Source organism: Schistocerca cancellata, chromosome 1 (genome assembly GCF_023864275.1).
Source record: "Schistocerca cancellata isolate TAMUIC-IGC-003103 chromosome 1, iqSchCanc2.1, whole genome shotgun sequence".
NCBI classification, from domain to species: Eukaryota; Metazoa; Arthropoda; class Insecta; order Orthoptera; family Acrididae; genus Schistocerca; species Schistocerca cancellata.
In genome coordinates, this window is record NC_064626.1 from 1061703597 (window position 1) to 1061847775 (window position 144179).

Sequence of the window (144179 nt, forward strand, 5' to 3'; positions counted from 1 at the left end):
TAATGTCTTGCATTTAAATCATATACCCACTAAATAAAAACTGGTTTATAGTAACATAATTGAGCATACAGCATAGCATGACAGAAAACGTAATATGTCAAAAACATAGACAGTGTTCAGAGACAAAAATGTACGCAGTGTATCACAATGTAGCAGCAAAAAAGGTAAAGTAGTCACGATGTTGAGATATCATAGGGCAAAAATGTTAAAGTCAACTGGTGTTTGTTATATTTTAAATATTTCATAGTGCATACAAACAAAACAGGAAAACAATCATACATACATAAAAAATGATGACAAGAAATGTGACCTTCTCTGTGTTCAGCTTGTATGTTGTGTAGTTAATAGAGGCGAGAATTGAATACTTTAATGGAGAGAGAATTTAATAAAATTAATATGTCACTAGATAAAATTGCATAATTATTCATAAGATACGTAAGTTTATCTGGAAAAATGTGCACGGTCTGATGTGTAACGACAAGAAGAGCGACCTGCTAACCTTACCTTGCCGGGCACTTGCCAAGAAAAAATACGATAATCATCAGTAAGTAGTCACATAAATATAATTGCATAAGTGGTCATAAAATGTGTAAGTTCATCTGGAAAAATATGCACGGTCTGATGTGTAACGACAAGTAGAGCGACCTGCTAACCTTACCTTGCCGGGCACTTGTCAAGAAAAAATACGATAAACATCAGTAAGTGTTCATGTGAATATAATTGCATAAGTGATCATAAAAAAAATTATGAAATGGCATTATAGTATGAGAAATCATAAAGTATGTTCATTTTTTTATAAAAGGTTTGATGTTGGACACGTGGTGGTTCCCTTTGCTATTTCTGGTTCTCAAAGTTTCGACGTGTACTACATTGGGGTGAGGAATGCTGCGAATTCGATATGGACCTGCATATAGAAGCTCAAATTTACTTTCCTCTGTTGGATAAATAGTGTGTACGTACTAATATCTTCTGTCCAATGTGAAAGTCACGACGTGTACAAACCTGTTTTTGCTGTCTTCTCCGGCGCTCTGCGGCACTTTTGATGTTGTTCAGCGCTATGTCAATTATTTCATGGTGTCGTAGTCGACGAGATGTGTAAGTAGGCTGTTTATGTTTTCTTATTGGCAACGTTACGTAGCGCTCTGTATGAAAATCACTGGCTGCGCTGTGTGCAGTCTGTGGCTAGTTTGCATTGTTGTCTGCCATTGTAGTGTTGGGCAGCGGCAGCTGGATGTGAACAGCGCGTAGCGTTGCGCAGTTGGAGGTGAGCCGCCAGCAGTGGTGGATGTGGGGAGAGAGATGGCGGAGTTTTGAAATTTGTAATACTGCATGGCATGAACTGCTATATATATTATGATTATTAAGGTAAATACATTGTTTGTTCTCTATCAAAATCTTTCATTTGCTAACTATTCCTATCAGTAGTTAGTGCCTTCTGTAGTTTGAATCTTTTATTTAGCTGGCAGTAGTGGCGCTCGCTGTATTGCAATAGTTCGAGTAACGAAGATTTTTGTGAGATAAGTGATTTGTGAAAGGTTTAGGTTAATGTTAATCAGGGCCATTCTTTTGTAGGGATTTTTGAAAGTCAGATTGCGTTGCGCTAAAAATATTGTATGTCAGTTTAAGCACAGTCTTGTATAAAATTTTCAAAGGGAACGTTTCAGATGTAGGAAAGGTTACTAATTCTTTAATTTTGTTAGGTGGTTCAACATTTTTCAGTATAACCGACGGAGATAGCATAGTAGATTCATTTGGTATGGAATTAATTACATCCTGGAATGAGAGTATGTGTGTGTCCCAATCAATATGTTTTTTATGGCAGTATATTCTACACAGTTTACCAATTTCTTTCATTAATCGTTCACAAGGGTTCGAAGAAGCATGGTACCTCGATATATAGATCGGAGAAATGTTTCTAGCTCGTAACATACGTGTCCATATAGCAGATCGAAACTGTGATCCATTGTCGGAAATTACTTTCAACACATGCCCTACATGAAATAGAAAATGCTTTACAAATGCTTTCGAAACAGTTTTAGCAGTAGCTTTGCGCAACGGACTGAAGGCAACAAATTTTGAAGTGAGTTCAACGGCGACAAAGATGTAGCAAAAACCTCTATTAGTTCTGGGAATCGGACCAAAAATGTCTACAGCGGCCATATGTCTCAATTTAACAGGTACAATGGGATGTAATGAAGCAACATGTGAAGTCGTGTCTGATTTAGCCTTCTGGCAGATTTTACATGACGCTAAAACTCGTCGAATACGTTTCTCCATGTTGGTAAAATAACAGTTCTGTCTCAGTATAAGAAAACATTTTCTGGCTCCGTAATGTGTGTAACTTAAATGAGTATACCAGATTAATTTGTTAACAAGTTCGTCAGGAATGCATAATAACCAATTGTTGCTGTCAGGGTGAGAGCGGTGAAACAGAATGTCATTGCGTACAGTGTAATGGTTTCTAATGGTAACATTATTCCAATCTTGCCAAAGGTGTTTAATCTCTTTCCATACGTTGTCTTTACTCTGGTCTTGTGCTATGTCTTGTAATGACGACGAAATGAAATTTTCAAATGCAACTTGTTGAATGTACATGACGCTGAAATTTGCTTTGCAGAAGTTGGTTGCGATGTCTTGCTGATTGTTGCTGAGAGAACGAGATAGTGCGTGTGCTACAATATTTTGTGTGCCGGTAATGTGAACAATTGTGAAATTAAATCCCTGCAAATAAAGTTTCCATCTACTTAATCTGTCGTGTGTAAATTTAGCCGAAAGTAAAAATTGTATCGCTCTATGTTCTGTATTAAACGGTGGTTTGTCTTCCATAAAGAAAATGCCTAAATCTGGTAAAAGCCCAAACAACACATAATGTTTCCAGTTCTGTAACAGAATAATTTCGTTCAGCAGGTGACAGAATGCGACTTGCAAAAGCGATGTTTTTAATTACTGTACAACCATCTTCTTCAATTTCCTGAAAAATATGTATGCCTAAAGCGGTGTTAGAACTCTCAGTGGCAATGGAAATATTTCTGGTAAGATCTGGGTGCGATAAACGTGGTGCATTCAACAAGGCTTCTTTCAAATAACATTTTCGTGAACAAGATTCTGTGTATCTGAAGTATTGCTTGCGTTGCTGGAAGATGCAACCTGTACTGAATTTAGTCAAATTCTATCTGACGTGATATTATTTTCAGGAGGATGCTGTGGCATTTCGACTATTTGAACTGTTCTGTTATTTCTTCCAGACGTATTACGCTCTGGATGATACCTACTGTCTGGTTCATTAATGATAATATGTTGTTGCTGATGTTCTTGTTGCTGATGAGATCGACTGTTATTAAATGTACGCTGAAAATTGTGCTCATTGTTTTAACGTCTGTCGTGATAGTCATTCCTATACGGTGCATTACGATATGAATTGAGATGGTGTGTTTTCTGGACGTACTGGTTTCCTTGCTGCTGTGCGTTACTATTTGTTGGAGCTGATGCTATACGTGCACGCGGCGAAACATTAAAGCTTGATTGACCTTGTACATTACATTGTTGGTTTGGTATGCTAACCGGTTGGTTTTGTTGCTGTTGCGGAGAAAAACCTCTATTGTTGCCAAAATGCGTTCGGTATAGATGATAATTTTACACATACTGATGATTAAAAATTTTTTTGTCTGTTATTAAAGTTCTCGTGGTTGTCATTTCTGGAGTGTCTAATCAAAAATTGTCACTTTCGGTAAAACTTGTCTTATTGGGTTTTCTTTAGTCATTCTTAATCGTAGTTAGAGCGATAGTTGAAGAGCTGTTTTGATAGATATAAAGGATAGTAGAAGAGAAGGCAGCAGTGCAGAAAACTAAAGATAAAACAGCACTACTACAGCTCGGGGCCCTGTGCACGCTACGGCACATATTCATTAAAGCGTGATGAATCCCCTGAGGTCTATTACGCGCTGCATATAAATTTTAGCTTTTGCGTTACATGCAATGGTGGTGAAAATTCAAAAACAAATTGCTGTATCCTTGCTAATTCTAATTTCTGCATCACAGGCAATGCTGTTGAAAATACAAAAGAAAATTGTTGTATCCAGTCCAATTCCAGTTTCTGCATTACAGCCCAAGCTGGTGAAAGTACAAAAATACATTGTCGCATACAGTTCAAAGCTTGTACCTGTGCTCTGTCATTTTTTAAATACCTTAGATTTCTTTACACATACAAATTGCTTATAATCAACAGGTTCAGGATTGCATAAGAATCTGTTTGTCTGTATCTTTTCGGATTTTAAGTCACGTAGTCTCTGTAAATTACTTAAGTTATACTGAATGTACGAGTGTGACAAATGTTTGCAACGTGCCGTATGCTGTGACCTGTTAGTGAGTGAAACAAGTTTCATTTCTGTCACTTTAAAACATTCGTCAATTTGGCTATTCTGTTGTTCAAATTTCTTATCGACTTCGGTATCCAGTGTGTGTGAAACTTCTGCTGACATTAAATTAAACTCGTCGTGTAACTGTGTCGCATTTTCAGAACATTGTTCAGCGGCCGCACTACTTTCATCTCTAAGTGATTCTGTTGTCGCTGCATCCGTATTACTTAATTCACGTGCAACAGATCTAATTTCTTCACTACTGTTACCAGCACAAGCCTTAATTTCCACACATAATTGTTCTTTAGTATAATAACGTTGCACGGTAACGGCTGTAATCTGTTCATTAAGTTGTTTGTTCTGTTCATTAAGGTTGTCGTGTTTTTTGTTCGACAGTTTGAAAGTTTCACTAATTACTTCATTAAGTTGTTTGTAATGGTTATCTAGCATTTCATTCCGCTGTTTGAGACTTTCATTCAACTGTTTGGAATTGTTGTCTAGTCTTTCATTAAGTTGTTTGAAATTTTCACTAAATTGTTTGTTATTTTCACTCTGTTGTAGCAATAGTGCCATAATTTGATCCAAAGTAACATTACCTACTCTATTCTCTGTGCTGTTTGATGGCGTACCTGCAATTGTCACGTTTTGTGTAACCATTCGGTCATTTTGTGATTCTTGAAAATGTTTGCCAATCGGATGTGCACTGTTAGTCACTACCTCGGAATCTAATAAACCTGCCGTATTTTGAGTACACTGTTCATTTTCGTTAGAAATAATTATCGGTTCATTACGTAAATTATGCAAACCGGGCGTTTCAAGCTGGGCAGCGTTCATTATAACAGAACGTCCCACGTCATCAATTGTCGTTAAATTAACAGAGGACACAACTGAATTTGCTCATCATTAGGATAAAAATCAATATTAGTGGTCAGTACGCACTGATTGTCTGTAAATGGAGGATTGTCATCATTACACTGAGTGTCGCATATATTATGGGTCAAATTATTAGAATCGGCTATTTCACTCATTATACATTGCGATGTACTGTTAACAGTTTTTCTTGGCATTTTTTACTAATCAAAATTATTCACAAATGAAACAAGGACAATGCAAAATGCAACAAACACAAATACAACAAAGAGCAACACATTGCCGATGATCTGTGAAAGAAAGAGTGACAAATTAGTAAATGCGTTGCGCCAGATGCAAACTACATTTAAGTAAATAAGAGCAGATATATGACTACTTTTCAGAAGATTCACAAAGAAATACGATCCTGGCCGGATGTCGCCAAGCATAACATCCCCGCAAAGAAATGTACTAATGAAAATGTGAGCCAAGTGTAACCTCCCCACAAAAAATATTTTTAAATGGAAATGGAGCCAAGCGTAGCCTCGCCACAAAAAATAATAATAATTAAATGAATTTTTCTAATATTGTAACCTCTGAACAAAATTAGTTTTAATGTAATCTCTGAACAAAATTGGCTCCCATTTATTGTCTGTGTGCAAAAATGCATTCATACTTAATATTCCCACAAAAATTATTTTCTCATTTAATGTCAAGTTCGAAACAGAAAAATTCCTAAACACCAAAATAATAAAAAAAATCTTGTAACCTGATGAATGTTATGAGGACAGCAGCGCTGACCTTCGGCCCTGTATTCTGAATAAGAAAGCAAAATTCTTACCTCAATGAAACCTGCAATTATATCAGCTCTTAAGTTGGAATTTCTCGACACAGCTTCGTGCAATGCTGGCGTATATTTTTTTTATTATTATTGGAAGGAATGATCATACATTTGAAATATTCTTTAAATTGAAATGAATGCTTTTCTTTAAAAAAGTTGCTTTATATTATAAAATTATTATTGGGGCATTATTTTTGGAACAAATTAAATTACAAATAACATACATTATTAAATATGCGCAAGGCTGCTTCTTTACCTTCTACAACAATACTCCTCCTCCAGAGTCCTGACCAGAGTCGCGAGTAGAGCACACAGCCGACGTATGCCGACTCCCGCTGACTAGCTCGGACTAGCACGGACTCGCTACTACTGTCGACTGACTACTACTACTGGACTCGCTACAGTCGACTCGCGCAGACAAGCGCAGACTAGCAACAGCTAACGATAAACTACTCTCTGGTCAGAGATTCTGTCATGCCTCGCCCATCGCCGGCAATGTATACGTCTTTCAACGTACTTACACGTTTGTGACTATTACAGCGCCATCTATCAAAAAGCGGAAAAAGTGGTACAACTAAAACATTCATATTTCTTTACGTACTACACGAATACGTAATAAAAATGGGAGTTGCTATTTAGAAAAACGCAGTTGATATCCGGTTGACCTATGTCAGCGCCATCTAGCGGGCCAACCATAGCGCCATCTCAGTTCCCCCTTCAAGCTAGACGTGTTTCGTCCTTTGTTGTTCTTTCGTTTGATGCTTATTTCGTGAATATTTGGCCCAGTCACCATCAATGAACCACCCCACATAGTTGGCGGTAGTATCGCGTACCCACTGCTTAAAAGGGCATAGCATTGGCGGAGCGGTCATTCATGATCATGGTCGCACGACGGGAATTGATGGACTTTGAACGAGGAAGGTTAGCTGGGACATTCCATTTCGGAATACTGAATTCCCAGTCGACAGTGTCAAAAGCGTGCCTAGAACAGCAAATTCCAGGATAACACAGTGAGCGACGTCCTTCTCCTAACGACCGAGAGCAGCAGCGTTTGCTTACAGTTGTCAGTGCTAACAGAAAGGCAACAGTGCTTGAAATAGCCACAGAAATCAATGTGGGACGTGCGACGAACGTATCCGTTGGGACAGTGCGGGGAAATTTGACGTTAATGGGATATGGCAGCAGATGACCGACGAGAGGGACGACATCGTCTACAAGGCATCTCCTGGGCTCCTGACCATATCGGTTGGACCCTGTAGGGCTAGAAAGCCCAGTCCTGCAGAGATGAGACCCGATTGTAGTTGGTCAGAGTTGATGGTGGGGTTCGAATATGGCGCAGACCCAGGATGTCAACAAGGAACTGTGCAAGATGTTGGCGACTCTACAATGGCATGATCTGTGCTTACATGCAATGGAGTGGGTCCTCTGGTTATGTTCAGCTGTTTCGAGGCCATTTTCAGCCATTCATGGATTACATGCTCCCAAACAATGATGAAATTTTTAAGAATGACAATTCACCATGCCACCGGGCCACAATTATTCACAGTTGGTTTTAATGAACATTTTGGAAAATTCAGGAGATTGATTTGGCCACCTAGACCACCCGACGTGAGTCCCATCAAACATTCATGGGATTTTAATCGAGAGATAACTTCCTGCTGAAAATCTCGCACCGCCAACACTTTCGAAATTATGGATGACTATTTAGGCAGCATGGCTCAGCACTTCTGTAGGAGACTTCAGCGACTTAACTTAGTCCGTGGCACGTTGAGCTGCTCCAGTACGAAGGGAAAAGGAGGTCCGACACGATTTAAGGGAGTTAGCTGCTTATTGACAAATACGAAGATTTTAGTCGAACAGTATAGACATGTTCACAAGCACAGTATAAGTTTTCGCCTGTGCTAGTTTTATGCTAAAGACATTTGTGGAATTGCCCATCGCCTACTTTCTACACTACTGGCCACTAAAATTGCTACATCACAAAGATGACGTGCTACAGACGCGAAATTTAAACGACAGGAAGAAGATGCTGTGATATGCAAATGATTTGCTTTCCAGAGCATTCACACAAGGTTGGCGCCAGTGGTGACACCTACAACGCGCCGACATGAGGAACGTTTCCAACCGATTTCTCATACACAAACAGGCGTGTTGACCGGAGTTGCCTGTGAAATGTTGTGGTGATTCCTCGAGTAAGAAGGAGAAAAGCGTACCATCACGTTCCGACTTTGATAAAGGTCTGATTTTAGCCCATCGCGATTGCGGTTTATCGCATCGTGACGTGCAGCCACTTCTCGAACTCTATATCAACAGATGGGGACGTTTGCAAAACAACAAAAACTGCACGAACAGTTCGACGACGTTTGCAGCGCCGGCCCGAGTGGCCGAGCGGTTCTAGGCACTTCAGGCTGGAACGCGCGACCGCTACAGTCGCAGGTTCGAATCCTGCCTCAGGCATGGATGAGTGTGTGATGTCCTTAGGTTAGTTAGGTTTAAGTAGTTCTAAGTACTAGGGGACTGATGACCTCAGATGTTAAGTCCCATAGTGCTCACAGCCATTTCAACCATTTTTTTTCTTTTTTGACGTTTGCAGCAGCATGGACTATCAGCTCGGAGACCATGGCTGCGTTTACCCTTGACGCTGCATCACAGACAGGACCACCGGCGATGGTCTACTGAACGACGAACCTGGGACCAGGAATGGCAAAACATTTTTTCGGATGAATCCAGGTTCTGTTTACAGCATCATGATGGTCGCATCCGTGTTTGGCGACATCGTGGTGAACGCACATTGGAAGCGTGTATTCGTCATCGCCATACTGGCGTATCACCCGACGTGATGGTATTGGGTGCCATGGGTTACACGTCTCGGTCACCCCTTGTTCGGATTGACGGCACTTTGAACAATGAACGTTACATTTCAGATGTGTTACGACCCGTGGCTCTACCCTTCATTCGATCCCTGCGAAACCCTACATTTCAGCAGGATAATGAACGACCGCATGTTGCAGGTCCTGTACGGGCCTTTATGGATACAGAAAATGTTCGATTGCCGTCCTGGCCAGCACATTCTCCAGATCTCTCACCAATTGAAAACATCTGGTCAACGGTGGCTTAGCAACTGGCTCGTCGCAATACGCCAGTCACTACTCTTGATGAACTGTGGTATTGTGTTGAAGCTGCATGGGCAGCTGTACCTGTACACGCCATCCAAGCTCTGTTTGACTCAATGCCCAGGCGTATCGAGGCCGTTATTACGGCCATAGGTGGTTGTTCTAGGTACTGATTTCTCAGAATCTATGCACCCAAATTGCGTGAAAATGTTATCACATGTCAGTTCTAGTATAATATATTTGTCCAATGAATACCCGTTTATCATCTCCATTTCCTCTTGGTGTAGCAATTTAATGGCCAGTAGGGTATATATACAGCTACATCCTTACTCTGAAATCACTGTGAAGCGTATAATACACTCCTGGAAATGGAAAAAAGAACACATTGACACCGGTGTGTCAGACCCACCATACTTGCTCCGGAAACTGCGAGAGGGCTGTACAAGCAATGATCACACGCACGGCACAGCGGACACACCAGGAACCGCGGTGTTGGCCGTCGAATGGCGCTAGCTGCGCAGCATTTGTGCACCGCCGCCGTCAGTGTCAGCCAGTTTGCCGTGGCATACGGAGCTCCATCGCAGTCTTTAACACTGGTAGCATGCCGCGACAGCGTGGACGTGAACCGTATGTGCAGTTGACGGACTTTGAGCGAGGGCGTATAGTGGGCATGCGGGAGGCCGGGTGGACGTACCGCCGAATTGCTCAACACGTGGGGCGTGAGGTCTCCACAGTACATCGATGTTGTCGCCAGTGGTCGGCGGAAGGTGCACGTGCCCGTCGACCTGGGACCGGACCGCAGCGACGCAAGGATGCACGCCAAGACCGTAGGATCCTACGCAGTGCCGTAGGGGACCGCACCGCCACTTCCCAGCAAATTAGGAACACTGTTGCTCCTGGGGTATCGGCGAGGACCATTCGCAACCGTCTCCATGAAGCTGGGCTACGGTCCCGCACACCGTTAGGCCGTCTTCCGCTCACGCCCCAACATCGTGCAGCCCGCCTCCAGTGGTGTTGCGACAGGCGTGAATGGAGGGACGAATGGAGACGTGTCGTCTTCAGCGATGAGAGTCTCTTCTGCCTTGGTGCCAATGATGGTCGTATGCGTGTTTGGCGCCGTGCAGGTGAGCGCCACAATCAGGACTGCATACGACCGAGGCACACAGGGCCAACACCCGGCATCATGGTGTGGGGAGCGATCTCCTACACTGGCCGTACACCACTGGTGATCGTCGAGGGGACACTGAATAGTGCACGGTACATCCAAACCGTCATCGAACCCATCGTTCTACCATTCCTAGACCGGCAAGGGAACTTGCTGTTCCAACAGGACAATGCACGTCCGCATGTATCCCGTGCCACCCAACGTGCTCTAGAAGGTGTAAGTCAACTACCCTGGCCAGCAAGATCTCCGGATCTGTCCCCCATTGAGCATGTTTGGGACTGGATGAAGCGTCGTCTCACGCGGTCTGCACGTCCAGCACGAACGCTGGTCCAACTGAGGCGCCAGGTGGAAATGGCATGGCAAGCCGTTCCACAGGACTACATCCAGCATCTCTACGATCGTCTCCATGGGAGAATAGCAGCCTGCATTGCTGCGAAAGGTGGATATACACTGTACTAGTGCCGACATTGTGCATGCTCTGTTGCCTGTGTCTATGTGCCTGTGGTTCTGTCAGTGTGATCATGTGATGTATCTGACCCCAGGAATGTGTCAATAAAGTTTCCCCTTCCTGGGACAATGAATTCACGGTGTTCTTATTTCAATTTCCAGGAGTGTATATTCTTTTTCAGTTAGTGAAGTGTTACTTCAAGACCTGGCGTGAGGCGTTGGCCAACCTGTACAAGAAGGAGCAAGGCATTCAGTATTAAAGTCGTTCTTAACTAATAAAAATGACAAATAGTGAACAATAGCAAAATATTATTTAACGAACATGCCAAATTTAATGAGATGAAAAATCCCCAAAATTGGCGATCCTTTACAGAAGCTCTAAATTTAGCGCGGAGTTCAATGCGAGACTCCTATAACAGTTTCCACAACGAAACTTTGTCTCGAAACCTGGCTGAAAATCCAAAGAAATTCTGGTCGTATTTGAAGTATGTTAGCTGCAAGAAACAATCAATACCTTCTATGCGCGATAGCAAATGGAGATACTACAGAAGACAGTGCTGCCAAAGCAGAGTTACTAATCACAACCTTCCGAAATGCCTTCACAAAAGAAGACGAAGTAAAAATTCCAGAATTCGAATCAAGAACAGCTGCCAACATAGGTAACATAGAAGTAAATATCCTCGGAGTAGTGAATCAACTCAAATCACTTAATAAAAGCAAGTCTTCTGGTCCAGACTGTATACCAGTTAGGTTTCTTTCGGAGTATGCTGATGCATTAGCTCAATACTGAACAATCATATACAAGCGTTCGCTCGACGAAAGATCCGTAGCCAAAGACTGGAAAGTTGCACAGATCACAACAATATTCAAGAAAGGTACTAAGAGTAATCCATTAAACTACAGGCCCAAATTGTTAACGTCGATATGCAGCAGGATTTTAGAAGATATATTGTGTTCGAACATTATGAAGTACCTCGATGAAAACGGTCTATTGATACACAGTAAACATGGATTTAGAAAACATCGTTCCTGTGAAACACAACTAGCTTTTTATTCACATGAAGTGTTGAGTGCTATTGACAAGGGATTTCAGATCGATTCCGTATGCCTGGATTTCCGGAAGGCTTTTGACACTGTACCACACATGCGGATCGTAGTAAAATTTCGTGCTTATGTAATATCGTCTCAGTTATGTGATTGGATTTGTGATTTTCTGTCAGAGAGGTCACAGTTTGTAGTAATTCACGAAAGTCATCGAGTGAAACAGAAGTGATTTCTGGCGTTCCCCAAGGTAGTGTTATAGGCCCTTTGCTGTTCCTTATCTATATAAACGATTTGGGAGACAATCTGAGCAGCCGTCTTTGGTTGTTTGTAGATGATACAGTCGTTTATCGACTAATAAAGTCATCAGAAGATCAAAAGAAACTGCAAAACTATTTAGAAAAACTATCTGAAGGGTGGGAAAAACGGCAGTTGACCATAAATAAGGCAAAATGTTAGGTCATGTACATGAGTGCTAAAAGGAACTCAAACTTCAATACATGATAAGTCAGTCTACTCTAAACGCCGTAAATTCAGCTAAATACAGTTACGAACAATCTAGATTCGAAAGAGCACATAGAAAATGTTGTTTGGAAAGCTGCGTTATATTGGCAGGACACTTAGAAAATGTAACAGACCTACGAAGGAGACTGCCTACACTACGCTTGTCCATGCTCTTTTAGAATACTGTTACAAGATTTGGGGTGGGAATCATTAAAAGATAGGCCTTTTTCGTTGCGACGTAGTCTTCTCACGAAATTCCAATCTCCAACTTTCTCCTCCGAATGCGAAAATATTTTGTTGACACCGACCTACCTAGGGAGGAACGGTCACCACGATAAAATATAGGAAATCAGAGCTCGTACGGAAAGATATATGTGTTCATTTCTTCCGCGCGCTATACGAGATTGGAATAATAGAGAATTGTGAAGGTGGTTCGATGAACTCTCTGCCAGGCACTTAAATGTGATTTGCAGAGTATCCATGTAGATGTAGATGTATATGTAGATGTAACATTGGAAATTGTTGAAGATACAGAATCGCCTTAAGAAAACTGTTATCCCTCTGAAAAGAAAGTCGTGCTAGTAGCTGGAAAAAAGATCAGGCCACTGCCGTCTACAAGAAAACTTGTGAAATTGTTGCACAAATTTACCGCTCTTGACTTTCATTTGTTGTAGGATCTTAGAATGTATTCTGATCTCAAAAATAATGATGTGCCTAGAACAGAACGACTTCCTCCATAGTAACCAGTATATACCCCGAAACCATCGATCTTTTGTGAAACACAATTCGAGCGCTTCTAACATGACATCCTGAAAGCTATGGCCCCAGCCAGTCAGGTCCATGCAGTAGCTTTTGACTTACTTAAAGCATTCGACAGGTACACCTACATTTATTATCCCCCCTATGGGCTATCAAGTGAACTTTGTGACTGGATTGAGGATTTTTGGTGGGAAGGACACAGTACATTATCTTGTGTAGACGGTGCAGTACAGATGTAGAAATGACATCAGGCGTGTTCCATTAAAGTGTGTTTGGGCTTCCTTGTTTATGTCTGATAATAATTATCTAGCATACAGTATCACTAGGAAGATCAGACTTTTCACAGAGGATGCACTCATCTGTAAGTACGTGCTGTATGAAACAAACCTCACTCTTTGTCAACAAATTTGTGCTACAATTCCTTAAAAATTTCGGCAGTGAGAATATTTCGGGCTGTTACAAGTCTAAGTGTTGCCTGAACTTAATATTCATACCTCAAACACTTATCCCATGGGTTTAAATGTCCCTTACACAAATCAGTACTCATTAAACTCATACCTCAAGGTATATTGTTCAAAGGGACACTAGAGAAGGAAACGCAATAATTACGGCTTACCTTAGAGTTAAAAAATAGGCAATTAGGTTTTCCATGACATAATTAAAGCAAATTAGCACTGGACAGCGACCGCTTTCACGAAAGGACTTTCACAGACAACAATATAAAAAAGGAACCACATATTAAACACTATCGAACGCATTCACCACTTTACAGAGCATTTTAGATCATGATTTCCTTTAAAATGCTTACGGTTTTAATTTATGTAATTCATCCATGTGTGTTTTCCCCTGAGGACAACACGAGTGATGAGAATAGCTAGCAAGAAGAATCTAAGAAACGAAGGCAGTATTACCCAAATAGTGGAAAAAATGGTAATACAGACGATTATTTCTTTCTAAGAGCAGAAAATATGCAGGGTTATTCAGCAAAACTGTTCACCTTAGATATTTCCTGAACTGTTTTCGCTACCGTAGCTCTGTTTCGATACAGACAAACTGTGAAGATGTCCTCGATGGAAGATTATATTAACTACAGCGACATCAATATAGGTTTTCCTGGCGGAACTGTAGCAGTTTCTTTTGCTAATATTGTAGTATTAAAAAATACAACGGAGTTTAACTCTTGAAAATTCGATTTGCAGTTTAGGTGAAATTACAATATTTAGAACTTAGTATTTACCGTATTTGAACAAGAAATATGTTACGTAGAACTTTGTAATGTTATACGAAACTGTCGCGTCACGCTGAACTACAAATAACTACATCTCAAAAAGCAAAGTTGATACCGATATATCTGCAATTAATATACCTGTGCTAAGAGACTACACATCGTTTACTGAGCAATTTCTAATAATTTATCTGGGCGGAAACAGAAACGCTTCAGGACAATAACACTTCAGAAAACATTTGAAGTGAACTGTTTAGCTGAATCACCCTGCATGTGTAAGTGAATTCGTCCCATCTTGACAGTAGGCTACGAAAGACAATTTCGCAAATTTAGGTCATGAAGGTCGCTGCGAGGAGCTTAGAAGTGAAGTCCAAGCAAATCGTGAATACCTCACAGAAAAGTTTCCGCATTATGACTAAAATAAATGAACGATTTTGGTTTTTGCACAAATAATCATTCTAGTAATGTCCATCTAGCATGCAGCTTCTAAGGTAGGAACCGTCGTCTAGGATAGCGTCTTTTATTAATAATTAAGAAGTTCTGGGTACCGGTTTCGAATCCAGCCGTTGCTTAAATTAAAAAAAAAATCATTAACTGTCTCAGGTGAGGTATGAGTAGGCACCATAATTTTGCCAACGGCCTGTCTCAAGGAGAACAGGCCGCGCGGGTTAGCCGCGCGGTTTGAGGTATCTTGCCACGGTCCGCGCGGCTCCCCCCGTCGGAGGTTCAAGTCCTCCCTCGGGCATGGGTGTGTGTGTCGTCCTTGGAGTAAGTTAGTTATATTAAATAGTGTGTAAGCTTAGGGACCTATGACCTCAGCAGTTTGGTCCCATAAGACCTTACCACAAATTTCCAAATTTTTCAAAGAGGACAGAGGAGCAGACAGAGTTTCAAGGCAACCTCTTGCCCCTTAGGTGAGAAACTGCCTCCAACAGGTGGTAGAATCAGCAATGATCAACGGCATGAGGATAAAGAAAGCACTGAAAACCACTGAATTAAGAACACACATTGTGTTCTACAGGACATAAGGCTGCAAGTGAAAAATTGTCGCCAGCCGGTGTGGCCGTGAGGTTCGAGGCGCTTCAGTCTGGAACCGCGCGACCGCTACGATCGCAGGTTCGAATCCTGCCTCGGGCATGGATGTGTGTGTTGTCCTTAGGTTAGTTAGGTGTAGGTAGTTCTAAGTTCTAGGGGACTGATGACCTCAGATGTTAAGTCCCATAGTGTTCAGAGACATTTGAACCATTTTTTGAAAATCTGTCATGTTAATCTCTCCGGTGGGAAAAGATTCCAAATTAGTGCCCCATTCGGAAGTTAGGAGAGGACTGCCAAGGGGGAGTTAAGGAGGTAACCATCAGAATACGGTTGAATAACAAATGACTAGGTGCCTTGCCGTCTTGAAAACAGCATCAACATTGTGGAACAAACATTGAACTATGAGATGGATCCGACCAGCCATAATGGTTATAAAATCCTCGGCAGTAATTGGAGATTGCGGAGTACTCCCTCCGCCATGTTTCACTCTTTGGGCGTAAGTTGGGAACAGTGTGAAACAAGACTCATCCGACCACGTGACTTCTTCCATTGCTGTATTGTCCAGGTTTCATGGTGCATGCAGTGACATTTGCAGATGTTTTCCTTTTATTTTTCGTCACAATCCTTGTCAGTTACCTTCTGTCACGTTCATTCCGCACACATTTTCGTTCGAGCTGTGACCTTTCAGATGACGTTTTAACATTCTTCCTGTATGCGTTTTAAATCTTCTATACGGTGCCTCTTGATGCACCAAACACTTTGGCTACCTTCGTTACCAAAGCACCACTCTACGAGCACCGACTGTTTTCCTAGGTTCCAATGCACTGCACTACGACATAATGCACTCACAACTACAGAGAACAATGTTCTTATCACGTCTGACAGTTGCAACGTATTGGATTCATAGTGAAGGTGACATTAGTGGTCACGTACGATACTGAAGTTGCAGACTTAGGTAGCATTTGCATTTATCTTCTAGCATGCTTTTAATGCGATTATTCCATACTTTTGTCCATCCCGCATAGTTGTGTTTCACAAGAACTATATTTTCTGAATCCGTGCTATGTGTCAATAGACCTCTTTCTTCGAAGCAATTCACAGGATACATTCCAAAACCATACTGCAAATAGACGTCAGTCATAGGGTCTGAAACTCAGAGAATTGCTCCTATTTCCGTCCTGGAATATTAGTGCGACCTGAGCCACTTTTCAGCCTTTAAATACGGATCTTCCGTCGAGAGAGTGGTTGTTTGTGATTGCTAAGTACGGAGCTATCATATCATCATACTCTAAAAGCAACCTAATTGGTATTCGGTCCGGACTGGAGAAATTGCCTTTATTAAGTTTGTCGTGTATAAAGCTGTTTTTGACTTGGATTTAGGAATATTTATTTAGTGTTCTTTGCTGAAGGAATTTTGGAAAACCATGTTTAGTAACTCTGCTTTACTGTATTACATCGGTAACATTACCTTTGCTATAGGGCTGTGGAGGCTGTATCTATCTCTTGCCGCTGGTGTACTTTACGTAGGATCAGAAAAAAGTCTTTCAAGTTTTTGCGAAATTACTGGACACAGTTTCGCAGAAGAATCTATTAAAAACGTCTCGCACTGAAATGTCCACTAAGCTTCGAGCTTCACATAATATCGCCAGTCTTGGAGATTTTGCGTCATTTGAAATTTGACGTGTTTTTTAGTTGCGTCTATGTTCTCTGTTCCATAGGGGATGAGTTCCATCTCTTATTAATTTATCGCTATAAATTTCTCATCTGCCGTCAATACTTTTTCCTTTACTTTAAGCCACATCTACTCTACGCTTACATAGTCTAGAAGGTGTGAGGACATTATCTTAAGAAGTTTAGGGAAATATTTTCCTACTTTTTTTAAAATACAAGGGGATGTCATAAGCAACGCAAAACTATTTTTTCTCGGCCAATTTCAGTTGAGCAAATGCAGAATTTGTTGTGGAGCATTACCGAATACTCCCGCTTCAAGTCCTATAGCTTCTTGAAGTTGCGATAGGTAACGCCGCTGTACGTAACCTTCCAAATGACGTCTGAATGCAGTTGTTTTCCAAGCATAGAGCTGCCCCTGTGTTTCTTTTGGTGGGAAACCAGAGCGTCCCAGATATTCATAGGCGCTTGCAGAACGCTTAAGGAGACCAGAGAAGAAAGGCACGAAGAGTCGTTGGGCGAGCCATCTGCTATCATCACATCAGTGTCGTCCAGATATATCCGATCTCCCATGTGCCCACCGGTCGCACGCAACATCAGCAAATTGAGGAAAAGACTTCGGCGTATTCGTCGCCACAAAAATGCGAACGAACTTCTCCACGACAACGCAAGGCATCGCACAAGTCTGCGCATCCGAGGGGAGCTCGCAAAACGCCATTGGAATGTTCTTCCTCATCCACCCTACAGGCCGAATCGGCAACTTCAGAGTTTCTGTTTGACCCAGTGAAGGATGCACTGCGCGGGAAGCTGTACGTGGATGATGGGGAGGTTATTGATGCAGCATGAAGCTGGGTCCGACGTCGACCAGTAGGGTGGTGTCATGTGGTCACGAAGGCCTTCCCAGTGAGATGACGTCACTTTCAGCGGAGATTACTTTGAAATATATGGTTCTGTTGCCAAAAGAGTGAGGAATAATATTGTGTGTTGCAATCCGGACTAAAACCAAACTGGCCGCGCTGGATTAGCCGAGCGGTCTAAGGCGCTTCAGACATGGACTGTGCGGCTGGTCATGGCGGAGGTTCGAGTCCTCCCTCGGGCATGGGTGTGTGTGTTTGTCCTTAGGATAATTTAGGTTAAGTAGTGTGTAAGCTTAGGGACTGGTGACCTTAGCATTTAAGTCGCAAAAGATTTCACACACATTTGAACATTTTTGAACAAAACGAAACTGGTTTCAGAAAACGGTGTGTTGCATTACTAGTTGAACACCCCTCGTAAATATTCGTTGAGCCGTGCTGCGGCTCGCGTTGGTGCTGTTTGTAGGTTTCTGCCCTCTACTGCAGGCCAGACGGTGTCGTTAGGTGGCATGCTTGAGGTTGTTTGTCTTCTTCTCGTGTTGACTGGCGCCACTCGGTTTCGCAAGCGTTGCCAGTCCGCTAGAGGCAGCAGCGGCGGTTATCGATATGTGGTAACTGTGGCCCTATCTTTGGGACGATGTCGTTGTTTTTCCGGGTCGTGTCAGTGTGCATTTCGGTTGGGGACTCAGGAGAAGCCAGGTCCGCGCAGTTCCAGAACACTCCGGGACTGCTGGTGGCACGTATGGACTGCTGGTCACGAGGATGCATGACCTCGTCGTAAACTGGATCCTGCAAGCTTTAAGTTGACTGCATTTTGATTCAAGTAGAGAAACCTACACCATTGAGAGATCTGGCGATTCTCCTGTGACTTGCGTTCGTGCTGCTGCTCCTAGTGTTGCTGAGGCGAAGGGCAGCGAGTGCAGTGCTTGGGGAAGGAGGCTCTGATTAGTTTTCCTGGACTTCTAATTATTATCTATTGCGTTCTGTTTGTTACTTTCTTAAGTTCAACCAGCGGTATTTTTCCTGCCTTGTGGGCGCTAGCGCCCTAGTTACCTGCTCTGGGGTTTAGTGTATGTAACGGCAGTGTACGTTTCTTCGCCTTGCCACAGCTGTCCGGTGGGGAGTGTAGTTTTGACAGATTTTTGATTGTAGGTTGGTTGGCGATTCTTCCGCTGGTGGTAGTGATTCGTTTCTCGTTCCGGACACTCTAAGCACAGTATTCTGCGGGCGGAGACCAGACCGTCGATTCCGGCTTTGGTGTATTCCTACATCTCTGCATTTGGGTTATTGGACGTCAGGTAGCCTCAGCAAGATTATCATTAGTTATTCGTTAGACTGCCACTAGTCTGAATTACCATCTTGTGAAGTGAATGCAACTCATTGCTGCCTATCTCATCACTAGCGAAAGTGTTTTTTTGCCGGACCTACTCAGAGGTCGATCCCGGGGGCACCGCCTGTGACTAGCCCTTGTGTTTATTTATTGTGTGTTCCAAAATTTTTTATAATTCCCATTTTTGGCGTTACAGTAGGTTTAAATGGTTGTGCTACCAGGTTTCCCATCATTTTGTCTCACCCGTATGGTGATCAGCTGCCTGTCTTTTTAAATTAACCTTTGCTATTGCATTATTGTTTTACGGTATGTTTGTTTTTTGTAATTGCCATTATACTCGTAGGGCTTCAGCCGTGACTACGGTTACTTGCCTTAAAATTCTAATCGGGACCACACTGACTTGTTTTCAAAATATTATTTTCTGTGTCTGTATTTTATGCTTTGAAACGTCCCCTTAGAAAACTTATACATGACTGTGCTTAAACTGACGTACAATATTTTTAGCGCAACGCAATCTGACTTTCAAAAATCCCTACAAAAGAATGGCCCTGACTAACATTAACCTATACATTTCACAAATCACTTACCTCGCAAAAATCTTGGTTACTCGAACTACTGCAGTACAGAGAGCGCCACTATTGCCAGCTAAATAAAAGATTCAAACTACGGAAGGCACTGACTACTGATAGGCATAGTTAGCAAATGAAAGATTTTAATAGAGAACAAACTGTATTTACCTTAAGAGTCATCAAAAGTCATAATATATACAGCAGTTCATGACATCCAGTCTTACAAATTTCAAAACTCCGCTATTTCTCTCCCCACATCCACCACTGCTGGCGGCTCACCTCCAATTGCGCAACGCTACGCGCTGTTCACATCCAGCTGCCCAACACTACAGAGGCAGACAACGATGCAAACTAGCCACAGACTGCACACAGCACAGCCAGTGATTTTCATACAGAGCGCTACGTAACGTTGCCAATAAGAAAACATAAACAGCCTACTTATAGCTTATTTGGTAAATTGTAACGCACTGAAACCACTATTAATTTCACAGTTGTTTATTCCTTCATTAAAAACGTGTGATATCTTTATTTATTGTTGAATCTGGAATTACTGGCTTAAAATAAATTGTAAAAGGCAACCACTAGTAACTGATTACGGCCCTGTCCACAATCGTAACCGAATCCTGCCTTCCCTTGATTATCAGGTCTCATTCATATTTAACAGATGTGTAGGCAGTTCTCCAATTAATTGGAGTTTCTAAACTCATTGGGAGAAGTAGTAAGCAAATGACAATTTAGAATCAATGATCTGGGAGACATATTATCAGTCTTCCAGAAAATATCATCCACACAATCCGGAAGATGTCAGGTGCTAATAAGTGCGAGGAATATCGATCAATCACCTTAATGGCTCACGCAATTTAGTTACTGACAAGAATAATATACAGAAGAACTGAAGACAGCGATAGGAATACATCAAACAAATAATTGAGGAGTATGGTGCAAGTAGCATTCTGATATGAAAAGGTTGGCTCACGTGAGGAATTCATGGCGGGCCACGTCAGACGAGTCTTCAGAATGATGACTCAAAAAGAAAATGGTGTGTCATTCAGTTACGGTGGTGCGTCGGGTTCGTTGTTTTTCTCCTTTGAATATAAACTAATCGTTTGACAGAAAATGGCAGTTAGCGATTTTCCAGATTCAATATAGTAAAAATCTCTTTTTTTTTATCTTCTGACTGGTTTGATGCGGCATGCCAGAAATGCCTCTCCTGTGTCAACCTTTTCATTCCAGAGTAGCACTTGCAACTTAGTTATTTTCTGGATGTATCTCAATCTTTGTCTTCGTCCACAGTTTTACAGTGTTTACACTCTATAGCTCCCTCTAATACTATGGAAGCTATTCCCTGAAGTCTTAAAATATGTCCTATCATCATGTCCGTTGAAATTTCCGGGCAGATTAATTCTACATGCCGAGCCGAGACTCGAACTCGGGACTTTTCCTTTCGAGGCCAAGTGATCTACCATCTGAGCTACCCAAACACGATTCATACCCCGTCCTCACAGCATTACTTTCTCGTATCTTACCTTCCAAACTCCACAGAAGCTCTCTTGCGAAACTTGCGGAACTAGAACTCCTGGAAAAAAGGATGTTGCGGAGACATGGCTAACCCACAGCCTGGGGGATGTTTCCAGAATGAGATTTTCGCTCTGCAGCGGAGTGTGCGCTGATATGAAACTTTCTGGCAGATTAAAACTGTGTGCCGGACCGAGACTCGAACTCGGGACCTTTGCCTTTAGCGGGCAAGTACTCTACCAAGCAGCGGGTAAGCCATGTCTCCGCAATATCCTGTCTTCCACGAGTGCAAGTTCTGCACAGGTTCGCAGGAGAGCTTCTGTGAAGTTTGGAAGGTAGGAGACGAGGTACTGGTGGAAGTGCAGCTGTGAGAACGGGCCCTCAGTCGTGCGTGGGTAGTTGAGATGGTAGAGCACTTGTCCGCGAAAAGCAAAGGTCCCCAATTCGAGTCTTGGTCCAGCACACAGTTTTAACCTGCCAGGAAGTTCCATATCAGCGCACTCTCCGCTGCAGAGTTAAAGTCTAATTCTGGAATCGTGTCCGTTATTCTGGTCAGTGTTTCCGAAACATACCTTTCATCGCGGATTCTGTAAAGAGCATCCTAATTCCTTACTTCTCAGTCCACATAATTTTCAACATTCTTCTGTAGCATCACAACTCAGTGCTTTTGTTTCCTCTGTTCTGTTTTCGCACAGACTACGTCTCACTGCCGTACAACACCGTGCTCCAAACGTTCATTCTCTGAAATTTCTTCCTCCATTTAAGACCTATCTCGTAAACTGACGTACGTCCAGGAGAGCGTTGTGCTGTCCACATGCCTCTCCATATCCGCATGCAGTGACGCCTGTGGGCTGAGTGTGACACGGCGGCCGGTCGATACAGATGGACCTTCTTGGTCTGTTCGGGCAGTGTTTAGTTTAGTTTTAATTAAGACTTATGTCTGATAGTAGCAGAGTTCTCTTCCCCAGGAAGGCCCTTTTTTGAAATTACAATGAAATGAATACTCTCAGCTGCATACAGGCGTTGACATACGTCAACGGCGACAGATGAATATGTGTGCCCCGACCGGGACTCGAACCCGGGATCTCCTGCTTACATGGCAGACCCTCTATCCATCTGAGCCACCGAGGACACAGAGGATAGCGCGACTGCAGGGATATATCTCAGGCACGCTTATAGCGAAACCCACATTCTCAACGTATTGTCCCGCACTTCATTCGTAGTGACTCAAATGGTTCAAATGGCTCTGAGCAATATGCGACTTAACTTCTGAGGTCATCAGTCGCCTAGAACTTAGAACTACTCACACCTAACTAACCTCAGGACATCACACACATCCATGCCCGAGGCAGGATTCGAACCTGCGACCGGAGCGATCGCTCGGCTCCAGACCGCAGCGCCCAGAACCGCACGGCCACACTGGCCGGCCATTCGTAGTGCCCCCGCCCATTATACTCATTACTCGCGGCGCGTTGCCGATTCCCGTAAGAGTTCGGGCGCTGTTTGTGCATTCGCACAGAAGAAGAAGATGGTCAAGTGGCCGGTGAGCCTGAACTATATATATATATATATATATATATATATATATATATATATATATATATACACTCCTGGAAATTGAAATAAGAACACCGTGAATTCATTGTCCCAGGAAGGGGAAACTTTATTGACACATTCCTGGGGTCAGATACATCACATGATCACACTGACAGAACCACAGGCACATAGACACAGGCAACAGAGCATGCACAATGTCGGCACTAGTACAGTGTATATCCATCTTTCGCAGCAATGCAGGCTGCTATTCTCCCATGGAGACGATCGTAGAGATGCTGGATGTAGTCCTGTGGAACGGCTTGCCATGCCATTTCCACCTGGCGCCTCAGTTGGACCAGCGTTCGTGCTGGACGTGCAGACCGCGTGAGACGACGCTTCATCCAGTCCCAAACATGCTCAATGGGGGACAGATCCGGAGATCTTGCTGGCCAGGGTAGTTGACTTACACCTTCTAGAGCACGTTGGGTGGCACGGGATACATGCGAACGTGCATTGTCCTGTTGGAACAGCAAGTTCCCTTGCCAGTCTAGGAATGGTAGAACGATGGGTTCGATGACGGTTTGGATGTACCGTGCACTATTCAGTGTCCCCTCGACGATCACCAGTGGTGTACGGCCAGTGTAGGAGATCGCTCCCCACACCATGATGCCGGGTGTTGGCCCTGTGTGCCTCGGTCGTATGCAGTCCTGATTGTGGCGCTCACCTGCACGGCGCCAAACACGCATACGACCATCATTCGCACCAAGGCAGAAGCGACTCTCATCGCTGAAGACGACACGTCTCCATTCGTCCCTCCATTCACGCCTGTCGCGACACCACTGGAGGCGGGCTGCACGATGTTGGGGCGTGAGCGGAAGACGGCCTAACGGTATGCGGGACCGTAGCCCAGCTTCATGGAGACGGTTGCGAATGGTCCTCGCCGATACCCCAGGAGCAACAGTGTCCCTAATTTGCTGGGAAGTGGCGGTGCGGTCCCCTACGGCACTGCGTAGGATCCTACGGTCTTGGCGTGCATCCGTGCGTCGCTGCGGTCCGGTCCCAGGTCGACGGGCACGTGCACCTTCCGCCGACCACTGGCGACAACATCGATGTACTGTGGAGACCTCACGCCCCACGTGTTGAGCAATTCGGCGGTACGTCCACCCGGCCTCCCGCATGCCCACTATATGCCCTCGCTCAAAGTCCGTCAACTGCACATACGGTTCACGTCCACGCTGTCGCGGCATGCTACCAGTGTTAAAGACTGCGATGGAGCTCCGTATGCCACGGCAAACTGGCTGACACTGACGGCGGCTGTGCACAAATGCTGCGCAGCTAGCGCCATTCGACGGCCAACACCGCGGTTCCTGGTGTGTCCGCTGTGCCGTGCGTGTGATCATTGCTTGTACAGCCCTCTCGCAGTGTGCGGAGCAAGTATGGTGGGTCTGACACACCGGTGTCAATGTGTTCTTTTTTCCATTTCCAGGAGTGTATATATATATATATATATATATATATATATATATATATATGTGTGTGTGTGTGTGTGTGTGTGTGTCCGAAAGGACAGATACCATCTTGTTATATATATACCATCTTAGTATATATATATAAAGGCCCTTTCTTGTTTGGGAATGTATTATCAGTCTTTCAGAAAAATGTCATGCACTCAGTCCGGAAGATATCAAGTGCTAATAAGTGCGAGATATATCGCACAGTCACCTTCATGGCACACGTAATTTAGTTACTGACAAGAATAATACGAGGTTTGCCCAGAAAGTAATGCAACGAGTTTTTACTCTCAGCTAAAAACAATGCTACGAGTGCGAAACATTACTTATGTATTATTTGAAGTCTCCTGAGTGAGCAGGCCAAGCTTCTGTCACTTCCGACAAATAGCGTAGCTGTAGTACACTTTCAAAATGACGTCTGTCGGTGACGTACGTTACAAGCAACGTGCCGTCATTGTAATTCTCACAGCAGAGAAGGAAACTGTGGGGAATATTCACAAACGCTTGTGCAAAGTCTATGGTGCGTCTTATGTCGAGAGAAGTACAGTTAGTCTCTGGGCACTGAGCGTGGGGTCATCAGAAGGCTCTTCGACAGAGATCCACGATTTGCAGCGGTGGGGGAATCATCCACGGCTGTCACACCTCACATGTTGCAAAGAACTGATGTTGTCAATCGCGAGAGCAGACACGTTACGACTTGACAATTGGCGCTGCACCTTTCAGTCAGCGAAAGAAAAATGGATGCGACTATTCGTACTATTGGATATTCACAAGTGTGTGCAATATGAATCCCGTGGTGTCTAATGGTGTATCATAAATCGCACAGGAAAAACGTTTGTCTTGATTAGTTGCAACGTTTTGAAGCTGAGGTAGGCCTTCTTGTCTCGGATTGTGAAAGGTGATGAAACTTGTTTTCACCATTTAGAGGCAGAAGCAAAACGATGGAATAGCGCTATTCCTAGTCCCCAAGAAATAAAAAACTCAAAGCAACTGCTTCCGCCTGTTAAGGTCATGATCGCCTTGTTCTGGGACTGTGAAGGTGCGATTCTCACTGATATGATGCCTAGAGGTGGTACCATTAATTCAGAAGTATATGTTAACACATTAACAAAGCTCAAGACGCGCTTCCACCGGCTTCGGTGCCAGAGCAACGCGAGAGATGTTTTGCTGCAACACGATAACGCTCGGCCCCACACAAATCTGATGACGGCTGAACACATCGCAAAACAGGGTTGGGAAGCTTTACCTCATACACGCTATTGCCCTTACCTATCCCCTTCGGACTTCCACTTTCACCTGCCTCGAGATGACTGGGTGTTTGTGTTGTCCTCATGATTTCATCATCCTTCCTGAAAGTGGCGAGATTGGACCGAGCACTGGTTGGGAATTTGTACGGGCGCTGATAATTGCGCAGTTGAGCGCCCCACAAACCGAACATCATTATCATCGTCATCATCATCATCGGACTTCCACTTGACTCGCCCATTAAAGAATGTCATTCTTAGAAGACATTCTGAGGACGATGAGAAGGTGATTCACACAGTGGAGTACCGACTGCGACACCAGAACAAGGACTGGTACCGACACGGGATACACGCTCTTGTTTCGCGCTTGAGGAAGGCCGTAGAACGGGATGGAGATTACGTGACAAAATAGGGTCTGTAGTTAAAACACCATTCTTTCGTGAGCGTAATTATGTTCAATAAAGAATTGTTGAAGTAAAAATGCGCTGCATTACATTCTGGGCAAAACTCATATATGTCCTCCTTATTCCATTCCTCAGGGGTTATTTTGCTGCCTAGACAACAGAATTCTTTGAATTTGTCGATAATCACTTTTCTGCCTTTTCTTATTACTTTCGTTTATCTTCAACACATATTCTGTACACATTAGACTTCTTATTCTGTTCAGCAGATCCTGAAATTCGTCTTCACTTTCACTAAGGATATTATCATGTTTAGGACAATCTTTATTCTGGGACTGAACATTCTGGAGAAAAAGGTTTGTTGTGCCTCTTGGTAACAATGTATGTGCGAAATAACGCTATGAACCATGATACGAGTTTATACTGAACTTTCGTTTCTTTTGATATTTCGCTCAGCCGCTATCACAACCGATCTAACTGACATGAATCTATGTTTGTAGAATGCGATAGTCGTACCACTTCCTATGCGACAATATCTATTAAAATACTGTACCGCTGAAATTAGCCCTTGTGGTTCTCGGTTTACGTCAAATTTGGATAAAATTCCAAGTTTTCGTGAACTGCGTACATCATCATAATCAGAGACTGAAACTGACTGTCAGTTTTAACTCCTGACGATGATGATGCAGGCGGTCATCGAAAACTTAGGAATTCGTTCGCATTTGACGCGGCAAATATACCAATAACCACACACATCAAGAAAAGTCTTGCATCACCCCGGTTCCCAGAAGTCCTGAAAATAGACATTGACTGTGGATATTGTATCACAGACACAGTCACTCAACCCACCCAAAGATGTAAACAACCATGCATGAGCAGTGCGTATTACACGGAGGAGGTCCGACTGCCGATCTGTTCCAGTCATTCCACCAGGAAGGAGAGATATACAGCTAGTGTTGTCTGTAGTTTAACAATGCCTAGACAGTTAGTATAGCGGTTCGATCGGGTCCGCATTGTTACTTTGTGCCAGAAAAGGGTCTCAACTAGGGAAATGTCCAAGGGTCATGGAGTAAACCAAAGCCATGTTGTTCGGACATGGAGGAGATACAAAGAGATAAGAACTATCGATGACACGCCTCGCTCAGGCCGCCCAACGGCTACTACTACAGTAGATGACCGCTAACTACGAATTATGACTCGGAGGAACCCTGACAGCAACGGCATCGTGTTGAATAATGCTTTTCGTGCAGCCACAGAACGTCGTGTTACGACTCAAACTGTGCGCAGTAGGCCTAATGTTGCGCAACTTCACTCCCAACGTCCATGGCGAGGTCCATCTTTGCAACCACGTCGCCATGAAGCGCGGTATAGATGGGCCAACTACATGCCGAATGGACCGCTCAGGACTGACATCACGTTCTCTTCATGCCTTCAACCAGACAATCGTCGGTGACGTGTCTGGAGGCAACTCGGCCAGGCTGAACGCCTTAGACACGCTGTCCAACGAGTGGAGCAAGGTGGAGGTTTCCTACTGTTTTGGGGTGCATTATGTTGGACCGCTGGTGGTCATGGAAGGCGCATAAAGGGCTGTGCGGTGCGTGAATGCCATACTCCGACCGATAGTGCAACCATATCGGCAGTATTTTGGACGACAATTCGCGACCCCAACGTACACATTTTGTGAATGACTTCCTTCAGGATAACGGCATCGCTCGACTGTAGTGGCCAGCATGTTTTCCAAACATGAATCCTACCGAACATACCTGGGATAGATTGAAAAGGGCTGTTTAAGGACGACGTCACGAACCAACCACTCTGAGGGATTTACGACGAATCGTCGTTTGGAGTGGGATAATCTGGACCAACAGTGCCATGATGAACTTGTGGATAGTATGCCACGACGAATACAGGCATGTATCAATGCAAGAGGACATGCTACTGGGTATTACCGGTACGTACAGCAATCTGGACCACCACCTCTGAAGATCACGCTGAATGGTGGTGCAACATGCAATGTGTGGTTTTCATGAGCAATAAAAAGGGCGAATTTCTGTTTGTGTAGATCTCTATTCCAGTTTTCTGTAGACGTTCCAGTACTCTCGGAACCGAAGTGATGAAAATTTTTTTTCTGTGTGTATTTACGTAACTATTCCGTCGCGAAACCACGTTTCGTGGTTGGTAAATATTTTACTTCCAAATCTTGGAGAAGTCCTATGCACACCTTTCAATGGTTTTACCGAAGCAACATGATGACCCTCAGTTTTAATAGTGGTCGAAAGCTACTGCGGCCACCGTAAGTTCCTATAGAAATCTTTCAGGCTTTTCGTGGATTAATGTTTTCAACACACTTACACGTGCAGAGCGATCGAGGTGTTTGAAAGATTTAAAATATGACACGATCAGACGTACACCAGACGTTGCAAAACTTTGTCACGAAATCAGTTTTAGAGCGTATTAAGGAAAATTAGCCATCGGACATTATTTAAGGAATTGCTCTATACTTGTTTTTATAAGAACCTTAAACAAGAAATTCAAGTTAGAGGAAAAGTAAATACTAAAATTTGTCGACCTCTCTCCTCTATCTACAAGTTATTCCTATTTACAGACCTGTGAAAATTGCGAAACACTAACACATTTATTTGGTTCGAAAACAGAATTTTTATTTTTAATTCCATGTTATAACATTTGACGTTTATATATCTATATTTTCCTTTCTGCGCTTGTGAAACATCTGATGAGCACGAAAAATATTTTTCTGGAATGTCAAGCAGATTCATTTTTCCTGATATTTACTTTCTTGTCTACTTATATTTTACACCGAATGGACGATTTTCAATTTGACGTACGGTGAAAAATATTTAAGCTGAAAATGCTTAACATATAGGTGTGAATAAAAGAAATCCGGAAATACCAGTAATGTGCCCCTTAATTTTGTAAACTTATTCAAAAATCAAAAATCTTTTGACATCAGCCGTGTTTGCTTCTCGGTCGAATAGATGTACTTGCTCTCTGCATTCGCGACATCACACAAATGACTGTATTTTTGGTATCTTCTCTTTTTGGTACTGACATTATGAAATCACTTCAGTTTTGGAACTCGATGGCGAATGTGTCGAAATCGGTCAACTAGTCTCTTAAACAGCGAATTTTGTGTCGAAGTCATGTCTTTATTAATACTGAACACAGTTGTAAATTTATGTTTCTGCGCGGAATGGCACAGAAGCCGATATTTTTCATAAAATGGAGATGAGGCTGGTTAAGGTAGCTGATGAAAATCAGAAGTTGTAAACGGAAATCTATAAAGATTTCGACACTGCTAACTTTACATTGTCAAGAATAAAAATTGAGATCAAATTATAGCACTGTCTGAGTGCAGCATGTTCGAGACAGAGAAAAAAAGGTTAAATGCAGACTTGTAGAAACTGTGTTGCTTGTTTGGTTCAAACAAGCTAGGTCTCCGAATGCTCTCGCATCACAGCCTTCAATGTGGAAAGATCTTATGAACAAGGAAAACAATTTTGTATTGAATTTGCTGTAAACCCTACCTGGTTGGAACCTTTCAAACCACTTAACATTACAGTGTTAATAAGTGATTAGTATGGAGCTAACCAAATATTATCAACTATGAATACAATTGTGTTTTTAAAACTCCAACTTCTGGTAGCGAAAATGTTGTTAGTATTTTAAGTCATTCTCCCTCAGTTTCTGTCTTATACATAAGAATGTACCTCATGCACGTAAGAATAAATATTTGGTTTCTAATCGGACATGTTTCAGATGTTCGTACACAGCATTATCAGTGGATTTTCTGTTTCTTGTCTTTTAGTTTGTCTGTTGGTTCCTTTGTAGGCGCTATATAAGCACAGAAAATGATTACAATTGACAGTGTGTTACAGTTACTCATTTCAGTGCATGTAATTTGTCTTTTTCCACAGTGTACATGAAGTTGGTGTGGGCTGACTGTGTATACTATCGAGGAATAGGCAGAATTCAGGCTATGATGTGCTCGATAACGGGCATTAGGTTTACCACCTGATAATTCTTCTGTTGGGATTACGTGATACCTTTGGCCACCTAACGAAAACACTTTATATAGAACTGGTAGTAATTAACATAAGAATTTATTTTTTATTATTAATCTAACAGTACGTGGATATAACATTTTCCGAAAAAAGTTTCGTCATCTCTTAGTTTATTTAAAACATAAGTAATTCTTAAGAGGAGAAAGAGAGTTTCATTGAACTGTTGTAGACTCTAAATTTTGTTTTATACAATCTGGTAAATGTGCAATATGAAAATGTCATAAACATTTAATAATAAACATCAGTTTACTATTCAAGAAGTAATTTTTGGTTGCTTCATCGAAATAAGATAGTCGGTTCCTGTGAAAAATGTGTTGTTAAAGGAAAGTTCGTAAAGATTGTAAGCAAAATCAAACAGTCCGAGATTTTCGATTGTAAAATTAAAATTTGTATGAGCAATTCTAACTTTCATTTAGCGGATTGAAACTGCCTCTGCAAAACATTATTATTTTATCATAGCAGAAGTCGTTATTAGAGAAAAACATATTCTTCTGGTCTAGGTTTCTTATAAAAGACTGGATGTCTTTGCAAAACAGTCCAGGTGCAAAATATAAGAACATTTTCTTTTCCTAGAAAGTAAACAGGATAGAGAAAGCAAATAGCAGACTCAGTCCTATTGGTCATCTATGCTATTAACCAACTGCACACTTCAGGAAAAAAAATGTATACATATTTAATATTTGTAAACCTTCCTTTCGAAGTTCGAGTCATAAAGTGAATCATGGACAGTTGAAAACCGGAACGGAAGGGAATCGAAACGTGTTGGATGTGGTGGTAGAGAGGAATGTTGAATATTAGGTGGACTAGTAACACAAAGAATGAGGAGATTCTGTGTTGAATCGGCAAAGAAACGAATATGGAAAACACTGACAAGAGGAAGGGACAGGGTGACAGGACACGCGTTACGACATCATGGATTAAGTTCTTTGGTATCAGAGGGAACTGTAGAGGGTAAAAAGTGTAGGGGAAGACAGAGGAATATCGTTGTACCTTAGGCCTACATGCTTTCTAGAAAACGGTTTCACACTTTGGTTGAAGTATTTCAGTAGTATTGTGACATCAGAGGCGACTGAAAATCGTTCTCACAGTGTGCAAATCTCCAAAGTAGCAGATTATTTACTGCACTAGGAGTAGGGGGATATTAAAACTGGCCGACATTTAAAGAATTACTTAGGAATATTGCTACATTATTAGACCGGGTGAATCTCTTTCAGCCGATGACGATGTGTGTCTGAGTATGACGAGCGATTTTAGATATCGTTCAGAGCATCGTATCGATGAAGACGACGATCAAGAATTTGACATCGAAATTCCTATCCCCACTACATCAGAAACCTGAACATCTGTGGAAGCATACACAACTGTTCTGACGGCCTTTCGACTAGTGAAACAAATAAAACGATGGACAATATCCAACAGCGTGTTGAAAATTTGTTGCTGACAAAGGCACTGCAAAAATAACTATAGTATACAGTGTACAGAACTCAACCTGTAATACGTACTTAAGCTACAGATAAATGTTCCCGTTTCGACCTCAGTTTCTTTCATAGTTTTATTCGTTGGAGTTGACAGACACACAGATAAACTGCAATTCTTGTCATTTCTTACTGTATGTCTTTCATTTAACGTATGCAATTGACTAACCAAAAAAATTGTGTACTTGTTCGATAACCTTGTTTATTCCGTCTGTTTGATCTAACAATATACGTATATCTATGAAAATGAATGATTTCGGAAAAAACGACGATCCGTCGAAAGAGATTACTGATTGGATTATTAAAACCTTTCTTTTATTTCAGATACAATCAAATTCTATATCGCAGTTATAACCGATTTCGGGCTACAGTTGTCATCTTCAGTTTGAGCTACCTGTCGGAGAAGAAGAAACAGGAATTCGTGGGGATTTCAGTGTAGACTTTTTAAACGCAAGGACAGGAAAAATGAACTAGAATTTGTTATTTGAGTGTTTCTCTCGAGTTTCAGTGGTTATCTTTACAGCTCATGTGCAGCAGTATAGTAGGATCCTGATTCATAACATTTTTATAGCCAGTGCTCAGTTTGAAACAATATGTACGCAATTGTTAAGGAGCCATTTGAACATGATGCACAGTTAATTGAAACAAACTTTTTTTCGGTAGTGAAGATCTGTATCGTGGGTAGAATATAACTGATAACAGTATTAGTATTCAATCATTCATATATTACTCATTTTCTCTCTATGTATAATCATAATCGTGTCATGGCACATCAAGGCTACGGGCTCCTCCTTGCGATAATAACCGTTGCCCACGTGAAGATTCAATCCGTGAAGGAGATTTCCCCTGAGGCCAGTTCGTACAAACCAGTGAGGCTTATTAATGAGAAGAGGGTACAATGTTTTAAGAGTAAGTTTAGAAAGGTGATAGAGGATGAGGTATATAATAACAGACTAATGTCAGATTCACTTTGTTCCATAGTAAATTTATGTCAATGTTTGAAAATAACTTTCCTCAAACGTCAACAAGAAAATCCATTAAAGAAAAACAAGTAAGCCATGGACAATTAAGGGAATTAAGAGTTCGTGTAAGACGAAGAGAGAAATTTGTATAAGGACCAGAATAAGTCATGATCCGACATTACTTGCATACTACAAACAACATTGTTACATTATGAGGAAAGTCAAAGAAATGTCTAGAAGCATGCTTGTCCTGACAGAAATTATTAATAGAGGTAAGAAGATTAGAGCTCTATGGATATTAAGAAAATTTAATCCATAATGGATGCAGTTCTACTTCGTGACTGTTTCTTTATAGGATGTAGAGTAATAACGGCAGCCAGCACCATCTATTATGATTGCCACCGGTTATTAATCTCTTATTTGAGAGTTGTCAACCGGGAAAAAGGACAGCGAGTCAGTGAACAAGATACTATAACAGTTAAACTTACTTACCATGTTGCGATTGATAATTGACAAAGTGCAAGTCCTTTTCACCATCACTATCTAAGTGTAGCAGCAAACGTAGGACTACACGTTATTGCAGTACCTCTGATGTTCAGACGTATGATGCAATGTACCTTCTGAACGACAAAGGCATTGCGATATCGTATTTATCCACCGACACGCAAGCGGGCAAACGACTTTCAATAAAAATGCCTCCCCTGTACTGAAACATGCGCCAAGAATGTACGGGTGATAGTTGGCGACACATGGAAATTTGGGTCTGGCCGTGAGTCGTGCACTGATAGCCAAATGGTAAGGCGATAAACGGGAAATCCGGGTTCGAGCCCGAGCCGGCGCAAATTTTCATTGCCGTCATTTCATTCTACAGCTGATGGTTGTCCATATTCGCAGTTGCGCATTCAAATGGCTCTGACCACTATGGGACTTAACATCTACGGTCATCAGTCCCCTAGAACTTAGAACTACTTAAACCTAACTAACCTAAGGACATCACACAACACCCAGCCATCACGAGGTAGAGAAAATCCCTGACCCCGCCGGGATTCGAACCCGGGAACCCGGGCATGGGAAGCGAGAACGCTACCGCACGACCACGAGATGCGGGCAGTTGCGCATTCATTTCAAAGCAGAATTAAATGGTTCAGCTGAAGTAGCAAGAGAATATATTAAAAATGTCTTTCCGGAAAACCTTAAGCAGCTATAAGCAGTACCAACATCCTTCACACAAATTAATAGAACTATAAAAATTCTAAAAACCAAAGGCACATTTGGTGTGGTCAGAATTACAAAAAGGATTTTGAAACTTTTTGTAACTGACTAAGTAATGTCCTTAGTATTATATGTAGTGCATCACTGGCACAGGGAATGTTTTCAGACAGTTTAAAATATGTCATTCTTAAGACTCTTTATAAGAAAGATGACAAGGGAGACTTAAATGATTATCGTCTAGTTTCTTCACTGATATGTTTTCCAATGTATTCTAAGAACAGATGTACTCAAGTCCCACCTGTAAGTAGAAAGAATTTAACTAGCGTGTCATAGTTTGGATTCCAGAAGCATTACTCAACTGAAAATGCTATTTACACATTCGCCTACCAAATATTACAAGTCTTATGTAATGAAATGTTGCTAGCTGGTATTTCTTGTGGTGTTTCCAAGCGGTCTGATTGTGTAGATCATGTTGCACTCGTAAGTATAGAATTGTATCGTTGACTATCGATAGTCGCCTCTCGGCCGAGCGCAGAGCAACATTGGGGAGTCGTGGCGTAGCTTTCGTGGAGCGCGGGCGGAATGTTGTGTTGATACCGTGGCTGCAGCACGTATCTTACAAGTTATGGTGAAGTAATTGAAAATGCCTGCCACACAAGTTTGCATTTAATTTTACTGTGCACTATGCAGTATCAATGTTTATCCAAAATGTGAAGTCTCACGTTTTCGTCCGTCATGTGGGTAGAACAACAATCAACCGCGTCGCAACGGTTACGGAAAAATAATGTAGACTGGTATGATCTTAATTGCAAGTTCTAAGTGAGAGAAACACGTATCATTTTGAATGGCTGAATATCACGAGCGCAAGTACTTTCTAGTACCGAAATTTTATGGAGCATCCGCGTCGTGATTCAGTAACGCGCACGCTCGTGTTATAAGCTATTGAATTGTTTGGTGGTGTTGAAAGAACTGTGCCAATCGTCGACTGATAAAACATCCGTTGAACCGTGATTGTTTTGTGTTCTATGCACCGTGTTTTTGCATTGTATGCCATCATTTAGACTGCAACCTCATACGCTGCAACGGACACGTACTTGGAGTACAAATACTACTGATCACGTCCATTGTGGAATAACGTCAGTTGTGAACAGTGCAGCCCGACCCTGTATCAGTGTTTAACAGAATACAGTGAATTCTATCAGATCAACTTGGTATTTTTCGTGTGAGTGGCTCTTCTATCAGCTAGCCAACAGTTATCACGGGGCACATCGTAGCAGGCAGCGCTTAGAGCAGCAGCTCAACCGCCGCAGGGAGGAAAAGGTACGCACACGGTCGTTAAATATCCAGCCCCGTTCCTGTGTCTACGATGTGTTGTACAGTCTAGAGGGCTTAATGGAAGTTTTTATTTGTACTGCATTTCTACCCCCTTTCCTCCCGAGCGTGTTACACACTCTTAGAAAAACTTGTTTTATGGAAAAAATGGCTCAAATGGCTCTGAGCACTATGGGACCTAACATCTGAGGTCATCAGTCCCCTAGAAATTAGAACTACTTAAACCTAACTAAACTAAGGACATCACACACATCCATGCCCGAAGCAGGATTCGTACCTGCGACCGTAGCGATCGCGCGATTCCAGACTGAAGCGCCTAGAACCGCTCGGCCACACCGGCCGGCTGATTTATGGAATTCAAGGCTTTACATACAACGGGTTTGAATCACATATAGCAAACGGAATGTAAAAATTTGCGTTGAATAGTTCAGGTAATGTCGGGAAGGTAGAAAGTTTTAGCTACTTGGGACAAATCACAAAGGATGATCCACAAGCGTAATTTTGGCTCCGCTCATACTCCTTACATATGTGAATAACCTTCCACTTAACATTTCACAAGCAAGCATTCTTGGTACTTTTCGCAGACGATACTAGCGTTAAAATAATTTTCATTTCAGAGAAAGCAACGTGATGGTCTGTAAATCATATTTTACAAAAATGATTAAGTTATTGTTTGAAAATGAACTGTCCCTAGAATTTGAGGAAACGCATTATATTCGGTTCTTCACAACAAATAGTCGTTCCAACAGCTGAACGGGAGCCAGTAAGTAGGACCGATTCTCCAAGTTTTAAGTCTACGTCTTGAAGAAATGTGATCTGGTGGGAGCATATTACTGAACGTCTAGAAGCATGAAGTTAAGTTATTTTTAATTTATGGATGTCTATCTTACTGCATGGACAAGAGACTTCTGCTGATTATATATATATATATATATATATATATATATATATATTACTACCCATTGAAATTGCTACACCACGAAGATGACGTGCTACAGATGCGAAATTTAACCGACAGGAAGAAGATGCTGTGATATGCAAATGATTAGCTTTTCAGAGCATTCACACAAGGTTGGCGCCGGTGGCGACACCTACAACTTGCTGACATGAGGAAAGTTTCCAACCCATTTCTCATACACAAACAGCAGATGACCGGCGTTTCCTGGTGAAACGTTGTTGTGATGCCTCGTGTAAGGAGGAGAAATGCGTACCATCACGTTTCCGACTAAGATAAAGGTCGGATTGTAGCCTATCGCGATTGCGGTTTATCGTATCGCGACATTGCTGCTCCCGTTGGTCGAGATCCAATGACAGTTAGCAGAATATGGAATCGGTGGGTTCAGGTGGGTAATACAGAACATCTTGCTGGATCCCAACGGCCTCGTATCACTAGCAGTCGAGACGACAGGCATCTTATCCGCATGGCTGTAACGGATCGTGCAGCCACGTCTCGATCCCTGAGTCAACAGATGGAGACGTTTGCAAGACAACAACCATCTGTACGAATAGTTCTACGACGTTCCCAGCAGCATGGACTATCTGCTAGGAGACCATAGCTGCGGTTACCCTTGACGCTGCATCAGAGACAGGAGCGCCTGCGATGATGTACTCAATGACGAACCTGGGTGCACGAATGGCAAAACGTCATTTTTTCGGACGAATCCAGGTTCTATGTATAGTATCATGATGATCGTATCCGTGTTTGGCGACATCGCGGTGAAAGCACATTGGAAGTGTGTATTCGTCATCGCCATACTGGCGTATCACCTGGCGTGATGGTATGGTGTGCCATTGGTTACACGTCGCGGTCACCTCTTGTTCGCACTGACGGCACTCTGAACAGTGGACGTTACATTTCAGGTGTGTTACCCGTGGCTCTACCCTTCATTCGATACCTGCGAAACCCTACATTTCAGCAGGATAATGCACGACCGCATTTTGCATGTCCTGTACGGGCCTTTCTGGATATAGAAAATGTTCGACTGCTGCCCTGGCCAGCACATTCTCCAGATCTCTCACCAATTGAAAACGTCTGGTCAATGGTGGCCGAGCAACTCGTCACAATACGCCACTCACTACTCTTGAAGAACTGTGCTATTGTGTTAAAGCTGCATGGGCAGCTGTACCTCTACACGCCATCCAAGCTCTGTTTGACTCAATGCCCAGGCGTATCAAGGGCGTTATTACGGCCAGAGGTGGTTGTTCTGGGTACTGATTTCTCAGGATCTATACACCCAAATTGCGTGAAAACGTAATCACATGTCAGTTCTAGTATAATATATTTGTGCAATGAATACCCGTTTATCATCTGCATTTCTTCTTGGTGTAGCAATTTTAATGGCCAGTAGTGTACATCTGCATTTTGAGAATGTCTTTATTGTCTCATACGATTGGTTTCCTCGGCACATTACCGCCATCCTCAGGCCCCACCACTGCCAAAAGAGTACTTGATTTGCTTGGCACATTTATTGTTGAGTCCTTTGTTTTATATTTATCGTTTACACTACGTACAAATAATTCTTCCTTTGTTATCCTACCTGTGTCTCCATTTTTATCTTCCTCGTTATTTAAAAAATGTAATTGCTTCAGCAACATCACTCCCAAGAATTACCGGTTTAGATGTATCAACTTTACATACATTGAGTGGCCATTTAAAATCTACAACTAGGGCTTATACGGTATTGCTGTGTGTAGGTATCTATTTTTATTGCATATTTAGTACCCTACTGCAAAAGTTCGGTTTCCTCATTGTTAAAAGTAATGTCTGTAAAATTAACAACCTTGTAATAAAATTTGCTGTCACTGTAACTCACAGTTTTACCAGAATCTTTCTGTTGACATCGAAGTAAACCCAATTTCTTATTGTGAGCGTTATCAGTGCTCATTTCTTTCTTAACCACTATGTATAATCTGAATATTGCAACTGTCAAACTGACGAGAGTCCATTAGTTTTCTTAGATACATATTTTCTAGGTAACACTGCTTAGAACGTTTATCCGTTTGCCATAGAATCTTCTCATCTCCAACTTCATCCATAGTAATTCACTTTCTGACTTAAACTTAAACTAATGTCATCCCTTAATTTTAACCAGTGCAAACCTAGGCGTAACATGTTCTGTTCGAAATCTCCTGATGAACCTATGGCAGCTGTTGTAGCCATTAATTTTATCTTCTTTGCTGCAAATACACGGGCTCGTCAATTTATGGATGTTCATTCCACCGCATGGACGAGGGACTCCAGGGAGAAAGCACCACCACAGCTGTACCTTGAGACGACTAGTTTCGGCATCACATTACCGCTATCCTCAGGCCCCAGCACTCCCAAAAGAAAATTAGATTTCTTTGGCGCATTTACTTATGTTCTTCGTGCAACTGCTAATCTTGGAAGCAAAGGAATCATCCTCCCTATCTACTTTGCATTTCTCCACTCGATAATTTCTTACGGAATAGTATTTTTGGGAATTTACCATTTAGAAAGAAAGTTTTGACTGCACAAAAGCGAGCAATAAGAATAATATGTGTTCACTCACAGTCATCATGTGGGTGCCTCTTCAAGGAGTTGGTCATTTTAACTGCACCGTCACAATACATGTATTCGCTAACACAATCCGTCATAAATAATTCATCATAATTTGGGAAGAATAGTAATATTCATACCTGCGGCACCAAAGAAAAAAATGACCCTTATTACGAATTATTAAAGCTGTCAATGGCTCAGAGAAGAGTTCAGTGTGAAGAAAAAATTTTATTGATTAATTTCCCAATAAAATAAAATGTCTGACAGCTAGCATAATAATTTTCAGATTTAATGGTTCAAATGGCTCTGAGCACTATGGGACTTAACTTCTGTGGTCATCAGTCCCCTAGAACTTAGAACTACTTAAACCTAACTAACCTAAGGACATCACACACATCCATGCCCGAGGCAGGATTCGAACCTGCGACCGTAGCAGTCCCACGGTTCCGGACTGCGCGCATAGAACCACTAGACCACCGCGGCCGGCTCAGATTTAATCTAACACCTAAAATCATTTTGGACACCTCCTTTAATTTCATGGGCGAATTTTTATTTAGAAAGTGGTAGTTTGAAAAAAAATATATATATATATAAAAGGGCCACACCAGTTAGCTGTCAAGTGTAATGGCATGAGTGTGACTAGAAAATAATATTCATTAATGTTAACGTTAATAATGTCCAGATGTCCTGCAGCTACATAACACATATGGCTCATAGAGGGCTTTTGGTGAACAAAATGCTCATTACAGCATCAGAAAATGACCAGTGTAGGCCGAAACTGCCTAGGACTATTTCAGTTTTAGAGATCTCCTGTGGAATTCCGTTGAGTACGGTACAGAGTTTATTCAGAAAATTATGCTTCATTTCTATTGTTCTTCTTCTCTCTTTTGAAAACAAAATCTGTTCCACAAGGATTATATTCCGTTACGGGGATCTATGCAAAGGTCTGTTTCCACAGCTAGCCGTTTAAGGACTTCATCCATAACAGTGATCTAATTTTGACGATGAAATCGGTTTTAACAACAGATTCTTTTAAAATATGAGAGCACCATAAGTCGTTCATGTTTATCAGACCAGTTCCCCGCACACGACCAAAAAGAACAGAGCCAGACCGCGAGAATCTAATTCTGAAGATAGCAGCAGGCGAACGCTACAAAAAGAGGCAAAAAACGGAGGTGTATATATACCTCTGCTACCTCCTGTGCTGCAATACGGCTGTAGCAGCTATCTTTTCTGTCCTGGAGATACGTGGGAGACTGTGCAGTTGCGCATGGAGAGGAAAAAAGGAGAAATAGATGATGTTGCTACGAAGAAGGAGAACGAAACAGAAAGAAAAAGTAATAAACGCTTCTCAGGGTGTTATCAAAAAAATACAGGCCGGACCGCCGATTTAGTGAGCGTGCAGCTGTAGCGGCGGACACAATGTGCGCGCCGGGATGATCCCGGCCTGTATGCGCCAGTGCTTCCGGCACAGCGCGACAAAAGCCACACACACAGATGAGTGTCTGCGCAGATAAATTGACGACAGTGGCGCATTTGGGTCTCGAAAGGGGCGAGAGACGCCACTAACACTCTCGCACGTCTACGTTTGCGTGCGTTTGCAAACACAGGAAGTTAGAATCACGAACACAAATCTGCTCTCTGCTCGCTCGTGCCCATCCTCCAACAGCCCTATACCGACACACTTACACACACACACACACACACACACACACAGCCAGGGCTAGCCACCCACCCCGTGGGACGCACAAATAGCACCCCCCCCCCACCCCCACCCTTCCCCGGTCGCGTGTTTGCCGAGCCTACCCTCACCCGATTTCGCCCGCAAGCACCGTGATTACCAACCATTACAATTCGCTGCGGACGCGGTTGTCGAGATCGCAATTCGGCCCCCACCTCCTGCACCCCTCACCCCTTTCGGAAAGGACGTGGCATGGCGCACCGCTTTAATTGACACGAGGCCGTGTCTGACGGCGGATTTGGCGGCGAGAGAAGGCAAATATAAATATATCGGGACTCAGTGCAGTGGAGAACTTTACGGCTGAGACGGGGGAAGTGGAGTGGCGTTCCCACAGACGGCAGCCAACTAATGCCCGTGTTATGGTACTTTTACGTCACGCTCGCCCGATACTGAAAGCGTAATTAACTTCTTTTTATCGGCCCGCCGACGTCGAGCGAATATCGCCGACTAATTAAAACCAAAGGGTTTCGCAGAGCGGGCTATCGACTCTTTTACTGAAAGAACGACGCGGCCGTCAATTTTTCTTTTTTTTTCCCGTGACAGGCCTTCCCTTCTGAAGCCGCTCCAGTAGAGCACGTTCTTCAACCGGTTCAGCACGAGCTGAAAGACTCATTCGTTCGAGTTGCCTCGTACGGTTAACAGCAAAGTACTTGTCATACTTCTGTTTTGCGAATGAGATGACAGACTGTTGCTGACATAGGCGATGTGTTACTCGACTTCTGCATATCACTCAAGAGGATTGTGATGCATGGTACATAAAAGAAAAACCCAATGGAACAGGAAGTTTTTCTTCACAGTGTCGTATAAGAGCGGTAAAAACAATTGCAAAACCCTGTGGTGGGTGGATGCGAAATCGTAGCGGAGTGATGATGGAAGTCCAGACTCTGTCACTCAATCCTTAAGGCCCGATATTAAATTTTAATTGCTCAACGGAACCGCTATCGCGAAAATGACACAAACATGCAATCCTAAATGGGTAGTTGCTATAAAATACTACTGAATGACTATTTGTAGTAATTAAATGAAGGAAGCTACAAGTTCCTTCAAAAGAAATACGAATAAATTTAAGTTGATGTTTTATTATACTAAAAGCCATTACATAGCATCAGAAACATTGATATGACTGTACTGATTGCAATAAAAGTATGCAGGAATTGGGGGTAATCACTATTGTAACCTACACGCACATTCAATCAGTGACATGAATGCAACCCACATGCACATTCAATCACTAACACGAATGCACCAAATGTTTTAGTTAATTCAGTGGTTGACTAAATAATAAATGAAATCGATACTGTCACTGGATCCGAGATTAACAGTAGTATGGCATCTGTAAGTACCCTTTGCAGACATCAACGCCCACCAATCTGCTGTCGCGATTAAGTCGGCCGTGCGTGGTCGCATGTGAAAAACCAGAATCTCATGTAATTCTGCTGGCTTTCTTGGCCGTTGTCACTGAAATTAAAATCTTCCGGGTTATTAGGCCGCGTAATATTTCTAGTAAAATAATCGACGTTTCGACCCCTTTGCTGGGATCTTCCTCTGGATCTTAAGGTGTTCACTGCTGCAACTAGCAATGGACACCATAAGATCCTGAGGAAGATCCCAGCAGAGGGGTCGAAACGTCGATCACTTTAGTAGAAATATGACGCGGCCTAATAACCCAGAAAATTTTAACTTCAACCAGAATCTAGCTTGCCTTGTCACGGCGTGATGACTGGGTGTTGTGAGATGTCCTTAGGTTGGTTAGGTTTAAGTAGTTCCAAGTTCTACGGGACTGATGACCATAGATGTTAAGTTCCATAGTGCTCAGAGCCGTTTGAACCATTTGAACCTTGTCACGGACACAGTGAAGTACTGTCCACTGTCCGACCTCATAGTCCTAGACATCTAAAACCAGTGACCTTTCACCTTCCACATCCAAGCCAAGAGCGTCTTCACGTGTTTTTGCTACCGACTCTGCTCTTTACGCCGTTTCGGCCGCAACGGCTAATCAGAAAAAAGTTACTGTTTCCCGCCAGTAGCGAGAAAACTGCCACGTTTAATAAGTTCTCACCACAGAATGTCTCCAGACGTGGGCCAACCGGAGCACATCTTCCTCGTCAGTTTGCTGTAGAAAGGCCCGTCTGAGCGCTGTTTATACATTTCTGAATTTCCAGAACCCCAAACAATATGACAGGAACTCCATGAGACTTCTCCTCCCACAGCGTAGGCCCAAACATTACGAGAATTGTGATTTCTCACTATAAATTGTTAGGTGGCAGCCAGCTCTTTAGATTATCGCCCTCAGCCTTCCATCGTACCGAACCGCGCCCAATACAGCGAACCCCTTTTTTTGCTCGATTGACAGCTGAGTTCCGTGAGCCCTCTCAGGCAGCGACTTAACACTCATACGCCGGAACAAAGCCTCTGAATGCCGTGCTGTCTTCCCTGCCGCTCTCAGACTCCTGTACTAACTCAGAGATTCTCCAGCATTCTTGGAATGGAACTACAAGCGTCCACCGACATCCACTACAGTCTTACAAAATACATTCCCCAGCATTAAATAACGCCATGAGACTTTTAGCATGATGAAACTGAAGTGTCCTGCCTATCGTCTGCCGTGACAAGGGGCTACCTTTAGCACAATAAATGGAAGGAGGCAAGCCAGACGGATCGTAACCTTTCCACGTTGTGCAAAGATAATTTGTGAAACAGGTAACTCTAAGAATGAACGAGCGAGGAAGTACGTCAGTTTAAAATTCCTACCAAAAATAATTAGGTTTTGTAACATCTGTGATGGCATCCAGAGGTTTCTGAGAATGCATCAAACGATAAAAGGAATATATCGTGCATCAAGCGAAATAGAACATCGAAAATATTCGAAGTTCTGAGAGTGTAACGAGATGGCAACAGTAATATTTGATGGAAAGCTATTTAATACCATTGTAAACCACTCAAATACCAGACTCAAAAGAAAAAGATATTAACATCATATAAATCATAATTATGTTACACTTGGATAGATCAATTAAAAAAATATTAAGAGTGGATTTGTCTTCGAAGTGTTCATCATTTAAGACAGTGTACTAGGTCTGTTAGAAAAGATGCTGAGGGGTAGCAGTGGAATGATTTATCCCTAAATTACGCAGAAATGAATTAGTAAAACCAAGAAAAACTTAGTGTTGTAGTCTGATTTAGGGCAAACTTTTTTTCCATGACCGCAAGCATGGATATGTCGATTCCTAGTTTAAACTAGTTAAATGACCGTCTTCAGATCATGTAACAGAAAAATGTGTGTACATTGACTGCTGATTGAATGCGTAATTACAATCAAACAACGGAAAATCCAGGATGGAATAATGACAGTATTATGAAAAATGTAGATTGCTACTCACCATATAGCGCAGATGTAGAGTCACAGACAAGCACAACAAAAAGACTGCTAAGCGAGTGAGCTTTTGGCTACCAACGTAGATAACCCACTCTCACACACGCATCCACACGCCCAAACACCCATCCACCCACACACCCGCACACAAACACACCCACCCACACACACACACACACACACACACAAACACACAAACACGCACATACATACACACATTCACGCAAACACAACTCACACACATATACACATCAAAAAAAGTTTTGCATCACCCCACATCGCAGAACTCCTGGACACAGACGTTGACAGTGAATATTGTATCGCAGACCCAGTCCCTTTGACTGCTAAGAGACATCACTAAACTCGCCCATAGATGTAGACAACCATGCATGAGCAGCGCCTATTAAACAGAGGGGCTCCGGCAGCCGATCACTTCCAGTCATTCCACCAGGAAGGAGGTACATGGCTGTGTTGTCTGTAGTTCAACAATACCTAGACGGTCAATACCGGGGTTCGACCGCTGCCGCATTGTTACTTTGTCCCAGGAATGGCTCTCAACAAGGGAAGTGGGCGTCTTGGAGTGAACCAAAGTGATGTTGTTCGGACATGGAGGAGATACAGAGAGAGAGGAACTGTCGATGACATGCCTCGCTCAGGCCACGCAAGTGCTACTACTACAGTGGATGGCCGCTACCTATGGATTATGACTCGGAGGAACCCTGACAACAACGCCACCGTGTTGAATAATGCTTTTCGTGCAGCCACAGGACGTCGTGTTACGACTCAGACTGTGTGCAACAGGCTGCATGATGAGCAACTACACTCCCGACGTCCATGGCGAGGTCCGTTCATTGCAACCATGACACCATACAGCGCGGTACAAATGGGTCCAACAACATGCTGAATGGACCGCTCAGGATTGGCATCACCTCTGAGTGTCACCTATGTCTTCAACCAGACAATCGTCGGAGACGTGTTTGAAGGCAACCCGGTCAGGCTGAACGCGTTAGACACACTGTCCAGCGACTGCAGCAACGTGGAGGTTCCCTGCTGTTTTGGGGTGGCGTTATGTGGGGCGACGTACGCAGCTAGTGGGCATAGAAGGCGCCCTTAACGGCTGTATGATACGTGAATGCCATACTCCGATCAATAGTGCAACAATATCGGCAGCATATTGGCGAGACATTCGTCTTCATGGACGACAATTCGCGCCCCCATCGTTCACGTCTAGCGAATGACTTTTTGATCACCCGGTATGTATATAAACATTTCATTCAAAATAATTGACCTACGATGAATCTCTGTGGAAACGATGTCGTTGTATCTAGCGTGAATGATCAACTCCTTGAAATTGCATAAATTGCGACCAGCTGCATGGCATGCCGGCATGAGGTACCTGCTGCGCGAAGATAGCGCAAGCTACTCCCGACTTTCTAAATGACTTGCGATGCAGGATATATTAGATATTAAACTGATATCAACAGATATAATGACACAGAGTTACTGTTTAAGGGATGTGAAGGGAAAATGGGCAAAAGTCACTGAAAAATGTAGCTGTTGCCAGATTTCTTTGAGGATTACTTTTGATAATGGTGTAGTTCTCGCCAAATCTATAGAGAAAATTTTCGCACCTAGGCAGATTAACGGATCCAAATTTCGTTTCTACATACACGGAGCAGCCAGGAGAAGATTTAAAGTCTAGAATGATTCGTGGTGAAACGGGTAATTTAGGAATCGATCGTCTTATGTCTTGCCTCCACAAACTATTCTTCCGATATTTATTTTTTTTAATGTACAGTCGTGGACAAAACGAGCGAGAGCCCCACCTTTTCGTTACACTGTTCCGCACAACTTTGAAGTCTGCTACACAGCATAACAGGCAAGGCGACGAAGTGCTACCAACATATTATGCACAGGCGTGAAATTGACAAACTATCCGAATTTTCTCAGACTGTTTTCAATCATGTGTATGACTGTATTGGTGCTATTAATGCGTTAAACACAACACTTAAATATAAGATATAAATGAAAGAAGAAACGCTAATTAGTATGAACTGTACTAATAAAAATTAATTCCAGCTTATCCAGATAACATAACTGTTTTAGTAAGACAAAGTACCCCAGCTCGTTACGAATTAGCAAAACGGGTTTTAAGGGCTGGGTAGACAGATAGACGGTCAGGAAAGTGAGACTAGTAGGGTCCCATTTTTACCTATTTAGGTGACGAAATCCTAACAACGAAAATAGCTAAAACAGTTACTGAAGATGAGGGCCGCATAAATAATTCCCCCTACTCTTTGTTGGAAATGTTCTAGTTGCAGCCGGTACACCATCATATTGCTCGTAGCTATGCTTCAGATCCAAATCACGTTTAGAGGAATGCAACGAAAATTCATTTGCATATACGCGTGGTAAGTCTGATCCCAGTATTAATGCCACCGCGTTTTAGAAGTGCAAGCATTCCCATTGCTAGGTAGCGTAAGAAACACTTCGGCTAATGAACGTTTTCTGGCTGTGGCGAGTCTAGTGCAGAATTCGAAACATTGTAGAATACGTTTGGCAGCTATGTAGCCGTTTATTTCCTGGGGTGGTGCAAAGTCATCCTATTAAATTTACTCGTTAATGGCAGTATTTTGTTATTTCGATAAACATCCCGAATGATTGAGACACAAGCGGTGACATAAAGGTAAAAAATTCTTGTTTTTGAGTCCAGAAGGCTCTAAGTAACAGAAACTGCAGATCATTTTGCCATTTTCATTGCGAAATTGCCGGCTTATTCAAGTCTAGGGTAATAATAGAGGGATGTTTGCCTGTGTTGTCTGCTAGCGTAGTGAAAGGTGTTTGCTACTGCAAGGTAGGTCTGGTTTGTTTTTCGATTCTAATATCGATGGAGACAGATAGATTAGGAGTAAAGCAAATTTAAGAAATCCTCGCGCCCCCAATACGTTTTATTGCTACCTTTATTCTGTACCGGGGCCCTGTGGATGCAAATATGAAGATCTTGTAGAATTTCATACCTCTTACTGATTACTTTTTCGGCTTCTGTCAATAATTGAATTGACTTACGTATGGCACTGAACGATTTTTAACTGAATTTCATTATGAATCTTCACGCATTGCTAAATTTGCACATTTTCGTGGTAGATCAGCAACGGTAATTCAGTATGACTGGTCTGAACGTTGACACAGACCGTTTTGCACCCAAATACGCATAGTATTTTGCTAATTCGTAACGATCTGGGGTACTTTGTCTTACTAAAACAGTTATGTTATCTCGATAAGCTGAAATTCATTTTTATTAATACAGTTCATACTAATTAGCGTTTCTTCTTTCACTTACATCTTATATTTACGTGTTGTGTTTAACACACTAACCAGCATTAATGTAGTCATACACATGATTGAAAACAGTCTGACAAAGTGCCGATGTTGTTGTTGTTGTTCTGGTCTTCAGTCCTGAGAGTGGTTTGATGCAGCTCTCCATGCTACTCTATCCTGTGCAAGCTTCTTCGTCTCCCAGTACTTACTGTAACCTACATCATTCTGAATCTGCTTAGTGTATTCATCTCTTGGTCTCCCTCTACGATTTTTACCCTCCACGCTGCCCTCCAATGGTAAATTTGTGATCCCTTGATGCCTCAGAACATGTCCTACCAATCGGTCCCTTCTTCTTGTCAAGTTGTGCCACAAACTCCTCTTCTCCCCAATTCTATTCAATACCTTCTCATTAGTTATGTGATCTACCCATCTAACCTTCAGCATTCTGCTGTAGCACCACATTTCGAAAGCTTCTATTCTCTTCTCGTCCAAACTATTTATCGTCCATGTTTCACTTCCACACATGGCTACACTCCATACAAATACTTTCAGAAACGACTTCCTGACACTTAAATCTATACTCGATGTTAACAAATTTCTCTTCTTCAGAAACGCTTTCCTTGAGATTGCCAGTCAACATTTTATTTCCTCTCTACTTCAACTGTCATTAATTATTCTGCTCCCCAAATAGCAAAACTCCTTTACTACTTTAAGTGTCTCATTTCCTAATCTAATTCCCTCAGCATCACCCAACTTAATTCGATTACATTCCATTATTCTCGTTTTGCTTTTGTTGATGTTCACCTTATATCTTTCTTTCAAGACACTGTCCATTCCATTCAACTGCTCTTCCAAGTCCTTTGCTGTCTCTGACAGAATTACAATGTCATCGGCGAACCTCAAAGTTTTTATTTCTTCTCCATGGATTTTAATAACCACTCCGAATTTTTCTTGTGTTTTCTTTACTGCTTGCTCAATATACAGATTGAATAACATCGGGGAGAGGCTACAACCCTGTCTCACGCCCTTCCCAACCGCTGTTTCCCTTTCATGCCCCTCTACTCTTATAATTGCCATCTGGTTTCTGTACAAATTGTAAATAGCCTTTCGCTCCCTGTATTTTACCCCTTCCACCTTTAGAATTTGAAAGAGAGTATTCCAGTCAACATTGTAAAAAGCTTTTTCTAAGTCTACATATACTAGAAACGTAGGTTTGCCTTCCTTTAATCTTTTTTCTAATTTCAATAGTTTTTCAATTTCTCGCCTGTGCATAGTATGTTGGTAGCACTTCGTCGCCTTGCCTGTTATGCTGTGTAGCAGATTTTAAAGCTGTGTGGATCAGCATAACGGAAAGGCGAGGAGTCTCGCTCATTTTGTCCACGACTGTACATCTTAAATGAGATGTACCTTTGCACGTTCACTTTATATTAGGAAGAACACGGTAAGAAGTAATAACTGTTTCATGTAATCACTACCAGAAGTTGTAATATTCAGTTATTAATTTCGTTTGTTGCCCCGACGACTAACGATGATATTTAATGAGGCACTCAACAAAAATCGATGAACCGTTTGTTTCTACGCTAGCAGTAACAATTGAAAGTAAAAGTTTTCAACGTTCATATACCCATCAGTTACTATCTTCTTGTGAGGAGTGTGACTATGGACACAAGTTGTGATTAGATGAAGACTATCTACTGTTTCGAGGATTATGAATGTTCGAATGAATCTCTAACTACAAAATGAAACAAATATCTATATCTTTAACATCTGTACTTTCTACTCTTCAAATATCGAACTAATAATATTAACATTCTTTCGCTCTCTAGAGACAGTAACTCCCATAAATACGTCTCCTTCCTAGAGCATAACAAAACATGACGTCACTCCATTGCCCCAAAACGTTAGCCAAGTGGCAACAGCCAACTTCCATTAATCGTGTAGACTGAAAAGTCGTCGGTGATACTGCGCACCTTCTGTATCACTGCAGACTAAAGATTCTTACATTATCACTTCGGATATTACATGTTCACCTGATATAATGATACTCAAGATGAAAAATATATGTCCTCGGGGACTCCTTTTAAGAATATTCGATACGAAATTAATGAACTATGTGGTTGGTGAAAGGGGATGGTATAGGAGGAACGAAAAATATTTCAACATAAACGGCATGTGAGAGTATGAGAGACAGATTTTGATATAAATCTAATGTGCACAGCAATTAGCAATAGGTATATTCGAAGTAGACTGACGATTGTAATAACCGTACGCATGTAGAGCAGCTAATCGACAGTGATACGTTGCCAGGAAATTTACTCATTCACGTCACAAACAGCTCTTTCTGCAACAGTGAGACGCGTGGTATTAAGTCCTTTATACGAATTTCTCCTGTCGTAGTTAGATACTGAAACTTGTACATTACGTAATCTATTCCTCCTACAGAATGTCGTGCCGAATGTTTTAAAATTCTGTTAACGTGTAAGTAGAAGGTCTTTAAGTGACGATGACAACTAGATCACCTCTATTTTCAACACACTAGAGGCCTACCGTGGTATTCTGAGTCATTTGTAATGAACGTTATCACAGTTTTATTCTGTCCTTGAATTCATCAATATCACAGGCACGCTGCTTCACCATACCCTACGTCAAAACATTGTAGTGACAGAAATCATGAGGTAGCGACATGCACGTATAAAGATGGAGGTAGTATCGCGTACATAAGGTATAAAAGGGCAGCGCATTGGTGGAGCTGTCATTCATACTCAGATAATTCATGTGAAAAGGTTTTCGACTTGATTATGGCCGCAAGGCGGGAATTTCAAAGCGGCCTTGCATTTGGAGCTAGAAGCATAGGACAGTCCATTTCGGATATACGAATAGTTACGGAATTCAATATGCCAAGACTCACAGTGTCAAGAGTGTGCTGAGAATCCTGAATCTCAGGCATTACCTCTCACCACGAACAAAGCAGAGGCCGACAGCCTTCACTTGCGGAGTGAGAGCAGCGGCGTGTGCATAGAGTTATCAGTACTAAAATACAAGCAACACTTAGTGAAATAACCACAGAAATCAATGTGGGACATCCGACGAACGTATTCGTTGGAACATTGCGGCAAAATGTAGCGTTTTTAGGGCTATGGGAGCAGACGCCTGACACGAGTGCCTTTACTTTAGCACGACTTCGCCTGCAGTGACTCTCCTGGGATCATGGCTCTACGGGATTGGAATACCGTGGCATGGTCAGATGAATCTTGAATTCAGTTGGTAAGAGCTGATGACAGGGTTCAAGAGTGGCGCAGACCCCATGTAGCCATGGATCCATGTTGTCAACAAGGTACTGCGTAAAAAAATGGTTCAAAGGGCTCTGAGCACTATGGGACTTAACATCTATGGTCATCAATCCCCAAGTCCGCCCCGGTAGCTGAGTGGTCAGCGTGACAGACTGTCAATCCTAAGGGCCCGGGTTCGATTCCCGGCTGGGTCGAAGATTTTCTCCGCTCAGGGACTGGGTGTTGTGTTGTCCTAATCATCTTCATTTCATCGCCATCGACGCGCAGGTCGCCGAAGTGGCGTCAAATCGAAAGACCTGCACCAGGCGAACGGTCTACCCGACGGGAGGCCCTAGCCACACGACATTTCCATTTATTTATCAGTCCCCAAGAACTTAGAACTACTTAAATCTAACTAACCTAAGGACATCACACAACACCCAGTCATCACGAGGCAGAGAAAATCCCTGACCCCGCCGGGAATCGAACCCGGGAACCCGGGCGTGGAAAGCGAGAACGCTACCGCACGACCACGAGCTGCGGACGGTATTGTGTAAACTGGTGGTAACTCCACAATGGTATGTGCTGTGTTTACATGGAGAGGACTGGGTCCTCTGGTCCAACTGAACCGATCATTGACTACAAATGGCTATGTTTTGCTACGTGGAGACGTTTGCAACTATTCGTTGACTTCCAGTTCTCAAATATTGGTGAAATTTTTGTGGATGACAATACGCCATGTCACCAGACCACAAGTGTTCGCCAGTGGTTTGAGGAATATTCTGGACAGTTCGACCTAATGATTGAGCCACCCACATCACCAGACATGAACGTCATCGAACATTTATGAGATATATTCGAGAAATCAATTCGTACGCAAAATCATGCACCGTCAATAGTTTCGCAATGATGGACGCATAGAAAGTCAGCATGGCTCATTATTTCTGAAGGGATTTCTATCGACTTGTTGAGTCCGTGCCACGTCGAGTTGATGCACTACTGACAAAAGGAGGTCCGACACGATATTAGGAGGTATCTCATGATTTTTTTCACCTCAGGGTATCTAAGACGTTGTTAAAAGTGGGAAATAGTAGGCCTTTCTAAAAGAATAACACATCCTATCCAATGATAGGTTATTAAGTAATGATTTAATCACGCATTGTTATAATGATCCTTGTATTTTGAGTTGGGATCAACACTTATTGAGCAACATCAAGGATTGTTGTAATATAAAACTGTCACGTACCTGAATGTTGCTTTTGCGAATACAGTGCTTAACTAGAGAAGATACTGTTGCAGGTTGCATCATAGCATAGCATCATTTGCCTCTGTTTAGAAAACTGTCCAAATTAGTCAATAAAGACAAAACTCAATTTTTAACATAGAAGCACAAAGAGTAATGGTAAAAATCACTGTTTAACGCAGAAATGTAAAGAGTAAGCTAAGAAGTTATTGTATGTGCCGCAGCCTAAGGACAGGTTGGCAGTGATGTTCAGACTAGAGCAGAATTAAATTTTAATTTGCCAAATACGTTTCTGATTATTTTGTACTCGAGATAAGCTATGTTGAATGCACAAAATTTCTTAAAGATCAGAACTACATGTGACGCTGTCGTTTCGAAACCGAGAGCATACTCATGAACGAGTCAAATTTAAAATAATAACCGGCAAATAAAGTAACAGTCATCGTTAACGCTAGTAAGACGCCAATATAAAAGTTGACGTGCTCGCTTTCGTAGTTTTGTCAGTATTAGAGTGAGCTCCTGAGCTGACGGTATTTGAGAATGGGCTGTAAGACCTAAATCGTCCAGTACTGTAAAATGCAGTTAATAAAAAGGCTTGCAAATCAAACAATACCAGTCGAGTGGGAACCATGTCTCTGACTCAATAAATTCGCGATTGATACGCCACATGAAGAAAATGGCCGTCTGAGGTGACCGAGCGGTTGTAGGCGCTACAGTTTGAAACCGGGCGATCGCTATGGTCGCAGGTTCGAATCCTGCATCGGGCATGGATGTGTGTGATGTCCTTAGGTTAGTTAGGTTTAAGTAGTTCTACGTTCTAGGGGACTGATGACCTCAAATGTTAAGTCCCATAGTGCTCAGAGCCATTTGAACCATTTTTGAAGAAAATGTTCGAGTGAAATAAAACAGAGTTAGTCTGTCACGCTTACAGCGGTTTACGTAATGTGATGAAGCATCAGTCATCTAGATAAAACCTGTCCATTCTGAACACGATCTAAAAACCTGGACTTTTCAACGAATAAACAAAACAATATTAGAGACGGTTCATGTATTAATCACAATTACGCAGATCCACTATATGAATAGATGGAACATGTCATTAGTCAAAGCGTCCAGCTGTAGAATGCACACTGCCTATCAGTCTTTGTGGCACTGTTACATAGTACTGAGAGTAATGCCCTCCAGCGTTATCTGACTGTCCCTTTCAGCAAACCATGTCCTGTAGCACAATGAAGCTTTGTGCATTCTTCCTGGAAGTGCCCCATCAACATGGTCTGCAACAACACAGTCTGCAGCGTAGTGCTGCAACAGTAGTCGGTAGACGACTGAATTCATTGTTGACGATCGAAAACGAACATTTAAGTCCTCGACAATCAGTGCGCACTAGAGATGGGCAAAACTGTTCTTTTCAGAGATTGGATCAGAACTGTTCACTCCCTGAAATGAATTATCTCTTTTTCATGACTCACCACTCATTTACAATAGAAAATAAATGGAAGGCACATTGCCCTTTAAACTTGGTTTATTCCAGTACTATACCTGTATTTTGATCTTATTTGATCCTATTTTGAAGTAACACAGATAATGAGTAAGAATTTTGTATTGTTTATTGAAATTTCCGCGATATGACAAAGTTTTTGATTATTGATTTATTTTGCACTATTGTGGTTTTTTGGGTGATTGGAAAATGTTGTAACTTGAGATTTACATTAACAATATATTTGGCTATAATGTATTAAAATTTCATTAACCTCATACAAATACATCGCAAGCCATATATTTTTAAAGTGAACGTTTCCTTCCGAAGACGCCTAAAATCGCAAAATCCGTACCAGAATAAGAAAAAAATATATAAATTTGACTGTAAAACGAAAGTGCTGCATATAGCCTTACGCAGAATAAAACAAGGAAAATATTGGTGTATCACATTTTGCGATACGTTTATCAGTTCGCTCGTAATTAAAGCGTAAATTCGAGTGTCCATAATAAAAATCCTATAGTAAGAGGAGTCATCAGGAACCTAATCTAATCAGTTTAAACAAATAAAAATAAAATAAAAACAACTGATGTATACATAACATAATAATGTAATATACATAGCGGTATTACTATGAAGAACAATATCCAGTAGGGACGAACTCCGATGCAGAGGCGCTGAGTCGAGCAGGTTGAGCCACGAGCTGTATTACTGCGTGAGCTAAGACCGCAGAGACCAGAGTGACACCTGAGTTGCTTTGCTCAACGCTCTGGCTAGAGTCGAGACGGTGGGGTGAGCGTTGAGCGGGCGAGTTCCGAGGGTGGGGGGAGCGGTGAACTCACCCATTCCGAGATATCGTCTGTTCCCTTGCGAGCAGGTTGTTGCAAGTAGTTCCTATGTTATCCGCTAGGTGGCTCTCTGTCCTGTTGCTCGCATCAACTGCCCAGAGGGCAGGACGTGCGACTGAAACGATCGCCGACAGAGTGCGATGCGAAGTTAAGCTGCGCCAGACACTGCACGCGGCAGACGACGCACAGAGACGGCACGGCATATGTGAAACACATAATCCAATGGGGCACTGCACAATGCAGGCAGCCAAGGCAGAAGCAGGGCAGAGGCTGGCCCTGGCTGTGTTGTGTGGCGTGCACTGTGCTCTGACCAGCAGATGCACTGCTGATATGCTCCGTCTCTCTCTCTCTCTCTCTCTCTCTCTCTCTCTCTCTCTCTGCCGTGGGAAACGTTTGGAGCTACCGTTCTTTTTATCTGAATCACTGATTGTTCACTCCTTTGAAAGATTCAACTCTATGAATTAGTTCAAGAGCGCATCCCCCATCTCTAGTGCGCACCGCACACTTTCCTTTTGCAAAAATATCATTTATTTTACGGATTTTATTTTACGGATTACACGCAATACAACGGTGATTTCAGTTCCAGAAGTACACAAGACATTTTCGTTAAGAAGATGTGTCCAGATGTCTAGTAACAGCTGCTTTTGCAAGATACAACATTGAGTTGATTCCGGATTTATTGTGAGCCAGGCTTTGAAGGTGAAGATAGGCAGCAATGTCTGGCGGACAAATATGTCGCATTTTCCTTATGTAACATCTCGGGTCACTGGAGATGACGACTGTTTTTACTTTTAATTAAGAGTCATTTGAAATGACATGAAGTGCAGATGTTACAAATGTGTTTGAAGATGACGCGTAGTCAAAATCAGCTAATCGCACGATTAAATGAAAATCGCATTACAGCGTACTACGAAAAACGTTTACGTTTGTTAAACATCTGGAGGCTGTGGATCCTCACAAACACAAAATGTCATTAACGTTTAGTTCTTATGGAGCTTGTCAGCTACTAACTGAGTGGTGTTAAAAGTGCTGTGCACGTCGATGTGGCTCTGAGCGCTATGGGACTTAACAGCTATGGTCATCAGTCCCCTAGAACTTAGAACTACTTAAACCTAACTAACCTAAGGACATCACACAACACCCAGTCATCACGAGGCAAAGAAAATCCCTGACCCCGCCGGGAATCGAACCACGTCGATGTGCTTGTAAGAATTCTTCATTTATTTATTTTTTTAATTTTCCTTTTCTTGGTATCGTTGTCCGCAGCTCGCGGGGTCACGGGTTCGATTCCTGAGGGGGTGGAGTCAGGGATTTTCACCTGCCCCGAGATGACTGGGTGTTGTGTCGTCTTCATCATCATCTTCATCCCCATTAAGGTCGGAGGAAGGCAACGGCAAACCACCTCCTTTAGGACCTTGCCTAGTACGGCGGTGCGGGTCTCCCGTATCGTTCCCCTACGCTCTGTAAAGAGTCATGGGACTTCATTTCCATTGGTATCGGTAACAATTCAGGGTACGTTACCGCGCGTTTCTTAATATTTTCCTCTGTTCTTGTTTTACGATGCTCGTATTCAGTGCAGGAGTGAGACTTGTCGAAGATGGCGTAGCGGTTCACTGTTATGTGAGACAGTGTGTGTCGCATTGTTTTTAGTCGCCGCGCGGGATTAGCCGAGCGGTCTTAGGCGCTGCAGTCATGGACTGTGTGGCTGATCCCGGCGGAGGTTCGAGTCCTCCCTCTGGCATGGATGTGTGTATTTGTCCTTAGGATAATTTAGGTTAAGTAGTGTGTACGCTTAGGGACTGATGACCTTAGCAGTTAAGTCCCATAAGATTTCACACAGATTTGAACATTTTTTTGTTTTTAGTCGGTGGATATCGGAGCCTCTCGAGACGGATAAGTTCGTGCACGTCGATATAATTTCGATTTACTAGGTCTGTAATTGACAGTTTGCGATGTAGATATGCAAATACTGTAACATGTAAATGAGTGTATCCACCTGCCCGCTAATCTAACAGGGGCCGACACGAATGCTGTTCAGTTTCTCGTTTTTGGGGATTTTTTTTCATTTTAAGGAGGTGCAGCTGTAATCTTTCGTTTGATGATGAATTTGGAGTGTGGGCTTTTCAGCAGATGATTTTCTATTTCAACAGTGATCACTTCTCTTTGACACGAGATCCATTATTTAATTCAGTCAAGAATTAGTGTAATTTAGAGTTTGCCAATGGTTCCAGGAGGTCGATAAACTTGTGTGCATAGCTGTACTGGAGGTAGTACAGCCAGATGCGGCCATGAACTGAAGGTATAGGTGCTATATTTACAAGGGCTTCATACTGTCTTGCCTCCAACTAGCCAGTTTACGTTCAAGCTCGAGTTTTGTGGAAGTGAGACATTATCATGCGCTTGCTAGAAGCACCTTGCACCGATTTTTGCGAGGTCTACATCTCGCTAAAGGCAGTGTTAGAATATCAAATTTTATTTTCGATACGTTATCTCTCGTTACAGGGCACCGCAGAGCTCCTTAGATACTTTTCGGTGAGGTGGTCCGAGATTAGGAGAATACGAGCGAGATAGTACGGACACCTTTTGTTAGATATCCAAATCTTTATCGCAATGTATTGCCAGCATGGCTCTCAGTCCAGTATCTGTATTCCTTCTTGAGCAGCTTCAGCCTACAAGCGAAAGTTGTTAATGTTACCATTGTCCTTTCCAATATGTAGTATGGCGGTTTTGGTTTTATTCAATTTGGCACCTGAGACAGGTGAATGTTCTTGTGTAATACGAGTACTTAGTACCGCCGTGAGGAATTGGCGTTGGTACACCTGCATATATGTCATCTGCATATGCGATGCAGGAGACTGCCATGGATCCAAAGGTGAAGCCCAGTATTTCTTGCTCTGAGTTACTCGTCAAAGACCCCATGGCAACTGCAAGCAACACTACTGAATATCGACAGCCCGGCTGTGCAAACCGTATGATTGTAACTGGTTTGATAATGTGACTGTTAGGTATGAAATACATGTTCTCACATGACCACTATCTGTTCAACTAAACCTGATTCTCAACAGCATCATTTCAGTCACATCTATTCATCTTCGACCGTCCTGCTCGTCCCCTATAGCTGTTTTCTAGTAAACCAGTCGTCATTTGTTGACAACAGATACGATAAATCGTTGAATCAGCTTGGCGAGTGTCGGATAAATAGACGTGATTACGTTCGATGGACTAACTAAACACTTCCATCCCACTTATAACTTTTATTTATTTACTCATTCGTTTTGTTTTGTTGTAGTGTCAGACTGACACTCACAGCTTTGTATGCCTATGTGTGTGCTGGCGTAAGCTGTCGTCAGCACACCAGTCGGCAAAGAATTTTCGAGATGATTGATAGTAGGAAGGCCCTGGAACAAGTGCTTCTGTCAGGAGAGAGGCCAAAGACAGATTCGCAAGCAACGCGCCGACTACGCCCTCTCAACCGCAAGTATCGAGATCGCCGCCTCGCACCGGAGGTACCAGCCTGGCCCAGTCATTCGCAGTCAGTCACAGACAGTCAGCCCAGTCGCAGACAGAGAGTAGGAGTCACAGTCAGTCGCAATCACAGACTAGCTCAGTCACTATTCTAGTTGGTGTCTGTCAGTTCACGTCTCCGGCTACTGGAATGTAGTGCTTATTGTGGGACTTGTTCTTCACCAGCAGTGAGACTAACATGCACTATGACAGAAGAGCTTGTGTCACAACAAATATTCTTGCTTCAGGTAACTTCTTGTTCTTATTATAAAGAACTCTGTTAATGCATGTGTACAGTTGTGCTGTAAGAAGAGGGTACTGGCCACCAAACTACATCCTCTCCATTGCTTCCTCTGGTAAAACACTCTACAGTGTCGACGAAGAGACAAAAATCTGCAACACTAGTCTGCGTTTAAACAAAATCTTGGAACATACTACCTAAAGGTAGTATCTGATGTGTTAGAAGCTGTTATGGAAGATCATGCATCGAAGGCCATGAAAATGGTGAATAATCTCGGCAGAAACGTAAAACTAACCCGTCCAACACATTGTTTTGACATTATAAAACATGAATAAAATAATCGAGCTGCTGTGAAGTGTGCTCTGAAAAGGAATTTCCGAATAGTGTTAAACTGTGGGCTAAACTTAAAATCTAACCGTGTATGTGTTTTCAGTCTGAACATTCTAAATTTTAGCTGCACCGGTATAGGTGACTACTCGACTCATTGTTTCATTCTGTGGAATCCTGCGTTAGAATCTGGTGTTTTAACAATAGAAAAGTTTCTGTTCAACAACAGAGAAGTTTCTGTTTTCGTTTAATGGTCTACCCGATGCAAGTTTTGTTATCGGTTGCCTAATTAATATAAATTTAATGTGTGATATTTGTGGTCATGTTCGTGAAAACCATGTTGAAAATTAAACGGGCAGAGCACATACAGTTTCGAAAAGTGGTTATTTAATTTCATGAGTACAACAAGCTGTGGTTACTCTCGGACTCTGACAGCTAAAAATAATAAATTTTATACTCTAAATTGAATTGAAGTAGCCTTAGTAATCAAGCTGTGGCTACTATCGGATTCCAATAGCTAAAAATAATTAATTTTGTGCTCTTCTTGCAATTCAATTGGCCGTGATGATCTAGCTGGCACAGTCTCTTGCCCAAGATATCACGGGTTCAGTGGTGGGTAGGAGCATGACGTTTCCCCACTCTAGACCCTCCAAGACTGCCTCAACTACACAGACTCCACTCAGACTGTGTACCTTGTACTCAGGTGGACAGAGAGATGGGCTCACCAATTCCTCGCCCCCCCCCCCCCCCCCCCCCCACCCCGCGGCGAACGAAAGGCTGCACTCAATACGCCGTCAGGGCAGAACCCTTTTAATATTTTTGGCTCTACAGCCAATATATTCATGTACAAGAAGCTTTTCTTAGAGCAGTAGAGAAGGTAGCACTGGGAAGATAGTGTATAGCAGTGAGAGGTACCGATGACATCTCGTTTGCCGGCCGCGGTGGTCTAGCGGTTCTAGGCGCTCAGTCCGGAGCCGCGCGACTGCTACGGTCGCGCAGGTTCGAATCCTCCCTCGGGCATGGATGTGTGTGATGTCATTAGGTTAGTTAGGTTTAAGTAGTTCTAAGTTCTAGGGGACTGATGACCACAGATGTTAAGCCCCATAGTGCTCAGAGCCATTTGAACCATTTGACATCTCGTTTGTTGGGTATGGGTATCGTCAGAAAAACCTCCTATATTGTGGTCATTCTCCGCGATTGGTTGCTGTGTTCGAAATTTGCGCGCCAAAATGATAATCTTCTGTTATTGATATTAGAAAAACTAAACAACGTATTTACTTGCATTTCATATTAAAAAGTCTCTCGATTATTTCACAAGTATTAATAACCAGCACAGTAATAAACAACTGCTAAACGAAAAGGCAGACTAAGCACTTCGGTGAACCTCGGACCGCGCCTAACATGGCGGACGAAGTGGTTCGGCTGTAAGATCAATGAGGGTTTAGAAGTCTACGTGGACAGACATGTTGTCTGCCACGGTCGGTATCAGGTTAAGTCTTTATTAGCAATTTATGGTTATTTGGAGATGTAGTTGAGAAACGTGTGAGAGTAACTACGGAAATATTTGTGACTCTAAAGTGGAGTGTAATTTTGCAGTTTCTTGTGTTCTGTTAATATAAAACGAGAGTGGCATCCCGTATAAACAAACTGATAGAAAATTTAATCATTTCTAAAATTACAGTTCCTCGCCAAGAGTTTATTACAGGCTCAGGATAATGGATTCACGAACTACTTGCTGTTTTCTGAACAGGGGACAACAGCTACAAAAGACTACAGGTTGCTGAACATTAATTAGAAGTTACGCATTCCACTCTTGGCGGTGGAAACTAATAGGCACCTTGCGTATACTGCAATCTTAGTATAAATGAGATCAGTGGCACGTCATCTGTGGTAACACATAGTAGGTGTGAAGGAGGTGAAATTTCGAGAGAAGGGGTTTATCATACGCCTCTCATTCTCTCTCCCTGTTTACTAGTTGTGCGCCACTAACTTTTAACTTTTTTTACACGGAATTCAATTAGCCAAGTTTTATATATAATCTATCTCTGTTAAGCAATACTCATGCTATATAAATGAAATTGCCAGTAACACGTAAATAACTAGCACAAAGAATTTATGATTTTCCAGTATCAACATATTATTGATAAACGACTCGCAAATGTCTTTAATATTTCATGGCGCGTTTGTTAACAAATCTGTCACAGTTACAGTATGTATGTTTGGCAACTAGGTTCGAACCATCCCGTTCATTCTCAGGCCTGAGTTACTTAGGCTGCACTGAAAGTGCCTGACCCTAATAACGAACATCAGAATGGCAATACATGCTTTCTAAATTAATCATAGATGACTGTCACAATCAACACCTGTCTACCTAGTAAGTCTGATTCGTTCGTTATTAAGATCAGGCATTTTCAGTGCAGCCTCGATACATCAGGCTTGAGAATGAACCAGTGGATTGTATTGTAACTGTGACAGATTTGTTAATAAAAGCTTTATCATATTCTCTTTAATTGTACATCATGAATATCGTACACACGTAATATCAGATACAATAGACATACCGGAAAACGTTTAAAACTGTTTAAATCTAGGTCCGGGAGTTGATTTGTCCAATTCATATTCAATGTTAACATCCTAATATTAACTATCTCCGAAAAACCAGTGCATCCGGCATGTTACTCGATCTGTCGCAAACTTCATTTAGCGTTAGTGAAATGAAAATTTATGTTGCATTGTATCACAGACTGGGTTATTTGTCTATTCTGTTCCACACGAGCGTACCGTTTAGTGCAGCGTTACTGTTGGGATCTCGTCGTTCCAAGAACAATGACGCTGGAGGACGTGAACCCGCTGACAAGTAGAGCGTAAGAATTGCGCAGCTTTGCAAGATGAATTGGGAAGCGCAGAACAACAAGATAAATTTTATACAGTTGCGGAGAGAGACTGTTCAACGTTTTTACGTGAAGGGGAATTACTCTAAAGGCTGACAAAAGTATGAGGTGAGTACATGTTAAGCTACATTTCACATGCACTCGCATAGTCGCCATTGTTCTGCCTTCTTAAAGAAAAAGCCTGCAACTACATACCTCTATCTCATGCAGGAATTCACGCAACTCTCATGTCACACACACACACAGAGAGAGAGAGAGAGAGAGAGAGAGAGAGAGAGAGACAGAGAGACAGAGACAGAGAAGTTTTCGCACAGCGTCACTAAAGTTACTCTGTTGCTATACTATGTCCTAACCCTTAGGGCGCCAAAGTGTACCCAAAAATAAGCATAGCAAATTTTCGTAAACCACAATACACAACAGTAAAGTCGACGTCTTTAGCTATCTACATAAATACTCCCCAAGCCACCTGACTGTGTGTGACGGAGAGTACTTCTGGTACTACCAACTGATTCCCTCTTTCCTGTTCCAATCGGAAATGGCGCGTGGGAAGAATGATTGTCGGTAGCCTGCGTATTAGCTCTTATATCTAGCACTTTCTCATTGCGGTCAATTCACGACGTATATTTTGGAGGAAGTAATATGTGACCGGCTCTTCCCGGAAAGTACTCTCACGAAATTTTAGTGGTGAACCTTTCCGTGATGCACGAAGCCTCTCGTGTAGCATCTGCCATTGCTATTTGTTGTGCATCTTGTAACGCTCTCACACCGACTACACGATCAAGTGACGAAACGCGCCGCTCTTCTTTGAATCTTCTCAATCTCTTCTACCAGTCCTACCTGGTAAGCCGGCTGGAGTGGCCGTGCGGTTCTAGGCGCTACAGTCTGGAACCGCGAGACCGCTACGGTCGCAGGTTCGAATCCTGCCTCGGGCATGGATGTGTGTGATGTCCACAGGTTAGTTAGGTTCAAGTAGTTCTAAGTTGTAGGGGAGTGATGACCTTAGAAGTTAAGTCCCATAGTGCTCAGAATCAGTCGAACAAACGCCTTGTAAGCCACTTCTTTCGTGGAAGAGTTACATTTCCTTAATATTTTTCCCGTGAATCTGTCTGGCGCATGCTCTTCTTACTTTTTGTTGTATGTGGTCATTCCATTTAAGGTTGATCCGGAGTTTTTTTTTTTTTTTTTTGGGTCATCACTCTTCTGACTGATTTGACGCAGCCCGATACGAATTCCCCTCCTGTGCCAACCTCTTCATCTCAGAGTAGCACTTGCAACCTACGTCCTCAATTATATGCTGGATTACCCCAAGCTCTGCCTTCCTCTACGGTTTTTGCCCTCTACAGCTTCCTCTGGTACCATGGAAGTCATTCCCTCATATCTTAACATATGTCCTATCATCTTGTCCCTTCTCCTTATCAGTGTTTTGCACATACTCCTTTCCTCTCCGATTCTGCGCCGAACATCCTCATTCCTTACCTTGTCAGTCTACCTAATTATCAAAATTCGTCTGTATCACCCAATCTCACATGCTTCGATTCTCTTCTGTTCATGTTTTCCCACAGTTGGTTGGGTTGTACTTGGGGGAGGAGAACAGACAGCGAAGTCATCGGTCTCATCGGAGTAGGGAAGGAAGAGGAAGGAAGTCGGCCGTGCCCTTTCAAAGGAACCATCCCGGCATTTGTCTGGAGCGATTTAGGGAAATCACGGTAAACCTAAATCAGAACGTCCGGACGCGGGATTGAACCGTCGTCCTCCCGAATGCGAGTCCAGTATACTAGCCACTGCGCCACCTCGCTCGGTTTTCCCACAGTCCATATTTCACTATCACACATACTTTCTCAGAAATTTCTTCCTCAAATTAAGGCCTATGTTTGATACTTGTAGATTTATCTTGACCAGGATTGCCCTTTTTTGCCATTTTTAGTCTGCTTTTGATGTCCTCCTCGTTTACTCTGTCATTGGTTATTTTGCTGCCTAGTAGCAGAGTTCCTTAAGTTCATCTACTTCGTGACCATCAATCCTGATGTTAAGTTTCTCGCTGTTCTCATTTCTGCTACTTCTCATTACTTTCGTCTTTCTTCGATTTACTCTGAATCCATATTCTGTACTCATTAGATTGATCATTACATTTAACAGATCGTGTAATTCTTCTTCACTTTCATTGAGGACATAAGTGTCGTCAGCGAACCGTATCATTGATATCCTTAAACCTTGAATTTCAATTCTACTCCTGAACCTTTCTTTTATTTCCATCATTGCTTCTTCGATATACAGATTGAACATTAGGGCGAAAGACCCCTGTCTTAGACCCCTTCTAATTCGAGCACTTCTTTCTTGGTCATCCACCCTTATTACTCCCTCTTGGCTCTTTTACATGTTGTGTATTATCCGTCTTTCCCTATAGCTTACTCCTATTTTTCTCAGAACTTGGAACGTATTGCACCATTTCACGCAGTCTAACGCTTTTCCAGGTCAACAAATCCTATGAACGTGTCTTGATTTTTCTTTAGTCTTGCTTCCATTATCAACCGCAATGTCAGAGTGGCCTCTTTTGTGCCTTTACCTTTTCTAAAGCTCTGGATAGTTAGCCCTAAATATTTTGCCGGATACACTGTTTCCAGCGATTTTTCATCAGTAGTGTAGCTGTACAGTAGTCGACTTCGTTTCCTATGTGTGCGCAATATTTTACACTTATTTAGGATGAGAGTCAGCTGCCAGAGCCCGCACCAGTCATCAGTCTTCTTTAGGTCATTTGGCAAATCGGTACTTTCCTCTGGTGTTGCTGCTTTGTTAAAGACAACTGCATCTTCTGCGAACAGTCTTAAAGAGCTTCGGACGCTTTCTACTTGATCATTTATACACGGTGTAAACAGTAACGGTATTATCACACTTCCTTGAGGTACTCCGGAAATTACCTTTACATCTGTCGCCTTTGTTCTGTTAAGAGTGACACGTTGAGTTTATCTTCAAGGAGTCCAGCCGCAAATCTGGTGCGACACTCGGTAATCTCTCATTTTGTTTTTCACTAGGCAGCAGTGTGGGGCGGTGTCCGTTGTCTCCCGTTGTCTTCTTGAAGTCACGAAACGTGGTATGACCCTTAGCGCCCCTATCTACAGCGCTTTGGACCTCAAAGAGCAACAGAGCGAGGTGAGTTTCGCAGGATATCTGTTTTCGGAATGCATGTTGATCTTTATGGAGATAATTTTCATTTCCCAAAAACGTCACGATTCTTGAGCGTAGAACACGTCGCATAATTCTACAACAGATTTAGGTAGCCCGCATCTCGTGGTCGTGCGGTAGCGTTCTCGCTTCCCACGCCCGGGTTCCCGGGTTCGATTCCCGGCGGGGTCAGCGATTTTCTCTGCCTCGTGATGGCTGGGTGTTGTGTGCTGTCCTTAGGTTAGTTAGGTTTAAGTAGTTCTAAGATCTAGGGGACTTATGACCACAACAGTTGTCAGAGCCATTCAAACAGATTTAGGTAAATGATGTAATCCTAAAATTATGTTCATCTGTCTTACGACGTTTCTTGAAAACGGGAATCCGTTGCTCCAGCGAAATACGATAAACATCTTCTAGAGGGGTAACAAAAAAAAATGGTTCAAATGGCTCTAAGCACTATGGGACTTAACATCGGAGGTTATCAGTCCCCTAAACTTAGAACTACGTAAACCTAACTAACCTAAAGCCATCACACACATCTATGCCCGAAGCAGGATTCGAACCTGCGAGCGTACCAGGCGCGTGGTTTCGGGTTGAAGCGCTTAGAACAGCTCGGCAACCGCGGCCGGCAGTGGGGTAACAAGTTCTTTCGCAAAATCTTTCTAGAATATTACAGAACCTTTCCACTCCCCTATTTAACCCTTAGCTTCCTTGTGCTAATCAGCAGTTGAGATACGAGCCTTATACGTGCTACCCTGTTCCATGTCAGCGTCTCCGTATTCAACTTTGGGTTTATCTTTAATTAATTACCGTTATTACTTTTAGATATGACTTACAATTATTTTAGACATTACTGTAAGTCTCTAATTTTTGCTCTTATTGCAGAGAATGGTCGAAAACAGACTGAAACCGTCATCATTTTTAAATAAATGTGTATACGCGATCATCGCATTTTCGTCGTACCAGCGCAGGTGCATGCGCGTGATTTTTACGAATTAGCTTTATGCAAAGTCATAAATTGGTGTATCGTGGAGAGGCGTTTAGCTAGGACATTGTAAAGAGCTCACGGATTCCTATTAGCACCCAAAGTAAGATAATGAAAAATTAGGTAACCTGATTTCACGGCTTGCGGTTTTTTTTTTTTTTTTTTTTTTTTTTGTACGTTTCAAAAGCCTATAGCTACGTGCTTTCTCTTGCTATAGATTTCGGTGTCTATGCGATACCACAGGACAGCAGCAGTGAATGCAGGAATGCCAGACATACACGCCAATGTATGGGATAGTCTTACTAGCGTCCGAATGTTTGTCGCCCGTCTGGTGGAGGAAAAACTCAACTTCTGTGGAGGGCAAATCATAAATTTGATACGTTAAAATACGATAAACTGTATATGCATGTAATTAAAGCCCCTGTAAGACCAAGTGATTCTTATGACAATAAAGGTTTTGTAGTCTCATGCGTAAGTTAAAATTCACATCTAGTTTCCCTCTTCGTACGAGTTGAAAATATAGTCTTGTTAAACAGAATTAGGCCTCACCTTTTTTTTCCAACTTGGTATACTTAACGGAGAAGAGGGGAAGGAGGTCAAAATACATTAATTTGAGTGTTCACAGGATTTTCCTTCTCTAGAACTCAAATCAGCTCTTCACATTTTTTACGAACATTAAATTATGGCATATGGCGTTACTCTCATCGTATCGTCTTGTAACTGAATTAAAACTTATATTTCAATTGTTTGTATACATGATGATACCCCTACCGATAGTATGTATGCATCAGGAACGGTATTCAGACAGACGACAGCCACTTAATCGATGTAAGTTGCCTCTCAGAGCTTTGGGTGACTTTTAGCAAAAGAAATCATACAAGTGAAGATTGGCTATGAGTTATATGGTACTTTTGGACCATACTTGTTTAAGTGTCTCCAATATCTCTTTAAGTATACACAGGGTTTGGATGTCTCTGTACGTTTATCCCATTTATAGTACTTAATCTTTCACAAATGATTCAGAAACCTTGCCTTATCAAGTGTGTTTCACCATCGGAAACAACAAAATTAGCAGGCGATGTCAAAATGGGTAGCTTGGAAGTAACAACTTTCCAGTATATAATCCACTGAAAAGATTTAATACACAGTGTGATTAAGCTGCCCCTAAAGATGTCGTTTTAGACGACGCCACCTGACAGAACAATGTTGTTGGCCACGTTTTCCTGGAAATGTGAAGCACCTTGTCAAAATGCCGCAGAGAAACTGATAAAGTCTAAAAAGACATCTTGGCCCTAATGCACAAGTTTCATTTATGAAACTACTTTAGCACAGCAACGCGGCGAATTATACATTATAATTTTCATTGGGTTATATACCGCATAGTTGCTACCTCCACACTACCCATTTTGATATCTCCTGTTAATTTCGTTGTTTCGGAAGTGAAACGAATTTTATAAGGCAATGTTTCTTAAGCTTTTACGAAAGATTAAGTGCTATAAACGGTATAAACTTACAGAGACGCCCAAAAACCAATACAACTACACCTCTAATTACACAAAGAAATATTGGAGACATCTTGATGAATATGGCAGAAGTAAGGTTTATCTTGGCCCAGAAACACAGTGTAGCTCATGGCAAATCCTCACTTGTATTTTTTGTAGTTTGATTCCGTTTGCTAAAGGTCACCCAAAGTCTGAGAAGGAACGTACACTGATTACGTGGCTGTCGCCTGTCTGGATACCGTTCCTGATACAGACGTAGTGCGGATTGCATACAACATCAGTGGGGCGTCTGAATCGCACTGTGTATTACATCTAACGTTATGAAATGTGAGTCATATATCTATGACTGTCATTCTCAAATCTCTCTGGGTAACACCGTTTTATGCAAATTAAACCTCTTATTCCGTGTCAAGTTCTCGTGTTCCAGTTGAGGTTGTCAGATGCACACACTTTCCCTGTAGTCAACCTCAGAGCGTGTTTCCTAACCATTGAAGAAGCCGTTTTGCTCTTTGTGGCGTGACCTACGGAAATTACTTTGAATCTGTGTCAAGGTCGTATATCTTTGTTCCGCAGCGATTGTTCTCAACCACATCTAATAATCAAGTCGTTAGTCTTGTTTACAAATTGTAATTGTGTTTAAATTGGCCATTCTGTATGACTTTACATCTGTATCATTTGAAAGACAAGCCTGACAACAAATACAATAAGACTGGAAGATGTCAGTGAACCTCTGCCTCGACAACACAACCTTGCAGTCCGCAACCGTAGATATCGATGCTAGTTTGGCTCCTGTCCCTCGAGAAGACGTAAAACTGTCAACACGAAATGTAATAACTTCATATCAACTGAAAATATCTCGTGGTTTCACATTCCCAACGTTTTTATGGGTCTTACTAGGGTTCACGGGAGTCGTTTTAAAGATAAATACTTATTGCTTCTGCGTATAAGCAAAAATATCAGACTATGAATTATGTCCCTTTTGTAAATAAATAACTGGGAACGAGTTACGGAGAAAGTATAGGAAGACATATAAGAGTGTATTTTATTTTCGTATTTCCTCGCTGTTGTACGTAGCTATCCTTTTCGGAAGCTTTCTAGATCTTTGTGATATACAGCTACGCTTCGTTTATCGCGGAACATTTATCGCAGAGGACTATCCTGAAGGCGGGCGTAAAATGCTTTCAAATGCAGTATTTACCGAAAGAGGGCAACATTTACCGCAGAGTCAACGAAAGTGAATCTTGAATTTATTTTGGTAAAATTAAAACGCACCTACCAGAGAACGCTAAAGAGTGGAAAAAACATACACAACGGCTATACAAGAGGAATATGAACTTCAAGAGGAAGTAAGTAAATGTGATATGGGAAGCGTGTACTGTCAGAAGAATTTGACACAACTGAAATCTGGAAGGCCAAAAAAATTCCCCAAGAGTAGACAATATTCTGTCAGAATGTTTGAGATCCACTGGTAGAGACAGACATAACGAAACTATTCCACCTCGTATGAAAGATACATCAGGCAGGTGAAATGCCCTGAGACGTACATAAAAATGTAATAGTACTTAGTCCAAAGAAAACAAGTTCTGATAAGTGAGAGTATTCCCGAACCATCAGTTTAATGTGTCATCGTTGCAACATATTTATGTGAATAATGGAGAAAATGGTAGAGGACGACCGCAAGGATGCTTAGTTTGTGTTCCGGTGAAAAGTAGCAAGACCCTAGGCAATATGGACCATACGACTTACCTTAGAAGATAGGCAAATTATTTCAAATACTGGAGGAAGCAGGGGTAAAATACAGACAGTAAAAATTCGTCTACAGCTTGTACAGCTACAAGAGTCAAAAGGCATGAATAGGAAGCAGTAGTTGAAGTGAGAGTGAGACGGAGGTGTAGCCTGTGACCGATGTTATTCAATCTGTGCATTGAGCAAGCAGTAACGAAAAGCAAGAAAAAATTTGGAAAAGGAAACTGAAGTACAATGAGAAGTAATCAAAATTTCGCGTGTGGCCGATTATATTGAAATTCTATCAGAGACGGCTAAAGACTTGCAAGAGTAGCTAAAAAAGTATAAATGAACACCAATAAAAGTAAAGCAAAAGTAAGGGAATGTAATGGGATTAAATCAAATGATGCTAATAGTATGAAACAGTAAATGATACACCAAAAGTTTACCTATTCGCGCAGCGAAACCACAGACTAAGGCCGAAGTAGGGAGAATATAAGTGTAGACTTTAACAGCAAAAAATAGTTTCTGGAATAGAGAAATTGTTAACATTGAATAAAAATTAAATTGTTAAACAGTCTTATCTGAAGACATTTATGTGAAGTGTAGCCTTGCACATAAGTGAAACGTGGGCGATAATTATTTCAGACAGGAGAAAACAAGGTTTTGAAATTTGGTGCAACAGAAATTTACTTAAGATTATATGGGTAGATCCAACACCGAATGAAGAGGTACTGAATAGCTAAAACAGAAAAAAAAGAAATTTGTGACGCATCTTCAGTGAACAAATGGATTGGTTGTTCAAGTAATCGTCGATATGGCTCTGAGCACTATGGGACTTAACATCTGTGGTCATCAGTCCCCTAGAACTTAGAACTACTTAAACCTAACTAACCCAAGGACATCACACACATCCATGTCCGAGGCAGGATTCGAACCTGCGACCGTAGCATCGTCGATATGTTGTTGGTAGGACGTCTGTGAAGACGGTGGGCGAGGGAAAAAGGGGGAGGGGTGTGTGATAACTGCAGAGTGAGACAAATATATTATGAAGTTTGAAATAGATTTTGGTTGCAGAATGGGTGCTGAGATTAAGAGCCGTCCACAAGATGGATTAGCGTGGAGAGCTTCGTCATACCAGTCATCAGACTGAAGAACATAGCAACACTTTAAGCTTGCGGAAGAATCGTCCCTACGCGTTTGATAGTGCTTTAAAATTACTGTGTCATAAAATTTCGTTTTCCACTTCTAACGTAAGACATCACAGTTATTTAAAAAAAATGTCTTCAAATTAATCCTGTTGTAAGTACCACGATCTCGATATGCGCAGAAACCACAGCCGATAAGTGACTGTGGCTTCGTCAACACGAAAAACAAATTACCACAGAAAATGACACTAAAAAGAGACTTCCACGAAAGAGGAGGCCTTTTGTGGTAATACATAATGGCTAAAGGACAAAGTATAGTGTATGATCAAAACTTTAAGAAAGACAGTTTATGGCATGCTTCGAGTCTCAGTGCTTTCCAATGTACAGGACAGGACCAAGCGAAATAATAATAAGAAAAATGCAGTACCTCTCCATTTTGCAAGGTAGTTTACAATCGTTAAGTCGAACACAATATCTTACTCAGGGAACGATCGTTGGCTTCATGTGTGGGAATGTTTCTGGTCAACTGTGGTCCTGGATAGGACCAAGGTGATGTTTCTGGTGTGAAAGGATCAGCCGCCAGAGAAATCTGACGCCCAGAGTACGCCCGTTTGCAAGTCTTATCTTGGTCGGAAATCATTGTGCTTGTCTGCTGCCGAATATCCATTCCCAGTCTGGTACAGGTCATCTCATGCTAGGCACATAGACATTGCTCTCAACGAAACCTACGGGTTGATAACAGGTTGCTTAAGACCTACCCAACTGATAAGCTCCACTACCTGGCTTGAATAGTGCCACCATGGATACGCAGAGCAGTGCCTGCCAACAAGGAGAGATTGAAAGTGGAACACAACAGTGACCATCCACTGCACAGACATAATCCACCACAGCAACGGCTGAGCTCACGAAAGAGCTTCCTGTGGACATTTGATAACCTCACCATTTCACCATAGCAGGAAAAGCTGGAGTTGTGGAAGAAGTCGACGCCTCACCTCCATGGATGGATGCCAGAAGCTGAAGAACTACCGCCTGGACACAATGAAAGCTGGATGGTATGGAAATCTTTAAACAGATTACGATCAGGAGTTGGACGATCCAGAGACAACCTGAAGACTGGGGGCTTCATAACAGAAGATACGTCCTGTGGTTGTGGACAAGGGCAAACCACAAGTGACTTGCTACTTGCTTCAGTGCCCTTTGTGCCCTACATCTTACACGAAGAATGATCTCCTGCAAGCCACTCCAAGCGCACTGGAGGTTGCAAAGTACAGGGTCACTCCAAAAACAATGCACTCTACTTTTGTAAAAATACAGTTTTCATTCTGCATGCGTGAAAGTCTTACAGTGTGTAGATACATCCTTCCCGCTTGTTTTCAAACTTAGTTCAACCTTCTCCCGTTAGTGGCGCCGTCACAGCATGTCTTCAAGATGGCTGCTACACTTGACGTTCGTCAAAAGCAACGTGCTGTCATAGAATTCCTCTGCTGTGAAAACGAGACTGTGGGAAACATCCACAAGAGGTTGAAAAAGGTGTAAGGAGATGCTGCTGTCGGTGGGCAAGCAGGTTACCTGGAAACGGGCACGGCAATATTGAGGATATTCCTCGCAACTGCAGGCCTCGTACTGCACACACTCCCCAGACAATGTGCAGAAAGTTAACCAATTGGTGACTGCTGACAGACGCATCACAGTGAACGAATTGTCACGCTACGCTGGGATACGGGACGGAAGTGTTTGCAGAATACTGAAAGTGTTAGCGTTAAAACCGGTTTTTGCCAGGTGGGTTCCCAGGATGTTGACAATGGCTCACCAAGAAACAAGAAAAACGGTATGCAGCCAACTTTTGGAATAGTACAAGAATGGTGGAGATGAATTTCTTGCAAGAATTGTGACAGGTGATGAAACATGGCTCCATCATTTTTCACCAGAGACGAAGAGGCAATCAATGGAGTAGCATCATGCAAATCCACCCAAGAAAAAAAATTCAAAACCACACCTTCTGGAAAAGTTGTGGCTACTGTGCTTTTCGATTCCGAAGGGCTCTTGCTTGTGGAAATCATGCCAAGTGGAAACACCATAAATTCTGACGCATATGTGACGACACTGAAGAAACTTTAAGCTCGAATGAGTCGTATTCGACCACATCGGCAAAAGGAGGATGTTTTGCTGTTGCACGACAATGCCCAGCCACATATCAGTCGAAAAACAATGGAAGCTATCACAAAACTCGGATGGACAACACTGAAACACCCGCCTTACAGTCCTGACCTGGCTCTATGTGACTAACATCTCCTTGGGAAACTGAAAGACTCTCTTCGTGGAACAAGGTTTGAAGATGATGACTTCCTTGCGCACGCTGCCGAACAGTGGCTCCAACAGGTTGGTCCAGAATTTACCGTGCGGGTATACAGGCGCTTGTTCCAAGATGGCGTAAGGCAGTTGGGAGGGATGGAAATTATGTGGAGAAATGAAAATATTGTTCCTAAAGGATGTATCTACACACTGTAATACTTTCAAACATGTAGGATAAAAGATGGATTTTTAAAAAAGTTGTGTGCATTTCTTTTGGAGTGACCCTCGTATGTATTAGGTTACCCTCCATTAGGAAAGTTGGTGCACTCAGCGACTGTTGTGTAATATATATATCCCTGGGCGGCGATGTCATATATATATATATATATATATATATATATATATATATATATATATATATATGTGTGTGTGTGTGTGTGTGTGTGTCGTATTGCTGAAGGTGGTTTGCCGTTACCTTCCTCTCACTTGTTGTGCATTTTCAAGTATATATGTGTGTTGTGTGTATAACTGTGATGAGTGCTTCTACAATGTAGTGCCGTATTTTATAGTGGTATGGATGAATGGAGGAAGAGAATGAATCTCGATGCCGTCAAGCAGCCTGCATCTTCCAGAAAAGTACCAGGTAACTGCTGAGGCGAACGTCCCTATCAGAAAGACGTTTCACGTCAGGAGTGTCAGATGCCCTTACTCTGAAACATTGCGGAGAGATTTTGGAATTTAGCAGTTTTACCAATCAAATACTAGCGAGGAAAATTCTTTTCACCCAATCGTTCTAACTACTGTAGCTACCTCCATTTCGAGCGCCACGACACAGGCGGGCATTAGCGACCTCACTACCGAGACACGGAAAGTTACCATGCTTTTGTACTTTCCTTAATTTACTCATTTTGAAGCGCTACACGTTGTGCACAGTTAAAATTTTAAAAAGAGTGTAGAGGGCTCCGCTTGACATGAAATTGGTATCTGTGATGCCATTTTTCAACAGGACAATGCTCTTCCACCCACGGCACGTGTCTCTATGAACTCTCTGCGTGATTTTGAGGTACTCTCATGGCGAGCAAGGCCGGGATACCACAGACCAGCTACCACAGTCGCAGCTTGCCTCAGAAGAGGATGCAATGGTTCTTTAACACCTTTCCCAACCGAATCAGTCAACATGCTTCAAAGGCAGTGGGGCTGAAATGTCATACAGATAATTGGAGTCATACTGCCAAGTTCTTTGTAAATTAGACTCGGCTTTTGAATCACTGAACTAACATCACATCCCCTCTCAATGCATGAGGTTTCATTTCGTTTCCTCCTTCGACCTCTCCCTTTTTTCTTCAGGCAACGTATTTCGGGAACATTTTGTGAGACATAATGAAACGAAATCATTGAATAGGGTTCTTTTCCTGTCTTAAGTTCTGTGCATTAAATGTATACATTCGTAATGCGTGACGTCAGTAAATGTTTGTGCAGTGTATTATTCTTTCTTAATGAGTAGCTTGAGGGAGTGAAACCTGATGCCGATAAATAGTCTACAAATCATAAAACGCAGTGAAGGTACACCCTAGCTCAAAGCACCTAATACTGAAACTGACAGATGCCTGAAGAACAGTTATTGTAAGACAAAAATAATTGAAAGGTGACCGTGTCCAAACTAAAATATGAATTTGTACCTGGAGCTAGTGACCCTGGGTTTTACTCGTAGTTATTTGGTTGCAAAATCACAGCAAAAAATAAATGTTTAAAAACTGTTGTGCTTGTTAGGAGATCACTTGAGAAATGGATATAAAAAATCACTTGGAGGGCGTAAGAAAGGTGTAGGTACCACGAGAGACTAATAAGCCGAGTACTTTTTTCTTTTAATGTTGGCCTAGTTTGCAACCTGATTGACAAAAGATGGTGCAAACGGTATTATCTCTGTACATTAACAGTTTGTCCTGAGAATTTAAGTACTTAGTAATAATTCATAACTCAAAAGCCAATACTTCGTATTCAACATAAACATCTTCCCACGAATATCATGTCAGAAATCTACAGTGACGTCACAATTATGGAAGCGTTGCATTCTTCAAGGATCGGCCGCCATGTTGCAGGGAGGACTGAGCACATTATTGCCACGCTCCGGAAATCATCACTTCAGAGGTAGAGGACAGATCAAGATATACTTTCAACAAGAGAACAATGAGATTCAGTATTCAACAGTATACATTCAATGTCGTGAAAACAACATGGCTACAATTAGTAAACGATATAATTTCTAATTGGGAGTGCAGTTAATTTAGGCTTGACTTTCAGTGCCAGAATAAGAATAAACGTACTTTTTTTCAGTACTGCTATGATGAACCGAAACATTATGACCACTGCCCACCACGATGATGGCTGTGCCCGGTGGTGTTGCGTACTCTCGACGCGGTAACGACAGTGTGTAAGCTGAGCAGACACGGACGATCACCCTATCGTTGATATGGGCTGCAAATGAGGAAATACATGAGATATGCGACTTTCACAAAGGGCAGATTATTATTACGCAAAGCCTGTGAACAAGCCTCTAGAAAACGGCGAAGCTCATCGAATGTTCAAGTGCTACTGTCGTGAGCATCTACGGAAAGACGTGGAAACTACCACTAGGCTCTAAAGGTTTAGACGTCCATTACTCTTCACAGAACGTGGGGTTCGGATGCGCGTTTTCTCGGTACAGTAGGCTAGATGGTAATCAGTGGGATGTCTGCCGAAAGAGCACACCGTTTACCTTACATTCTTGACCATGGAGCTGCGCAGTAAAATACCCCTACGCGTTCATGTGTTGACCCAGAGTCATTGTCAGTTACGATTGCAGTGGACGTGTTACCATCGGGACTCGACCATAGATCAATGGAAACGTTTCGGCTCTTCGGGTGAATCACATTTTTAATACTCAAGGTCAATGGTCGTCTCTGGAAACCCCGTCAAGAGGTGAACGGCGGCTCGAAACATGCAGCGCACGACGGACGCAGGCTGGGGGAAGCAGTATCATGGTATGGGAGATAATCTCCTGAGCTTGCATGGGACCTGTGGTAGGGATCGAAGACACGTTAACAAATGCGAGCCACCTCCATCCCTTCATCGTTGATGTCTCCCTGGGTGGCGATGTAATCTTTCAGCAGTATAACTGTACGTGTGTCGGAGTCAGAACTGTGCTACATCGGTTTGAGGAGCATTATGGTGAATTCACGTTGATGTTTCGGTGACCTTATTCGCCTGATCTAAATCCTATAAGCCCAACTGGGTAGCTATCTTGCGCCATCACCGCATACGCAGGTCAGCGGCCCGTTATTTGCGCGAATACACGACCTGTCCGTAGACATCAAATGGCACATACGTCAATGAACCTACCTACAAACTGTCGGATCCCTGCACGCAGAATCAGTGATGTATTTCGTTTCAAAGACGAACAAACTATTAACCACCTGTTCACAATGTTTTGGCTAATCAGTGTATGGTTCTCAGAGCCAACTTCAAATCCTGTAATGATAGTTGAACTTCATAATGTATAGCGATTGTCAGAAGAGGAAAATAGTACAAATCAACAATGGAATCATAGAAATAGTCGATGAGCTATCTCTTTGAGGAAATTTAAAGAAAACGATTGGATGTACATCAAAAGCAGTAAAGGAAAGCTTTTGTTTCTCGAAAAATATCATCCCATGTTTCTGAAAACAAACATTTATAACCAGCGCGTCTTGTCAGTTCCGATTTACCGCAGTGAGATAAGGGTTTCTAATGAAAAACAAAATCCTGAGAATTCCAGATCAATTATTGGAGTGATGTATTTCGAGAATAATAGGGGCGACAGAAAAAGCTACGAATGGATTAGGGAACTAACTGAATTAGAAGACTTAAGATGCCAGAGGTGACACACGTGGTTTAGCAGTAGCGTCTGTGCTTAACAATCAAAACATCCTAGGTCCCGGATTCGACGCCCGCCCTGCTTAAATTTTTATTAATTATCAGCATTGGCAGCCGAAGACTTGCAGTGTAATACGTCACCCTCATTCTGCCTACGGCCTTGTCAAAGAAGGCAGATGAGCGGATAGAGGTTCAGGGGATTCTCTTGCCCTTTGGATTCGAAACGGGCCCTAAAGGTGGAAGAATCAGCAATGATCAACGCATGAGGATGCAGAAGGCAATGGAAAACAATGGATGAAAGACATGTAATGTGTATCCAACAGGCCGGCCGCGGTGGTCTAGCGGTTGTAGGCGCTCAGTCCGGAGCCGCGCGACTGCTACGGTCGCAGGTTCGAATCCTGCCTCGGGCATGGATGTGTGTGATGTCCTTAGGTTAGTTAGGTTTAAGTAGTTCTAAGTTCTAGGGGACTGATGACCATAGATGTTAAGTCCCATAGTGCTCAGAGCCATTTGGACCATTTGTATCCAACAGGACATGTGGCCTGTAATTGAAGAAGTTTCAAATGATCTCTCCATTGACAACAGATTCCGGAATAGCCCCCCATTCGGATCTCCCAGAGGGGACTGCCAAGGGGGATGTGACCATGATAAAAACGTTCAATAACCAACGAAACGACAACTTCTACAGTCGGGGCATGGATTGTGAGAAGCCTGGACGTGGTAGGGAAGCTAGAAAATCTGAAAAGGGAAATTCAAAGACTCAGTCTAGTTACGGTGAAATGGAAAGAAACAAGGATATCTGGTCAAATGAAGAAGTCGGCCTTTGGCTGTGGTGAGGCTCGCACGCCTTGTTAGCGTCTCGAGTGTTGTGGTGCTTGCGGGCGAGCACGCATTTGTTTACTTCCGCGTAGAGGCTTGTCTCGGAGTCTGACTTCATCGACCATCATGGCGTTTTCTTACCGCCAAGCCAGAATTGAATTAACTTTCCCATTGGATCATGAGCGACTGAAGGGGTATGAAGTAGAACGTTTTACACGAGATAAAATGTGTCTCTCACCACAAGATGTGCTCGGATTCATTTTTCCATCCTCAATACCACCGTGTGCATAAAACTGGCGAATGACGAGCTGTGCGCCGACGTTGTGCGACGCCAAGCCAACGCTCTCAAGTTCCGATACCCTGACGGGCATAGACGGGCTGTTGTGGTTGATCACGCTGGCTTTGGCCTCGAACGTTGGGGGTTTTCGTATCGCTGTTTGAAGTACAGTCGGTCGCAGTGGTTCAAATGGTTCAAATGGCTCTGAGCACTATGGGACTCAACTGCTGAGATCATTAGTCCCCTAGAACTTAGAACTAGTTAAACCTAACTAACCTAAGGACATCACACACATCCATGCCCGAGGCAGGATTCGAACCTGCGACCGTAGCGGTCTCGCGGTTGCAGACTGCAGCGCCAGAACCGCGCGGCCACTTCGGCCGGCCCGGTCGCAGTGGTAGTCGCCTTGAAACCTTTCGGCGACGTCGTCACTCGGGTGGTTGAAACGTGGAAGACGTTCGAAACATATCGTGTCCTCAAAAGTGTTCGTCAGATAAAAATTTAACTACAAATGGCTCTGAGCACTATGGGACTTAACAGGTGACGTCATCAGTCCCCTAGAACTTAGAACTGCGTAAACCTAACTAACCTAAGGACATCACACACACCAATGCCCGAGGCAGGATTCGAACCTGCGACCGTAGCGGTCTCGCGGTTCCAGACTGAAGCGCCAAGAACTGCTCGGCCACACCGGCCGCCCAATTTAACTACAGAAACACTTGCCTTCCTACTTGGTCACTGCTGGCTGCAGGGCTGTCATTCAGGTTATGGCCAGGAAAGCCATGTTTGTTTTGAATGCCTCTGGCGTGGACTGTTTCAGACGCCGTTCGGAGACGTCGCTCCACCTGCGGCACCCACTGTTACCTCAATCTTACGCATCTGCGGCGGTGGTGCCTGCTGCGCCCCCTCTGAATCAGTCGGTACACGTGTTGACTCCTCCCGACGACACTCCTGAACGTTTATCCTGTCTCCCCAACACTCCTGCCGGAGACAGTACAAATGAACAATAGCCGTTATCAGGCACAAGATGTATGCCCCCGCCGGCCGGAATGGCCGTGCAGTTCTAGGCGCTACAGTCTGGAACCGCGTGACCGCTACGGTTCGAATCCTGACTCGGGCATGGATGTGTGTGATGTCCTTAGGTTGGTTAGGTTTAAGTAGTTCTATGTTCTAGGGGACTGATGACCACAGCAGTTAAGTCCCATAGTGCTCAGAGCCATTTGGACCATTTGTCTGCCCCGACCCATGGTTGTTGACCATGGAGCTGCACCTACCTCCCTTTTAGGCCATGTGACCACATGTCGGGCGATAGCCAGCCACCATCCGACACGGAGCATCATGTTAGGAAGCAACGGTCGCCGAGGGATTGGAAGAGACAACGCCCTAACCCTTCTGATGACTGATTCAATCGGAAGTTTGCCCAGGATGATGACCTGTTACTGATGGTGCGCTGTCCGCTGACGCCCTGACATCCGGTGACGCGACGTCGTTCCCCCATCAGAAATCAGCGTCCACCTCCGGACACCGACCTTTCCCCGCCTATGTCTGATGCGTTTGCCTCCCTTTCTCTGTCTGACACTGTCTGTGGGCGTACCTCTGATAGTGTCCCACTGAACGGGCTCGGTGACACGTCTGTCTCCTGGGCGGAAGACGTCGACGCTGAGGATGGACATTCTGGAGGTGTACAGAGCGATGCACCCACCCTTGGCCGGGTCGGCTCCCTCCCCATCACAGTGATGTGTCCTTCCACGGGAGCCTAAGAGAGAGTTCCCTGTGCTTCCCCCCATGTTTGATCGCCCATCCTCCTGTCGATGGCAGCTTTACTCCATGATATGCTGTAAGCCGTGGACATTAACAGTACTCCCATTCAGGAGGTGCACATTGCCACTTTCTGTGCTCCCCACACTCTTACAGTACATATCTCTGATGCTTCCCCTACTGATAGTGGGATGGCGATCCTCTTACGTGACCGTATCCTCGCTAATGCAGTTGCCTATCTCTCTCATGCTAGAGGTATATTTAGTGGCATCACGATTGTTAATATCTATGCGCCATCTGGTTCAATTGGTTCAAATGGTGAAAGGTGGCTACACTGAGCCACAGCGCCAGAAATCGCGCCAGAGAGTATTGTTCCGCCGCCTCCACTGGCAGTGCTTATTGAGACGTAGCGGCAAGCAGTTCTTGCCGAGAAGTTGTGGTGGACACTGCTTGTCGTGAAGCCAGATTGAGATGTGGTAGTGGAGAGTGTTGTTCCATGTTTTATGCAGTGGTTTGATGGGAGAGATAGCAGATGTTGTTCTAATGGAGATATTGTAATGGTCAGAGTGCATTTCGTCAATATATATGGAGGTATTTTCTTTTATTCTTTTATTCTTTCAGTGACCTGAATAATGTGTCATTACAGGTTCAGTCAACAAAGCATCTGGCGTGTGTTCTTGTATTAGAGGGTAATTCTGATTTTCTTGCGCAATCATAGTATTTCTAATTTTCTTTTATCACGTCAGTATAATTGGTATTTAAAAATTCTTGTCTTGTTGAACAAGAACCGTGCCAGATGTGCGTTGAGTCACACTACCACACACAGAACAGCTACACTTGTGCTTTGTTGGCTTCGTAGATTTTATAGTTGCTGGGGACTTAATTAATTAATTGTATTAACTGAAATTTTCATTTCATTCTTTGTGGTTGTTACATGCAGTCAGATTGCGTACAAAAACTAGTCAGGGCCAGCCGTTTACGAAACAGCGTAATCGGACATACAGCGACAGGAAATTAAAAAGTATTTGCATTGCATTCTTATATCTTTATTTTAATTAAGCCCCCATGCAATGGCTCTGAGCACTATGGGACTCAACTGCTGAGGTCATTAGTCCCCTAGAACTTAGAACTAGTTAAACCTAACTAACCTAAGGACATCACACACATCCATGCCCGAGGCAGGATTCGAACCTGCGACCGTAGTGGTCTCGCGGTTCCAGACTGCAGCGCCTAGAACCGCACGGCCACTTCGGCCGGCTCATCTGGTTCCTGTCGTTGTCGTGAACGTTCCACCTTCATGGGTCGGCAGGATGCACTGGTGATGGAAGGCAATTTCAACCAAGCACCCAAAGACCAACTACCAAGTCACTCTCCATGCGCGGAGCTAGCGACAATTCTCCAGCACCTTAGACTAGTGGATTCTTGGGATCATGTTCGTGGCGATCGTCTGAGGTTTACGCATTTCACTACCAATTCTTCCAGCCGACTCGATAGTGTTTACATCTTCTGCAATATTGTCAATGGGCTGCAGGTAGCTGACATCTGACTCGTTGCGTTCGCTGACCATGACGCATATATCTGCGCCATCAGTCTGCCGCCAAAGGATGTGGCGCGGCCGTGGACCATGGAAACTGAATTCGATCCACCTTATTTCACTCGACTTCCGGCAGCCCATCGAGACCACATGGACAGCTTGTCGTCGACACCGTGATGCGTGCTAGTCTGCCATCTCTTGGTTGGTGCTCTGTGCAAAGCCTGCCCTCCGCAAGGCCTTGATTGGATACGGAAGGGAGGTTGCGACGTTGTGGCGACGGACTCGGAAATTCTATTTCACCATTATCCGGGAATGTACTACACTGAAGCGCCAAAGACACAGGTACAGGCACACGTATTCAAATACAGAGATACACAAACAAGCGAAATACGGCGCTGTGATCAGTAACGCAGACATAAGACAAGTGTCCTGCGCAGTTGTTAGATCGGTTACTGCTGCTACAATGGCTGGTTATCGAGATTTAAGTGAGTTTGAACGTGGTGCTACAGTCAGCGCACGAACGATGGGAGACAGCATCTCCGAGGTGACGGTGACGTGGAGACTTTCCCGTACGACCGTTTCGCTAGTGTACCGTGAATATCTGGAATACGGTAAAACATCAAATCTCCGACGTCACTGCGGCTGGAAGAAGATCCTGCAAGAACGCGACCAACGACGACTAAAGAGAATCTCTCAACGTGACCGCATTCCAGTGCACTGCATTCTCCGTGATAGTGCTATATGATCACTAACGATCTGACGCATTGTGGTTGCAGTTACGTGCAATGTTAGGCCCGATGAAATGGCAGCTGCTCTAGGTGTCACAGATGATGGAAGTCTTATAATTTACACATTCTTTTAAGGTGCGTACGTGTACGGAACAACGTTTACATCGGATTCTCCCTTTTAGGTGCTTAGCTTTTTTTGTTAGTGAGTGTATTTGTATGAGAAATTAATTGCACACTGAACCTGCGTTATCGTCATAGATGGAACATACATAGAAAGTGATTGTAAAGACGTGAAAATTAACCGCGCTGCTCTTTACTGCCCCTCTTTAGTGGTAACTTAACTGTTTCCCCAGGTTCATATTAAGACATCGGGGTAATAGTGGATGTTACCAGGTGATGACTTGCTGGTGATGGCACAATCCCAAGTGCCGGAAATTGCGCTTAGTTGCACTTAGTACATCATACGTTTATTTTCTTTTTTTCGTCTTTACAGAGTATTAACTCTATTCTTCCGCTGCCACACCTTTCTTTTGTACAGTCTTTGCGACATCGTTAAACTTCTTGGACCTTCGCCACCTTCCTTCACTATTGGAATCGGTGCCCATCGCTCGGCAAAGTATTGCAGTCGTGTTTCGCTGCGGTTGTGTATGTGTGGAGCATTGTATTTATTGTTTAATACATGACACTCTGAAGTTAAAGAAGAGCATTATTTATCTCTGACTGTGGCACAGTGGAGATAAACAAAATTCATACATTTCGTATTTCGAGTTACATGCGACCTGCCTTGATTGACGTCCTTGTAAAGGCTTATTTGATGTTGTCCACCACTGATTGCCGTATTCACTAAAGGCTACGGCCAATTAAAATAACCCTGTTTGGACACAAGTAACAGATAAGCAATTTAGCATGAAGTATCCAGCAAACAGTGTGATGTATAACACGAACATGTGCGTAATGAGAAATATTACCTCTCAGCTGCACAGGAGGTACTGCACACAATTTTACTCATATCTTTTGCGAAACTGACTTTTACTCAAATTTAATCATTTTATGTGAAGAGAAAAGAGAAGGCAAGCTCTTTCTACCCAGAGACTTTTTCAGATCTCCAACATTTACGACGTATAAATGCAGACTGATGCGACGAATTAAAATTTGTAACAGAGTTGTACCATATCCCGGGTTGGAATGCCGGTTTTGGTACAGATCTTCATTCGTTGCTTCACTCGGCATCCACGCATCTTTTGGAATTGTTACAGTCTTTGTCTTTCGCAAAAATTTTGTGCGAAGTTCACCGTAAGAATATCCGCCGCTATCGCGCACGAAATATTTTTCGTTTTGTTTTAACGTTACCCCGTTACGTAATTAGGTATCATGTTTTGTGGTAGCACATACATCCTCCAGAAAGTGATGTCGGAATTATCTGCAGTGCCCATTTGAGAATTTCACATAGACCACTGTTCAAGAGCTATCCTATCTCTACTATACCAAAATATTTATTACGTTGTAGTATTTGTTCTTGATAAAATGCTTGCCACCGAAAGTACTATAACTTACTCTGTAAATGCTACACATATAAACGACTTTACATTGCGTAATTTTTTCACATCTTGACGCTTATTCCAGATTTAGCAAGGGCTTTTTTATCCTTCGATTGGCTTCCAACTGAAAAGGCATCTTTGTAATTCTACTACATTCAGAAAAAAGAAAGCCTTAACCATTGATAAATCTTGGCCCTTCAAAAATTCTTTCACTTCGGTAAAAGTATTTCTGCAGTAGTGACTAACTGTTCTGGAGCTTCGATATATATATATATATATATATATATATATATATGTGTGTGTGTGTGTGTGTGTGTGTGTGTGTGTGTGTGTGTGTGTGTGTGTTTGTGTGTGTGTGTGTGTTTGTATCTCCCCACCTCCTGCCCGAGGCGCTATGCCACTTCATTAATCTACTATAGGAATATACGTGATTAAATCTACGGCTAATGGTGTACAAGGATTCAGGGATTATGGGGAAGGTAAACGTATATTTGAGGTAAGGGACTCTTGTCTGAAAACGATCGGGATATTTCTCGTACCTCTAGCAGTGGACCTCTTCTGTAACAACCTGTTTGTTTTCCATGTTTCTGGAGGAGGTAGTATGGAGCAAACAAGAATATGGAAAGGAACAATGAGTTGCCTTCCACCAGATACGCGCAGGCCCCTCGCTGAAACCGTCCTCAGCACAATTAAAGCCGTTGTAAAGCGAAGGGTGGACACACACCACATTAATGTCTATTAATAGGGTTTTTAGTCTAACATACACTCCTGGAAATGGAAAAAAGAACACATTGACACCGGTGTGTCAGACCCACCATACTTGCTCCGGACACTGCGAGAGGGCTGTACAAGCAATGATCACACGCACGGCACAGCGGACACACCAGGAACCGCAGTGTTGGCCGTCGAATGGCGCTAGCTGCGCAGCATTTGTGCACCGCCGCCGTCAGTGTCAGTCAGTTTGCCGTGGCATACGGAGCTCCATCGCAGTCTTTAACACTGGTAGCATGCCGCGACAGCGTGGACGTGAACCGTATGTGCAGTTGACGGACTTTGAGCGAGGGCGTATAGTGGGCATGCGGGAGGCCGGGTGGACGTACCGCCGAATTGCTCAACACGTGGGGCGTGAGGTCTCCACAGTACATCGATGTTGTCGCCAGTGGTCGGCGGAAGGTGCACGTGCCCGTCGACCTGGGACCGGACCGCAGCGACGCACGGATGCACGCCAACACTGTAAGATCCTACGCAGTGCCGTAGGGGACCGCACCGCCACTTCCCAGCAAATTAGGGACACTGTTGCTCCTGGGGTATCGGCGAGGACCATTCGCAACCGTCTCCATGAAGCTGGGCTACGGTCCCGCACACCGTTAGGCCGTCTTCCGCTCACGCCCCAACATCGTGCAGCCCGCCTCCAGTGGTGTCGCGACAGGCGTGAATGGAGGGACGAATGGAGACGTGTCGTCTTCAGCGATGAGAGTCGCTTCTGCCTTGGTGCCAATGATGGTCGTATGCGTGTTTGGCGCCGTGCAGGTGAGCGCCACAATCAGGACTGCATACGACCGAGGCACACAGGGCCAACACCCGACATCATGGTGTGGGGAGCGATCTCCTACACTGGCCGTACACCACTGGTGATCGTCGAGGGGACACTGAATAGTGCACGGTACATCCAAACCGTCATCGAACTCATCGTTCTACCATTCCTAGACCGGCAAGGGTACTTGCTGTTCCAACAGGACAATGCACGTCCGCATGTCTCCCGTGCCACCCAACGTGCTCTAGAAGGTGTAAGTCAACTACCCTGGCCAGCAAGATCTCCGGATCTGTCCCCCATTGAGCATGTTTGGGACTGGATGAAGCGTCGTCTCACGCGGTCTGGCCGTCCAGCACGAACGCTGGTCCAACTGAGGCGCCAGGTGGAAATGGCATGGCAAGCCGTTCCAAAGGACTACATCCAGCATCTCTACGATCGTCTCCATGGGAGAATAGCAGCCTGCATTGCTGCTAAAGGTGGATATACACTGTACTAGTGCCGACATTGTGCATGCTCTGTTGCCTGTGTCTATGTGCCTGTGGTTCTGTCAGTGTGATCATGTGATGTATCTGACCCCAGGAATGTGTCGATAAAGTTTTCCCTTCCTGGGACAATGAATTCACGGTGTTCTTATTTCAATTTCCAGGAGTGTATCATTTTAATGACGTGATCTGTTGCACAGCTATTTTTCGAAGCGATGGATGATGATCCCCAAAATATAAAATTATTTTCGAAATGTGTAACTTAATCTGCTGTCTGGCTGTATGTTTTATTTATGCGCATGATCATGACATGACATGAGGATGCAGAAGGCAGCGGAAACGGACACAGAGCATGTGGCCTGTAATTGAAGAAGTGTCATGATGATCTCTCCATTGACCAAAGATTCCGGAGTAGTCCTCCATTCGGATCTCCGGCAAAGCACTGCCAAAGCGAGGAGGACCATTTGAAAAAGATTGAATAATCAACGAAAGGATAACTTTCTACGAGACGGGGCTTCGACTGTCAGAAGCTTGAACGTAGAAGGGAAACACTATAGTTATAATAGTGGTCAGTGAAGTGAAACGGAAAGAAGACAAGTGTATCTGGTCAGATGTATAACGAGAATAGGATTCGTTATAAATAGGAAGGTAGGGCAGAGAGTGCGTTACTGTGAACACTTTAGAGATAACGTTGTTCTTATCAGACTCGACAGCAAACCAACACCGACAACAATAGTTCAGGTATATATGCCGACGTCAAAAGCTGAAGATGAAGAGACAGATAAAGTATTTGAGGATATTGAAACGGTAATACAGCACATAAAGGGAGATGAAACTCTAAAAATCTAATAGCCATGGGAGACTGGAATGCTGTTGTAGGGGAAGGAATAGGTTACCGGAGAATATGGTTCAAATGGTTCAAATGGCTCTGAGCACTATGGGACTTAACTTATAAGGTCATCAGTCCCCTAGAACTTAGAACTACTTAAACCTAACTAACCTAAGGACATCACACACATCCATGCCTGAGGCAGGATTCGAACCTGCGACCGTAGCGGTCGCGGGGTTCCAGACTGAAGCGCCTAGAACCGCTCGGCCACTCCGTCCGGCCCAGAGAATATGGTTTTGGGACGAAGAATGAGAAAGGAAAAGGGCTAATTGAGTTCTGTAATAAATTTCAGCTGGGAATAGCCAATACTCTTTCCAAGAATCACAAGACGGGGGCGTATACTTGGAAAAGGCCAGGTAATACAGGAAGATTTCAGTTAGATTGCATCATGGTCAGATTCCAAAATCAGATACTGGTTTGTGAGGCGTATCCAGGAGCAGATATAGACCCAGATCGCAATATAGTAGTGATAAAGAGTAGGCTAAAGTTTAAGATATCGGATAGGAAGAATCAGTACGCAAAGAAGTGGGATACGGCAGTACTAAGGAATGACGAGATACGCAGGAAGTTCTGTAAGCTTATAGATATAGCAATAAGAAATAGAACAGAGGGCAGTACAATTGAAGAGGAATGGACATCGCTAAAAATGGCCATCATAGAAGTTGGAAAAGAAAACATAGGTACAAAGAAGGTAACTTCGAAGGGTAACAGAAAAAATGCTTCAGTTTCTAGGGGCGGACGTTCCATGATGCTTGCTTAAGCTCATCGTTGATCCATTCACCCAGTTTTTTATTACAGAGGGCAGCTATCCCTCTGGCCGAACACGCTGAGCTATTGTGCCGGCAAGGTAGCTGAGCCACCCAAACACAACTCACGACCCGTTCTCACAGCTTCAATTCTGCCAGTACCTCGTCTCCTACCTTCCATACTTCACAGAAGCTCTTCAGCGAACCTTGCAGAACTAGCACGCCTGAAAGAAAGGATACTGTGGAGACATGGCTTAGCCACAGTCTGGGGGATGTTTCCAGAATGAAATTTTCACATCAGTGCACACTCCGATATAGAGTGAAAATTTCTGTCTGGAAACATCCCCCAGGCTGTGGCTAAGCCATGTATCCGCAATATCCTTTCTCTTAGGAATGCTAGCTCTGCAAGGTTCGCAGACGAGCTTCCGTGAAGTTGGGAAGGTATGAGACGAGGTACTGGCAGATTTGAAGCTATGAGGACGGGCCTTCTATCGTGCTTGCGTAGCTCGGATGGTACTTCCGTTTGGGACGTGACAGCCACCGGACGTGCCGGTACTTTCGAGTACTCGTCGCGCCACAAGCCCTATTATTCATAGAAATTCTTGAACTGTGACCTGTGATATTCTCAGTGCTTCTTCACTACTGTCGTATTGTATTGTATGTTAACCAAGGACCTAGAAACGACGGAGAGGTTCCGTCCCCGCCGCAGCCGCAGTGGTCCACAACCCCACAACGATTACCGCAATCTAGGTCAATTCTTACAAAGAAGAAAACGGCAACCAGCCACTATTAATATTGCTATTTATTCAGGTAAATAGCGCCGTTACCGGTTTCTAACTTGGAAGTTCATCATCAGACGGCTGTTCACATGATTTTCAAGATACACTTCACGTTATCATCCGTTTTCGATTTTGTGTATCTTGAAAATCATGTGAACAGCCGTCTGATAATGAACGTGCTAGTTCTAAACCGGCAACGGCGCTATTTACCTAAATAAATAGCAGTATTAATAGTGTCTGGTTGCTGTTTTCTTCTTTGTAAGAAGTAACATACATTAATTGTACACAAACACGGTCCGACCATGTCAGTTTTAGACAAAATAGCATACCGCAGTCCCCTCCACCGCCCCACACCGAACCCAGGATTATTGTGCGGTTTGGCAACAGGTGGACGCCCCAGGGAACGTCTCACACCAGACGAGTGTAACCCCTATGTTTGCGTGGTAGAGTAATAGTTTGCGCAGCAATCGCCGGCATAGTGTAACTGAGGAGGAATATGAGGAACCAGCCCGCATTCGCCGAGGCAGATGCAAAACCGCCTAAAACCCATCCACAGACTAGCCGGTTCACTGGACCTCGACGCAAATCCGCCGGGCGGAATCGTGCCGGGGACCGGGCGCTCCTTCCCGACGGGAAAGCTGTGCGTTAGACCGCACGGTCAACTGGGCGGGCACACTACCGTCGTACACACACTTTGAAACGTCCCCATAGAACAAATTATACAAGACTGTGCTTAAACAGACACACAATAATTTTAGGGCAACGCAATTTGACTATCAAAAATCCCTACAAAAGAATGGCCAGACAAACATTAAACTATACCTTTCACAAATCACTTACCTCACAAAAATCTTCGTTACTCGAACTACTGCAATACAGCGAGCGAAATTATTGCCAGCTAAATAAAAGATTCAAACTACAGAAGGCAGTAACTACTGATAGGCATAGTTAGCAATTGAAAGATGATAATAGAGAACAAACAATGTATTTACCTTAATAGTCATCAAAAGTCATAATATATACAGCAGCTCATGACATCCATTTTTTTACAAATTTCAAAACTCCGCCATTTCTCTCCCCACATCCACCACCGATGGCGGCTCACCTCCAACTGCGCAACGCTACGCGCTGTTCACATCCAGCTGCCCAACACTACAATGGCAGACAACAATGCAAACTAGCCACAGACTGCACACAGCACAGCCAGTGATTTTCGTACAGAGCGCTACGTAACGTTGCCAATAAGAAAACATAAACAGCCTACTTACATAGCCCCCATGTTCCCCACAAAAAATTTTACAAATTGTTTTGGGCAGTGTCCAATAATGATTTGATAAATTTTTTCATAATTACAATAACAAAGATATCAAATGCACACACTTATTGATACAATGTTGGTCAAAAGCTAAAATTTTCTCACAGTCAATAAAGACACTCCTGATCATTCATCAGAGTAAAACTGCCGTTTCTTTTCTCAAAGTCTGAGCAGTAAAAGACAATGCACACGAAAGTAGTGGATTTCCATGCAGTCTTGAAGAAGTAGTGTTGTCCTTCCAACTGAAAGACAGTGCTGACTCTTGACATGCAGACAGGTAATGGGCCACAACAGACCAAACCCACAGCAGAGTCATTCGACGTTTTGAAGAAGATTGGTAGGTAGGTCATCACAGAGCAGACCCACTGTAGTCCTGGTAGTGATTGTGGTATTGGTGGGCCACCAGAAGTGCAGACCCACTGCAGTCCTTGTAGAAATAATGGTATTGGTGGGTCATCAAAGGTGCGGACCCACTGTAGTCCTTGTAGAGACGGTCAGCAGCCATCTGTTGCGACTGTGCAGGTGCACAATCACCATCGAAGAGTCTTGCAGAGAATATAGCAAGTCTATAAACCACCACTTGTACACTCACAAAGTTTTTGGAATTGTCCTTAGAACCAGCAATGCTGTTATCCAGTCCCTTGCTGAATTATCAACACGCGTGCAAACACTAACAGTCCCTACTTCTCACATATTGTCCATATACTATGACCAACAGAACCGTGTGCAGTGAAATGTAACTTATTTTTTCTTGTCGGTCACGTGGTGGAGAATTTCTCCCTGAGTCGTAACTGTGTGCTGGACTGTTGCGTCTAAAGTTATTCTGTCTCCCTTGATAATAATTATTTTGGTTCCCATATTGTCTGTTTCTCTGATTGTCTCTGTGATAGTCATTACTGCAGAGAGATGATCTTTCCCTGTAATTATTACTACTCTGCCAACTGTTGTCATACGGGTGGTGTCTGTTTTGGTCACGATTTACGTTATAAGAATAGCCTTGTTGTGTATTATTTCTGTCATTGCGGAATTGTGACAGATGTGACTTGTATTTGTTGTGCTCCTGTTTTCGCATTCCGCGACTGTCAGTGTCAATTTCCAGTTCTTGTAACAGTCCCTGAAAAGCTTCAATGTCGTCTTTGCAACGTCCTGCTAAAATAATATGTCGTAAATGTTCAGGCAGTTTGATTAAGCAAATGCGGATGAGTTCTGAGGGGCTGTATGGGTTTGAAAGATACTGATTCTTATGCAACATGTCTTCAAAATATTTCATATGAGTGGAAAATTCAGATTGTTCGAAACGTTTCATCATTATGATGCTATGTTTTACTCGGTCTTGTGTAGCTTGAAACCAATACGCTGAGAGGAAGGCATGATAAAATTCTCCTTCACTGTGACAATCGTGAATGACCGATCGCATTCTTACAGCTGGTTCATTCTCCAAGTAGCCACACATAAATTCTAATTTGTGCTCCAATGACCAGTTGGGAGGAAAACAATGAGAGAATTGATGGAGCCACGCTTGTGGATGAATGTCGTTGGCAGAATTCTTAAACGTTTTGAATTTACGTGTAGTAATGAACAGCTTATAATCAAAATCATCATGTCGGCGAGTCGCATGTCGGTCATTGTTACGTCGTTTCGGCGGTTCCATTTCAAAATTCGTTGTACCTTGCTAATTTCTTTCATAATTTCCGAAGTGCCCTGTGTTATTATTTTGTGGCTGTTCCGTATTTCTATGTCCCTCTTCCCGTATTGGAGCGCGAGTGTCCTCTGAAATGCGTAATTCTTGTATTACCTGTGTCAGCTGATCTTGTACTTCCCGGATTTCTCTTTGGTGTTGCGTATTAATTTGATTCAGATTTTGTTTCAGTTTCCTAATTTGTTCGCACTCTTCTGTGTCATTAAAGACTACCGGTTTTGTGTCATTCAGATTATCATCTACCTTCGTAGATAAGTTAGTGACCTGATCCGAAAGTTCGGCTACTTTCTCCGATAGTGAACACATTTCCTCAGTGTGTTTTTCTGAACCAAGCTTCAGAGTGTCCATTTGTGTTGAAATCGAATCTACTGTGTCCTTTAAGTTTTCCTGAGTTTTTGCAAGTTGCGTAACCGAATCGGTAGATGCAACTGAGTCAATTTTAGCCCACAAGGTCTCATGATTTTCATGAACAATGGTTTGCAGTTCTTTTATGGCTGCTTCGTGATTCTGTAATGCATTTTCATGCCGCGAAAAAATATGTTGAAAACGCTCACAAATTTGTGTTTTTACGTCATTACAGACTTTTTGACATTTCGATTGAATGTTATGTAACTCAGTAGTTAAATCTTCACGTGTTTGTTCAAGTGTGGTGTCTAACTTCCGAAGATTTTGTTCCATTGTGTCTAACTTTTGAAGGTTTTGTCCCATTTGTTTCTGATTTTGTTCAAGCGTTGTGTCTAACTTTTGTAGCCTTTGTCCCATTTGTTGCATTAACTGTAATAACAGTGCACTGGTGTCTGAAACATGTTCCTCAGTGCTATTCGGCAACGCATTTGAACCGGCAATATTCGCAGTTTGAATAGCAGAAAATGTGTCTTGACTTATTTGAGAAAAGGGTGAGGACGCAAAACCTGAATCTACAGTATTTGCAAGATTGTGTCCTGTCAGTTCGGATTCCTGAGGCAAGCTGTTGCCGACCGATCGATCGATAATGCTTCCCTGTTCACTAATTGTTTCACTGTCTACACCATTGTTTGCAGCCCGCTCCATTTCCCTATCCACAATTACCAAATTACTACTTTGAACATTAGTTAATTCATTACTCGGTGGCGCTAACACACTGCTTTCGTCTTCACTGTCATTTCTCAGTTTACTTTGGAGCCTAGTATTACGTTTTTCACACGCCATTATTGTCACAATATTTCACACGACAACACAAAAAAACACAATTTGAAGAGCAAAAATAAGAGAACACATTAACATAGAACAGAAAATAATATCTAGTTAATTGCAAGCGCAGCTGCGAAATACTTGGTGCAAATCTACATGCATGCCACAACTGTTTTACTGTGCAACAATGAAAAACCACAACTACCATGGAAATTCTCTCTATAATTACGCGCTAGCAATAAACAAAAGCTACACTAAATACACAAACTACAAGAAAAAAATCAGAAGATTCCAGTGAGGTATCCTAGGCTAAGGGTCGACATATGAAACGTCCCCTTAGAACAATTTATACACGACTGTGCTTAAACAGACACACAATAATTTGAGCGCATCGCAATCTGACTATCAAAAATCCCTACAAAAGAATGGCCAGACAAACATTAAACTATACCTTTCACAAATCACTTACCTCACAAAATTCTTCGTTACTCGAACTACTGCAATACAGCGAGCGCCATTATTGCCAGCTAAATGAAAGATTCAAACTACAGAAGGCAGTAACTACTGATAGGCACAGTTAGCAATTGAAAGATGATAATAGAGAACAAACAATGTATTTACCTTAATAGTCATCAAAAGTCATAATATATACAGCAGCTCATGACATCAATTTCTTTACAAATTTCAAAACTCTGCCATTTCTCTCCCCACATCCACCACTGCTGGCGGCTCACCTCCAACTGCGCAACGCTACGCGCTGTTCACATCCAGCTGCCCAACACTACAATGGCAGACAACAATGCAAACTACCCACAGACTGCACACAGCACAGCCAGTGATTTTCGTACAGAGCGCTACGTAACGTTGCCAGTAAGAAAACATAAACAGCCTACTTCCAACTTATTAATTAACTCACAGCGGTCTCGGCCGCTCATATAGAACAGTTATGGCTTCCATTGTACGCCGCAAGAATACCCTTTGTTTTGCATTTGAGAAATCTCTCAGGAATGTGCAACCGAGTTCTCTAGAAATCCATGACTGGATAGAAGATATTATTGGCGTCACGTCCGACCAGGTCCACAAAGCGTATTATGACATGGCGGAATACTGTTTCTTTGTGATGTTTGTAGATAAGATACAACTGGAGAAAATTTTGATGAATACTGGTGGGAAAGCAGAGCTCCGACATCGTGATCAGTCGGTGAGTACAGTTTCAATTACTAACGGTGACATCGAATATAAAGAAGTGAGAGTGTTCAGTTTGTTTTCTTAGAGATGTCCTTCCCAAATACGGTGACATCCGGCAGATTAGAAACGAAAAATGGTCGAGCCGTCACAAACTCCAATGTTATAGTGAGGTCCACTCAGTTGACATGGCCATTAAAGTCAATATCTCATCCTATATAATGTTTTGCGGTTATAAGGCTCGTGTTATTTACAATGGACAAGTAGGCACTTGTTTTATCTGTACCACGAGTGGCCATAGAGACTAACATTGGCAGATGTCCTAACTCAAAACCAGACGCTTTCTGTTCAAATGGCTCTGAGCACTATGGGACTTAACATCTATGGTCATCAGTCCCCTAGAACTGAGAACTGCTTAAACCTAACTAACCTAAGGACAGCACACAACACCCAGCCATCACGAGGCAGAGAAAATCCCTGACCCCGCCGGGAATCGAACCCGGAAACCCGGGCGTGGGAAGCGAGAACGCTACCGCACGACCACGAGATGCGAGCACGCTTTCTGTGATTGACTCCCAACCAAGTGCGTCTGTGTCAGAGGACAACGATCTTGGTTAAGGCACCTTCCCACCCTTACCTCAGAAAACCGTGGCCAGTCACCCCTCAGCCGCCGGCATTTCATTATCTGTCTGTAACAAACGACGCCGTACTAGTGACGGAAGTGGCTCCGGAGACCTGGTTGTAACACATGAGACCGATGACGCGGACACACGGGCCTCCACACAGGACACACATATGTCGGACGGCTCAGTTACGAACCGCCAAATTCACATTGAAACTCCCGTCGCAGTAACTGTCAATACGAGTGGAGTCGAGTATTTACAGCAATCCATTGCGATGCCGCTTCTCGACTCGCCACAGGTGGTCAACATACAACAGGTGGAAGACAGTCAACTGATAAACGTATACACAGAGGGTGATGCACGTGGTGTGGAGCGTAACATAAACATCCGCTACCTCGGAACTGCTTCCATACAACGCGAGGAACCTGGAAGCTGTATACGAATAGCCAGTGCGGCTCCAAACAAAAACATTGAGCCTACTGAAGAAGCGTCTTCGGACTTGCGGTCACCCGTTCCGAAGCAAGGACTTTCACATACTGTTTACAGCCATGACTCGCCAACTCGGCCTTTTCCTATGACATTTCGGACGACTGTATGACGGCAAAATAAAGTTAAAGCAATTGACTCCGTGGCTCGAAGTAAGTCAAAAAGTAAAATCAGCGCAAAAATTGGTACGACAACTGCGGATGTAGGTTCGTAGTCCGATAGTGAAATGGACTGGGCTTCCAACACTTCCCACACCCACACGTCTCTGGCGATCATGAATCAAGCTTATAAGTTTTTGTCCCTGAACATTAATAGAGTTAGGATAGATTTAAAATTAGCAATGCTACAGAACTTTGTCTGAGTCCGAAGCTGATATAGTTCTGTTACAGGAAGTGTCTATCTTAATTTTTCGTGTATCAGGATTTGTAACAATCGTAAACACCGCGGCGGACCAGGGTACAGGTACGGCCATTCTACCACGCGACGGAATCCCAGTGGGCAATACCGAAATTTTGGACTCCGTAGAGGCAGAGCTAGCCAAATGTTTGACGTCACCATCGGCAATATCTATGCTCCATCTGGAACGACTCTAAAATCAGAAAGAGCTAAACTTTTTAAACAAGACATCATCTATTTGTTACGCCGCAACCCAACCCAGTTGATAATTAGTGGTGATTTTAACTGTGTGATTCACAGAAAAGATCAATCGCCAAACTTTAATTACTCTAGGGAACTACATGATCTGGTGTGTCACCTGCAGCTGAAGGATGCGTGGAAACTAAAATTTCCTACCATAGTAAAGTACTCGTACCTGACCGCCACCGTATGTAGCGGTGTAGACCGTTTGTACATCTCTGAGAACATTTGCCAACACGTTCTGGATGCCGATGCCATTCCAGCTAGTTTCTCCGACCACTGCGCCCTTTGTATCACGATAAATCTGGCCAAACAGCATGCTAAAGGGCATAGGATTCCGTGGAGCCTAAATGTTTTTATTCTCGCCGATGCCGCGCTACGAGATGTCATCTCCACGACGTGGTCGGATTGTCTCAAGCTCTGCTGCAGATATCCGAGCAAGATATCCTGGTGGAATGTTGTGGTCAAACGGAAAATGCGATTATCATTAAAAAAGCTACAGTTGGCAACAGGCGCAAGATGTCAAACGCACGATTGGTTTTTACCAGACAGTTCTGCGAGAGTTGTGTGCGACTATGTCACCAACCAACACGCAACTGGCGACCATCAAACAAATAAAGGCGAAGCTTATAGGCATAAAGCGAACGCAGCTTGAAGGACTGATGATCAGATCTAAAGCAAAATCGCTTCAAGAGGACGAAATTGCATCGCTGTATCACCTCATAAAACATCGTGCCAATCACAAGCGAGCTTTTATCGAGGAGCTGGACACGGATGATGGAATTCGTTTGACCCGACAGAGTGATATTCTTACTGCAGTTTACCGGTATTTCACTGATCTGTACTCGCAATGCGATACACATGGTGATGACGGTCGCGAGATCGAGCGTGCTCTGCCCTCCATAATCACGCCTGCGGAGAACTCGTCAGTCGTAGACGATTTTGCTCCAGACGAAGTCTTTGAAATGATTTCTGGCTCACCATCGGATAAATCCCATGGCCCTGATGGACTGCCACGGGAATTTTACGCGAGTTTCGGGCCCATAATCGGACACGCATTTACAGATGCTCTCAGTGAAATGATACGAGGGAGTGTACCAAAAAGCAAACACCGAAAAACCTTAGATTACTTCCGATCGATTACTTTACTCAATTTTGATTACAAAACCTTTGCCAGAGCACTCAACAGCAGATTGTCTCCATTAATGAAGCAAGTGACTCACAACCATCAATCATGCTCCCTGTTCGCACTATTATGACGCCCCTTTCGGAATATAGAGATGTAATAGCCATAGCGTCAGTCACTAACGTGAATCTCGCATTGCTGCTTATCGATTTTTGCAAGGCATCTGACCGCGTCCGCCACGAGTACCTCCTACACCTACTGCAGCGGTGTGGTTTCGATCAACGGGTTATTAATGTCGTGCAACATTTCGTCACGGGCATTACAACCAGAGTCAGCGTAAATGGACAGCTTACTCAGCCCATCGAGGCACAAAGAGGAGTGCCGCAGGGGAGTCCTCTCTCCATGACGTTATTTGTTTTATCTCTCGAGCCACTCTTACGCTCAATTCATGACAAACTAGCAGGCCTGTCGATCGCTGGGACATCCTTCGTGGTTTGTGCTTACGCCGACTACGTCGGAGTGATAGTGCGCAACGATGGAGAAGTATCAACCCTCAAGACCACCGTAGACGAGTACTGTCGTGTTTCTCGTGCTAAAAGCAACTCACATAAATGCACCTTAGTCAATATTCGGGGATTCAACGCAGTTATTGTACCTTGGGCGAAGCGTGTCGTAGCCCACAACATTCTGGGGATGATTATCGACAAACGCCCGCTAAAAATGAATGCAAAATATTGGAAGCAGGTCACCAATAAATGCCAGGTGCCACGTATGAAAGCAACTGGCGGTCCGTTGACATTCTCCAACGCATACGACTCCTCAGCAGTTATATCTTTAGTAAAGCGTACTATATGGCCCAAATATTTCCAGTCCCCAAGATGCAGGCCAAACACTCGATGAAAATCTCTAATGGATTTATCTGCCAAGGGCATCTGTTTAAAGTGAAATACACCACGCCGACGTCTTCCAGACAGGCCGGCGGCTTCAACATGCCTGACACTAACCGAAAATGTAGGGCGTTATACAGGGTGTTACAAAAAGGTACGGCCAAACATTCAGGAAACATTCCTCACACACAAATAAAGAAAAGATGTTATGTGGACATGTGTCCGGAAACGCTTAATTTCCATGTTAGAGCTCATTTTAGTTTCGTCAGTATGTACTTCGGTGCGTGTGTTGACATGCGACTCATTGCTCTACACTGGGGAAGACCTAGAACGACGAGGACACCTGCAATGGACGAGGCAATTCTTCGTGCAGTTGACGATAACCCTAATGTCAGCGTCAGAGAAGTTGCTGCTGTACAAGGTAACGTTGACCACGTCACTGTATGGAGAGTGCTACGGGAGAACCAGTTGTTTCCGTACCATGTACAGCGTGAGCCGGCACTATCAGCAGCTGATTGGCCTCCACGGGTACACTTCTGCGAATCGTTCATCCAACAATGTGTTAATCCTCATTTCAGTGCAAATGTTCTCTTTACGGATGAGGCTTCATTCCAACGTGATCAAATTGAAAATTTTCACAATCAATATGTGTGGGCTGACGAGAATCCGCACGCAAATGTGCAATCACGTCAGCAACATAGATTTTCTGTGAACGTTTGGGCAGGCATTGTTGGTGATGTTTTGATTGGGCCCCATGTTCTTCCACCTGCGCTCAATGGAGAACGTTATCATGATTTCATACGGGATACTCTACCTGTGCTGCTATAACGCGTGCCTTTACAAGTACGACACAACATGTGGTTCATGCACGATGGAGCTCCTGCACATTTCAGTCGAAGTGTTCGTACGCTTCTCAACAACAGATTGGGTGAGCGATGGATTGGTAGAGGCGGACCATTTCCATGGCCTCCACGCTCTCCTGACCTCAACCCTCTTGACTTTCATTTATGGGGGCATTTGAAAGCTCTTGTCTACGCAACCCCGGTACCAAATGTAGAGACTCTTCGTGCTCGTATTGTGGATGGCTGTGATACAATACGCCATTATCCAGGGCTGCATCAGCGCATCAGGGATTCCATGCGACGGAGGGTGGATGCATGTATCCTCGCTAACGGAGGACATTTTGAACATTTCCTTTAACAAAGTGTTTGAAGTCACGCTGGTACGTTCTGTTGCTGTGATTAATGTGATTTGAAGAGAAGTAATAAAATGAGCTCTAACATGGAAAGTAAGCGTTTCCGGACACATGTCCACATAACATATTTTCTTTCTTTGTGCGTGAGGAATGTTTCCTGGAATTTGGCCGTACCTTTTTGTAACACCGTGTATATTAAACGAATCACCCACTTGTTGGACAACGAACCTCTCGGCGTAACCAGTTGGCTCTTCCGAAGCTTACAACCCACCCATTGACGTAGGTAAAATACATTACAAACTACGACATGTCAAAAAGTTTTTTCCTGAAGTTAGCTATATAGTTGGAAACTATCTCACGAAGGTCTCACCGACGACCCACCTGTTATTAAAAAGATGGACATCTCCAATAGTCCGGAATCCTATTGAAGTTAAATACCCGAGTGTTCATTGGAAAGCAGTTTGGGACAACATAAGTTTAACTGTCCACACTCCTCAGGTGGCATCCACATGGTATAAAATGATAAACCGTATTATCCCCACTAATGACAGGTTGCACAGAATAGGCTTATGTGACAGTGATAAATGCGTCCACTGTGGTGTGGTCGACATATTACGCCATCGCTTCACTTTTGGCGGTCATCTCGTCAACTGGAAATGGGTGCAGCAGAGGCTGGGCCTGATAACCCGCAGCAGCCCAGCCAGCCACAGCACCGACATCCTGCTATGGCCGGACACGAAACACAATAGTGAAGATAATCTCATTAGTTTCGAGGCTTCTATGAGAGCATCACACAGGAAGATGAAACGTTACCCAAATGTCAGGCCGATGTTTGTTAACCTGTTTATTTCTACAATGGTTTACGTAAGTTTACTGCTTGAACATTTAGCTATTTCTCGACATAACCACAATTTCTGTCGATGCATTTTTGAGGACGCTGTAGCAGTTTTCGTATGCCCATGTCATACCAGCTCGCTGTCATGCTGTTCAGAGAGCTATGAACCTCTTTTTTCACCTCGTCGTCGGAGCTGAATCGCTGGGACCGCAATTAACGCTGGCAGGTACTGTGAGACTCTGAAAAACCTCAAACATGGAAATTCAGAGCCGGAGAAGAAGAATGTTGAGCAAGGGCGTACACATTCTCGATGACAACGCTCGCCCACACATCGATCGGCAAACCGTTGCTCTCCTGCAACAGTTTCAGTGGATTATAATCACCCACCCACCCTATAGTCCTGACTTGGCGCCCAGTGGTCATCACCTGTTCCCTGGGTTAAAAGATCATTTGGCCGGAAAGCTATTCAGCTCCGACGACGAGGTGAAAGAAGAGGTTCATAACTTTCTAAGCAGGATGGTGGCGAGATGGTATGACATGGGCATACAAAAACTGCCACAGCGTCTACAAAAAGGCATCGACAGAAATGGTGATTATGTCGAAAAATAGCTAAATGTTATAGCTGTAAACTGATGTAAACCATTACAGAAATAAACAGGTCTTTGTACTTATAAAAAAATAGACCTTACTTTTGGGATTTACCTCGTAATATGTCAGAGCTTTGTCGTGGATATTCCGGATTCCAAACCCTTAATTTATATTTTTTTTAACGTTTCCACCTAAATAAAAGTCGATTCGTCACTAAAGATAATATTTCCAATGAAATCTACGTCTTTATGCACTATGTGACATTTAGTTTCAAAAGTCGTTACGAGCAGTCCTATTGTTGTTTGTTGCTGTTGTGGTCTTCAGTCCTGAGACTGGTTTGATGCAGCTCTCCATGCTACTCTATCCTGTGCAAGCTGCTTCATCTCCCAGTACCTACTGCAACCTACATCCTTCTGAATCTGCTTAGTGTATTCATCTCTTGGCCTCCCTCTACGATTTTTACCCTCCACGCTGCCCTCCAATACCAATTTGGTGATCCCTTGATGCCTCAGAACATGTCCTATCAACCGATCCCTTCTTCTGGTCAATTTGTGCCACAAACCTCTCTTCTCCCCAATCCTATTCAATACCTTCTCATTAGTTATGTGGTCTACCCATCGAATCTTCAGCATTCTTCTGTAGCACCACAATTCCAAAGCTTCTATTCTCTTCTTGTCCAAACTATTTATCGTCCATGTTTCATCTCCATACATGGCTACACTCCATACAAATACTTTCAGAAACGACTTCCTGACACTTACATCTATACTCAGTGTTAACAAATTTCTCTTCTTCAGAAATGCTTTCCTTGCCATTGCCAGTCTACATTTTATATCCTCTCTAATTCGACCATCATCAGTTATTTTGCTCCCCAAACAGCAAAACGCCTTTACTACTTTAAGTGTCTCATTTCCTAATCTAATTCCCTCAGCATCACCTGACTTAATTCGACTACATTCCATTATCCTCGTTTTGCTTTTGTTGATGTTCATCTTATATCCTCCTTTCAAGACACTGTCCATTCCATTCAACTGCTCTTCCAAGTCCTTTGCTGTCTCTGACAGAATTACAATGTCATCGGCGAACGTCAAAGTTTTTATTTCTTCTCCATGGAATTTAACACCTACTCCGAATTTTTCTTTTGTTTCCTTTACTGCTTGCTCAATATACAGATTGAATAACATCGGGGAGAGGCTACAACCCTGTCTCACTCTCTTCCCAACCACTGCTTCCCTTTCATGTCCCTCGACTCTTATAACTGCCACCTGGTATCTGTAAAAATTGTAAATAGCCTTTCGCTCCCTGTATTTTACCCCTGCCACCTTTAGAATTTGAAAGAGAGTTGTTCGGTAATTTTCACATCTGTCAACACCTGCTTTCTTTGGGATGGGAATTATTATATTCTTCTTGAAGTCTGAGGGTATTTCGCCTGTTTCATACATTTTGCTCACCAGATGGTGGAGTTTAGTCAGGACTGGCTCTCCCAAGGCCCTCAGTAGTTCCAATGGAATGTTGTCTACTCCCAGGGCCTTGTTTCGCCCTAGGTCTTTCAGTGCTCTGTCAAACTCTTCACTCAGTATCGTATCTCCCATTTCATCTTCATCTACATCCTCTTCCATTTCCATAATATTGTCCTCAAGTACATCGCCCTTGTATAGACTCTCTATATACTCTTTCCACTTTTCTGCTTTCCCTTCTTTGCTTAGAACTGGGTTTCCATATGAGCCCATGATACTCATACAAGTGGTTCTCTTATCTCCAAAGGTCTCTTTAATTTTCCTGTAGGAGGTATCTATCTTACCCCTGGTGAGATAAGCCTCTACATCCTTACATTTGTGCTCTAGCCATGCCTGCTTTCCCATTTTGCACTTCCTGTCGATCTCATTTTTGAGACGTTTGTATTCCTTTTTGCCTGCTTCATTTACTGCATTTATATATTTTCTCCTTTCATCAATTAAATTCAATATTTCTTCTGTTTCCCAAGGATTTCTACTAGCCCTCGTCTTTTTACCTACTTGATCCTCTGCTGCCTTCACTACTTCATCCCTCAAAGCTACCCATTCTTCTTCTACTACATTTCTTTCCCCCATTCTTGTCAATTGTTCCCTTATGCTCTCCCTGAAACTCTGTACAACCTCTGGTTCTTCAGTTTATCCAGGTCCCATCTCCTTAAATCCCACCTTTTTGCAGTTTCTTCAGTTTTAATCTACAGGTCATAACCAATAGATTGTGGTCAGAGTCCACATCTGCCCCTGAAAATGTCTTACAGTTTAAAACCTGGTTCCTAAATCTCTGTCTTACCATTATATAATCTATCTGATACCTTTTAGTATCTCCAGGGTTCTTCCGTGTATACAACCTTCTTTCATGATTCTTAAACCAAGTGTTAGCTATGATTAAGTTGTGCTCTCTGCAAAATTCTACGAGGCGGCTTCCTCTTTCATTTCTTAGCCCCACTCCATATTCACCTACTACGTTTCCTTCTCTCCCTTTTCCTACGCTCGAATTCCAGTCACCCATGACTATTAAATTTTCGTCTCCCTTCACTATCTGAATATTTTCTTTTATTTCATCATACATTTCTTCAATTTCTTCGTCATCTGCAGAGCTAGTTTGCATATAAACTTGTACTACTGTAGTAGGTGTGGGCTTCGTATCTATCTTGGCCAAAATAATGCGTTCACTATGCTGTTTGTAGTAGCTTACCCGCATTCCTATTTTCCTATTCATTATTAAAGCTACTCCTGCATTACCCCTATTTGATTTTGTGTTTATAACCCTGTAGTCACCTGACCAGAAGTCTTGTTCCTCCTGCCACCGAACTTCACTAATTCCCACTATATCTAACTTTAACCTATCCATTTCCATTTTTAAATTTTCTAACCTACCTGCCCGATTAAGGGATCTGACATTCCACGCTCAGATCCGTAGACCGCCAGTTTTCTTTCTCCTGATAACGACATCCTCTTGAGTAGTCCCCGCCCGGAGATCCGAATGGGAGACTATTTTACCTCCGGAATATTTTACCCAAGAGGACGCCATCATCATTTAATCATACAGTAAAGCTGCATGCCCTCGGGAAAAATTACGGCCGTAGTTTCCCCATGCTTTCAGCCGTTCGCAGTTCCAGCACAGCAAGGCCGTTTTGGTTATTGTTACAACGCCAGATCAGTCAATCATCCAGACTGTTGCCCTTGCAACTACTGAAAAGGCTGCTGCCCCTCTTCAGGAACCACACGTTTGTCTGGCCTCTCAACAGATACCCCTCGGTTGTGGTTGTACCCACGGTACGGCTATCTGTATCGCTGAGGCACGCAAGCCTCCCCACCAACGGCAAGGTCCATGGTTCATGGGGGGGGGGGGGGGGCAGTCCTATTATGTCTTTTAATTTTTGCATAGGGTTTGAGATGAAAAGCCGGCCGGTGTGGTCGTGCGGTTCTAGGCGCTTCAGTCTGGAACCGCGTGACCGCTACGGTCGCAGGTTCGAATCCTGCCTTGGGCATGGATGTGTGTGACGTCCTTAGGTTAGTTAGGTTTAAGTAGTTCTACGTTCTAGGGAACTAATGACCTCAGATGTTAAGTCCCATAGTCCTCAGAGCCATTTGAACCATTTGAGATGAAAATGTTCTTTTAACATAAGGCAGTCACTTTTGGGGGGTCCACCTCGAGAGAAACAAGCCGTGTCGATTTTTTAGAACTGTTAACGAAGCATTAACTCACTTGCTGTACGACGTCGTAGACCTGAAGATTTTGTATGACTTACCAAGCAGTCAGTTTCAACGAAAGACGTGTGACATGCATGTATGATAGGCGTAGTGGTAAAATCTGTACGGTATTCAAAAATTACGTTGCGCAGTTGTCACAGACTTAGAGTCTTCAAATGAAAGCACGTTCGGGACAAGTGAAGGCTACACCTACCGCCAGCGCTTGCGGTGGTGTGATTCGTAGTATTGTACCACGTTAGTCGAAACTTTATCAATTTTTCTAAAAAATTAGGCTAATATTGCGTATGTAACTCATATTAATAAGTTTTTGTTAATTTCCGAAGTCGTATAATCCGTTTAGATACAGCCTGTTTGTTGTGATGTACACTACTTTTTGAAAAAAAAGTGGTACCAACGAAATGTATTCCACCTACTAGGAACATGGCACTACACCGATTATTAGCATTGCAGACCTGTACTTGCGCTGTGACTGAAATTTTATTACGAAGTAGCGTTACCACGAGTTGCAGTCAGAGCCACCAGACTTCATGGCCTGGAATCAAAGACCTTATGAATATGCTTGCTGGGGAATACTCTGTCGCACGGTATGTAGGCTCATCCACATGGCGTCAACTGTGGTTACAGGGGGACTTGAACGAACGTTGCCGATCGACCATAACCCAGACATATTCGATGGGTGTCATGTCAGGCGAATGGGCAGGCCAGGGAAGCACTGGTATTCACTGATCTTCGAAGAAGGCTTGGACAGTCCTCGCCACACGCGGCCGGGTGTTGTCCTGCTGAAATATGGAATGTGGAACAGCCAGCGTCAGGAGCGCCAAAGCATCAAACTTTGTGTTTGCCCTCTGTGGCATTAAACAATATGGTCTGAAAGATTGCGTTCACCACGGTGACGTCGAACGCATATGTGGCCGTCACTGTAGAATAAGAAGAAGCGAGACTCACCAGAAATCCCTGCAGTTCGCCTTTCAGCAGGCCAGTGGCGGCGTACAAGCCCTCATCGCAGTCTGCTGCGCTGGTGACTTCTGGTCTACATTTACATCCACTTGGATACTCTGCAAATCACATTTATGTGGCTGGCAGAGGGTTCATCGAACCACCTTCACACTCCTCTATTTTTCCAATCTCGTATAGCGCGCGGAAGGAATGAACACCTATATCTTTCCGTACGAGATCTGATTCCTATATTTTATCGTGGTGATCGTTCCTCCCCATGTAGGTCGGTGTCAACAAAATATTTTCGCATTCGGAGGAGAAAGTTTGTGATTGGAATTTCGTGAGAAAATTCCGTCGCAACGAAAAACGCCTTTCTTTTAATGACGTCGAGCCCAAATCCTGTATCATTTCTGTGACACTCTGTCCCATATTTCGCGATAATACAAAACTTGCTGCCCTTCTTTGTACTTTTTCGATGTACTCCGTCAGTCCTATCTGGTAAGGATCCCATACCGCGCAGCAGAATTCTAAAAGAGGACGGACAAGCGTAATGTAAGTAGTCTCCTTAGTATGTCTGTTTCATTTTGTAAGTGTCCTGCCAATAAAACGCAGTCTTTGGATAGCCTTCCCCACAACATTTTCTATGTGTTCCTTCCAGTTTAAGTTGTTCGTAATTGTAATACCTAGGTATTTAGTTGAATTTACGTCTTTTAGATTAGAGTGATTTATCGTGTAACCGTAGCTTAACGAGTTCCTTTTAGCACTCATGTGGATGGCCTAACATTTTTCGTTATCTAGGGTCAATTGCCACTTTTTGCACCATTCAGATATCCTTTCTAAATCGTTTTGCAGTTTGTTTTGATATTCTGATGACTTTATTAATCTATAAGCGACAGCTTCCTATGCAAACAACCGAAGACGGCTGCTCAGATTGTCTCCCAATTCGTTTATATAGATAAGGAACAGCAAAGGGCCTATAACACTACCTTGGGGAACGCCAGAAATCACTTCTGTTTTAGTCGATGACTTACCGTTTATTACTACGAACTGTGACCTCCCTGACAGGAAATCGCAAATCCAGTAACATAACTGAGACGATATTCCATAAGCACGCAATTTCACTGCGTTTGTCTGACACAGTGTCAAAAGCCTTCCGGAAATCAAGAAATACGGAATCTATCTGAAATCCCTTGTCAATAGTACTCAACACTACACGTGAATAAAGAGCTGGGAACGATGATTTGCAAACCCATGTTGACTGTGTGTGAATGAACAGTTTCCTTCGAGGTAATTCATAATTTTCGAACACAATATATGTTCCAAAATCCTGCTGCATATCGACGTTAACGATATGGGCTTGTAATTTAGTGGATTACACATACTACCTTTCTTGAATATTGGTGTGACCTGTGCAATTTTCCAGTCTTTGGGTACGGATCTTTCGTCGAGCGAACGGTTGTATATGATTGTTAAGTATGGAGCTAATGCATCAGCGTACTTCGAAAGGAACCTGACTGTAATAAAGTCTGGACCAGAAGTCTTGCTTTTATTAACAGTGGAAGCCGACGCAATGGCACGCGTGCCGGCAGTCGATCCAGCAGAGGATGGTGTCGAACCGTCGACGCAGACATGTCCACACCCGTTGCAGTGCTCCAACTTCGCGCCAACACTCTGGAAAGATGTGTGTTGCCCGTTACTGACAAGTGGACAAAACGGCGGTCATCTCACGTAGTGGTCACAATGGTCACAATGTGTCGTCCAGTATCATGTCGGCGCTGTGTACGACCCCCTTCCCTCCAGTGGCTTCAGTGGCTCCACTGTTGAAGCAGTGTGCCGACTCCCTTCTTTCCAGTGGCTTCAGCGGCTACACTGATAAAGCAGTGTGCCCTGGAGGGGTCGGAGTGTCACAGAACGACAGACCCACTTCCCGGAGACTAATCATTCCGCCCCATTCCAAAACACTCACGTGTCAATATTCCACCCTGTGATTCCGGCGAGGCGTAGTGGCACTTTGTTATACGTTTCCACTTCGTATGACGGCTCCGCACCGACTGAGCGTTGCGTAACCATGACCTGTACAGTCACACAAAAAATGGCGCTGTTGGACGTACGTGCACGCCACCTCTCTGCCATTTAAACCACTTATTACAGTCCGTGTTGCGGACCATTGTGAGCCGTGCTGCGGCTCGCCTCGATGCTGTTTGTAGGTTACCGCCCTCTCTTGGAGGCCAGACGGTATCGTTTAGTTGGCACGGTTGCGGTTGCTTGTCTTCTTCTCGTGTTGACTGGCGCCACTCTGTTTCGCAAGCGTTGCCTGTCCGCTACTGGCAGCAGCGGCGGTTATCGATATGTAGTAGCTGTTGCCCTATCTTTGCGGCGACGTCGTTGTTTTTCCGGGTCGTGTGAGTGTGCAGTTCGGTCGGGGACTCAGGAGGAGCCAGGTCCGGGCAGTGCCAGAACACGCCGGGGCCGCTGGTGGCTCGCATGGATTGCCGGATGGAGGCTCTGTGATCACGAGGGTGCACTACCTCGTCGTAAACCGGATCCAGCAAGCTTTAAGACGAGTGCATTTCAGTCCAAGTTGGGAAAATCTCCACCATTGCCATATCTCGCGATTCTCCAGTGACTTGTGTTCGTGTTGCTGCTCGTAGGGTCGCCGAGGGGAACGTAGTGCAGACCGCCGGTTCCGGCTTTAGCGTATTGTTCCATTGTGCATTTGGTTTATCGGACGACAGGTAGCTTCAGCAAGATTACCATTAGTCATTCGTTAGACTGCCACTAGTCTGAGTTACCATCTTGTGAAGTGAGTGCAATTCTTGGCTGCCTATCTCATCGCCCGCGAAAGTGTTTGTTGCCAGACCTTCTCAGAGGTCGATTCCTGGAGCACCGTCTGTGGTCCCTTGGTTCTTGTAAGACGTAAGAGTTCTGATGGCAGGAGGAGGAGGAGGAGATTAGTGTTTAACGTCCCGTCGACAACGAGGTCATTAGAGACGGAGCACTAGCACGGATTAGGGAAGGATGTGGAAGGAAATCGGCCGTGCCCTTTCGAAGGAACCATCCCGGCATTTGCCTGAAGTGATCTAGGGAAATCACGGAAAACCTAAATCAGGATGGCCGGACGCGGGATTGAACCGTCGTCCTCCCGAATGCGAGTCCAGTGTGCTAACCAATGCGCCACCTCGCTCGGTCTGATGGCAGTAGTTCAGCGTAACGCTCCTTCAGCCCACGCCTTATGCTGTGTTTGTGCTGACTTACCTTTAATATTTCAATACCTGTGAGTCGGTAATTGCAGCGAGTTCTTAAGCAATTCTATATTTATTGCCATTCTTGGCTTGTAAGGGCTTCAGCCGTGATTGTGGCCGATTTGCCTTAAAATTCTAATTTGGTATTTGTATTTACGCAGTAACCCTTTAAAACTTTATTTACTGCCATCCCTGGCGTCTGATGCCTTCTGCTGTGTTTGTGGCGAATTGCCTTCAAGATTGCAATACCTGTAATTTGTAAGTTGCAGCGAGTTTTAAACAATTCTTAATTATTGCCTTTCCTGGCTTGTAATGCCTTCTGCCCAAATCACATATGCTTATTTTTAGGACATCATCTGCTGTACCTGTACTTAATGGTGATTTGCTAACTTGTAACTCACTGAAAACGCTATTATTTACACATTGTTCCTTCATTAATAACTTGTGGTATTTTTTATTTATTGTTGAGTCTGGAATTACTGGTTTAAAATAAATTGTGTGTAACTGTAAAAGGCAACCAATAGTAACTGATTATGGTCCCGTCCACAATCGTAACCGAATCCTACCTTCCCCTTGCTACCAGGTTTCACATTGCTCCTGAGTGTTTCACTTTTCACAAGCAGTAGTGTATGATTACGAGTGTTGAGATGCAGAGAAACAACGAGGCGCTTACTGACATTCTCCCTCGACTAGAACGTAGCTGACGAGTCTCCAATTTGCCGGCTTTATGCACCTGTCGGCAGAGCGTGTGCCGCTAGGCGGATCCCCAATTATTGCCACGCGTTGCCCATCACCGCACGGCGCGCAAGGCGCGTAATCAATGTGCTGGCTATTTAACGGCCTTTAATCAACGCGGAAGCCTGACCAACAGACCTGAAACAATGTGTTTACAGTCTGTTCGTGGCCCACGCTTTGTTGCATATGCCAACCTGGCGGCAAGTACAGACCTTCCGGAGGTGTTTGAATGTCTAAAATGCGCAGCCCGATCAACGAGTTTCGAACGGCTGCCGATTAACAGGTTGATTCCCACTTCTTGTAACGGTAGTCTCACTGGACATTGTTCTAATGAGCTGGAGTTCTCGGGCTTCACTCAATTCTTCTAGCGAGATCGCTAACACGTGACACTGTAACAGCTAACGACGTGGAAGTAGTCGGTTCGAATTAGGGCGATGAAGTAAACTTCCGTCTACTGTATTTTCCCATAACGTAAAGCTGCGCACCCACGGGACGAGGCAGCTAACTTTGACGTGGATGCAGACGGGACATCCGACCTCACGGGAGACAGCGTCGTCGACACACCGGACGAGCTGGCAAACGTGATTTGCGCTCTCGAAGCTCTCCATTGTCGCAAAGCACACAAGTTTCTTGACGCAAATGCACGAGCATAAAACAGCTGCGTTAACACTGTTAGTGATTGTCGAAGAAGAGCAGAGAAAACGGCGAAGAAGATTCTGGACTCGTCAATGGGTCGAAAAGCCGTTTGATGGTAGAGAAACATTACAGAATGCTGTATAAGCATCTGAGAACACAAATTATTCGTTTACTCAATTGCGTTTTCATTCTATTTTCGGTTTAAATTAAATGTAGCTAAGATACAGTGTACACTGTCGCTTTATGCATGCATGATAACCATATTCTGGGTGTTGCTTTGACCACCAAAAGTCTGGAATAACGTAGTCGGTCACAAAGATTTCAAGATCAAGATTCGTTTCGTAATTTCATTAGAATTGAAAACGAGATTCTTCGGAAGCTCCTAAGCATCATTGTAAAAAATATTTGCCAGAAACATACAAGTATGAGTCTGTCCATAAGCCGAGTACATGACTATATATTTTATAGAAAGTTTCATAATAGCAGAAACTTCGAGTGCGTAACTTATGTTTACTTTCTTACAGGCTGGCAGTCACGTTGAGATTTATGGCCACTGGGCAAACATTCCAGTCGTTGGTCTTTCCAACAATAATTACAGAAAATACATTATTCGTAATAAATAACATCCACTTTTGGGATAACGACTCTTTGAAATAACTAAGAAAGACCAGAATAAAACACCAGAACATTTTAGAAAACAATTGGTTAAAAAGAAATTATGGGAGGAGGTGAATGTGAACATTTACGTTTCATATGATGGCTCAAAGCTCACGAAATTAAGTGTGGCACATTTTCGACATACCTGCCATGCTTTTATATAAAACATTGTGTAAAAACTGTACCTAAAAATATCATTATTTGATATTCAAAATGCAAATCTTACCAAAAAGAAGCGCTTTTGAAACATCACCATTGTGCCGTAGCATTGAAATCGTATACTTTCAAAGTACACAAGTTATAACACTGAAACAATTCTCAGAGAGATCCGCAGTTTTCTGACGCTTAAATTAGTTTAACGTATTCTGTGAGAAATAAGCCCCCCCAAATAAGATGTTATACAATATGGTGGCTCCTAAGAGTTTCTTGTGACGTAAAATGATGTCGCATCTCATTGTTCATTTTCCTCCCCTCGAGGCAAACATCTGACATGCCAGTCTCTTTATACCACGCTCCGCGGTGAAGTGAGACGTGGGATTCCACGCTATGACGTCACTAGCTCCTCAAAAATGATTCAGATGGCTCTAAGCACTATGGGTCTTAACATCTGAGGTCATAAGTACCCTAGACTTAGAACTACTTAAACCTAACTAACCTAACGACATCATACACACCCATGCCCCAGGCAGGAGTCGAACCTGCGACCGCAGCAGCAGCGCGGTTCCGGACTGAAGCGCGTAGAACCGCTCGGCCACAGCGGCCGGCCCTCTAGCTTCTCGTCCACGTTCGTTTTTACGTCTCGTGAGAGGACGGCTTAAGGGAATGTAGTGACGTAATATCTTGGTTTAAATGCGGTACGTTTCCACAAAGTTTTTCACAATAAACGCACGTTACACTGTGGATGTTTATCTGTCAGGTAACATGGTTAAGCTTTGCGGCCCACAACGGTCATGATTTTCCACGTAGCCAGACTCAGATATTTTAAATAAAGGTCTAAATTACATACACTTGAAGCTCGCTTAATCAGTTAATGTAATAGCCCCGAGATGAGTAGTTAAATTGTTCATCTTTGACAGGTTGCCGGACTAGAAGTCACTCCCCGGTAAACAGCAAAAAGTCACAGTAAGTGTTGAAATACACCAGGAAATGACGGCAAGTGACAGAGAGAGAGAGAGAGAGAGAGATTCTTCCAAATGATGACATGAGGCAGTGGAACCTTTATCATTTACCTGATCAGCAGTATGGGTGACTTCGTCTTCTTCAAATACCGTCGTAATATCTATTAATCTGACTGTTGTGACTAATGAACACTATGCCTAAAAAATGTTTGTCGAAAACAAGCAGAACTATAACATCAGAAAATTGTGTTCAACAAAAAATTTTGTTACCACAAGGAGGACTGCCGTTGGGGTTACGGATTAACATCCTCTTAGCGAATATATTCATGAACAACCTAGACAATAAGATATTCTGACACATAATAAAACAAAAAATACGAATTATGTACTGGTACTATTATGTCTGACGAACCACATATACACATAAAACAGCTACACAACGAAGTAGACAATTTACAATAAAAATTCACTTCACCCTAGAAAAAGGAACAGGCCATATTTAATTTTCTGTATCTCACCGTACAAAGAATAAACAACACACTTTTCACAATATACAGGAAATCTACAACCAACCACCACCGTTCATAATCAATGAAGCCACACATTGACACAAAAACAACAAATATTCAAACTGATATTCCACGATAAAACAGTAGTCCATAAACAAAGAGAGCTATACACAGAAGTTAAATAACGCCTAACAAATAGCGATGGAAAATAGTTATGAAATTAATATGATAGAAAACGTAAACCAAAAATTGTGTAAGCAATCAGGGTGTGAACAGACGTCATGCACACAAGTCATTTCACAACTACACAGAAGAATTCAGCACACGGACAATGACCTCACAAAAGACACAACAGAACGAGAACTCACAAACAAAACTGGCATATACTCACCTGCCATAATAAAGTAGTTCACAGAATATGTAACATTTTAAAGAAAGAGGGACTTCAAGTAGGATAAAGAACAGAAGTAAGGAAGGAAGATTAGAGTTTAACATGCTATCGACAGTGCGGTCATTGTCCCATAAGCTCAGATTATTAAAGGAATCACCCAGGTATTTGCCTTCAACAATTCAGGGAAAAACACGGTAAATCTTAATCAGGATGAATGGACAGGAATTTGAACCGACATTCTCCCGAATGCGAGTCCAGTGTACCACCTCGTTCGGTAAACAGAACAGACAGCACACTATAGGAACAAAGTTCTCAGAACACGGGAAACACCTACAGAAAAATTCAAAACATCAGGAATATATGAACTTACATGCAACTCTTGTCAGTCAGTTTACGCTGGACAAACATGCAGAAACATTAAAACAAGATATTCTGAACACATCAGTGCACTAAACCGGAGGTCACCAAACTTTTTTCACTGCGGGCCGGATAGCTGACAAAATGACGAGCGCGGGTAGCATCATCATTCTGTATAATACCCGCAAGCCGCACTCGAACGATCTACGAACATTGGCGAAAAACTAAGTTTCATGGGTGAGTGACAGGCAATTCTCAAATAAAGCGAGGACAACCAACATATTTATTTACTAAAATATTTATCAAGGAATTGACTTCAGCTAAACCCAATCAGAAAAATACAGTTGTGAGTTTTGTGAAACTGACAGCTTTCAGTATATTAATGTTTGGTTTGTTATTTCTGCACTCAGTCAAGAGTTTTCAGTTTTTATCAGTCCATTACGGTCGATGTGCTCATTTAACATATCTCATTTCCGAAAATACTCAGAGAAATGAGTTGGTCCGAGCATTGATGTCATACCAGCGACAAATTTCTACAGTTCCTCAAACATCACATAAGCAGCGGTAAAATTGCCCAAGTTTTCGTTCTCTGTGTTTCTCATTTAACAAGACATTTAGCTGCAAATCAGTGAACTGAAACTGCAACTCAATTGGCATGCCATCAGAGTTAAAATTCAGTCGCTTCTGTCAGAGAAGAATGTCATTCTCACTTCTGTCGAGATCGAAAACACTCGCCAAAAATGCTTCCTCAAGTCCCGAATATTTTTTTCGGAAAATCAAAGTTGAAATCTTTGGTTATTTTAGAACATAGCTCCTTGAAAGTGTGAAAATGGGTTGTGCTTCAAACGATGACAGTATTGTCCGATATCCTTTGATAATTCTGAAGTTTTCAGTTCAGTTCATTCACGTGGGATGTGACATCGAACAAGAGTTACAGCTTCGACAGCCAGGCAGGATCTGACAGTTATGGAACAGTTTCCTATTTTTCAATGAGGAAAACGTCCGTGTCGGAGCTTATAAATACTAACCAAGGCTTAACTGCAGCTGAGATACCTAGGTATTACTATTACAACTTAAATTGGAAGGAACACACAGAAAATGTTGTGGGGAAGACTAACCAAAGACTGCGTTTTATTGGCAGGACACTTAGAATATGTAACACACCTAATAAGGAGACTGCCTACACTACGCTTGACCGTCCTCTTTTACAATACTGCTGCGCGGTGTGGGATCCTTACCAGACAGGACTGAATGGGAGAGAGTGTCACAGATGTGATACAGGATTTGGGCTGGACATCATTAAAAGAAAGGCGTTTTTCGTTGCGACGGAATCTTCTCACGAAATTCCAATCACCAGCTTTCTCCTCCGAATGAGAAAATATTTTGTTAACACCGACCTACATAGGGAGGAACGAACACCACGATAAAATAAGGGAAATCAGAGCTCGTACGGAAAGATACAGGTGTTCATTCTTTACGCGCGCTATACGAGATTGGAATAATAGAGAATTGTGAAGGTGGTACGATGAACCCACATCCATTCAGTTAAATGTGATTTGCAGAGTATGCATATGGATGTAGATGTACTGTGTGACAAGGCAGGTAACAGAATATGGAATCTACTTCTTCCAGAAAATTCTGGAACCGATCCTGACTTAGTGCGTGTCCCCGAACGAAGTTCACAGCAGAAACGACTGTTTTTAGTATACCAGAAAAATGTAATAATTTCCCACAGAATGCTTGCTGATGTATGGTGTAGTGTGTGAAAAGAGCGCGCGGCATTTGCAGATCTTCCAACTGAGTGCTGATCATTGAATATACTAAACATAATGCACAAAGTAACCAAGAGGCCTCCGGGCACGTTTACGTCACCTGGTATTCTAAACATAATACTTAAATTTAAATTGTATCAGAACGTCTCCTATTCAGTGTACGTTTATCAAACAAATTTAAATTTCGTTGGCAGGCCGGATGTGCTGAAGTCACAGCTCGAATCTGGCCGTAATTCCGTGACCCCTGTTCTAAACAGTGACAGCCCTGTATCGCAGATGCTGACCACCCAACTGAAACGGAAACATATTTAAGAACATTAAAAAGCAACCACAGCTTGTACCGATGGAAGAAAACTTCCGCATTAACAGAAGGAAAGAAAATTACAGACGACTACACTACATTATGCACTATTTACGACTCTGAGGCACCTTACCACGGTTCGCGCCGCTCTCCCCGTCGGAGGCTCGAACCCTCCCTCGGGCATAAGTGTGTGTGTTGTCCTTAGCATAAGTTAGTTTAAGTTAGATTAAGTAGTGTGTAAGCCTAGGGACTGATAACCTCAGCCCGCATCTCGTGGTCGTGCGGTAGCGTTCTCGCTTCCCACGCCCGGTTTCCCGGGTTCGATTCCCGGCGGGGTCAGGGATTTTCTCTGCCTCGTGATGGCTGGGTGTTGTGTGATGTCCTTAGGTTAGTTAGGTTTAAGTAGTTCTAAGTTCTAGGGGCTGATGACCTAAGATGTTAAGTCCCATAGTGCTCAGAGCCATTTTGATAACCTCAGCAGTTTGGTCCCATACTAACTTACCACAACTTCCCAAATTTCCAAACCATTTAACACATTAAAGGAGCTGCACAGAAAGAATGGTGACTTTGTTTTAACGGATGTCGTCACATTTGCGATAATTGGTAACTCTTTAATGCAACTGAGTATATAAAAAAGCAGGGAAAAGTACATCTACATCTGTGTACTGGCGTTACCCATTTAACATCTTTGAGCACACTCGCAAGATGGGTAAAATTCAGAATGAATTTCTCACTCTGCATCAGCGTGTACGCTGTAATGACATTCCCTGATAGATTAAAACTGTGTGTCGCATAGGAACGCAAACCTGGTTGTGACCTGGTTGTCAAGAAATGCAGGATTCGGTTACGATTGTTGACGGGGCCGTAATCACTATTGGTTCCAATTTGCAATTACACACATTTATTTTTAAAATGGTAATTCCAGATTCAGAAATAAATAAAGATATCACACGTTATTAATGAAAGAATAAACAACTGTATGATTAATAGTGTTTTCAGTGCGTTAAAATTTACCAAATGAGTGTAAAATACAGACACAGCAAATAATGTTTTAAAGACAAGCCAATATGATCCCAATAAGAATTTTAAGGCAAGTAACCACAGTCACGGCTGAAGGCCTTCAACGCCAAGACGGAAATTATGAAAAAAATTTAACAAACACACTGTAAAACAGCAATGCAATAGCAAAGGTTAATTTGAAAATACAGGCAACTGATCACCAAACAGGTGAGACAAAATTACAAATGATAATCTTGCTGAGGCTACATGACGCCAAATAAACCAAGTGCAAAGATGTAAAAATACGCCAAAGTGGGAATTCGCGGTCTGGACTCCGTCCACAGAATACCGTCCTTAGAGCGCCGAGATCGAGAAAGGAATCACTACCAGCAGAGTAGAAGAATCGCCAACCAACCTACAATCAAGAAAGCTGTCGAAACTACACGCCTCACAGGACAGCAGTGGCCAGGCGAGGAGACGTACACTGCCCTTGCATACACTAATCCCCAGGGCAGGTAACTGGGACATTAGCGGCCACGAGGCAGGAAAAATACCGCTGGTTGAATTTAACACATAATAACAAACTGAACGCAATAAATAATAATTAGAAGTCCAGGAAAGCTAATCCGGTCCGACATCCTGAAGCACTCCACTCGCTGCTCTTCACCTCAGCAACACTACGAGCAGCATCACGAACCCAAGTCACTGGAGAATCGCAAGATCTCACATTGGTGAGATCTTTCTACTTGAATCCAAATGCATTCAACATAAACCTTGCAGGATCCGGTTTACGACGAGGTCGTGCACCCTCGTGACCACAGGCCTTCGATCTGTCAGTCCATGTGCACCGCCAGCGGTCCCAGTGTGTTCTCACACTGTGCAGACCTGGCTCCTCCTGAGTCCCCAACCGAACTGCTCACTGGCACGACCCAGAAGAACCACGACGTCGCTCCAAAGATAGGGCCGCAGTTACTACGTATCGATAACCGCCGCTGCCGCCACTCGTGAACAGGCAATGGTTGCGAAACCATGTGGCGCCACTCAACACGAGAAGAAGACAAACAACCGCAACCATTTCAACTAACGATACGGTGTGGCCTGCAACAGAGGAAGGAAAACTACAAACAGCACCAACGCGAGCCGCAGCATGGCTCACTGGTACCAAGCCTTTCATGGGAAATCTATTTACTGACTGAGCTATTTGGGTACGACCTGCGATCTGCCCTCACAGCCTTACTAGCAGCAGCTCTCCTGCTTACCGTGCACTGCTTTAAAGATAGTAGAGAGATTTTTGCAGAAATATAGCTATGAGGGTGGCTCGTCGATGGTAAGAACACTGCTCATGAGAGGTATCAGTTTCGGCTACAGATACGACACACAGCTCTAGTCTCCAAACTGGAAATGAACGTAACACAACATTAATCTGTTGGCGGCAGAGAATGATAATACAGTTAACTACGAAACACTTACTAGTGATCTGTAAAACTTATTGTTACTTGGCAGAGAACCGGTTTTTGGCTTCTCAGACCACTTCAGGTGGAATATCGAAAACACTGATAAATTTACATTCATCTTACAAAGATACAGGATTATTAACACAGAAGATGCAAAAGGTAAATGGTTCAAATGTCTCTAACCACTATGGGACTTAACATCTGAGGTCATCTGTCCCCTAGACTTAGAACTACTTAAACCTAACTCACCTAAGGACATCACACTCATACGTGCCCGAGGCAGGATTCGAACCTGCAACCGCAGCAGCCGCGTGGTTCCAGACTGAAGCGCCTAGAACCGTTCGTCCACCGCGGCCGGCTGCAAAAGGTAAAAATGATCTCATAGAGGGTGTATAGATAGGACATATTACATTTTTGTCAAGCGTAAATATTTACATGAGTTAAAAGGGGAACATATTGTTTAATCAGTTTACAGATGAATGAAAAGCTACATTTACACTTTCAAGCTACTAGGAACGTTCAGTAAGAAAAGCAAGAAATTATTTCCTCTTTTAATTTCGGTTACAATATTCGGAATTTGCTGTGGGAATATTCCAGATTCAGCCCCTATAGTTTCATGAAGTTTCGACAGGTGGCCGCGATAACCGTAGCCTTCAACATGTAGTCTGAAACGGAGGTGAGTTCCCAGCAGGTAACTGTCATTGAGCTTCTTTTGATGGAAAACCAGAGCATCGGAGATATCCGTAGGCGTTTGCAGAATATCTACGGAGACCTGGTAGTGACCGAAAGCATTGTGAGTCGTTCGGTGAGGCGTCTCCCATCATCGCAACAAAGTCGATCAAACTTGTTCAGCGTGTAGGATGATCTCACACTGCTGATATTCCTGCAACGTGGAACGTGCGGGCACTCATACTCGAGGTGATCGACGGACCGAAAACACCTTGACGTCTCTGTTGGTAGTACTGACAATTCGTCCACCATTTGGGGTACTTAAAGATGTCTGCTCTCCGGTTTCCTCGCAACCTAACAGAAGAAAATAAGGAGCAATGACGGACCATCTGATCGTGACAATTTTTTGTCGAATGTAATCACATACGATGAAACGTTGGTTCATCACTTCGAACTGGAAACAAAACAGCAATCCATGGATTGGCACTATATCACCTCTCCGAAGAAAAACTTCAAAGCCGCACCCTCAGCCGGTAATGTCCTGGCGACGTTTTACTGCTTTACGCCTTCCCTCCTGGTACAGCGATCAGCGCTGAAGTGTATTGTAATGCCTTCAGGAAACTGAAGAAAACACTTCACCGCGTTCGTCTCCACAAAAGTGCAAACGAACTTATTCTTCTCCACTACAACGCAAGGCCTCACACAAGGCTGAGCACCCCTGAGGAGGTTACAACATTTAATTGGATGATTTTCCTGATCCAACTTACAGGCGGATCTCACACCTTCCAACCTCCATCTTGCCCAATGAAGGATACACTTTGTGGGAAGCAGTACGTGGATGATGGGTGGCGGGAGAGGAGGAGGGGTTGACAAGACACTGACCCCGACAGGCGACCAGCGGAATGGTGCCATACGTGCATGCAGGCCCTCTCAGGAAGGTGGCTTAAGGCTGTCGCGTTGAATGGAGATTATGTTGAAAAAGAGGGATTTTGTAGCTAATAGAGTGGGGAATAATGTGGTGTAGTGGATCCTGGAACAAAGCCAACCTGCATTCAGAAACAAAATGTGTTACAGTACTTATTGAATGCCACTCCTCGACGGCTACCTGTAACTGTGTCTCATTTATTGATTTATCATTTTGATCGTCTGCAAATGGGTCTGCAAAGAGATCAGCTAGCAGTTTCCATTTCTTTAAAATGCCAGATACATTTACACTATTGGCCATTAAAATTGCTACACCGAGAAGAAATGCAGATGATAAACGGGTATTCATTGGACAAATATATTATAGTAGAACTGACATGTGATTAAATTTTCACGCAATTAGGGGTGCATAGATCTGAGATATCAGTACCCAGAACAACTACCTCTGGCCGTAATAACGGCCTTGGTACGCCTGAGCATTGAGTCAAACAGAGCTTGGGTGGCGTTTACAGGTACAGCTGCCAATGCTGCTTCAACACGATGCCACAGTTCACTGGCGTATTGTGACGAGCCGGTTAAAAAAAAATGGTTCAAATGTCTCTGAACACTATGGGACTTAACTTCTGAGGTCATCAGTCCCCTAAAACTTAGAACTACTTAAACCTAACTAACCTAAGGACATCACACACATCCATGCACGAAGCAGGATTCGTATCTGGGACCGTAGCGGTCGCGCGGTTCCAGACTGACGAGCCAGTTGTTCGGCCACCACTGACCAGACGTTTTCAGTTGGTGAGAGATCTGGAGAATGTGCTGACCAGGGAAGCAGTCGAACATTTTCTGTGTCGAGAAAGGCCCGTACAGGACCTGCAACATGCGGTCGTGCATTACATTTCTGATCGAATGAAGGGTAAAGCCACGGATCGTAACACATCTGAAATGTAACGTCCACTGTTCAAAGTGCCGTCAGTGCGAACAAGAGGTGAACGAGACGTGTAACCAATACCACCTCATACCATCACCATACGTGATACGCCAGTATGGTGATGACGAATACACGCTTCCAATGTGCGTTCACCGCAAGGTCGCCAAACAGGGATGCGACCATCATGATATTGTAAACAGAACCTGGATTCATTCGAAAAAATGACATTTTGCCATTCGTGCACCCAGGTTCGTCGTCGAGTACACCATCGCAGACGTTCCTGTCTCTGATGCAGCGTCAACGCTAACCGCAGCCATGGTCTCCGAGCTGATAGTCCATGCTGCTGCAAAAGTCGTCGAACTGTTCGTGCAGATGGTTGTTGTCTTGCAAACGTCCCCATCTGTTGATTCAGGGCTCTAGACGTGCTTGCACGATACGTTACAGCCATGCGGATAAGATGCCTGTCATCTCGACTGCTAGTGATACGAGGCCGTTGGGATCCAGCACGCCGTTCCGTATTACCCTACTGAACCCACCGATTCCATATCCTGCTAACAGTTATTGCATCTCGACCAACGCGAGCAGCGATAAACAGCAATTGCGATAGGCTACAATCCGACCTTTATTAAAGTCGGAAACGTGATGGTACCCATTTCTCCTCCTTACCCGAGTCATCACAACAACGTTTCAACAGGCAACGCCGGTCAACTGCTGTATGTGTATGAGAAATCGGTTTGAAACTTTCCTCATGTCAGCACGTTGTAGGGTCGCCACCGGCACCAACCTTGTGTGAATATTCTGAAAAGCTAATCATTTGCATATCACAGCATCTTCTTCTTGTAGGTTAAATTTCGCGTCTGTAGCACGTCATCGTAGTGGTGCAGTAATTTTAATGGCCAGTAGTATATATAACGATAAAACTTGTACAGAATCCTTATTAGCAAAATTGGGTGTGGTGGATAGCCCTCACTTTATAGTATTAGTTCAATTTTGTTCGACTTACGCTGTCAAACTCCTTATCAAAATTATAGAAGTGAAATGTTACACCAAATTCTTTTCTCTTCTTTGTTTTATTATTTGTCTAATGGTGAATACATTATCCATGAACGATATACTTTCCCCAAACACAACAAATCGACTGAGTTAATTTCCAGATAATCTACTGTAGCTTCCCAATCTGCTATTTATTACTTTACTACAGATTTTATAGCCTACATTCAGGACACTAATTTGTCTAAAATTTTCACCGTTTTTGCGATTTCTTCTTTTGATTGGATTTTTAAGTACAGTAATTAACTAAGAGAGAGAAAGAGAGGTTTTTGACAATTTCAACATTTACCGAGTAGATGTAAAATTCTTAAATTGCATATCATACCACCATACTTAATAAGTTCCACATTCAATCCATGTAGTCCATTTGGGAAACCGAGAATTTCGACAGTTTTTGCATGTATACTGGCAAAATAACAGTCCCAAGAATTACAGTTTTTTCGTTTTCAATTTAAATAATACATACATCACCTCGATTCCGAGAGTTTCGGCACCTGTACAGAAAGTTGAAATAAATATCAACATAAAAAACGTTTCCAACCTTTTTATTGCTCATGAAAACCACACGTTGCACGTTGTACCACAATACAGCGAGACCTTCAGGGGTGGTGTTCCAGACTGCTGTACACACTAGTACATCAAATACCCAGTAGCATGTCCTCTTGCACTGATACATGCCTGTGTTCGTCGTGGCGTACTATCCTCAAGTTCATCAAGGCACTGATGGTCTAGATTGTCCTCAACGGCGATTCGGCGTAGATCCCTCAAAGTGGTTGGTGGGTAACGTCGTCCATAAACAGCCCTTTTCAATCTATCCCAGGCATGTTCGCTAGTGTTCATGTCTGGAGAACATGCTGGAAATTCTAGTCGAGCTATGTCGTTATCCTGGAGAAAGTCATTCACGAGATGCGCACGATGGGGACGCGAACTTTCGTTCATGAAGACGAATGCTCACCAATGTGCTGACGATATGGTTGCACTTTCGGTCAGGGAATAGCATTCACGTATCGCACAGCCGTTACGGCGCCTTCCATGACCACCAGTGGCTTACGTCGGCCTCACCCACATGATGCCACCCCAAAACAGCAGGGAACCTCCACGATACTGCAGTCGCTGAACAGCGTGTCTAAGGCGTTCATCCTGACTGGGTTGCCTCCAAACACATCTCCGACAATTGTCTGGTTGGAGGCATATGCGATTCTCATCGGCGAAGAGAATGTGATGTTAATCTTGAATGGCCCATTCAGCATGCTATTGGGCCCATCTGTACCACCCTGCATGGTGTCGTGGTTGCAAAGATGGACCTCGCCTTGGACGTCGGGAATGAAGTTGCGCATCATGCAACCTACTGCGCACAGTTCGAGTCGTAACACGACGTCCTGTGGTTGCAGGAAAAGCATTACTAAACATGGTGGCGTTGCTGTCAGGGTTCCTCCGAGCCATAATCCGTAGGTAGCGGTCATCCACTGCTGTATTAGTCCTAGAGCGGCCCGAGCGAGACATGTAATCGACAGTTCCTGTCTCTCTGTATGTCCTCCATGTCCGAACAACATCGATTTCGTTCACTCCGAGACGCCTGGACACTTGCCTTCTTGAGAGCCCTTCCTGGCACAAAGTAAGAATGCGGACGCGATCGAACCGCAGTATTGACGGTCTAGGCATGGTTGATCTACAGACAAGCTGCGTACCTCCTTCCCGTTGGAATGACTGGAAATGATCGGCTAACGGACCCCCTCCGTCTGATAGGCGCTGCTCATGCATGGTTGTTGACAACTTTGGTCGGGCTTAGTGACATCTCTGAACAGTAAAAGGGTATGTGTCTGTGATACAATATCCACAGTCAATGTCTCTCTACAGGAGTTCTGGGAATCGGGGTGATCCGAAACTTTATTTATGTGTGTATAAAAATTATATAAAGTCATTCACGAGGTCTACGACCATTGTCATAATAATCTGAAGTTCTCCTTTCAGGGTGACTGGCTCACAGTGGTAAAAGTCAAACATGAAACAAGGAATGACTTTATTGCTGATAGAACGCGTTTCGCAGATTAGTCTGCGAGTGCTTCTGTTACATATTACTTGAAACGTGCGGTTATGGCTCCAGGATATAAAAATTCCGAAAGGAGTAATATGAGCAATAAAGTCATTCCTTGCCAGATGTTGGACTTTTATTTTTGCGATCCAACCAGCCTATTTATTGAATTTCACTTCTTTCGTTGAACAAGAAATGTCAAAAGTGATATTCCTTTCGTCTGATATGATTATTATGTAAGAATTGTCGGACTATTTCCTTTATCTGTTGTGTGAAACTTAGCTTCTTGGCAAATTTCATGGTTCTAGGTTACCGGAAAGTACGGTACTGGTTTTGATGTATGAGATAACGTGTATTAAAACTGAAGAAACTGCAAAAAGGTGGGAATTTGAGGAGATGGGACCTGGATAAACTGAAAGAACCAGAGGTTGTAGAGAGTTTCAGGAAGAGCATAAAGGAACAATTGACAAGAATGGGGGAAAGAAATACAGTAGAAGAAGAATGGTTAGCTTTGAGGGATTAAGTGGTGAAGGCAGCAGAGGATCAAGTAGGTAAAAAGACAAGGGCTAGTAGAAATCCTTGGGTGACAGAAGAAATACTGAATTTAATTGATAAAATGAGAAAATATAAAAATGCAGTAAATGAAGCAGGCAAAAAGGAATACAAACGTCTCAGAAATGAGATTGACAGGAAGTGCAAAATGGCTAAGCAGGCATGACTAGAGGGCAAATGTAAGGATGTAGAGGCTTACCTCACTAGGGGTAAGATAGAAACCGCCTACAGGAAAATTAAAGAGCCCTTTGGAGAAAAGAGAACCACTTGTATGAATATCATGGGCTCAGATGGAAACCCAGTTCTAAGCAAAGAAGGGAAAGCAGAAATGTGGAACGAGTATATAGAGGGACTATACAAGGGCGATGTTCTTGAGGACAATATTATGGAAATGGAAGAGGATGTAGATGAAATGGGAGATATGATACTGCGTGAAGAATTTGATAGAGCACTGAAAGACCTAAGTCGAAACAAGGCCCCGGGAGTATACAACATTCCATTAGAACTACTGACATCCTTGGGAGAGCCAGTCCTGACAAAACTCTACCATCTGGTGAGCAAGATGTATGAGACAGGCGAAATACCCTCAGACTTCAAGAAGAATATAATAATTCCAATCCCAAAGAAAGCAGGCGTTGACAGATGTGAAAATTACCGAACTGTCCGTTTAATAAGTCACGGCTGCAAAATACTAACGCGAATTCTGTACAGAAGAATGGAAAAACTGGTAGAAGCCGACCTCGGGGAAGATCAGTTTGGATTCCGTAGAAATATGGGAACACGTGAGGCAATACTGACCCTACGACTTATCTTAGAAGCTAGATTAAGAAAAGGCAAACCTACATTTCTAGCATTTGTAGACTTGGAGAAAGCTTTTGACAATGTTGACTGGAATAATCTCTTTCAAATTCTGAAGGTGGCAGGGGTAAAATACAGGGAGCGAAAGGCTATTTACAATTTCTACAGAAACCAGATGGCAATAGTAAGAGTCGAGGTAAGAGTCGAGGGACATGAAAGGGAAGCAGTGGTTGGGAAGGGAGTGAGACAGGGTTGTAGCCTCTCCCCGATGTTATTCAATCTGTATATTGAGCAAGCAGTAAAGAAAACACAAGAAAAATTCGGAGTAGGTATTGAAATCCATGGAGAAGAAATAAAAACCTTGAGGTTCGCCGATGATACTGTAATTCTGTCAGAGACAGCAAAGGACTTGGAAGAGCAGTTGAACGGAATGGACAGTGTCTTGAAGCGAGGATATAAGATGAACATCAACAAAAGCAAAACAAGGATAATGGAATGTAGTCGAATTAAGTCGGGTGATGCTGAGGGAATTAGATTAGAAAATGAAACACTTAAAGTAGTAAAGGAGTTTTGCTATTTGGGGAGCAAAATAACTGATGATGTTCGAAGTAGAGAGGATATAAAATGTAGACTGGCAATGGCAAGGAAAGCGTTTCTGAAGAAGAGAAATTTGTTAACATCGAGTATAGATTTAAATGTCAGGAAGTCGTTTCTGAAAGTATTTGTATGGAGTGTAGCCATGTATGGAAGTGAAACATGGACGATAAATAGTTTGGACAAGAAGAGAATAGAGGCCTTTTAAATGTGGTGCTACAGAAGAATGCTGAAAATTAGATGGGTAGATCACATAACTAATGAGGAAGTATTGAATAGGATTGGGGAGAACAGGAGTTTGTGGCACAACTTGACAAGAAGAAGGGATCGGTTGGTAGGACATGTTCTGAGGCATCAAGGGATCACCAATTTAGTATTGGAGGGCAGTGTGGAAGGTAAAAATCGTATAGGGAGACAAAGAGATGAATACACTAAACAGATTCAGAAGAATGTAGGCTGCAGTACATATTGGGAGATGAAGAAGCTTGCACAGGATAGAGTAGCATGGAGAGCTGCATCAAACCAGTCTCAGGACTGAAGACCACAACAACAACAAGGAACTATACGTTTTAGCTGCAGTAGCTTCGCTTACATCTGTTACACCACCAAGGTCATATAGGCCTTAGTATGACGGAAGTGTCAAAGTGATACTTCTACCCGTTCCTGAGAAATTGCGGTCGTATCATACAGACGGACAGACAAAACCAAACTAAATTTCGCCCAGGCAGGCCACGAAGGCCCAACCGTACCGACTGCCCGCCATCTCATCCTCAGCCCACATGCGTCAATGTATACAGTTCCCCACAATCGTTTAATGAACAAAGTAAGAGCACATGGACTATCAGACCTATTGTGTGATTGGATTGAAGAGTTACTAGATAACAGAACGCAGCATGTCATTCTCAATGGAGAGAAGCCTTCCGAAGTAAGAGTGATTTCAGGTGTGACGCAGGGGAATTTCGTAGGGCCGTGGCTATTTACAATATATAAAAATGACGTTGTGGATAACATCTGAAGCTCACTGAGGCTTTTTGCGGATGATGCTGTAGTATAACGAGAGGTTGTAACAATGGAAAATTGTACTGAAATGCAGAAGGATCTGCAATGAATTGACGGATGGTGCAGGGAATGGCAATTGAATCTCAATGTAAACAAGTGTAATGTGCTGCGAATATATAGAAACAAAAGATCCTTTATCATTTAACCACAATATAGCAGATCAGCAACTGGAAGCAGTTAATTGCATAAATTATCTGGGAGTACTCATTAGGAGTGATTTAAAATGGAATGACTATATAAAATTAATCGTCGGTAAAGCAGATGACAGACTGAGATTCATTGGAAGAATCCTAAGGAAAACAAAGGAAGTAGGTTACAATACACGTGTTCGCCCACTGCTTGAATACTGCTCACCGGTGTGAGGTCCGTATCAGATAGGGTTGATAGAAGAGATAGAGAAGATCCAACGGAGAGCAGCGCACTTCGTTACAGGATCATTTAGTAATCGCGAAAGCGTTACGGGGATGATAAATAAACTCCAGAGGAAGACTCTGCAAGAGAGACGCACAGTAGACCGGTACGGGCTTTTGTTGAAGTTTCGAGAACATACCTTCACCGAGGAGTCAAGCAGTATATTACTCCCTCCTACATATATCTCGCGAAGAGACCATGAAGATAAAATCAGAGAGATTAGAGCTCACACAGAGGCTTACCGACAATCTTTCTTTCCACGAACAATACGAGACTAGAATAGAAGGGAGAAACGATAGAGGTGCTCAAGGTACCCTCCGCCATACACCGTCAGGTGGCTTGCCGACTAGGGGTGTAGATGTAGATGTAGATATGGTGAGGCATGTGGTCAGCACACTGCTCTCCCAGCGGTATTTCAGTTTACGAGACCGGAGCCGCTACTTCTCAATCAAGCAGCTCCTCAGTTTGACTCCCAGGGGCTGAGTGAAGCCCGCTTGCCAACAACGCTCGGCAGGCCGGATGGTCACCCATACAAGTGCTAGCCCATCCGGACAGCGCTTAGATTCGGTGATCCGACGGGAACCGGTGTTACCACTGCGGGCAAACATACGGTCTGATTACGAATGACAAAAATGTTTCTTTGGCGTGATATAATTACAAATCAACAATATTTAGAATTATTCCTTTCGCTGTACTATGAAAGCTTGCTGCGTGCCACATTGCATGATTCTAGGCCAACGGGAAGTCCCTAAAGGTTTTGATGAGTAAGTTTCAGAGTATCAAAATATGTGATAAAATGGCCATATATTTTGACTGCATTGTGTTAGAAGTTTCAGTTTCTTACATAGCCAAGAGACCATGGATAGTAATACACTCATGCTCATAAGTTAACGATAATTGCAGAATGTGGTGCCACACAACGGGGCACCACACAAAACTGGCACTAATAGCATAGGCACATAGGGAACACACACGACACAGGTCTTTAAGTTTACGGTATTGGTGATAAGTTGGGAAAACCGTCCCGAAACACATGTGCTACAAAATGCCACTGTTTCTTGCGCATGTACCGCGACATCAATACGGGATATGATCACCATGCACACGTACACAGGCCGCACAACGGATTGGCATACTCTGGATAAGGTATTCGAGCAGCTGCTGGGGTATAGCCTCCCATTCTTGCACCAGTGCCTGTCGGAGCTCCCGAAATATCCCAAGGGTTTGAAGACGTGTAGCGATACGTCAACCGAGAGGATCCCAGCCGTGGTCGATGGGGTTTAGGTCTGGAGAACAGGCAGCCCACTCCATTCGCCTGATATCTTCTGTTTCAAGATACTCTTCCACGATGGCCACGGGTTATCATCAGTCAGGAGGAAGGTGGGACCCATTGAACCCCTGAAAAGACGAATATACTGGTGCAAAACGACCTCCCGGTACACCTGACCTGTTAGAGTTCCTCTGTCAAAGACATGCAGGGGTGCACGTGCACCAATCATCGTCCCACCCCACACCATCAAACCACGACCTCCATACAGGTCCCTTTCAAGGATATTAAGGGGTTGGTATCTGGTTCCTGGTTCCCACCAGATGAAGAGCCGGTGAGAATCACTGTTCAGATCATACCTGGAGTCGTCCGCGACTATAACCTGGGACCACTGTTCCAATGACCATGCACTGTGTTCTTTACACCAGGCTTTATGGGCTCCCCTGTGACCAGGGGTCAGTGGAATGTACATTGCAGGTCTCCGGGCAAATAAACCATGTCTGTTCAGTCGTCTGTAGACTGTGTGTCTGGAGTCAACTGTTCCAGTGGCTGCGGTAAGGTCCCGAGCTAGGCTACCTGCAGTACTCCGTGGCTGCCTGCGGGCACTGATAGTGAGATATCGGTCTTATTGTTGTGTTGTACACTGTGAACGCCCCGTACTGTAGCGCCTGGACACGTTTCCTGTCTGCTGGAATCGTTGCCATAATCTTGAGATCACACTTTGTGGCACACGGAGGACCCGTGCTACGACGTGCTGTGTTTGACCAGCCTCCAGTCGCCCTAGTATTCTACCCCTCACAACGTCATCAATATGTGTTATTTGAGCCATTTTCAACACACAGTCACCATTAGCACGTCTCAAACGCCTGCACACTTACTCGCTGCACGGTACTTTGACATGCACCGACACTCCTCTGCGTATGTGGACTGCTGCCAGCGGCACCATGCGACGCCTGCAGGTCAAATGCACCGCATGGTCGTACCCCGAGGTGATTTAAACCCGCAAACCGCCCACCAGAGCGTTGTTTCGCCATGTATCAGCATTATCCTTAATTTATGAGCATAAGTGTACGTGACATAAATTTCAACTTGATACGTCTACTCGTTCCTGAGAGGAAAGGGTTTGTAACAGTCGGACAGACAGATGGAACACAAAGGGATTCTGTGATGCTATAACGGTTCCGTTTTTACCGATTTAGGTACGGAACCTTAAAAACCGCTCGTTGAAGACTTTTTCAGTTGAGATTCACTTCTAGTCGCTAAGTCTATCGTTCATGCAATCAGGGAAAAGCTTGGTCTAGAGAGGATAGCCTCATTTCACAGCACTTTCCATGGCTAAATCTGTCTTCCGTTAACTCATACAGCCCACAGAGAGCGGAATGCAATCATGCCGCTCCAATTGTTACGCGACGCATATATAAGTACGATGGGCGGCTTCCTTCATTAAGGAGGAATTGGGCTGGCTGGTTCAGCGGCACCGTTAATACGTGACCTGCGCCGCGCCCCCTTTTGAGGCCCGCTGGGGCGTCGACGTCCGCGTCGGTCGGTTAGGCGTTTGTTAGCGCCGCCGCAAATGAGTGCCGGCGCTACAGCGGCGGGATTAGCGGGCCGGAGCGGCCGCATGCAAATCGTGGCGCCGCGTTAAGGGATTACACGGCTGGCGCGCTGGTAACGGGCCGTCCAACCCACCGCCGCCGCCTCATAACCGCGCGACGGCCACAACACAGCCCCCCCCCCCTTTCACCTTTTTGTCATCGTGCTGTTGCTGTTGCTGCCGTAGTCGCCGGGCTCCATAATCGCCGCGTCTGTTGCTAATAGTTCCACAGAGTAGCAGCGTTGGAGGTACATTTTGGGGCGGTGCTGGTCCAATATTCACCGTGAGATTACGCCTGTCTCTAGCAGGAACGAAGAAGTTCTTGCTGGAGACAGGGAGATTACACAGTTCTGAAAATAGTCCAGTTTCGACGAAGAACTTGTCTTAACAGATAAATTTGTTATCTACTAAAAGAGGTATGCGTAGCGCTTAAAACAGTGTTTCCAGACTCGAGGTAACTCACCCCTGAAGGGTCAAAAGCGATTATCTGAAGGGTAAAATGGTTCAAATGGCTCTGAGCACTATGGGACTTAATATCTGAGGTCATCAGTCCCCTATAACTTAGAACTACTTAAACCTAACTAACCTAAGGACATCACACACATCCATGCCCGAGTCAGGATTCCAACCTGCGACCGTAGCGGTCGCGCGGTTCCAGACTTTAGCGCCTAGAGCCGCTCGGCCATTCCGGCCGCCTACTTCGGTCACAAGACTAATTTATTTTTTAAATATCGCAATTATTATCACAATTACACATTGAAGAGCCAAAGAAACTGGTACAACTATCTAATATCGTGAAGGCCTGACACGAGCACACAGAAGTGCCGCAACACGACGTGGCATGGGCTCGCTAATGTCTGAAGTAGTGCTGGAGGAAACTGACACCATGAATCCTGCAGGGCTGTACATAAATCCGTGCCGGCCGGAGTGGCCTTGCGGTTCTAGGCACTACAGTCTGGAACCGAGCGACCGCTACGGTCGCAGGTTCGAATCCTGCCTCGGGCATGGATGCGTGTGATGTACTGATGACCTCAGAAGTTAATTCGCATAGTGCTCAGAGCCATTTGAACCACAAATCCGTAAGAGATTTCTGAACAGCACGTGGCAAGGCATCCCAGATAACGTTCATGTCTGGGAACCTTGGTGGCCAGCTGAAGTGTTTAAACACAAAAGAGTATTCCTGGAGCCACTCTGTATCAATTCCGGACGTGTGGGGTGTCGTATTGTCCTGCTGGAATTACCAAAGTCTGTCAGAATGCACAATGGGCATGAATGGATGCAGGTGATCAAACGTACGTGTCGCCCGTCATTGTCGTATCAAGACATATGAAGGGTCCCATATCACTCCAACTGCACACGCCCCACACCATTACAGAGCCTCCACCAGCTTGAACAGTCCCCTGCTGATTTGCAGGGTCCATGGATTCATGAAGCTGTCTCCATGTCTATCCGCTTGATAGAATTTGGAACGAGACTCGTCAAAAACATCCCAATGTCGATGTTGACTGTCCCAGGCGAGGAGTAATGCTTTGTGACGTGCAGTCACCAGAGATGCACGAGTGGGCCTTCGGCTCCGAAAGCCCATAGCGATGATGTTTCGTTGAATGGTTCGCACGCTGACACTTGTCGATGGCTCAACATTCAATTCTGCAGGAATTTGCGGAAAAATTGCACGTCCGTCACATTGAACGATTCTCTTCAGTCGTCGTTGGTCCTGTTCTTGCAGGATTTTTTTTCCGGCCGCAGCGATGTCGGAAATTTCATGCTTTATCGGATTCCTGATATTCACGTACATTCACGAAAAGTCGTACGGGAAAATCACCATTTCGTCGCTACCTCGGAGATGCTGTGTCCCATCGCTCGTGCGCCGACTATAATACCACGTTCACAATTACCTAAATCGTGCTAACCTGCCATTGTAGCAGCAGAAACCGATCTAATAACTGCACCATACACTTGCTATCTTATATACGTGTGGCCTACCGCAGCTCCGTGTTCTGCCTGTTTACAAATCTGTGTAATTGAATATGCATGCTTACACCAGTTTCTTTGGCACTTCAGTGTATTTTATCCAAGTTCGATCGTGGGAACTTGGCGGCCCTTAATGAGAGATGGTGAATGACGTAAGTAGTCGCAGACATATTTAAAACATTTTATTTCAGTGCTGTAACCAGTTTCGGGCTACAATTTCCATTCTCAGACTACTAATATTGTGCCCTACATAGACATTTTAGCTATTTTGTTGAACGGTATGTCGTCTGCTCCAACACTTCACAAGAATACTTGAAAATTTAGTGTCAAATTATAAGTTGTTTCATTAATAAAAACACGCTAAGTTGCTTGCATCTGCAATCTAGTACGAAGAAAATGAGCTTAGGCAGTTAATAGAGTTGGAGGTAGTTTCATATTTCTTTAATTTCATATTTTTTGGATTTTTATTATTGTTAGGATTTCTTGCAATTCAGGGCCACTCTTTTATGTTAATTATTATAAGTCATTATATAGCACCCAAGCTGCGTTGGGCTTGTATACAGGATGGTCCATTGATCGCGACCGGGCCAAATATCTCACGAAATAAGCGTCAAACGAAAAAACTACAAAGAATGAAACTTGTCTAGCTTCAAAGGGGAAACCAGATGGCGCTATGGTTTTCCCGCTATATGGCGCTGCCATAGGTCAAACGGTTATCAACTGTGTTTTTTCTAAGAGGAATCCACATTTTTTATTACATATTCGTGTAGTATGTAAAGAAATATGAATGTTTCAGTTGGACAGCTTTTTTCGCTTTGTGATAGATGGTGCTGTAATAGTCACCAACATATGGCTCACAATTTTAGGCGAACAGTTGGTAACAGGTAGGGTTTTTAAATTAAGTACAGAACGTAGGTACGTTTGAACATTTTATTTCGCATGAAATAAATGCTCAAAATTATGTCCGTCAACCTCAACGCATTTGGAAATACGTGTAACGACATTACTCTCAACAGCGAGTAGTTCGCCTTCCGTAATGTTCGCACATACATTGACAATGCATTGACGTATGATGTCAGGCGTTGTCGGTGGATCACGATAGCAAATATCCTTTCCCCACAGAAAGAAATCCAGGGACGTCAGATCCGGTGAACGTGCTTCGACGACCAATCCACTTGTCATGAAATATGCTGTTCTATACCGCTTCAACCGCACGCGAGCTATGCCGGACATCCATCATGTTGGAAGTGCATCGCCATTCTGGCATGCAGTGAAACGTCTTGTAGTAACATAGGTAGAAAATTACTTACGAAATCAGCATACAGTGCACCATTTAGATTGCCACCGATAAAATGGGGGCCAATTATCCTTCCTCCCATAATGCCGCACCATACATTAACCCGTCAAGGTCGCTGATGCTCCACTTGTCGCAGCAATCGTGGATTTTCCGTTGCCCAATAGTGCATACTATGCCGGTTTACGTTACAGCTGTTAGTGAATGACGCTTCGTCGCTAAATAGAACGCATGCAGACAATCTGTCATCGTCCCGTACTTTCTCATGTGCCCAGTGGCTGAACTGTACACGACGTTCAGAGTCGTCGCCATGCAATTCCTGGTGCATAGAAATATGGTACGGGTGCAATCGATGTTGGTGTAGCATTCTCAACACCGAAGTTTTTGAGATTCCCGATTCTCGATAAATTTATCTGCTAATGATGTGCGGATTAGCCGGGACAGCACCGATAACTCCAACTTGGGCATCATCATTGGTTACAGTTCGTGGTTGACGTTTCACATGTGGCTGAACACTTCCTGTTTCCTTAAATAATGTAACTATCCGGCGAACGGTCCGGACACTTGTATGATGTCGTGCAGGATACCGAGCAGCATACATAGCACACACCCGTTGGGCATTTTGACACAGTCAACACGATATCGACCTTTTCCGCAATTGGTAAACGGTCCATTTTAACACAGGTAATGTATCACGAAGCATATACCGTCCATACTGGAGGAATGTTACGTGATACCACATACTTATACGTTTGTGACTATTACAGCGCCATCAATCACAAAGCGAAAAAAGTGGTCCAACTAAAACATTCATATTTCTTTACGTACTACACGAATATGTAATAAAAAATTGGGGTTCATTCATAAAAATTCAGTTGATACCCGTTTGACCTGTGGCAGCGCCATCTAGTGGCCAACCATAGCTTTTTCGTTTGATGCTTATTTCGTGACATATTTGGCCCGGTCACTATCAATGGACCACCCTGTGTAATGGGTAATAAATGAATTGGTGAAGTTTGAGTTGTCTTTGTCAGGGACAATATTGTTGGTCAGTGTTTAAATGATAAAAATAAAGACATAGTTTCACAGTTACCGACCAACTGAGTACACGGAATGAATTTGCAAAGACGTTATGCCCTCGTATCGACATATACTGTATTTGCAAGCTGCGCACTGAAATTGCGTTTTCAGCTTCAGACATTCATCCACTGGCCACCAAAATTTACAATTTTCCTTTTTCCGTCGATACCTGTATGAATATCAAATTGCGACCAATTTGCATACGTCCTTCTAGGTGCGTCGATTTAGTTGTCGTAGAGTATATGGCAGGAAAAGCATTTCTGAAGAAGAGAAATTTGTTAACATCGAGTATAGATTTAAGTGTTAGAATGTCCTTTCTGAAGGTATTTGTCTTTAGTATACCCATGTATGGTAGTTAAGCATGGACGATAAACAGTTTAGATAAAAAGAGTATAGCCATGTATGATAGTGAAACATGGACGATAAACAGTCTAGACAGAAAGAGAATAACAGCTTTCAAAATGTGGTGCTACAGAAGAATGCTGAAGATTAGATGGGTCTATGTCGTAACTAATGAGCAGGTACTGAACAGAATGGTGGAGACTAGAAATTTGTGGTACAACTTGACCGAAAGGAGAGATCGGTTGATAGGATACAATCTGAGACATCAATGGGTCACCAATTTAGTATTACAGGGAAGTGTTGATGGTAAAAAACGTAGAGTAAGGCCAAGAGATGGGTGGAGTAAACCGATTCAGAAGGATATAGGTTGCAGTAGTTATTCGGAGATGAAGAGGATCGCACAAGCAGCATGGAGGGCGCCGGCCGTGGTGGCCGAGCGGTTCTAGGCGCTAAAGTCTGGAACCACACGACCGCTACGGTCGCAGGTTCGAATCCTGCCTCGGGCATGGATATGTGTGATGTCCTTAGGTTAGTTAGGTTTAAGTAGTTCTAAGTTCTAGGCGACTGATGACGTCAGAAATTAAGTCCCATAGTGCTCATAGCCATTTGAGTATGGAGAGCTGCATCAAACCAGTCTTCGGACTGAAGACCACAACAATATCAACAACAAGAAACTGTGTTTGGATATAATATGTAATTGTCGCATTAATTTATGTATGTTCCAGTAGATGGCGGTCGCCACGTTATTCAAATGATACGAAGTGCAGTTCTGTTACCAGTTCTCGCATTTAAATCACCAGCTATTGACAGATAGTCATTTTCCCCCACACCCGTCAGCGTTCCCCGCTGCTGTTCATAAGAAACCTCTGCTTTTTTTTTCTTCTCTTTATCCCTCTGTTGGCTCTTACATTCCAATAATGTCGCAATGCGATCTCCCAGCTTTAAATTTTAAAAGCTATTATTATGTCACAGTGTCCCAAGACCCTTGACTTTAACCTCTTATGACGCAACCAGTATTTAGCATCCAGGCTTCATTCGTCAGTTAATTTCCCTTCTCACAATGTCTAACAAAGTATGGTAACTAATCGCTGCATGCCGCTCCTCAGCATGTCTCAATATACTCACGCACAAGCACACGTACATATTTAGCAGCCCCCATAACTAATGACGTTTCTTATCCGCTGTGTATTATTGCATTACAATTCATTTATGGGTCTCTCGGATTTAATCCATCACAGGTTTCCAGTATTAGCAACAGCCGCATTAAGGCCGAGCTGCTGAATCATGTTTCATCGTATGTTCTGTAGCATTTTTCTGAATCGGTTTGCACTTTAAGCGAGCACTTAACATATTCTGGGTGGCACGTAACGGAAGCTCTTACTGCAATTACATGCTCCAGAGATTCATTAGCATTTTGTTGCGAGTTACGTGATTGAACGCGGCCGCTAATTCGCGTCCATTAGCGGCAGCGCTAGGAGTTAGCCAGACGGTATCTAAATTAATCACCGGACTTAGCGCTGACTGCTGCGCCGTAATACTCTGGAATCAGCGACGACAGCTGTAATTAATAACCACGCATTTCTCAGATCGATGCTCTCAGTCGGACAGCGCTATGTTACCTTCCACGCCAACGTGTAATTTTAAAGTATGCTGTACGCCTCTAGTTTCTATCGTACGTATCACAACATTAAAAATAAACATCTATTTTTTTTTAATTTTCAGCGCTCTGTCCTAGAGACACGCAGTTTCTTCGTTCATACACCGATGTATTTTTAGTTCTTTGCAGATTTGAGGTCCATATTTCCCTTGTAACATGGCGTATATTCGAAACAATTCCACATTTTCGAATCTGACGGTCACACACTTCCCTTTTGTCTTTACAGGATTTGTTTGATTTAAGTTTTTTTGTAAATACGAGGGTTGGAACTGTAATAGTGGCAACTATTTATATACAGCTCGTACAAAATAGATACGTGTTTGAAAGTTTTACTGACCTTGAAAGTAGGCACCAGCCTGGTGTACAACCCGTTGCCAGCGATGTGGAAGTCGTAGTATACTCTTAGCAGTGCCATTTGTGTTGACAGTTCGAAAAAAAAAATGGTTCAAATGGCTCTGAGCACTATGGGACTTAACATCTATGGTCATTAGTCCCCTAGAACTACTTAAACCTAAGTAACTTGAGGACAGCACACAATACCCAGCCATCACGAGGCAGAAAAATCCCTGACCCTGCCGGGAATCGAACCCGGGAACCCGGGCGTGGGAAGTGAGAACGCTACCGCACAACCACAAGATGCGGGCGACAGTTCGATCGTCGCGAGTTGTTGCCCGACGAATTTGTAGCAGTTCTGAAACGAATGCCATGAAGTGTTTCCTTCAGTTTAGAAATCGAGCAGAATTCACGAGGCCTAAAGTCAGGGCAGTGCAGTAGGTGGTCTAGCACTTAGCAGCCCCATTAGTCAAACAAATCAGTAACACCTTGCACTGTACATGCATTGTCCTGCAAAATGATGGTCAGGTCCTGCAGGAAGTCGCATCACTTCTGTCTCTAAGCTGGTCTTAGGTTGTGTTCAAAAAATGAACAGGTACCTTTCTTTTCAACTTCCGTTATTGTCATTTTTAGAGATGTCCATTCTCTTCAACTGTACTGCTTACTGAGCTAATCCTTATTGCTGTATCTATAGCCTTGGAGAACTTCAAGCGTGTCTCGTCATCTTTTAGCACTTCTGTATACCACTTCTTTGTGAATTGATTCTTCCTGCCTAATCTCTTGAACTTCAGCCTGTTCGTCATCACTACTACATTGTGATCTAAGTTCAGATCTGCTCCTGGGTACGCCTTATAATTCAGTATCTGATTTCGGAATCCCTGTCTGATTATGATATAATCCACCTAGTCTTTTCCAAGTATGTCTCCTCCTCTTCTGATTCGTGAACAGAGTATTCGCTGTTACTAGCTGAAATTTATTACAGAACTGAATTAGACTTTTCCTTTCTCATTCCTTGTCCAAAACCCATATTCAACTGTAAATTTTCCTCCCACTCGCTCCTCTACAAATGCATCTCAGTCCCCCATGACTATTAGATTCTAATCTCCCTTTATGTACTGTATTATCTTTTCGATATCATTAACCAAAATAGCCTTGCTGTGCTGGTACTGCGAACGCCTGAAAGCAAGGGGAAACTACAGCTGTAATTCTTCCCGAGGGCATGCAGCTTTACTGTATGGTTAAATGATGACGTCGTCCTCTTGGGTAAAGTATTCCGGAGTTAAATTAGTCCTCCAGTCGGATCTCTGGTCGGGGACTACGCACGAGGACGTCGTTATCAGGAGAAACAAAACTTGCGTTCTACTGATCGGGGCATGGAATATCAGTTACCTTAATCGGGTCGGTAGGTTAGAAAATTTAAAAAGGGAAATGGATAGGTTAGATATAGTGGCAATTAGTGAAGTTCGGTGGCAGGAGGAACAAAACTTCTGGTGAGGTGAATACAGGTTTGGCCGCGCGGGATTAGCCGAGCGGTCCGGGGCGCTGCAGTCATGGACTCCCTCGGGCATTGGAGTGTGTGTTTGTCCTTAGGACAATTTAGGTTAAGTAGTGTGTAAGCTTAGGGACTGATGACCTTAGCAGTTAAGTCCCATAAGATTTCACACACATTTGAACTTTTTTGAATACAGGTTTATAATTCAAAATCAAATTGGGGTGATGCAGGAGTAGGCCTAACAATGAATAAAACAATAGGAACGCCGGTTAGCAACTACGAACAGCATAGTGAACGCATCATTGTAGCCAATAAAGACACGTAGCCCACCCCTGCCAGAGTCATTTAAGAATCATGGGGGACTGGAATTCGATAGTAGGAAAAGTAAGAGAACTAAGAGTAGTAGGTGAATATGGAATGGGGGAAGGAATGAAAAAGGAAGCTGCCTGGTAGAATTTTGAACAGAGCATACCTTAATCAAAGCTAACACTTGGTTTAAGTATACATGGAAGAGGCCTAAAGACACCGGAAGGTCTCAAATAGATTATGTAATGGTAAGACAGAGATTTAGGAATCAGGTTTTAAATTGTAAGACATTTCCAGAGGCAGATGTGGACTCTGACAATAATCAACTGGTTATGAACTGTAGATTTAAACTGAAGAAACTGCAAAAAGGTGGTAATTTTAGGAGATGTGACCTAGATAAACTGAAAGAACCAGAAGTAGTAGAGAGTTTCAGAGAGAGCATTAGGCAACGATTGACAGGAGCGGGTGAAAGAAATACAATAGAAGAAGAATGGGTAGCTTTGAGAGATGAAATAGTGAAGGCAGCAGAGGATCAAGTAGGCAAAAAGACGAGGGCTAGTAGAAATCCTTGGGTGATAGAAGAGATATTGAATTTAATTGATGAAAGGAGAAAATATAAATATTCAGTAAATGAAGCCGACAAAAAGGAATAAAACGGCTCAAAAATGAGATCAACAGGAAGTGCAGAACGGCTAAGCAGGGATGGCTAGAGGACAAACGTAAGGATGTACAGGCATATATCACTAGGGGTAAGATAGATACTGCCTACAGCAAAATTGAAGAGACCTTTGGAGAAAATAGAACCACTTGTATGAATATCAAGAGCTGAGATGGGAAACCCAGTTCTAAACAAAGAAGGGAAAGCAGAAAGGTGGATGGAGTATATAGAGGGTATATGCAAGGTCGATGTACTTGAGGAAAATATTATGGAAATGGACGAGGATGTAGATGAAGATGAAATAGGAGATATGCTACTGCATTAAGAGTTTTACAGAGCACTGAAAGATCCAAGTCGAATCAAGGCCCCAGGAGTAGGCAACATTTCCATTAGAACTACTGATAACCTTGGGAGAGCCCTGACCAAACTCTACCATCTGGTGAGCAAGATGTATGAGACAGGGGAAATACCCTCAGACTTCTAGAAGAATATAATAATTCCAATCCTAAAGAAAGCAGGTGTCGACAGGTTGAAAATTACCGAACTATCAGTTTAATAAGTCACGGTTGCAAAATACAAACACAGATTCTTTACAGACGAATGGAAAAACTGGTAGAAGCCGACCACGGGGAAGATCACTTTGGATTCTGTAGAAATGTTGGAACACGTGAGGTAATGCTGACCCTACGAATTATCTTGGAAAACAGTTGAAGGAAAGGCAAACCTACGTTTCTAGTATTTGTAGACTTAGAGAAAGCTTTTGACAGTGTTGATTGAAGTACCCGCTTTCAAATTATGAAGGTGGCAAGGGTAAAACACAGGGAGCTAAATTCTATTTACAATTTGTACAGAAACCAGATGGCAGTTACAAGAGTCGATGGGCATGAAAAGGAAGCATTGTTGGAATGAGTGAGACAGGGTTGTAGCCCATCACCGATGTTATTCAGTCTGTATGTGAAGCAAGCAGTAAAATGGAAACAAAAGAAAAATTTGGCGTAGAAATTAATATGCATGGAGAAGAAATAAAAACTATGAAGTTTGCCGATGACTCTGTAATTCTGGCGGAGACAGCAAAGGACCTGGAAGAGTAGTTGAACAGCATGGACAGTATCTTTAAAGGAGGATGTAAGATGAATATCAACAAAAGCAAAACGAGGATAACGGAATGTAGCCAAATTAAATCAGGTGATGCTAAGGGAATCAGATTTGGAAAGGAGACAGTTGAAGTAGTAAATGAGTTTTGATATTGTGGAAGCAAAATAACTGATCATGGTCGAAGTAAAGAGGTTATAAAATGTAAACTGGCAATGGTAAGGAAAGAGTTTCTGAAGAAAAGAAATTTGTTAATATCGAGTATAGATCTAAGGATCGGCAAATCTTTTTTGAAAGTATTTGTATGGCGTGTAGCCATTTATGGAAGTGAAAGATGGACGACAAACAGTTTAGACAAGAAGAGAACAGAAGCAAAAATGTCAAATGTGTGTGAATTCCTAAGGGACCAAACTGCTGAAGTGCACCAAACCAGTCTCTGGACTGAAGACTGCAACAACAACAACACCCTCATATACTTTCTCTATCTCTTCATCTTCAACTTGTGACGTTGTCATGTATACCTGAACTATGGTTGTCGGTGTTGGTTTGCTGTTGATTCTGGTAAGAACAACCCCATTTCAGTTTTCAGATTTTCTAGTTTCCCTACCACAGTGAAGCTCCTGATGTTCCGCGCTCCGTCTCGTAGAACGTTATACCTTGGTTGATTATCGAATGTTTTCCTCATGCTCACCCCCACCCCTCTGGCAGCCCCCTGACGGAGATCAGAATTGGGGGAGTATTTAGGAATCTTTTGCCAACGGATAGATCGTCATGACACTTTTTCCATTACACGCCACATGTTCTGTGGATACACGTTATGTGTCTTTAATGCAGTTGTTTTCACTGCCTTCTTCATCCTCATGCCGTTGATCATTACTGATTCTTCCGCCTTTAGGGACAGTTTCCCATCCCAAGGACAACGAGTGCCCTGAGCCTCTGTCCGCTGCTCCGCCTTCTCTGACAAGGCCGTTGGCAGAATGGGGGTGAATTCTTATGATGGAAGTCTTCGATCGACAAAGCTGATGATTAATCAAAATTGAAGCGGCAGCTGGAGCCGAACCCAGGACCGAGTCATTTAGATTACTAGTCAAAGTAGCTACCCCCTTTTTTTATTTTAGTCTCATTTTGTTCACTTTTGTTCGTCGCATCTGCTCAGGGTGGACGTCGTAAGACACCCTTTTAAGTTCGTTTTTGATCGATGAACTCAGATTTTTACAACAGAGGGCGGCTACCCCTCTGACCGAACACGCTGAGCTACCGTGCTGGCCCCCTGGACCATGGTGCATAATCAAAACGGATATCGTGCAAAATTCTGTTCAATTGGAGCGTTAGGTCGTCAGTCATTGGGGCTCGAGTCAATTGGATTCCAGACCAAAGAGGTATCTAGAGACGCCCCGGACAGCCGTGAGATGCCATATTGAATGTAATGATGTACTGAGTAACGATATGGGATGCCACTTCTTTTCTTTGGTTGTCACGTACCACGTCGGTGATATCATAGCCCCGTTCTATTGCCCTTTATTCCATAGACATCCTGGGCTTACAGATCAGGAATATAATGCTCATCCGCATACGGCTAGATTTATTACTATTAGTCGTCCCGCTTGCCAAACCTTACATTTGCCAGCAATGTCACTGAATCTCTCCCCAGTTGAGAAAGTTTGGACCAATGTAGCGAGTCCTCCAACCAGCTCTGCATTCTGGCGATCTAACGCGCCAGCTGAACAGAATTTGGCACGATATCCTTCAGGGGAAAATCCAACAACTCTCTCAATCAGTGAGAGCGGTGTGCTGACCACACGCCCCTCCTATCCGCATCCTCAACTTGAGGATGATACGGCGGTCAGATGGTCCCGATGGGCCACTTGTGGTCTGAAGACAGAGTGCTCTCAATCAAGTGGCTCTGAGCACTATGCGACTTAACTTCTGAGGTCATCAGTCGCCTAGAACTTAGAGCTAATTAAACCTAACTAACCTAAGGACATCACACACATCCATGCCCTAGGCAGGATTCGAACCTGCGTCCGGAGCGGTCGCTCGGCTCCAGACTGTAGCGCCTAGAACCGCAAGGCTACTCCGGCCGGCTGTTCTCAGTCAATGCCAATCCAAATAACTGCTTGCATAAGGACCAGACGTGGACCAACGCGTTGTTGACGTATTCAAGAACAAATAATCCACTTGTTCTGAAATTGAAATCATTGGTTTGTCTGTATATGAACACCACATATACCGATTTCCGTCCTATTGGGTTAGTTTCTTTTTTATTTATGTATTTACTTTATTTTTAATTTATTTATTTCTATTGTATAGTGGTGAGGGCGCGTTTGAAGACCTGACTGAACAGCTTAAGGTGAGACGCGCTAAGTCGCGGAGACAGGGGGAATGTGTACCCGCACCGTGGATAACCCACCGTTGGTTTTTTACTTTGGCAAATTTCCTCACTCTTTTAGGGAGATTCTGAGGTGTTTTTGAGTCTCAGAAAGACTACACACAAGCTATGAAAATACGATAACACAAAGAACAAATTTTATGGAGTGACGCACACAGCTCCTTTCGCTTAGGATGACTGATGGCTGTGGCGACAGGAGGGGCGTCGGGGCACAAAAATTATATAAAAATTGTGCCAGAGAGAGAGAGAGAGGGGGGGGGGGAGGGAGAGAGGGAGAGAGAGAGAGAGAGAGAGAGAGAGAGACATAAAACAACAGAGAATGTTCGGGACTTAATCCATCGGATGTACACTCAGTAGTGTGCTCACTCATGTTTGACAGCATAGAAATTACGCGTGTGTCTAGACAGGGTGAAATGTACTTTCAAGTTAGAGAAAATTACACAAAAGAAAGATTCTCCAATTACGCAATATTTAAAGATACGAGAAATTCTAACTTTCGCGTACATTTTTTGCTGCGTCTCGAAATCACATTTGAAGAGCGTTGGTATTATTTCTCATAATCTGAATAGTTGCAGCAATAAAAATTATTTGAATGTTAAATTACTACATTTACTGTTCTCCCATCTCTGAACGTTAGGCCAATGCGAGATGGATGGCTCACGACATTGTTCAGTTACCTTCGACCGTGAGACTTGACTGACAGTCTCACACAATAAAAAACATAAGATCAGTTTGTTGGGACATCGGTTCTAGCGAAGATAGGTTCTTTCTCTAATGCGAGAATGATTAACGACAGAGCCGACATAAAGCTCAAGTCGTTTAGCCATTGAAAAATGCGGATGCAACCCGTACTGAAGACGTCCTCCTGTAAACTACTAAAATGCACTTCTGATTAATTAATGAAATGAAACACGGTAATTCAATTATTTCTACTGAGCTGGTACAACGTTATTTAAATTACTTTTGTTCATTCCTCAATAATCAGGGCATATAAGACAACTTATGTCTTGCATCTTCACAGTGTACAATCAGGTAAAATAGTAAGTTAAGCTTGAAGTGACAAATGAAGTGAAGTAGCGTTTTGTTGTCAAAAGTATTGCTGCAGAAGTTCGTAGCATTTTCGTTTCCCGCGTTGGTATTTTGGATGCTATGAGTTTGTTTATCGATTGTCATTCTTGTTTGTAGTTCACTGTTGCTATTTCCGATTACATATTGTCATTTTAAAATAGTGTGTGAGCTTTGCATGCTAGGAAATGGAGTGCCAAGCAGAGGAATCGGAACATTTGTGACATATTCTGATCTGTGAGTTCAGTAGAGGGGTAACAGCAGCGGAGTTATCCAGAAACATTTGCACCGTGTAAAGGCATAATGCCATTGGGCAGAGCACAGTAAGAAAACGATCTTCCCGTTTTAAAGAGGATCTTTTGACGTTGATGTTCTCCACGTTCAGGAAGACCTTCAGGGTTTGATGAAGTCCGTCTGCACGCTATAATCCACAGTGATCCACATCAGTGTGTTCGAGAACTGACAAATGTGATGAACTGTGATGATTCTACCATCGTGAGGCATTTGCATACAATGGAGAAGGTTCGAAAATCGAGCGTACGCTCTAAGTCAAAATTACAAAAATCAGAAGGGGGCCATAGCTACATCTCGGATTGCTTGTCGCCAGCTGGCTCGTGAACAACGTGGACCATTCCTATACTATACCGCTGCTGGTGACAAGAAATGGTGTTCTTATGCTAACGTAAGGAAAGGAAAAGTATGGTTGATCCTAAACGAAGTAGAAACTCCACAAACGAAGACCTGCGCGCATCCACAAAAAATAATGATATGCATCTGGTGGACTAGCGACGGTGTAGTGTGCTGCAAATTGTTTCCCCGAAGTGAAACAGTCACTGCTGAAATTTGTTATCAACAACTGAGGCGTGCCGGCCGGGGTGGCCGAGCGGTTCTAGGCACTATAGTGTGGAACCGTGTGACCGCTACGGTCGCAGGTTCGAATCCTGCGTCGGGCATGTATGTGTGTGAGGTCTTTAGGTTAGTAAGGTTTAAGTAGTTCTAAGTTCTAGGGGAGTGATGACCTCAGAAGTTAAGTCCCATAGTGCTCAGAGACATTTGAACCATTTTTTGAACTGAGACGTCTTGCAGACGCAATCGAAGAACAGCGACTAAGAAGGCTGTTACTCCACGACAACGGCCGCGTGGATTCTACTAGACTGGTAAAAAACATTATACAGGGATCGGGATGTGAAGTCATTCCGCGCCGCGCGGGATTAGTCGAGCGTTCTAGGGCGCTGCAGTCATGGACTGTGCGGCTGGTCCCGGCGGAGATTCGAGTCCTCCCTCGGGCATGGGTGTGTGTGTTTGTCCTTAGAATGATTTAGGTTACGTAGTGTGTAAGCTTAGCGACTGACGACCTTAGCAGTTACGTCCCATAATATTTCACACACACACGCACACACAAGTCATTCCGTACCCACGTTATTTACCTTCTTTCGCACTCTCAGATTTACACATTTTTCGCTTTCTATCGAACAGCCTTCCAGGAAGTTGCTTCCCGGATGAAAGTGCGTTCCTAACGGTCTCGATTTATTGGTCTAAAAATCACGTTATTTCTACAGTCGCGTAACCGAAAAGTTACCCCAGTTTTGGCAGACTGCTGTAAAAATGAAGGAGAATATATTGTTGATGACTAAAGTCTCCGATATATGTGTCTGCCGTGTTTGCTAAACTCGTGGGAAAACACTTACGAACGTATCCACGAACACAATAAATGAAAGATCGTATGAGCTGCTCCACAGTATGCAAGGCAAATCTTTGCGTATCTAATTTCTTTTGTACATGGGGTATGAAAACTAGAAATCTGTTTCTCGAATTAAAAAATAAAATTAATGCTATAAAGGGAACTGTCGACACATTCTGTTTCAAAACATTAGTGACATATACCTAAATATCCCACTACGACAGCATGGAAAATAAAAACCATTGTGGTGTACCATACCAAGCACTGTGGTACACAAAGATAGTCATCTCTCTCGGCAGTTAAATTCTGTTGAATACATTATGGGAGTAGCAGTGATCAATGAATTACAAATATTTACTATTAAAAACAGTCTTGATCACGATTTATTTATTAAGTTGCTGAGGTGATCTTCAAACCTACAAGTATACAAAGCTTTAATTAGAGGGTTACATACATTAAAGAAAATACATAGTTACAAAGCTATAGAACGATGAATTACCATTGAGTAGGAACCTCTTTCTGCTGGAGAATCACTACTGGAGAAACCAGTGCACGTCTTACTATATATAATGGAGGCTCCGCCCACTTCTGAGGACATGATGTCATTACTAACCAGTGAGTTACAAGTCGTATAACAATGTAAAATTTCTTAGTTAAAAGAACATTGTCATGAAATAAAAATAAAAATAGCTGGCCGGAGTAGCCGTGCGGTTCTAGGCGCTACAGTCTGGAACCGAGCGACAGTTACGGTCGCGGGTTCGAATCCTGCCTCGGGCATGGATGTGTGTGATGTCCTTAGGTTTGTTAGGTTTAATAAGTTCTAAGTTCTAGGCGACTGATGACCTCAGAAGTTAAGTCGCATAGTGCTCAGAGCCATTTGAACCATTTGAACCAAATAAAAATAAACGCACACTAAACTTAGTTCATTAAACAGCTATTGTCAATTAAGAAGCGTTAAAAATATTTAAATATGTAGGATAAATGAACTTCGGTTGCCCTCTCAAGACCTGTTAGTGAACCATTTAGAACCACTGGTTGCCATGGTGAAGTTGGACGCCGTTCCAAAGATGAGGCAGCAGGCTTGCTTCCACTGAAGTCGTTGTAAAGTCGATAGGCGAACTAGTGGTTGCCATGGTGAGGATAAACGCCAGTGCAAAGATGTGGCAGCAGGCTTCTTTCTAACGAAGTTTTTGCGAAAGTGGAATGGCGTAGACTGTCACGTCAGGCGATGTATTATTGATCAGCAACATGTCTTTATTGAAACGATTTTCAACAAGTAGGCTGCAATAATCTTTAGCTGACATGTATACTACATGCTGCACAAATACGATACGTAGTAGTAGTTCATATTTATGAAATTTTGTCTATGAAGTTCGTATGTAGATCGCATTTTTTTTTTAATTCTGCTCTCTCTCTCACACAAGGCGAAGCTCGTTAGTTCCGTTCCTATTTCCGTCAATGTAGTGATTCGCAATATGAATCGCTTTTCAACTAATTGCCTGCCTGGAATGTTGCTCGCATGCCCTGGCGCTATGTGGACAGGGTGTGGTGAAGCGTACACCTCGTGCTGTCCTCTCCAAAGGCCAACTGGACAGGCGTACCGCATCGTGTGTACGACGCGCCCAACAGAGCACGGAAACCGTCGCGTCACCGCACGGCGCCATCTGTCTGCGGTCTCTGGTGCCGCCAACGGTGCCAAAGACCTCCTGCTTACGCGATGAGCCGCACGCATGACGGAACTGCCGGTGTTTAATAATCGCTGTCCACAACCGCGTCCACCGGCTCCCACAGCTCTTCGCCTTGACGA